We start from the raw sequence: 144,179 nt of genomic DNA, 5'->3' as shown, positions 1-144,179 counted from the left end.
CTTTACCACAGTGGCAAATACCATGATCATTGAATTGCTTAAAAATTTGGTCATAAACTGAGCTGTATATTAGCACAAGACCCTGGCAATTCAGAAATGACTAAGTTCCCACGATTTTGTGATGTAAGTTCCTTATTCTGGTTAAAGACCTTCATGTGTAAACAAGCAATATTTGACATCTGAAGCTGTTTTGCATTCATTTACAGTTTTATGTGATATTCAAGGCGTTTACGGCTTGTTTGCTCTTTGATATGCAGTTTGCTTGAGATAATAACTTCTTGAACTTTTCAATATATTCTTGTCAATTGCAATGCTAAGTTTAATTTCAAATCATGTAAAGTTATACTTTGTGACCTCAATTTCTTATACTGGTCAAAGACCTTCAGGTGTAAACCAGCAATATTATTAACGCTTCGTTTGCTCTTGGTAAATATTCGACAGGAACAAAATAACATGCTGATCACGTGACATAAGGAATCATTTAGAATAACGTTAATATCTCATAACTATGGAATAAATGATATAACTCAAAGTTTATCATGTTAGTACGATTCAGTATAAAATGGAATAAACAATTTATGATTTATGAAATACAATTGGAAGCTTATATTAACACTATTCCTCTTCATTTTTCTTTTATTCAAGGACAAATTGATATTTCAAACCGTGCAAGTCATGAACATTGTTTTCAGAATACCTTACTTAAATACTTCGCTGTTACAAATATGAAAAACAATCACTATGATATTTGCAGTTTTCTTGAGTTAATAACTGACTGAACTTATACTTCAAATATATTGTCGTGAATTACACGCCATAAGTTTTAATTTCAAATCGTGGAAGTTTTACATGAAAAATGTGGAATTAACAACGTCGAAAATCTATCATTAGTCGTTAAAAAATATTTTGAAGTTATAACGTTTTCAATCGGCGACGCAAACACTACTTTCGTAATGAGATGGTGGCGAAGGGTGGTTACAATGTTTCCCCCCGGGCACATGGGTATACATTGATTAAACAGAGGGCGTTTAAGTGCAAACTGTTACAATTATTTTGAAGAGAGTTGAGGGTTTCAATCAGTAAGGATATCTTCGATCACATTTTTCTTTACTTCTACTGATAATGAATAATTTTGCTTGACGTTTAATTTTTACCTTGGCTATGATGCAGTAATGTCCTGGTTATGCCATTGACTGAACCTGTGAACAATGATGCACGTTCAGAACGGACTGGTCATTCAAGTGGAGACAGATTATACTTCTCTTCCAGGAATTGTGACTGTAATTAATCGAAACCCTCGCCTTCCATGCCTTCACATGTAAATGACGGCATCTAAGTAAATGCTTTCCAACCTTACCGCCTTCTGTAAGATAGCCAAGTTTGTTGCCCCTTAAATGACATATATGTTTAACTCTTTAACCCCATTGTCACTATTATATCACTTAGTTTTTATTTCTGCGTTTTCGTTCAGTGTTTCGTACAGTATTCTATTTGTTTTATAATTCTTATTTATTCTGTTCTCTTCTTTTTCTCTTTTATTTTTATACAGTTTTTCATTCCATGTTTCCAAACGAAGGCTGTTGGGAACATGTACTATAGCTTACCGTGTTACTCTCGAATAACTATATATGCATAAACTAAAACTCTATTTACTAATTTTCCCCATACTGACGACCGGAGGTGGGGTAGGGTCCGTCAAATTACGCACGCCACTGCCTTGAATACACTCATCGGTACTCACATCTACGTTCACTAATAATGTCTGAACAAGCTAAAGTCTCGACCAAATCTCCATTGACTTAAATGTGTCGCCAGCTACGTCGCTGAATACATGCATGTGCATAAAGGTATGTAATGAAACGTTCTACTGTTTGTACATGCTTAATGCATATGAATGGACGATATCATTGTAAATCATCGGTATTATACCTTTGCTTACGTTGTTGAAGTTTTCCGTCGTATTATGCAATTGTAGAGATTCAGTGCCAAATAAAACTTCGGGTTTAGATGTAATAACGTTGGGGAAATGGCCAGGCGCCGGTTACGAAAATTTACTGTCGCCTAGTTAGGCGTTTTAGAGGCAAATCAGACACAAAATCCTGGGCAGGGGGTAAAAACCGCCCGGCGCCTGCTTTATGTACGGCCTGTAGGTGTACCATATTGAGTAGAAGAAGACTGTTGTCTTTGGCAGCGATCAATCTGTATGTTGAATACAAGAAAGCTTTTCATCTCGGTCATCAGCTGCTAATGTGAATACTGTTTGTCACATCACAGTGCTTGTTGCTGTACTACTTAGATTGAAGTATGTTGTTCACCCTGGCTATACCCTGCAGCCTAGAGGGTCACATTCATATAATAGTATGCATGTAGCATCATTGAAACCACACTGCAGTCTTAATCTCTGGTTATATGAAGGTTTGATGACAAACCAATAAACAACATTTTAAAGCTGAGCTAGTTAAACAATGTAAAGGATTGGGAGATTTATTGTGACTCCACTGTGTCGTTTTACACCTGACTGATTACTCTTATCGGTCATAAAATATAAGACATACTGACGATAAAAGGCTGCCAGTTTTATCTGCAAGTATATGATAACCAAACAATACAAAATTTTACGAAGCTGAGCTTGTTAATCATTGAAAAGGAGTGGAATACGTTAATGCAACTTGTTAAGTCATATCATGAAAGGCTGTTACAAAATATATGTAACTTAATTCAAAGTAATAACCTTGATGTAGTCATTATGACGTAGGGTAAGGAAATGTTGTAACAGTGTACAATTTGTTATAAAACAACATCCATGTTGGCATACCAAAAAAAAAGCAGAGCAACTTCCAGTATCCGATGTAGGTATATACCTTTACAGTGTATACAATGACATCATTATAATTGCGTGTCTCCTAAATTCGTTTACTGTGTTTTAAATATGTAGCCGAACTGATAGTCACTGTAGCTGCAGTGTTCGTTAATCAAATTGAAACCAAAATTGAAATCGCAATTTTAATCTACAAAGCCTTGTTACAATTACCACGGTGGAACAAGGAAACACCAATTTTGGAGACAGTTGTATACCAATTGCAGGCGCGTATCCAGGATTTTCTAACCCGGGGGGCGCGAATTACTATCTAAGCGGAGCGCCACCATCGGTTGGCGCGGAGCGTACAAGAAAATTTCTGGTTTTGATACCCCCAGATCACCGGAAATGGCACTTCTCGGGCTTGAAAATGAGCAACCAGATGTACACTTTTGCCTGAGAAGCAAGTATTTCCCAAAAGTTTTTTCCATCCATAACCTTTTTGAAGATTGTCACCAGTCACACATCATGTTCGACCTGATTGCATGTCCTATGGATGATTGCTTTTGTAGGTTGTTCTACGTCACGGCCCACAATATCCGAAAGCCCCACTTTTGAAGGTTTTAAGCCCATTACTTGTTGAGAATTTGAAAATTGACTTTTCTCGTGAATAAAATCACTTGAAAACATACCCATAATGTTGCAGAAAATTCAATCTATAGACAACCAATATAGAAAAACCTCCTTGAACCCCTAACATACAGGTGTAAATTGAACGAGTAGAGGAAAGTATGATGAAGAATGTTGGTGAAAATTTTGGAAAATTCCGACACAGTTAATTTATTGGTGTAGAAATATTGCAACCTCTTATAATGGCTTTTACAAAACTTGGTTGAAGGAACAGAAAAATAGGAGATATTTTCGATATGAGGTATATCGAAAGCGAACACTTCACTCATAGGCGTAGGTCCCGTAGGAGGCGGGGGCTGCAGCCCCCCCAATTGTTTTCCCATTTTTTTTTGGGCACCTACTGAAAGAAAAATAAATAGCAATGAATAGCTTAAAATGATCTCCTTGGTAATTGAAATAAAGTTGTAAGCTTGGCCGACATTACTACTGTAAAAGAGAGTTTTGACATAAATGGATCTGTATGGTTTTTCTCCATCTACATAAGACATTTGGTTGTTTACATTAGCATCCCGGGGTATACTGTGGAACTTTGACGGACCGTGCGGTACACGATGCCATTCAATGTAATGACCGATCTTGCCTATATGATATTGGCATCGACATGTTGAATGCGCGCAATGCGCGCGAAAAATTTTGGCTTTTTTTTCGGGCAAGTCATTACAGCCCTCAAATCCAATCTGGCTCCTACGCCTTTGACTACGCACATCGACAGTTTTGAGGCTGTACATCGTGGAACATGCATTTCAATGCTCATTGATATGATGTTATATCTGCTCTTTGCTTTACAAATTCGAACAGGCGTGTAGCGAGTAATTGCCAAGGGAGGGGCGAAGCCTGTAGGCAAACTATCTAAGCGAAGCGCCACCATGAGTTGGCGCGAAGCGTACAAGAAAAATTTTGGCCGAAAATGCCTCCCAGATCGCTGGAAATGACACTTCCCAGGCCTTGTAAGTTGCATCTAAGCATTGTCTATTTTGAAATTACTAGCGATGTCATAAAGAAAATTTGCTCGGGGGGGGGGGCGGTCGCCCCCTTCCCGAAATGCGTTATGTTCCCCGACGACTCGGTCGAGTTCAAGTACATTAGTGAGAGAGGAAAAACGGAAACGTCAAAAATGGAGTTGTCGGGGTAAGGGGTAGGGTGAGGCGCACACCCCCTCCGTAATCCTTGATCTGTCACTGGCTACCCTGTGTATATAATAGGGATCTTCCTCTTCCCGAGGTCTTGGCTATCTTCTACTCCCTCCTTTTCTCCTTTTTCTCTCTTTTTTCTTTTTCTTTTCCCTTCCTTCCTCTCCTCCTTTTCTTTTTTCCCCTCCTTTTCCCTTTTTTCTTCTCTTTTTTTTCTCTCCTCTTTTCCTTACCCGGGGGGCGCGCGCCCCCAACGCCCCCCCTGGATACGCACCTGAATTGTATCATCGTATAATGTCTTGCACTCTTGACGTTATAGCTTAAAATTGCAGCATGCATGCTATTATTGCAGCACATGCTCTCATTATGTATGTAACATATACACAATGCCTATAGCCCACCTACATTTAGAGTTTCGTCATATTTCAGATGTGCCGTCAAGTTCGTAATAGCCTTCGTTTGAATAAATATGCATGACATGTTCTTGTGAGAGATTTCTCGGTATAGATTCTGAATGAATAACTACAATATTTTGCTAATCTGTATTCTGCTACTCTCGATAATATCCGTGTACGAGGATTGTAACTCTTATTGCAATCTGTGTGTACATACTGTATTGTTAACTGTTACATCATACCAGCTATACTTCAATCTGAGTTGCTGATACACAATCATCGGTCAACTCTTCAGCTTACGTCCTTATCCGCATGATAACGTAACTGTGTCTTTGCTACATGAGAACTGATGGGACTGAGAATTCAAATGGTGAACCGGTGGCAGAGACTGAGACACTTACATGGCCAAAGCAACTATTACACAATGAACACGTCAGCTGAATACCCTATCTGTAAATCTTGTTCCTCCTGGTATAGTTGAGGGAATGTACACATATGTTGGTTGCTAAACCCTCGATTCTTCCGTGTAGCCGGTTACAACCGGTAGTATGTGATAGCACTATGTAAATGTTCTTGAAAGCTTTTATTTCTATTATAATCTTCTTGTTGATTAATCCTTGAAACCAGTAGTTTGTTCGACGTTGTAGGACAAGTTTTGTTATGCAAATCAGGCGCGTATCCAGGATTTTCTAACCCGGGGGGGGGGGCGAATTACTATCTAAGCGGAGCGCCACCGTCGGTTGACGCGCAGCGTACAAGAAAATTTCTGGTTTTGATACCCCCAGATCACCGGAAATGGCACTTCTCGGGCTTGAAAATGAGCAACCAGATGTACACTTTTGCCTGAGAAGCAAGTATTGCCCAAAAGTTTTTTCCATCCATAACCTTTTTGAAGATTGTCACCAGTCACACATCATGTTCGACCTGATTGCATGTCCTATGGATGATTGCTTTTGTAGGTGATTCTACGTCACGGCCCACAATATCCGAAAGCCCCACTTTTGAAGGTTTTAAGCCCATTACTTGTTGAGAATTTGAAAATTCACATTTCTCGTGAATAAAATCACTTGAAAACATACCCATAATGTTGCAGAAAATTCAATCTATGGACAAGCAATATAGAAAAACCTCCTTGAACCCCTAACAGAGAGGTCAAAGTTGCACGAGTAGAGTAAAGTATGATGAAGAATGTTGGTGAGGAAATTTTGGAAAATTCCGACACAGTTAATTTATTGGTGTAGAAATATTGCAACCTCTTATAATGACTATTATAAAACTTGGTTGAAGGAAATGAAAAATAGGAGATATTTCCGATATGAGGTATATCGAAAGCGAACACTACACACATAGGCGTAGGTCCCGTAGGAGGCGGTGGCTGCAGCCCCCCTCCCCCCCCCCCCCGCAACCAAAGTTTTCCCCATCTTTTTCGGGCACTTACTGAAAGAAAAATAAATAGCAATGAATAGCTTAAAAATGATCTCCTTGGTAATTAAAATAAAGTTGTAAGCTTGGCTGACATTACTACTGTAAAAGAGAGTTTTGACATAAATGGATCTGTATGATTTTTCTCCATCTACATAAGACATTTGGTTGTTTACATAGCATCCAGCGGTATACTGTGGAACTTTGACGGACCGTTCGGTACACGATACCATGCACTGTAATGACCGATGCTTGCTTATACGATATTGGCATTGATATGTTGAATGCGCGCAATGCGCGCGAAAAATTTTGGCTTTTTTTCGGGCAAGTCATTACAGCCCCCAAATCCAATTGGGCTCCTACACCTTTAGTTACACACATAGACAGTTTTTGAGGTTGGTCATCGTGGAACATGTATTTCAATGCTCACTGATATGATATTATATCTGCTCTTTGCTTTACAAATTCGAACAGGCGTGTAGCTAGTAATTGCCAAGGGAGGGGCGAAGCCTGTAGGCAAACTATCTAAGCGAAGCGCCACCATGAGTTGGCGCGAAGCGTATAGGAAAAATTTTGGCCTAAAATGCCTCCCAGATCGCTGGAAATGACACTTCCCAGGCCTTGTAAGCTTCATCTAAGCATTGTCTATTTTGAAATTACTAGTGATGTCATAAAGAAAATTTGCTCGGGGGGGGGGGCGGTCGCCCTCTTCCCGAAATGCGTCATGTACCCCGGCGACTCGGTCGAGTTCAAGACCAGCCACACTTGGTTCCATATAGCACATTTGTACAATTGTTTAAGGCGTCCATACACACACACGCGTTATGATATACCATATGTAGTATTTATATATATACATTAGTGAGAGAGGAAAAATGGAAACGTCAAAAATGGAGTTGTCGGTGTAAGGGGTAGGGTGAGGCGCACACCCCCTCCGTAATCCTTGATCCGTCACTGGCTACCCTGTGTATATAATAGGGATCAGCGCTGTAATGATGTCACTGTTCCTCTTTCTCTTCCCGTTGTCTCGGCGTTTTTCTTTTCTCCCTCCTTTTTTTCCTTTTTCTCTTTTTTCTTTTTCCTTTCCCTTCCTTCCTCTCCTCCTTTTCTTTTTTTCCCCCTCCTTTTCTCTTTTTTCTTCTCTTTTTTCTCTCCTCTTTTCCTTACCCGGGGGGCGCGCGCCCCCAACGCCCCCCCTGGATACGCACCTGCAAATGAAAAGAAGTCAAATGCTGTGGGTCGTAGTTTTGTTTCTGCATTAGAACTTTCTTTAAGCATTAAAGTATATGAATATGCGTGATAGACGTCAATTGTAAAATAGTTCATGTTGAAATTTTCATGTTGGAATTTCAGACGTGTCGACTCGAACTGTCGACATGTCATCTAAATACTTCGGGGTTCCTTCTCACAATCTCGACATTTTCTCTGGTTATTGGGCGTTTAAGTCGAAATCTTACCGTACTAAATCCAAATTTTGACTGTTTGTCCCGAATTGTTGACGTTAAATATAAACATTTCTAAAAATTGTTGTCCATGTAAAAGCTTAAAATGTAATAAGAAAAAAATACTGTCGAGCATACAATAATTTACCACTATGGAAGTCACAACTTAGAGCAGCTTTAAACATGAATGATAGTATTATGGTAAAGTTACAACATAAATCTCAATTAAATATACCACCTCATATAACAATAAGACTATAACCTTGAGCTTAAATGTCATTGAAGGAACACTATCTCTCAATATCATGCACTGGTACAATACATTTTAATGAACTTAACATAGGTTATTTGGTAATATATAGATTAAGAACCAGGAATGATAACATGTATTAATAGAATCAACTTAACCAGGTGTTCGAGTCGTTTACATTCGACCAGGTAATACACAGTGGCAATACATTTGGAATCTCGACTCTAAACAACTTGCGATACATAACCACCGAAGTACTCACCAACCCAACAAGATCATTTAAGTGGCGGATCCAGGGTAACGGGTGACAGCGGCCTAGTATAGAATGTTCGAGTACACAGAACCTATACCAAATAAATATTTACACACAAATAATAAAAAAGTACCAATCCACCGGCAATTGACCTGGAGAAACTTTGCATAGATTAGACATAATAACCGCACAATTACACTCAGCGACGTAGCCAGGAATTTTAAGGGGGGAGCACTTTTTGCGATTTATATGGATTTTCAAAGTTATAGGCACGACTATCTGAGCTCCGCGCCACCATCGGTTGGCGCGGAGCGTACAAGAAAATTTTTGGTTTTACAAACCCCCCAGATGGCCGGAAACGGCCCTTCCCGAATTCTGGTTTCCTGGCCTCTTGCTAACTTGAGACACCTCATTCAATATCACTTTTAAACCCCAAAACAAACGAGTTAAAATAGTACGTAATTCAATAATACATAATGTATTAAAATTAGCAAGGTACACAAGGGCGGCGGAAGCACTTTTAAGCTGGGGGGGGGGGGAGGGCACCGACGTCAAAGGGCACTTTGCAGAATTTCGATTGGACTGATGCAGCCTGATATTTAGTACCCTTTATAATCTTATTGTATTATCTTATTTGCGTATACACATCACTCCATCAACGCCCCCCCCCCCCCCGTCTTAGTAGTCTTACTTTTAACTTCTGATACTTGTAGATACAAAGATAGGCCAGAAATGTCTTTGATACAACCATAGCCAGTAATTGTCTTTGATACAACTGTAGCTAGTAAATGTTTATCGAAAGGCTGTTTTGGAACTTGGAACGCCGATCGTGACAACAACAGGCAACAAAGTGCTGCAGCTCTATACATATAAAGTCTGTTAATCAACGATAGGCTTACATGACTGTGGAATGTTCTCAACTGAAATTTTATTTGCGTAAACGGGTTCTTAAGTAGATGTTAAAAAACTGACAAGATCGTATCCTAGTCTTTTTCGGCGGGTAGAGTATTGAATGAAACGGTACGCGATATGAATGACAGCCTAGATGACAGAAGAATAGGTCACCTAATTTAGCCATAATCTTGCTACGTTCATTTCAATAGTTCTTCCTGTCTAGACTCTTAAACTCGTCCAGCAAGCTTATGGATTTGAATTATGGGTGTTTTAATAAAAAAGAAAACTTGGCCAAAAAAAGTGTAGGCCCGGGCCTACAGTGCTACATACTGGCTACGCCCCTGATAGTTCTAAATTAGGATTAGATCTCTTACTGAAATATCGCTGACCTAATAAGGTGATCAAGAGTACAAGTTTTATGTAGAAAAAGGGCACATTTTTAACCTGAGGAAAAAATGGGGGGGGGCACTTGCCCCCTGTTCCCCCCGGTTCCGCCGCCCTTGAAGGTACATGAACAGAGTAGTCTTTGATACAACTGTAGCTAGTAAATGTTTAAGTTAGCCTAATAAGAGAAGGCGAGAGCTATCCGACGATTGCCATCTGATGAAAATTTCTCAAGTGTTTTCTCAACTGAAATATTATCTGCGTAAACGGGTTCTTAACTACATGTTAAAAAACTGACAAGATCGGATCCTATAGTCTTTTTTCGGCGGGTAGAGTATTGAATGAAATCGTGCTACATACTGGCTATGCCCTGATCATATGATACCATTATCAGCAGATTTTGTTTCCTGTTTAAATTCTTTTACATGTTCTTTTACATAATATATCAAAAAGACAAACATAGTGCTCTTTACAAGTTTTCCAGTAGGATGATTCTTGTTTATTGTCCAATGTCTGGACTTTAATACATTTGACGAACTTAACTGATAGACAATATAAACTTTCATATTTTGTAATACAGCCAGATATGCAGTGGCCTAAAAACAAATATCGTTATCGCAGTGTATTAGCAGTGTAATAATTATTTATAGGAAGTGCGTATCACGTACGATTGCTAGCTTAGCTTCATAACATGCTGTTCGTGCAACAACTTAGGACGACTCATTGAACGAGCGTAGTCGACGTTGTTGTGCATACAGTTCGTGACATACCATATAGTGCGGTTAGGTAGGCAATATGTATTTTATTACGCAGTGGCCAACTGTAGGCTTGTAATTGGCTATAAGCTAAATTTAGCTTATTGCATCTGCCAAACCATGGAGTTTATAGCGCCATGGCCAAACTAAGTAAGTAGTTGAATCAGTAGGCGTGAATGTTACTACGATTACAATCGAGTTAACGGAGCCGACGAGTATTCAAGATCAAAAGAGCACTGACAAAATACCATGCTAAAAAAACGACAGTTTAAAAAAAAAAAAAAAAAATCGACACTGATAGGGGGTAGCGGCCGCTCCCCCTGCTCCCCCCTGGCTACGTCCCTGATTACACTTAAAGTGTAATATGAAACAATGAACAGTACATATTCTTCAAAGTAGTTAACATATAAAACAACTATACAATAAAAGAAATCAAATTGGAAACAAGTTTAATAATCCATAAATCCTCAAAGCTATCATATAGTATCGCCATATAATCTATACATGGGACCATGTGGTCCGATGAAAAGGGTCCATTGAATGGCCGCCATGTTGTTTATAGAGAACAAAGAATTTGTTACGTTGTGTATACCGAACATCTCTCATGTCCCTCCTAATATACCAAATATAATAGCATGCATAAAATCATACTTTACACTCGTCACTTACTCATTTAAGGATCCGATAATTAATACAATGTGACATAATTATGAAGTGATGAAATAATTTAACGTAATGATAGCTAACGCTAAATTTCGTGGATTAGGTAACCTTACACAAATCTAATACAGATCGTTATACATAGCTGTAACGTTGACAACAATATTCAATTTATGGTTTGAAATACTTCCTAATTCTTATTTCATACCGGAACGCATTACCTTCTTTTTTTACTTCTATTTAAATACTTTCACGTTTCTTTGTTCGTTTATTTGGAAACCCACGCTCAGAATATCTGGGATGCACCACGCTAGCGTGCCTACCATTCAGCGTAGTAATACAGTTCACATCACTACCTGCCAACTGATGGAGTAATGTACATGTATACAATGTCGTAACTACATTAACTGCAGCACGATACTATTATGTAGGGTGAAGAGGGTGTCAAGCAATTGGTCAATAATGTTACCCCCTTGAGGATATAGAAGTAGTACCAAGCTCTGAATATTCAAAACTTCACCTCACTAAAGTAACTGCTGGTGCTGGTGATGATTTGCTGATAGCATTTGTAGGACGGACCCAAATGCAGCAACGGTATCCTAATAAGGTTATGTTTACCAGTTTCAGTAAAAAAATTATTCACATATCTAATAACATATGAATATTCATGCAGTTTAAGTTGCGTTGACGAAGGAAACTGACTATTTGATTGGAACTCACTGCAACTAATTAACATACCACAGATAAGCATCCTCATATAAGAATCCACTTGCCGAAGAATTTGCCATTACACGGTTCGAACCAGACAACGCCATATTTCCAGCTTTTACATCCGAGCTGTATCTACTATGGAAAATCTCGCTCATCGATAATAGCATTACAGGTAAGTTTGACATTTTCTTCTACACAACGATCAGCATTTACAAATATTCATAATGTTAACTGCTAAACGACAGCCCGAATCAATGTCTGACAATTTTAATTCCTTGCCCATTTACACTCTGATTGGCATGTGCTCCTCAGCTGATCGTTCACAAACCTAAGGATAATTACACGGTAATCTCTCCGGTGAATGAAAATAAGTTGAAAACAATGTATCTCAGCAAGCTTGATACCAATCCTAGCTATCTGCCTTGCTAGTTCGAAGCAAACGAATCAGATCAAATATGGTATTGTAAGAAGCCATTCTGTGTAAACACCACTTGGTAAGATGATGCCAAACTTTTGGAGAAAGCAAACTTTCAGCCTGAAGTATATTGACAAGGGTGCGATCAACAACGCTAACCTCATTTAGCAAAGCTGGCATTATAATGTTCTCAATAACATTGCGTTATAAGCGGACATCAAGGCCAAATATGCGTAATGTTAGTAATAGTACCCTAAGAGCAGTGATTCAAGGAATCGAAACAACGAATGACAGTTATACTAGTTGGCAAGCCAATGTGAGAACAATGTGACGACGATATAAACATATACGTAACGTCTAACTGCTACTAGGTCCATGCATGATGTTACTGATCAAGAATACAACATGTATTCAAGAAGTGGACGTTCAAAGCAACAATAGACGTCTGATAAATTGAGGTCATTGTAGCCATAGTACTAGAAATGTTAACTAATCTTTTTAATTTCATGGTGGAATTGTGCTTACGAAAGTAAATATATAACTTGGCGTAGTATGTATAGTGTACTATACTAAGTACGTATCCGTAGTACAAGTCAATGAACGTAACGTAATACACTCACGGCGATGTAACCCTATCGTTTGATGCACTCGGCCTAAGGCCGCGTGTATTGTTTGGGTTATACTTGTTTCCTGCATTATCAAGTGATAAACGCCGTGGACTGTTATTAACTCCTAACTACATTTTGTATTTATTGCATATTTTTGCTATTACTAATAAAAATAAACAGCATTAATTAGCTGAAAGAAACACTTCGTAAATATATTTATATGCGAATACATTATAACAAATGGCGCGTTGTTGATTCTAGGAGGGATACCTGTTAGAGTCACACGTGAAGGCTCGATGACAGGTGAATATAAAACTTTAAAGTTAAAAATCGTTAAGTGTGAATTCCGAATAAATTAAACTCTGTCAAGTTAATTTCACCTAAGATGGTTAATGAATTCTCTTTGAAATCGATTCTTATTATATTTCATATAATAGAACCTAGGGAAGTTTTACAAAATTTGAAACCATTACATCTTAATTCTTAGCTGGCCAGTGCAACGAAAACCATTGTCATGTGATCTCTGTATCGACAAATGTCAAGCTAATATCTGATATTAATGTTCAACATATCCACAGTGGACTTTAATCAAACTTTGCAGAGATATAATTCCAGCCGTTGATATCGTATAATGCTAGGGTGGTAGGAGCGATTTGCTATGTGTTATGTGTCACCCCCCTCCCCTCCCCACCCAATATCTTCTACAAGTTAAGGAATAATCAGAGCAGTTAGTTATACAGAGTAACATGAAACAACAACATTAGAAAAACGAACTAAAAAACTTGTCTTTGCTTAAATGTCAAATAACTTCGGATTTTTTTTTAACATTTTCTGTTATTTATTGTAATTCGAAGTTATTAGTCTGTTTGTCTTTTTTTCCCAAACATCATCACACAATAATTTGTTAATTCTAAACCGGACAAGCAAAGACAACATTATAAGGAAAAGAGAAGAGATAATAGTAAAGGAAAGCTGCCTGCAAATTATATGCATAACGTATGTTGTGATCCTTTAGGAGGGCATGGAAGGATTGTTGCGCGAGAGGAGTAGGCCTACACAAGAGCGTGTAGCCCGTCGAAACTGGAATAATGATTGCAACAATGCAGGCATATATCCGATGAAACATAAACATTTTTAATAGTGGTGGATGTCATAGGAAGAGGAAAATAACGGTGCCAAATGATGGAAACGAAGTTAAATTTTCATATTTCGATTCTATTAAACGAATAACAGTTTAATTCTAGAGCAGTAAGTGCCGTCACAAATAATTGTACAATAAGAAAGAAAAAAGAGAGCATGTATGTTATAAAAGGAACTAAAATTTATTCAGGCGAATAACACGAAGACGTGTAATAATACCTGTCATTTGACATTTTCTCGATAAATATAATTTAACCACACCGCCTGGAATAACAACACCTGGGAGTTTAACAACTTGAGAAGAAGAGGTAACATAAAAATCGACACTTTGAATAAAAGGATCCAATACCTTAAACATCAAATATTGAGAACGGAAAATTCTGGAGGTAGTTTTCTTATCATTCGGTAGCAGATTCTTTGTACGAACCAGGCGCGTAATTGGTAGTTCGCCTGGACATTGTCTACAGTAGCTTTTGGTCAGCTAACATTCAGGACTGTAAGGCTCATAATGACTCCTGTATTTCATAAAAGGAGCTCAAACATTGCGCTATGAGATCATTGTTATTGTATGTTTTATTCTCATCTGCTCATCCCTGATATTTTATAGGTTTCTATGTTTCCGATAAAGTGAATGTGCTCAAATACACAATAGTACTCTTTAACTCTACTTATCATACTTATGACACCATGTATGTACTTGTATAACATATGTATAACAAGATGACTTTATTCCTGTGTGTCTGTTTTGGGTTTAAGCTTCAATTTTATTAATCATGATCAAGGCTCAAAGTTACACCAGGATGGTAAATAGATAAGGTTTTTACTAATCACTTGTCAGTTGTGACTTTTGGTTAAATATGTTTATGACTGAAATATCAATTTCAGCTACTAAAAAGAAGTAAAGTTGAAGACTTCTAGATTTGAACCCCACGGCCTCCGCTGGGGCTTTGCCCCTTGACCCCATCAGGGGCCGTAAGATGGACCCCTGGACCCCACCCGACAAAAGCACATTCTTTTTGTTTTATCCATGCTGAGTCCTTTATGTGCCCCGTTTTTCAATTGCGATTGACGCCCCTGGCTGGTCCTTATTGATAAAAAAAAAAACGGATTTCTGTTGGAAAGATAACTGTTAAAAACAATAGAGCAATTGACCCGAGCCCCATGAAACTCATGTTCATGAAGAATTGCGAAATCCAAATACATTTAATTATAAAGGTTTACATTGGTTAAAAACACCAAAGAAGCAACACACACATTATGACACTAGATTTAGTCTACAAAGCTCAGTCTGTGTTTCCAGTAAAAGTAGAGAACATACCGTCAAAAGAAAACAGTAACATTACTTTGCAATATTTAACGCTTCAACTCACGCAGTTTGTCTACTTCCAACGACGCCAATCTACTTTATGAGATTAGAAACATGTAGTACAAACACCAGTAGGTTGAAGAGATTTTAAATGGAAATAAAATACTGATGCCTTCCAATATGCCAGACAAATGTTACAATTTTAAGCATATTTAGCATCTAATGGGTACAACGCATTGCCACAGAACTAATGTTAAAGTGTCAGTTACAGCAACATTTCTACAACAAAGCTTCCAAAAATATTGAAGAGCAAAACTACTGTAAAGACCGACTCATTAAATTTAACAGGATAACAAGCAATGATGGGTCCGTTTTACTTCAATGGAAGAAAGAAAAAAAAACATTTTTTTCCCCTTACACTGTCATACTCTTGGCGTATATTTTGAAACCATTAAAGTCAACACATGAAATGAACCCCATATCAAGTCTATACCCCAACTTTCCCTGTTGAGTGAAAGGATTTCCTTCGAACGATTTATAATTTTATTAAAACAAGCGAAAAGGTTGCTATTGTCAGCTCAAATGCAATGATTAATATAATTAATATGGGAGACTAGTTCAATTCGGAAGAATTACTTTGATTCATTCTGCTTTGTTGATTATTAAAGGAGGACGGCGAAACGAAACAGTAATAGAAACAGAGAACCCGGATGAAGATGATGTGATCGACGCTGCTACAGGCACGACTTCCCAGCAAAATATCGATGAGGTACTTTTAATATTATGTACTGTTGAATAGAATCATGTGAATAAAATATTTTACACAAATTTTATTGCAAGCGATAAGTCATTCTTCATTGTTGGTTACGATATTCGATATCATTATGTGTTACTATTGTCAAGAGAGTAACATCATTCTGATATAGCTGCACGTAAGTTCATTATAAATAGTACCAGGTGCGTATCAAGGGGGGGGCGTTGGGGGCGCGCGCCCCCCGGGTAAGGAAAAGAGGAGAGAAAAAAAGAGAAGAAAAAAGGGAAAGGAGGGGGAAAAAAGGAAAAGGAGGAGAGGAAGGAAGGGAAAAGAAAAGAAAAAAAGAGAGAAAAAGGAGAAAAGAGGGAGTAGAAGATAGCCAAGACCTCGGGAAGAGAAAGAGGAACAGTCATAGTTAAAGCGCTGATCCCTATTATATACACAGGGTAGCCAGTGACAGATCAAGGATTACGGAGGGGGTGTGCGCCTCACCCTACCCCTTACACCGACAACTCCATTTTTGACGTTTCCATTTTTCCTCTCTCACTAATGTATCTATATAAATACTATATATGGTTTATCATAACGCGTGTGTGTGTGGACGCCTTAAACAATTGTACAATTGTGCTATATGGAACCAACTGTGGCTGGTCTTGAACTCGACCGACTCGTCGGGGAACATGACGCATTTCGGGAAGGGGGCGACCGCCCCCCCCCCCGAGCAAATGTTCTTTATGACATCGCTAGTAATTTCAAAATAGACAATGCTTAGATGCAACTTACAAGGCCTGGGAAGTGTCATTTCCAGCGATCTGGGAGGCATTTTCGGCCAAAATTTTTCTTGTACGCTTTGCGCCAACTCATGGTGGCGCTTCGCTAGATAGTTTGCCTACAGGCTTCGCCCCTCCCTTGGCAATTACTCGCTACACGCCTGTTCGAATTTGTAAAGCAAAGAGCAGATATAATTTCATATCAGTGAGCATTGAAATGCATGTTCCACGATGAACAGCCTCAAAAACTGTCTATGTGTGTAGTCAAAGGCGTAGGAGCCAAATTGGATTTGGGGGCTGTAATGACTTGCCCTGGAAAAAAGTGAAAATTTTCGCGCGCATTGCGCGTGTTCAACATATCGATGCCAATATCATATAGGCAAGCATCTGTCATTATATTGGATGGCATCGTGTACCTTACGGTCCGTGAAAGTTGCACAGTATACCGCCGGATGCTAATGTAAACAACCAAATGTCTTATGTAGATGGAGAAAAAGCATACAGATCCATTTATGTCAATACTCTCTTTTACAGTAGTAATGTCGGCCAAGCTTAGAACTTTATTTTAATTACCAAGGAGATCATTTGTAAGCTATTGTTGCTATTTATTTTTCTTTCAGTAGGTGCCCGAAAAAAAATGGGAAATAATTTGGTTGCGGAGGGGGGGGGGGCTGCAGCCCCGCCTCCTACTGGACCTACGCCTATGTGTGTAGTGTTCGGTGTCGATATACCTGATATAGGAAATATCTGGTATATTTCTGTTCCTTCAACGAAGTTTTATAATAGCCATTATAAGAGGTTTTAATATTTCTACATCAATAAATTAACTGTGTCTGAATTTTCGAAAATTTCCTCACCAACATTCTTCATCATACTTTCCTCTACTCTTGCAATTTTGACCTGTCTGTTAGGGGTTGCAGGAGGTTTTTCTATATTGGTTGTCCATAGATTGAATTTTGTGCAACATTAGAGGTATGCTTTTAAGTGATTTTATTCACGAGAAATGTGAATTTTCAAATTCTGAACAAATAATGGGCTTAAAACCTTCAAAAGTGGGGCTTTCGGATATTGTGGGCCGTGACGTAGAATCAGCTACAAAAGCAATGATCCATAGGACATGCAATCAGGTCGAACATGATGTGTGACTGGTGACAATCTTCAAAAAGGTTATGGATGGAAAAAAACTTTTGGGAAATACTTGGTTCTCAGGCAAAAGGGTACATCTGGTTGCTCATTTTCAAGCCCGAGAAGTGCCATTTCCGGTGATCTGGGGGGTATCAAAACCAGAAAATTTCTTGTACGCTCCGCGCCAACCGATGGTGGCGCTCCGCTTAGATAGTAATTCGCGCCCCCCGGGTTAGAAAATCCTGGATACGCGCCTGAGTACTGTGCACAGATGTCCCATTTAACATTTGCTGTCTACAAAGATCCATTAAGTTAAATTGATGATAGCAGCTTATAATTGCAGGAATAGATTTTAATATCCTAAACGGAGAAATGCTTTCAGTTTAATTAAAAACCACTCTTACCAAAAATCTTGTGTTGCTGTCTTTTGTGGAACAACTGTTTTGAGCTCATCTCAGTATCTTCTTAATTGTTATATGCCATTTAATATCAGCTCTAAACTTAATCAAATCTGTTTCGCTGACAGATCTAACTGATTTTACACGTTCAGTTGCAGTTTCATTGAATACCACGCTTAGCAGAAATGTCTCTCTTGTTAAGATTAACTACTACAAAGTTTTGTAGTCAAGCTTTTTCTAAATGGATGTTCCTCAGTTGCTTAATCCCAGTTTTATGTTAAGTAATAATAGATAAACTTGACGACCAATAAATTACTTTAATGTTATGTTAAACTAACTTAAACTTTGATATCAATATAGACACATTTGCACGACAAACAGGTTTCTTCAAACATCCGTCTTGGTATTTTTTTTGTGGATAAAGTGCAATTGATGATCATAATGTCAAACTATTTTAACTATGTGCGAAGGTTAGTAGCCAATTATAGCCCCGGGAGTAATTGAGACGTCACGTTGTAAATAACATTTGAACACACTTTATTCATCCTTAATCCTTCATTTCAGATGGCCGGCAATATAGAGAACAACACCAGTGAGTCGGAACAAGAATCTCACGGTAAGGCAATGAACAATACTTAGGCTTCAGCTACTTGTAATACCACCCCCCCCCTCCCCTCCCAATCTCTCTCTCACACACACACACCAGTACAAGATCTTTGAGAAAACTATCAGCAATCCACACAAAGAAGCTCAGACAAAATGTAGGCAAACACTATCAATGTAGTGAAGGGTTCAAAAAGAACAACGCTAATGCTTAGAGCTTTGACTGACTGAGAAAATATCTCTTTGAGAACATAAACAAGTTTTCAATTGAATTACACTTGTTAACTCAGTGTAATTGAAGACGTCTTTAGACACGCATTCTACTCCAAGTGATAATGCCGTCGCAAGGCAATCTAACAGTTCAGCTTTATCTATATATGATTTTGCAGCATAAACCTGATATGTCGCTCCATCAACAGTGAAGTTGTTCCATACCATTATGCCAAATGATAAGTCGATTATTTTTTTTTATTTATTTATTTTTTTTTGGGGGGGGGGGTCCTTGTCTACTCTTATTTCAACTCTAATTGTCACAGATAGAACCGACAGATGTTAAGCAGAACTGCCTAAACACTCAAGCAAAAAGACCGGTAGAAGGATGATAATTAGAGGCTATTAAATGTATAAACACTAAAGTATTTAAGATAAGGAAAAGAGAAACAGTATAAGAAAGCTAATCTTGCTAGAAATGGTTACTATTCGTAGAACAGCATTTAGAAAGGATGATACAAATGGAACTGCTGAACAAATTGAATGGGAAGTTAAAGTTACCAGAATTCCAAAATGAATTAAGATAGCTAATCCTTTGTAGGCAACACATTATTTAGCTTAAATCAAATCATGGTAGCATAAGAATAAATTACAAGCATAGGTATTACTAGCAATATGTCTCTTAAAGTTAACATCTAGTTCAGTGTTGAATCAAACGTACTAGATGGTATTTCTATTCACGGTGAGTCTCGGATAAGTCCATTCAGTATATTATGCTCTGTTTCTACTGCTCCCTTTGCTTGGCATCCCTTGTCGGTAATAAGATAATAAGGTTTGTTGTTAAGCTACGTCACGTCTCCCTGTATTCGTCTAGAGAAGTAGCTTGTAGCTTTATTTTTCGCATGTTCGTTAAAGAAACTTGTGGAAAATAGTCTACATATATGTGTGTATTACGTTATCGTGATCATATCTATATTTGTTTGCTTCAGTGCATAGTTTTCCGCAAACTACGTTTCATGTGTGCGTAAAACATTTCCAATGCAGTTTGTCACTGAGATGCTATTAATTAGAGTTTATTCGTGCAGCAAAGACCGTGTTAACTGTAAAGAATGTTCTTTGATCAATGTATGATACAGATCCCGTATTTTGATGAACGTTCTGGGTCATTCTCTAATATTTGTATCGTTTTACAAACTGTTCGACTTAGTAAATCAAAAACAATCAGCATGAGAGAAAAATGATATCCAGTTAGCTGTTGTCAAGAGTTCTTTATGGTGCAAATGTTTGAATGAACATATCATATACTGACAGTAGTAATGGTTACTGTGAGAGTAAGCATGTTGTCTTTGCTTAACTCTCACGCTCCGAAATGCCATTATTGCGGGTGCATGTACTCACTGGAAGTAAGGTTGGTTTACAGTGACTTTCACCATTACCTACACTCGTTTCTCGCTGCTGCAAGAAATATTCCGAGAATAAATGTAGCAATACTTAGTCGGAAAGTTATTTGTGACTAGCAACATCGTATTAGTTCGTGTATATACGAGGTACTTACAATTTTGGTATATTTCCAGATAGAGACACACATTACAATTGTGAATTGTACATGTATCGTTTCAAATTTTTACGAGTTCAGTTTGGCTTTGACATCAATTTAAGTATATACTCTAATATTCGATAGATACAGAAACTGAAGAAGATTTTCTGGAATACTTGGAAGAGGTTGGTCTAAAGGACTATTTCCCACGGAAGCTCACCCTGAAAGCGGCCACAGAGGTACGGCTGATCCCAAGCGACGATTCAAAAAAAGAGGGGGAAAAAGAGGGAAAAAAAGAGGGAAAAAAAGAGGGAAAAAAAGAGGGAGAAAAAGAGAAAAGAAAAGATTTACCTTTTCTGTTTATCAGTAAGCTAACCTCACTAGACAGTAGGATTACATGGAAAGAGAATCTTCACATAGAAGGTAGTGTAAGAGATTTCATATATGCAATTCTTCATTGTTCCGATGATCATTTAAGACAACATTTGCTGGAGAAATTTGCATCTTGTCAACTTGCCTTGCCAGTCTTATTACCTGGGGTAAGAGATGACGCAAAACCAGAGCTGCTTACTTGGGCACTAAGTCGTGTGGTGAAAAAATGGAAAGAAAATGCAACATCTCTTGCTCCAGAGAAACGTATGGTAAGTGAGCCTGTATTTACCACTGCATTCATAAGATTTGGTGATATTCCAATCTCCAAGTCGTCTATTTTAAATAATGTCATTGGTAGAGCTCAAGGTAATGAAACGTTTCGATATTTTCTGTCTTATGAAGAAGAAAGAGAGTACGTTTACCATTGTTGTGGATCAGTAGAAGCCCAATGGTATCTGCCAATGTACGGCAGAAATGAGGAATTGTTGAAAAAAGTTACATTATTGTTAAATCTGAGAGGTGATTCCAAAGAATTTACTACCGAAAGTCAATTTATGTGCAGGATAGCTAATGCTTTATTCATATTTGTAGATAAAGACGAAATGGAACACTACAAGGCAGCAATTAGTGATATAAAGAAAAGATGTAAAAATGTTTTCGTGATACATTTGATCGAACAAAAACAAAAACAAGGCAGGCAATCACGTAAGCAACAGCTCAACAGTAGGAGTAAGACTGCACTCAAAATCGATGAAAATGATATTTGTGTTGATTTCGGCGTAGAACGTTCCGAAACAGAACTTGCAAAAATCATTTGTGAGAAGATTGTAAAATACTACGATTACACGAGTCGTGGTGATTACCATTCAATTGAAGACTGGCGAACTAGTTGCTCTAATATAGTAACTGTGGACCAGGACAACGATTCCTATAATACAGCAAAACAATTGCTGCAATCCTCCTTCCCGAAACACAAATCCATAGAGGAAGTGAAAGAAACATATTTACAATTACAAGTCGAATGGGTCAAATGGGTCGAAGCTGATAAAAAACCTTTGTGTCATGGGGAACAAACTGTTGATAGTCAGTTGGCAGCAAAGGACAAAACTAAACGTGACATTAGGGAAATACAAAGACTAAAAGGTTTATCTGCAGAAATGGAGATTTTGTTTCAAAAATTACAAAGAGTTATGTTTGATGAAAATAATCTCTTGCATTACTTCATGTTTTTTTTCCAAACAAACATCGAATTGATGGTCGCCCGTGAAATTCCTCCATTAGTTAAGACAATCAACGAGATGAATACATCACTGCAAAACAAAAAGTCTGCTATAAAGCAAGCTTCGCTCAGCAAACGCGGCGCATTACAAAATGAAATAAAAGAGTTGCAAAAGAAGCTCCTAAAACAAAGCGAACAAGTTAGTAAGAAAAACATTAGTTGCGAACACTTTATTCGTGAGTTAGGACATTTGTATGAAGCAAACCTTGAAGATACAAATTTTGGAGAACGAAAAATATTGCTCGTTAACCTGGCATCAAAATTACTTCTTGCAGGTTACCCATTGGAACTTTTAGATGGGGAAAATGCTTACATTCCCATTAAATGGATATCAGGCGTCTTACAGAACCTCGAAAATACGCTTAATAACCCAAGAATATTTGTTTTGTCTATCATTGGTATCCAGAGTAGTGGAAAGTCTACGTTGTTGAATAGTATGTTTGGGGTCAGGTTTCCGGTACGTGCTGGTAGATGCACACGGGGGTTATACCTACAATTGTTAGAAGTGAATGAAGCATTTCAAAAACAGCTTAATTTTGAGTATCTTCTAACTATTGATACTGAAGGATTGCATTCTCCAGATCGAACTGTTCTTAACGACCACACATTTGACAATTCGATAGCTACTCTGGCCATGTGCATAGGGGACCTTACCCTATTGAATATCGGTCAAGAAACTATTGGCCCAGATATGATTGGCATATTGCAAATAGCTGTCCATGCTTTGATAAGAATGAAGAAAGTCGAATTAGTTTCTAATTGCAGAATCATTCAACAAAGAGTGAGCGACATAGCAGCTGGCGCTAGCAATAAAACTAACATGACTAAAATAAAGGACGCTCTCAACAGAGTTACTCGTACTGCAGCTGCTGAGGAGAAAGTAGATCACATTCAAGATTTTTCAGATGTATTTCCTCTTGCTGAAGAGGATGACTTGCAGTTTTTCCCATGCTTGTGGATGGGTTTAATGTCTCCTCCAAATCCTGGCTACAGTGATAAAATTCACGCCTTAAAGGAAGCCATTTTCAAACCAAAAGTAAATCAACCGGTAATTCCACCTCAGTTTACAATGGCAAAGTTTGTTAGTAGGTTGGAAGATGTATGGGATGCAGTGAAATCAGAAGATTTCGTCTTCCATTTCCAAAATAGTTTTGATGCTCAAAGTAACCAAAGGTTCCGACAAGAGCATAATAAACTTATTGCAAAAATGAGAATTGAGATAATTCAATGGGAACTTAGCAATGTTAGAAATGTTACGAACACTACGAAAGAAGACTTTTACAAAAGGCTGGAGATTGAAATAACTAATAAATGCGAAGATATAAATAAGAAAATAAATGAATACGTAAATGAGCATTCAGACGAAGAGGAGGTGAAAAGACGTCAAGAGAGTATCAAAAATGAAACAATCGACATTGGTAAAGATATTGAAAGAGGCATCAAAGAAAACACAGAGATAAAATTACAAAATGAGGCCGATAAAAAAGGATTGCCAAATTTCATCAGAAAGGCAAAAAAAGAACTGAAAATTGCGGCTAAAGAAGCCGCAAATCAATTAAAGATTTCAAAAACTCCTGAATATTGGAAAAAAAATCATGTGGAATTGGAAAAAACATTTGACGTACTTTGGAATGTAAAAATTCAACAGCTTGAAGAAGAATTCAAAACATCCAAAATAACTGAGGACCAAATCGAGAAGGATTGCGATAACAGTCTTAAAAAACTAATGCTTGGTACAGGACATAGCAAAGCATACAAAGACGAGATGCGAGGAAAATTTGACGATAAAAAACGGTTGAACCTTTGGGAGATGGGGAAGGACTTGGTTAATTGGTTTGGAAGACAGTTTTCGGGATCTAAGGACGGACTGGATAAAGTTCAAAAGGTAGTATTTGAAATTGTAAATCGTCATAAAAATTATCTTAACAATCACGCAATAGTTCAACCCTTTCAACAAAGTCGCGTAGATACTATTTTACAAGAAGTGTACGTTGCATTAACGCAAAGCAATGTCAATAGTGAATCTGTGGCCAGTACCCTTCGTGCAATCCAGCATGAGGTATGTAAAGTTTGCAAAGATTGTCAACGAAAGTATGAAAGTCACAATTCATTGCAAAGAATGTTTGAAAAAGAGAAAGAATGCTTAAGAGGCGAGTTTATAGGCTTTGTTGATGAAACCATTGAGAGTGAAGCGGCTGTAATACGATCATATTCTGAGTGTATGACTGTTTTGCGAAATGAAACTTTAAATGACTTCTATGTTAAACTCTTAAAACAAATGATGAAAAAAGATTGTTATAATAATAAGCAGAGGATGCTTGGCAGAATTTTAGAAGAGCTCTGTGTTAAGAAAGATCCACAGTTGTATTATGATTTTATAAGGGAAAATCATCATTTCGTTAGCAATTGGTTGAGCCAGAAGGTTCTAAAAGAAATAACAGCACGGCATCGATATTGGGCTACAGAAGTAATAGATACAAAAATCAATGAGATTCTGAGTGATGTTCAATCTGCATTACATACGACCAAATATGAATTGATGGCAGGTGAAGGGGAAAAAACAAAATCCGGGGATTGGGTTAATACATTTCTGAAACACATTTCAGCGTATGGAATGAATATGAAGTTTTCTGTTGACGATTTCAGTCTAAGCGACATTGAAGAATTTACCAAAATGGTGAACATCATGTTTAGTTCGCAATTAAAATTAGATATTACTAAAGGATGGGACTTAGACAAACTAAGTGATCCATTAGTAGCATCTCGGCTTCATTCACAAATGCGGGATGTGGCTCGTGATATCTTAGATCATTTAGATACGTGTAAGGAAGTTTGTCCATTCTGTAAAGTACCATGCCATTTGCAAAGCAGAGAACATAAACACAAAGCTATCTTCCATTACTCACAGGGTGTAGCAGGATATCATTACGAAAAGTCACTTAAACTGATATCCGCTCCGTGCCCAATGTTAGTAGCCTCCGACACTGAATATCGATGCCGCATAGGGCCACCAGAGGAATATAGACCTTACAAGGAGTATGCCAAGGATTACCCTTCTTGGGATATTATCCCAATTACAGAGGAAGCTCCAATAGCTTACTGGAAGTGGGTATTGCAAAATTTTAATGATCAGTTTGCAAAGTTGTACAATGTAAATCCAGCAGACCTTCCAAAAGAATGGCGTACAGTTTCAGACGAAGCTGCTTTACATAGTTTAAGGAAGGAGTACCATCTTACTGAACAGTAACTAGGCAGCAGCATAGGTTATAGTACAAGACTGTACACGTATATTTAAGATACACAATATGCTGTGAACGCAAATAACACCTCGCGCAGTACACATTATCTACGAATCTGATAATACTCAGCAAGGTATCGTTTACGCAAACCGTTTTAAGCTGTATTTAAATTTTATTCCAAAATAAGATGAAAAAGTGGAAACAAAATTAAAAATGAAAAATGAAGGAGATAGCTGGTCGCATAATTTTACCACCACTGTGTACTTCAATTGTCCAGGTTTACGCTTCAATGTGAGCTTCAATGACCTTCAATGTGATTTTGTAACAAAGTATTCAATATGAAGTGACTTCTAGGTTCATCTTTAATTTCAAAATTATTATCAAAAGTTTATGATCATTGTGTCAAACGAATGAGAACAGCAATTTGTAATTTGCACCTCACCAACAATTATATAAATTAAGGCTAATGACTATTTACAAACACAAAACTGTTTTTCTAAAATATTAAGTATTGTTAATGTATAGGAGTAAACAGGCATTTTGACATTTTAAAATCCATCAACGAATATAGCTTATATTTCCAAAAACATTTTTAATGTTTCCTGATACATGCACTTGGAAAACCATGGAAATAATAGTTAATGTATATATTTTTCCCAGAAAGATGTATTCGTTCAAAAAGTTTTCTTTGTTTCGAAACAGCTATTAAATTGTCATCATTAAGCAATATTTACAAATTAACGCACAGCGGTATAAGAAACAAAACTTTTTCTTTTTAAATTTCAAAGAAAATTTTTAACTCTAAAAACTTTTAAGCAAAGAAAATTGTAAATTTGGAAATCATGTATACCTTTATCATGTAAGATATTAGTCCTGGCTCGTAGTATAGTATAATGCATATTGCATATTGTATATTTTGAAAGTATAAACGCACCTTTATACATAACGATGATAGTATTTCTATTCGTAGTTTAGGTAGAATCTTTAATAATTTTTTTTAATATGTAAAACATGCATTGCATTTTACTTATAATACAACAAAATATTAACTTTGATTGCACTACGCTGAACGTGTTGTTTTAATACGTAAAAAATATATATCTATATATGTTTTTTTTTATCACGGAAGTCTAATTGTTTGTTTATTCTAAACTGACACAATCAATAATACAATGTGATATCATAATAATGACACCACCTCTCCTCTTCCCGAGTTGGTTTACTTTCATTATTCTCTCCATCCCTTGTCTATTAATCCCCTTACATCTATCTCTTTGTGTTCACCATGCTCATTAACCTGTCTGTATTCTGTGCGTGTTTTTGTCCCTTCTGTTACTGTACGTTATTTGTCATTAAGCCTCTGAAGCAGATCCTGCTAGGATCGAAACGTCAGGCCAACTTATTTTACACATCATAATAATGTGTTCAAACATGATTAAAATTACGTCTCCTTAGCAAGACTTGATTTTTTCCTTACATATTATTATTTTATCATTGAATAGAAAGTATAATTAATAACTACAGTTAATATTCTTTAATTCTGCTTTAAGAAATAAATTACATATCACTCTGTTCTCCTATTGATCGGAATATATATATTTACGCAGTTCAATAGTAATTTACATTTGATTAAAGACAAGAACTCAAAGCATCCTGGAACAATAGTTCATGTATAAATTTGTTTTAGAAATATGTATAATAATATCGTTAAAGAAAGACGTTTACTTTGTTTCGTAAATAAGTATTAAATTGTTCTTATTATTAATCAACATTAACAAATTTACACAAAGCGGTATAATTTCAATTTGTAACAAATTTAAAAAAAAATATATACCTTTATCATGCAAGATATTAATCCTAGCTTGTAGTTTTAAATAAAACTCACGCACTCCAACAATTTAAGTAGCTCTATGCAGAGTTGAGGTACAAACTTAAATGTTTTCACTACGTACAACATGTTTTGTATATTTTATAACACTATAAATAATGTTAACTCTATTTTTTCTTTGCTGATATGTTGTTTTTAGTCAAAAAGCTGTTAAGTTGTTTTTGCAATCATGGAAGTGTTTATCGTTTTAATAATTCTCAACTGACAACAATCTACAATTTGCTGACAGCTTTCCGAAGAACTATTTGAAGTTGAATGTAATGTTATACAAATGACAAATGACAACTTACTTTTACACATTCTCTTACACAGGCTCTCTAGTGGATAGGCAGTTTGCTAACAGTTTTATTTTATTTTGATAATAATATGACTGATTTCACAATTAAAATATATACATTACGTCTCTTAAGAAAGTCTTGATAGCTTATCCTTTACATATTATTATTTCATCATGTAATTAGAAACTATTTTTAGTAACTACAGTTAATTTACATTTATTCAACCGTAAGAAATAAATTGCCTATCACCCCTGATCGAAATATTTAATTATTTATTTATCTTAATCTCAAGAACTTGTTTTATCACTAAGGTGGTGCTTAGTATTTTACTTTAACACCATATTAGTCACTTAAAGCTTGGCTGTTCTTATATGGAGGAGAAATATTCATTTGGTGTTATTTTTGCGCAGTACACAATACAGTACCTAAAGTATGTTTCGTGTTGATCTTCTACATACGACACTGTGAAAAGTTGCTACAAGTAAACAAAAAGACTGGCGAGTGGTGTCAGGAGGTTCAACAGCGATTGAAGTATTACTTATATGAGTTTGAACGAATTCAGCTCAGTGACGCTCACAATAGGGGTCCCGGGAGTAGGGTGGGGAGGGGTGAGGCCATGTCGCTCACATGTCACCGTCAGTTTTTTTTAACATTTAGCGGGGAAAGAATTAGACAAAAGCCCCCTTTCAACATCACAGAAACAAATGCAAAGTATTAGCACACTTGGTTTAGAGCTAATTAAAACTGGAAAAAAAAAATAACACAGACTTTCAATTACTGAATGAACACAATAGCATAATTCTAGACAATTAACCAAAGCGTTAAGATATAAGCTAAGGTAGCCTGAAGCTTATACTAACCTGATCATTGAATATTATTTGAAACCAACGTATATAATGTAGTGTAGGTTTTGCATTGAGGTAATCCATACCTGGAAAATATGCTGCAACCTCAGTCCCTAAGATAAAGAGAGAGGGAGGGGGGGGGGGGGGGGTGGGGTCGGATCATTACACTGGGACCGTGATTGATTTTAACAACGGGCAACGGACATCTTCGCAAAAGAGGGGCCGCCGCCCAAATTGTTCCGGGGTTCCGACCTAGCTCTCGACGACTCGCTACAAGAGAGATAAGTTGTTGTAAAATAATTCTTTTTCTGAGATCAAACAAAACCAAACCATGGTTGATGAGGTTAATCCTTCAAAATTTGTAAACATTACATGGAATTTTAGCGTCTCAGTAAACAATCAAGAACTTCTTCAGTTGGATCAGTGGCGTGCGCGAAAGGGTCCCGGGGAAGGAAACATGCTTGCATCACATGCACTTTTCAACCTCACACAGATATTAAATGCAAGTGTTTATGAACACAACCTTGCATTTAAACCTAAAGATAGACCTTATCTATCTGTTTTTAGTCTAAGTATCAGAACCCACTGCTAATTAAATTTCATTCTGTGGAGGGTCATGGGTTCCAATTAACACCGGTTCACGCTCCTTTAAAAATCATTTATATGCCATATCCATTCAATAAAGGTTCTTATGCCTACCTTAATAATGCCGGGGAATTCGAGTGATCAACCCCCACGTCACTGATATTGAACAGAAAAATTATTGTAACAACATGTCAGTCCCTTACGCATATTGATAGGTAGCCTATATATTCTTTTTTATAACCCAACTTATAATACATGTCTAGAGGAGTACCTAATTCCTGTCATCAAGTCATCCAAGATATGTAAAGGATACTTGTGCTTTACAAATATTCCAATCAGCTGGAGAAGATATTCCATATAGAAGAAAACAATTGGTTTTAATGACACAAATCCATATAAAATATGACTTCATGGAACCACTTTGCTTAAAGTTTTAGTGCTTTCTTTCAGTGACTTTATTTTCCTTGATGAATATGCATAATTTAATTAATGCCTGTTCTAAAATACTGAAGTGTTTGAATTCGGTAATGATATCATTAAGAACGAAAAAAAGCAGACGGTTTTATTTCCTAAGGACAATAATATCTCATTCATTGATAAAATAGCAACATCTTCCTTTGACAAGATTTTTCTCTCCCTTTTGGATTTGTCAATTGTAAAGCACATTTAGCGTTTCAGGTATAAAACTGACAGCGGAATGTTTCTTTTGTAGAGTATGGGAAATAGAGGGGAAAGTAGCATGCTAACATATCTATGCCAGGCGATTAGAATGTTAATTTCGAATTTCATTTGTCAACTATATTACCATTGATCTAGTAGAAATTTGTTCCAAATGAGAACTATTTTTGTTACTGGGAATCATGGAATAAGATGTAAATAAATGTTTAATGTCCCCAAATTAAGTGATTAAATATGACAATGGAATCTGTTGTATTTGTATTAAATTGCTCACAAGTTACTAATTAGGAGAATGATTGTGTGACAGTCCTAGTTAGATTGATTGTAATCCAAGTATGTGTCAATCTTAGATGCCTTGATCAGAATTAGAACTCAGCACAACAAACAACTTTAATAGCAACAAACCACATCCTCGTAGTATTTTGTGAGGCAAGATATGAATTTATCAACTTTGCGGATAGTTTTTGAACTTGTAGACTGACAACAGCAGAGTGAATGATGTCATCAGGGCAATAGCTCAAAAGTTTCTACAGTACCCTTGAAAGAATCCAGCGGCATGTGATTGGTTCATTATCACACGGACATAATCACGTAGGGTGTGATAGTTGTAGTTTTTCATCTGCCACTCCGTTCTGACTTGCTATAGCATAATAGTTCTTCTCATGCACTGTTCAACACTATTAATAGTTTACACTTGGTATTGCGCCGGTATCCGTCCGAAGACGCTCATGGCGCAGTGCCTATATAACCAACCGTCTATTATCATTCCATAACCGTTCTCAAGTCACTGTGGACTATACACGATGAGCTGCTACGGAGGACGCTAAAATCGTATTTACCGATCAGACACACATATTCCCCCACTCCATACTTATATGCTGCGCACCAAGCAAGCTGGCAGTAGATCCCATTTTTAAAGTCTTTGGTATGACTCGGCCCGGAGTCGAACCCCGAACCTTCCGGCTGATAAGCGGATGCCCTAACCACTAGGCTAACCAGTCGGTACACTATTACTCATATGAAATGTTGCAAAAAGTTAAACAAACTTGTACCTCGCATATGAACTTAAGAAATGACAAAAACCGTTGCCATTTGACTTGTATAATTGGGTAGACAACAAACCAGTGTGTGTTTATATGGGATGGATATTAATGGCATGATGCTTATAGCTTAAGTTTTTCAAGAATCAGATTCAACCTCCCTACAATTTTGGTGACATCACTAGTGGATCTGCATCTGAAATGAGTGGCGCTATTCAATAAAAGTAGTAAGAGAGTGGTCATTGAGTAGAAATAATTAGTGGCACTTTTTAATAAGTAGTTTGCCGGCTCCCTTCTCAGGAAAGAGGGGAGCCGGCAATATTACTTTATTGAATAGCGTCCTTCCAAATCTTTGTACTGTTTGTCCTCCACCTCATTTGCTACTTTAAATTGCTCGATTGTCTGTTTTTTCCAATAAAAAAAATCCAATTAACATGCAGGAGCCGTGCCTTGCACGGCTCGAACAGGACTTTCACTCTGACCACCCATTGCATGTCTTCATAATGTCGTGTGCCTTTGACAGGCACACTGGCTCAGGATATAATGGCTCATCAGGAAAAAGGAGAGCCGGCACTAGCAAGAGGGCGGGTCCTTGAGGGAAATTGGTGGCGCTATTCAATGACATTGTGTAACATTGCACTATACCGAGGTTATTTATTATGATCTATTCACAAGTTGTCTCAATTTTCCCAAAATTATATTTTTCAGTTCAATCATAAAAGCATATGTCATATAGCGTAACTTAACTGTCCGATCGTGGATGATGTGATTAGAAACTGATTTGTTGAACTCTTCAGAATGTTACCTAACAAATATCTGCCTAACAGTTGCAGTAATACAAAGCAGTGCAGTCTTCCAATCCTATTCTGATCTAACTATACAATTCCTAACCAGATCGTAACTTACGGGATTATTATACCGGCATTCAATGTAACACTAGTCTGATAACATGCTGACATGCCCAACAGTACGCATACCCGAGGTAAAATAGATCCGGGGTGATAACAATCCAAGTATGGGACCATTCAAAATACCGATAAGGCTGAGAACGAGGGGAAGGATTCCACCCAATGATAATGCCATTAGTTCGTGTGTGTTTGCGTGTGTATATCTGTGTCTATCCAACTTCTTTGGTTGGATCGTAGACATTGTTATCAAGACAAATAATGCAGTTTTCTTGTTCAGAATTAATGAGAGAGGGGTATTTGAAACTTTATTAGTTTAACACAGAAAATTGAACTATACTGTAGCTTGGGGAAACTGATTGGACTGCTCCAGCTTCGGCAGTAGTTTTCTTATCGAAAAGGAGAGTTTATTCGCGAAAGGGATTTATTCATCCATCAGCAGTGAATTATTTACATGCATGAGGACAGTTCATGACATGCTCCAGTTATATTGATAAGCTAACCTTCACAGTTGTGTTAATACTATCACCGGTCTGAGATACTGATACAACTATATGAAAGAATAACCCTGAATATGAAACCAGCTTCTTGAGTTAATCGTGGTAGATATTTTGTATTAATATCGCTTATTTATTCATTTATTTATTTATTATATTGCTATTATTATATCAATGGGTCGAAACAATCCCATCAAGATGACGTTGTAGCTTCAAAAGGCTCAATATATACTTCGTTCTTTTCTCCATGTCTGATCCCTCTCTGGTATGAAACAAAAACATAGAACAGAGGGCGACAATTATATGAAGATCACTTTAAACCTTTATTTATCTCTACGTTTTAAAATTCTCATCTCAAAGTATATATAAATGATGCTACGATATTAAAACCATACAAAAAGGAACTGATATACGTCATGGTGAACACGAATGTGATCAAGAATTTCTTTTTCTCGAAAATTTCTTGAAATGTTTGATTTCATACTCTTCTATCATGTTAACCTTTCCTCTAAAGGTACTTTATCTGTATATTCATTTACTCATAGGTTACACACAAACACAATAAATGTTGTTCGTATCAATGGATGGAAGAATCCAATTTTGCAAAGAAGTGGAGGGAGGGGGGGGGGGTGTTACTTGGTGACGTTTGTAACACCGTTATTTGAAATATCACAAATCACAAATTTATCCACATTATGTTATAGAAAACACTTCACGTGGGCTGGGGAAGCTATACATTTAAGTGATGGGGGTGTATAAATTTCGGACAACTCACCAAGTCCCACTACCCCCCCCCCCCCCCACCCTCACCATTCTTCATCATTCCGCATCTCATTCCTGCCCATCGGGGAGTAGGTCCTTGATGTATCCAGTCACCTTTTTTAAATGTTTTGAATTTGATTGCGTCATCATAGTACTACTTGTTTCTATAACATTCTACTCTACTTTTATCTTTTGCTTGCTGAAGTGCAATTTACTATTTATACTTAAACTATTTCTAGAGAGATGGACATAGAACTATTCGGCTGTACTTGCTGCTACTAGTTGCTCCAGAAACGTGAAATATTGATGAATTATTATTTCAATATAGTTTAATAGAATTATGATCCTTGTCCAACAAAATTTAATGGAATGTTCGAGTGTCTCATTTGCAAACCTTTGGCGGCTATGCATATTGTAAAACAAACCTCAGCAGGACCCATATTCGTGGTTTTCTCTTTGTTCAAGTTTTAATTAAAAAGTGTAATTTCTATTATGTAGAAAGTGCCTCATTAATGAAAATTTTAGGACATAATATTTATTTAAAAAAAAAAGCATTGATGTTGAAAATATGAAAAATTGACATAAAAAAGTGTCCTCTTGTGGAAAAGCATTCAACTAATTAAATTTGTGATACGAATTGAACAGAGAGGTTCGTTTAGTCGGAACGTTTGGGTTAAACTTTGTGCTTTGACCTATCCATTCGACGGTCACATATCCTATTGCCCCTCCCACACCCCATCCTAACCCCAAAATTTAACACTCTTCCGTCGCCCCTTAATCCTACTTATGAACTAAATATTAGTCACAGACGAATAGCCACAGAGCAGACAATGACATACGCGGGTTTTCCGATACTAGCTCTTACACCAGATGATGCGCTTGGGCAGCCAGGTAATGTGCAGCAGGGTTGTAATTCAGCAATTTGATTGGTTGATGAAAGCAGATCCGGTCCTCTCACAATCGAACTGGCGTGGGCAAAATTCAACTGCATCATCTTGCACTCGAACCCGGGGTCGAAAACGGCAATCTCTGAATAATTGGTGAATCGAAATCCTTCTCCCACGTCTGCGTCAATCAGATAAACAGTTGGAACTTGTTGAGTTGTAAAACAAGTAGGTTCTCTACATCCTGCGTAATATTCCATTAATGGGGCGCCCTCTGTGCATTCTTCGCCAAATCCTACCCGGGTAGTGAGAGGTTGAGGTTGCAGTCGGAAATGGACTTTGTAGCCATCAAACCTACAAGGCAAAGACAAAAAATGGGTTGGGTTTGGGGTGGGGGAGAGTTAAATTTTTCCATAATATATTTCAAGACGTCACTGCATTTCCATATTTGCGATATAAATCCTTGTAGTGAGCTAAGTTATAATATTTCTCATACTTTTCATGGTCGTTCTAACCAACGATATGCGCTCTAAAATGTACCTACTCTCCATCGCCCCTCTTTTCTATCTCTCATATTAAATTACGTTAATATATTTAATCAAGTTTTAATGCGTTAATATTGGTTGAGTAATGTATTCTTAAAGGCGATATCGCTCGTAGACTTTTTTTTGAGGGCGCTGGCATTATCGAGGTTTCAGCGAGGTTTAATGGGACCCCGAAAACTCACGTGACCTCGGTGGCAAATTTAGATCAGTGAATAGCACAGGCAAGCGTATGCGTAACAAGCCCGTACCCATGCACACATAATGTTATAGCACAGCATTTCAGATTATTGTACTGTTTACCGCAAAGGATTTTCGTACGCGATAGTTTGTTGTTTGTGTGCCTTTTGAGTAAAGAATACTGTACGATTTTCGTACAAATACATTCGATTAGACTAGAGTATAGTGACAATCATGGAAAAGGGATCAGGGCAAGGAGAATCGGGCGAAAGAAAACGACCTTATCCTGGAACGAGCGTATAGGTTCAAGTGGAGGAAAGCCATTGTTGCATGGACCTGACAAAAACAGCAGTGCAAAGGAACAACAGCGACGAAGAGATGCCACGAAGATCTATCTTCTACGTTCCTACGTAAACTGGCAAATGGAGAAAGAACTCTACAAACATGTCCACGATTTGACTTCTGTTAGCAACGCAGATTTCGCAGAACATTTGCTTCAGGATCACACAAAAAGGTAATGATTTGCTAAGCTAGGCTAAAACTGTATAGGGTGGTTTCAGTTGTTTTCCGCATACGTTACTTTCCGCTGACCTAAGCTACAAGTACAACCTTAGCTACTGTATCCTAAATCTAGTCTCGAAGCTACATTTTATCCTGTTACAGTCAAATCCTATCTTATCCATCTTCCTAAATCCTTCCATGTGCCTAATAATTTCAGTAAGTCATTCTGTTCCTCCCAAAAAGAAACGGTACTTTCCGTTGAAAAAAACGTTGTTTTCCGCTGACAAATTTGTTTGCGGAAAACACCGTTTTGTTTCAGCGGAAAGTAACGGGTGCGGAAAACAACGGTACCCGTATAGGGTAATACTAGTACATAGTAGTACTACAGGGTATTGTCCTAGGTAACTGTCAGTATTGCGAAGTACAGAAAACTGCAAAGTTCGGACACCCCTAAGAAATACACGATTTCACCATGATAACCTACAAGCGAAAGCCAATATCACTAAAAACTAGGAAGCTACAGTTATTTCCTCTCCAAAATGACCCGTGCGCAAGTATTTACGTACATATCTGTCAATAAAATCAAGATAGTTTTTGGGGTATTTTAAGGCTTAGGTGTTCGAACTTCGCAGTGTCTATGCTATTGTATTTGTAACATACATGATTTGATGAGCCTAGGCTTTGTAACTAGGCCTATCATTCATTATTTTTCCAATGGACCTAGCGTATGCTAACCTTATCATACTTATCCTAGCACAAAATAGCAGTAAGTTGTATTACTGAGTCATCATCATCACTGTTTGTGAATGCTTGTCATGAGGATACTGTATAGGCCGTTTCTTACGACTAGTCGTAACAATTATAAACTATTCTTACGACAAAGGCAAATTCAAGTGCAGTAAATAAAGCAACTGCGCATGTAGTAGAGGTAACCCTAAACATAACCCTGAACCTCAATCCTAACCCTAACCGGAAGTTATTGTTACTCATCGTCGTAAAATTAGTACTCCTAATCACAAAAATAGCAACTGCCCATGCGTAGTCGGAAATTATTGTTACGACTAGTTGTAAGAATAGCCACTTTGTACTGTATACAGTTAAAAATTAAAATATCCTTCCTAAAGAAGACTGACAGGGACTGGGGGTCTTTAGTTTCACTCCTCATATTTATGCCATGGAAAGCTGGGCCTTCTCATCACCAAAAAGTAAACTGTTTTTGCCTCAACAAATTGATGGAAATATATTTTCTAACCACTAGGCCTAGGTGATCTGTTCATCCCCACCCCTTCAGGTTCTAAATTGTTATCAGCTGTCCTTGTTTGAAGAATAATTCTTGTGAATGAGCATTTGAAAGAAAAGCCTCACCTATTCCCAGTCATAATTAACTGGGCATATTACATAGGACTAAGGCCTATAGTATTAGTAATAAGTATCTGAATTTAGTGTTCATAGTAACTGTATTCCCTAATTTTGTAATATACACCAGTGAGGAAGGCCTACTGTGCTGTACAAGTACAACCACATGGACCTGCAATTTTTCCTATAAAAATAATGCATCTACATAAATAATTTAGAATCACTCCTAACTGATTCACATGTTTTCACACCGCTGCGTATGCAACTAGACCTTAGGTTTTTCTAAGGTCAGCCTCAGCCAGCATATATGCAATCAAGTTTTAATGGTTCATTTGGGCAACAGGGTGTTATACTGTTATCTACTGACTGTCTGTCCAATATTCCAGCAATCATGTGTACATGTCTGTGTTTGGGATTTTTGAAGGAACCCAACTGCTATGCAAGAAATTAGGTAAATTAGCCTCACAAATTGAGGGACCATAGTACATATAGCTATACCTATATAAACCTTTATATAGCCATGCCTGGGGGTAAGAAAGTTTTTTTTGTGTAGGCCTGATGCTCATACTTTATGATGTGCTAAGTTATCATATTTTTTATATATAGTCAGTATATACTATGCTTGTTTTTGTTCAGCTTCTTGTGAATGATCTGATGTTTAGTGTTCAAAAATTATAATATCTATTAAATTTGGTGGCCGAAACTATCTCTTGTGGAGAGTAATCTAGCGTTAAATTAATGGTAGTCTGAAATCAAGCTATTCATGTAAACAGGAATTTTTCACAATGGTGGGCTTATGTCATGGTGTAAGCTAGCATCTCAATTCTCACTCATGAAACCAACTGCTCACATAAACAGGAAGTTTACACAGTAGGTAAATAATGAGTGTACATCAAACTCTGATCAAAAGACTGGACATCTTTTAGCGATATGAAACCAATCAGTTCACTAAGACAGGAAGTTTACATAGTAAATTTTACATTGACATGTGAGCTCAAGTTGTTGGGCAAGCAGTTGGGCAACACAAAATTATCCTTACAATTCTTGAAAGGTACCGCGGTTTATGGATATGTTGAAGAAGAGTATGAAAGAATATCTCATCCTTATCTGGGTTTAAATCAATGTGGGTTAACAATATGTTATTATTGAAATATGCCTAAGTGTTTGTTTGTTACTTTTCTCTTTCATATTTTTTCTTGGGTAGGTATGATAAAAACATGTATGTTTGTATGATTTGGTCATTACCAGATTCATTATGCATACAATTAAGCTTGGGGTGTACAGTAAAATTACTATTTCAGTTATATGATTTACGGACAATTTTTTTGGTTTCATTGTATAGGTTTCAAATGCATCTTTTCCGGAAAGATGCTGAAAGTCAAACAGAGGCATTCTCAGCAGCTGTCACCACAGAAAGATCAGTTGACACTCAGAAAGGAGAAGGTAAATTTATATGTTTATCCTTGCATGAATTACAGACTGGAAGAGCAGTGCTAATCTTATCTGATCTGATGTGATCAGAAAAATAATACAATTTCATTCTCATTAAATTCCAAAAGAAAAGAAAAAAATGGTAGCATATTGCTCATCCACTAAAAAGCATACATGTGTATGAAAATTTATAAAAGTAAGTGGGCCTGATATTATCAGGATCTTCTTTAGAGGCAAACTGACTAGTAACAGTAAATTCAAGAGACACAATAGAGCCTGGGACAGAGAGGACATGGTGAACACAAAGAAAGAAGTTAATGGTGTATTGAACAAAAGGAGTCAGTGAAAGCAGAGGTATTTAGATAAACTGTGGAGTACAAAGCGAGGATTAAGTAAGGAGAGAGGGCGAATAAACTATAGCAGAATACAGAGATGGAGCAGGATAAAGTTAGTCATGTCCTTCCTGTATATTGAGCCCATTCAGTTGCATGGTGCTAGGGCATTCCGTCCGCTCTCTCTATCTCTGCTGTCGTGTACTATGTCTGAGATGGTTAGTCTACGAATTCAGTTACCTGTTGGGACATGTCTTTAATGGTATGATTGGGCAGCTGAAAGTGTTCCCCTACTGGAGTCTCCATTTTCATGGTATTGACTTGTGACTAGAACTGCTTCTTGAGGGTGGTCTTGGTTTCACCAACATACTTGTAACTTCAATGTCCTCTAAACTCAATGACACCATTTAAATTGAAATATCAGTTTCCAGTGCTGCATAAGTGTGATAAGTTCTAAACAAAAGGTATATTTTAGTCACAGCCATAGAAGCTATAGCAGGATACTTGCAATCTAGTAACTCTTGTTTTATGTAATCTCTACAGATACTCCTGATCCAGTTACTTCAACACCTCTCAAGAAGCCATCTGCCAATGTTCTGTCCAATGTCACCAGTAGGATTAGATATGGAGCAGCATGGGAGAGAAACCTCAGACTATACGAATACACATTGCCACATTTACATGATCCTGAACAAAAGCGATCATACATATGGCAGGGGCAAGCACTTTTCCCAGACTTTTGTTGACAGGTTGTGCGACATTCACAAACGTTGGATTAGCAGCTAATGATACATCTGCATCACCAGATTGAGATAAATTGCTTTCGTCCATTTTGTTCGATAGTAGCTATGACTGTGAATCAGGAGCTTGGCCACCCTCTAAGTCAAGGTGGGCAAGGTTGGGGAAATTCAATCAAGGAGTAACAATCAGAGAATGGCCAGCTTTATATTATTGTATATAGGCCTACACGCACAGCGTGTATAAATATCTGTATCGGTTTATTTATACTAGTGTTCATTTCCGTTGCCAGGAGGGGATATGATTTGAACGTGGGGGAGGGTGTGGGGGGTGGGGAGGGGGTCCCATTTGAAGTGTCCAAACGATGCTAATCTTTACATCTATCTTCTTGAATCACATGTACCCCTATCGACACGATCAATCAGTCCTGTCTCTCAACTCCTCTCATGCACTGGTGTATTTATTTCCTGGCAAGATAACAGTTAGGCATAGTAAGGGTCAGAGGTCATCACAACTTAAAGAGTTGTGCGAGTCCCTGTGGTCTCTTACATCCTGGTAGCAGTAGAGAGAAGAAGCCTAATAGATCAGAAACCATAATCATCTTCTGTTGTGTCTTATTTTCCAGCATCCTTGAAACATTATATCCTTCCCCTTTGATTTGTTGATGTCATAAAGCTGTATTTATGTTGTGCATTATTTAATTCCAGTATTTAGATTGTATATTCTTCTTGTGTATTTGACAGTATCCCAGTGATCTCCATTTTTCTGCTCTTGGTTTTTTTCTCTCTGTACTTTCATATCATATCTATATCTCTACCCCTAGCCTCCATCTCCACATTTTCTTTACTTTCTTCCTCCATCCCTTCATCTGTCTTTCACGCTTTCTTTCTTGACCTCTTTCCTCCCCTCTGTTTACCCTGTATGTTTTAGTTTGCCGACTCCCCCCCCCCCCGCATCTCACCCCCAAAAAGTTCACAAGGTTGACAAGTCTCCCCGTGCTAGTCCCAAGCTATACACCCTTGTTGTGGTGACCGTTCAATATACTTGCGGATCAAATGGAAAGCCCCACCCCCACCCCTTATTCCCAGTGTAATATATGAATCGGTAAATGGAAGATTATTCGGAGTTGTTCGTGATGGTTCAATGATCTTATAGTCAGGCATAGGCCTATATGGTTCTCTTTGTCCTTCATTGCCGTCGAAGTTTGAAATGAATTAATCGTGCTAGGAACTTCCGGGCAATGTTTAATTTTCTGTGGCAAGAAAAAAAGCTTCCCCCCAGTCTCTCCTGGTTGACTATATAGAGCCCGTACGCCTATATGGTCACACAATAGTATAGATAAGTATGATCCATGCAAACATCTAGTATATATTTTTTTAAATTCAATCCAATTTCAGTTAAAGTTTCGAGTAATTTTCGAGTAATTCGAGTCAGTCGTGATGAGGTGCCCCATGGTGGAGCTGGGTAACCCACCCCAACCCCGTTGCCGACTTTTTGGCATTTCGTTGGGAGCCGTTCGGAACAAGAAACAGGATAGTCAATTCTGGGAGTACAGTACGCTGGAAAGCAATACACTGACGTGATTTAGAAAAAAAAGTTTTTTGCTTTGACGGCCGATGCTCAGCGAGACACTTTTCAATGGAAATAACTATTAGTTTATTGTTCATGTACTTATTCCCTTTTTGCCAATCCTTTCTAAAGAGGGTGGAGCCGCCCCTTATGGCAACGTATTTTCCTTCCCTTTTCCGTTCAAGTTTCGTTATTTTTTAATTCGGGTCAAAGGGGTGCAAGGACAGGGTTTACGTGCACCGGTTAGGAGGACGGGGTGCAGCTACGGCAAGTGCTCTGTGATCGCCTAAAGGGCCCGTTGCCAGGAGTCCAAAAATAATTAAATATACATATTTATCTGTATATGGTATATGACATAAAATGCTTTGTCTTTCCCTCCTGGTATATAACTAAAATTTATATATACAAGAGCATCAATGATGCAGTATCTCAATACTGGAAGTTCTAATTTCGATTCCTAGTTTCATATCTTTGCTCTGTCTCTACAATTATCAATATCAATATATATAATATTTTTGGTCATATAGTTTGACGTCAATGACAACAGTCAAATAAGAAGAGGCGAACAACTCGACCATATTCTTGATGCCCACCTTGAGAAAGCTAGGCCTATCGACCTACTGTACGTTACTGTAGACTGTAGTGGTGACTACCATCAAAACTGTGTACACTTCCAAGTATCAAAACAACCCACGTTTTTCCTTCTCAATAACTTTGACATGAAGATTTCGTGGATTTATGACTTGGAAAAAATAATGTACAAGTAGATTACAAGTTTTTAATTGAAAGTGATGGGTGGCCTCCTCCTCTCCTTATAGCCACCCCAGTTCCTCTCCATTTTAAACATACTTCTTATAACCTTAACATACTTCTTATAACCTTATAGTTATACATCTTATATCCTTATAAATAAAACATAACCTTATTTAATTTTTATAGTCTTATAAAAGTTGTGATGCTATGGCTGGCTCCTCTTTTATACATACTCCAGTGAAAATAAAATGTGATAGATTATAATTTTTGTTCTTAATTCTTTCTTTTTTTTTTGGGGGGGGGGGTTGAAGAAATATACCAAACAAGCTGTTAATTCATAATGATGCTTCATTCTAGAAATGCACAATATACACTCTATTCCAAACTTTGTTGTTTATACCATTCACATTTGTTAAATTTATGGAGTCACAGTTAAAATATAAGTTGGAACTTAAGTTAAAATTAAAACACACTGTAAGGCAATCGAACAAACTTACTGCACCCTGCCCCAAAACTGCCTGAACACCACCAGTACAATGCTAATGTGGCCATTACTAAATGAAAGTCTAATATAGGATGCACTACTGTAGGCCTAGCCTAAACTTGTAAACACAACAATGTGTATACGTAATTATACAAAAATACCTGATGGGCAATCAAACAAACTTATCATGACTCTTGCTCTGAAAAACTACCTGAACAACAGTACAATCCTTAAATTGATATTACTAAAACCATGGAGCTATAAACAGACGAAGTCCTAATATAAATTAAATGTAGTACGACAATGTGTATGAAATTAATGTGCAATACACTACCAGTACCAGCAGCATATCTCACAACAGTATAGATATTGGTCGCGAGGGTGGCCATTTTCGTATATCTAACATGTAGCTGCCATGAGTCCTAACCAATCTGCTACAAACCAGAATTGGAGGCGGGGCTTGAGTCATTGCCAATCTGCTACAAACCAGACTTGGAGGCGGGGCTTGAGTCATTGCCAATCTGCTACAAACCAAACTTGGAGGCGGGGCTTAATTATCAAAAACAGGGAAACAAACAAGTTTTGTAGCGTGTGCAAAAAAGCCTTGGTTCAATGGTTTTTCAGAGGGATTTGGCCAAATTTGGACATAAATCGGTGAAAAAGTCATGGAATGAGATACAATTCTGGAATAAAAAATAGTAACTTTTGTTGGCCTATATGATATATGCTTGCTCTGGAAATTTCAGAGAAAAAGAACTTTGTATGAAGACGCTGAAAAATTTTTAAGAGAAGAGAGAGTCCCACTTACTGTTACAATATCTCTATACATGTAATGTATTGAGATAAAAATACAATGTAAGCTGTGACTCAGTCTATGTATAATTAATACCTAAATTGGCTGAAATACCAATTGTTCACACATGACGGACTTGACTTTACGTTTGATACCCAATAGTTTGTAATCACTTCAGTCAATTTTTTTCACTCATTCGCGTTTGTCTTTTTGTGACACCAGTCAGCGTGAATCAGACATAAAGTTCATAACTATTAGTTTCTTGAGCTGTTTCTTGACTTCGACTGCTCACCATGTAGGCCTAAAAGAGTAAAAGCAGGGAACTGCTAGAGTAGCAGCTCCCTGGTCAAACTATTACGCCTGATGCAAAGCTCGACCGTAACCTATACTGTACAGCCCATTAGTTGTGAAAAGTTCTGAACGTAAAACAAAGCACTGAGTTTTGTATCACACAACACACACGAAAACGCGGCGTAATACCGCATACTACTGACCAGGGAGTTGTTCCATAACAACTCCCTGTACTGCCACAGACAAGAAACTATGCAGGAATTTCGCCAAGGCCACCGTTCAAGTAACCGAACCCGTTTATTGCTTACTAGCCGTAAATACGGGATTGCTGAGAAATTACGAGACAACAGCGACGATCCGATAGAGGGTAGTATTGATATTATTTTTGAATCGGGTGGTGTGAAGGACAGAATTTACGAGGAAATTACGAGCGATCCCACCTTTAAAAGTTCTTAGGAAAAAGAAATGTTTGCTGCTTTTAAAATTTGATAGAAAACTTAGAAAAGACATGCAGCGCTGCTTACAATATTTACCACTGAACTAAAAATAACAATAACCGCAGTAACATATATGAAGGATTTATCAATCAGAATGGATATTAATTAATATATCTAAATCGTTAATGAGGTTTGGTTTTGACATGCATGGGCCGGGAATGAGGGTCTTTTTGCTTCTTAGTTATATAATTGTATCCCATAGAAGCACGACAATGCATTAATTGGCCATACGCGTATCATTCCGCAGGTTATTAGAACATATTACAAGTTCTTAAAGGAAGTATTAGCTGTAAATCTGTTTATTTGTATTCTTACTGACCCATCAAAGTCATCAATTATCAAGTTTAACAGAGGACTTTTTCTAAACAGGCGGGCAAAAGCCCCTCCCCGCGCTTCTCAAGTGCATTCAAATAATGCTGCGATGTTTTAAGGGTGCTCGATGTAGTCGAAACGAAACGAATGAAACAGTCAGTGGTATCGGTCTAAAAGCAAAACGAGCAAATGAAGAATTGAAGGAAATGATTAAAAAAAAGGAAATGAAACAAAGTAGATCTAAATCAAACTAAGAAAAAAAAATTAGAAAAAACAGGAAATGAAGCAAAGAAGCCTTACTTCAAAGCAAGCAAAACAAAACTGGGGGAGGGGAGGGGGTGAGAGACGAAACGTGACCCAGAGCAACACAAGGCAAGGCAACGAAACGAAACAGAAGAAAACAAAAGATAGTAAAACTAAACAAAACAAGAATTCATGAAAAGGTGGAAACGAGGAATAAAACGTGCACGAGATTACCTCATGGCTGTCAATATTTCTCCAGAATAGAAATACAACCCCTCCGGATGGGCAGGTGCCATCTGTGACTGAATTTCAAATCCCCATTTTTCACTCATCAGAAATTCTTCGTATAAGATGGATTTGAGTGAGCTCCCATCGTAAGTGATACCTGTCGGTAGAGCCCTTCCTATGACGTCAAGGATGGTTGGGAAAATGTCCATGGAACTGACCGTGTGACGCGATACGCTACCTGCGGGAATTTGTCCAGGCCAACTTACTATAAACGGAATACGAATACCGCCCTCATAAACTGTGGACTTGCCACCTGCGGTAAAAATCAAAAGGAAAGATGACAATGACGTCATCAAGACAAAGTTGACATTGTGTCTCCCACATTTATGATGAAATCATATCAAAATAAACCTGTAGATATTTAAGTGGCTTCCGTTTCTGTAAAATGAAAATTTCGCTGTATTCTGCAGACCGGCAATGTACTTCTACAATGTTCCACAACTCGGCAAACCGAAGTGATTCCCCTTTCTTTCACGCTTCCTCAATATTTGTTGTTACGTCATCATTTGTATAGTTTAAGCCCACTCAATACGCATTTTCACTTCTTAAAACTCAAACATCTCTTCTGGCAATGTTATGATAGGACAAATTATGCATACCGTCCATATTTACATACATACTCACGAGGTTCTAGTTGGCCTCCCTTAGTCATAATGACTGTGTTAATAAGTCCATGCTACTAACGGATTTATCAAGAAGATAAAGTTTTTACAGTGTAGCTTAATAAGGGTTTCCTAAACTACGACCTTAAACTTACCTCTTAAAGGGCCCTCAAAACCGGCTTTTGAACACATCTCTAAAAATGGTCCGTTGTCTGAGAGAAAGATTACCAGAGTGCTTTCTCTGAGCCCTAAGTCGTTTAGGAGATCCATAACATCGGTAACAGCTGAGTTCATTTCATTAGTGCTGTCTCCATTCGTTCATTATATATTTTGTACGGTGTGGCATACGTGTGCTTGCTTAAGCTGGCTGAGAAACACACGGATATTCATGCTGTGATAGTCATCGATTGCAAAAAGTACTCGGGTACGCCGTTCCAGCTATATATATATATATATATATATATATATATATATATTTATAAATATAAAAACATAATCAGTTCAAAGGAATGACAAATGTTGCAAAATGGTCTTTCGGACTGAAGATTGGATGCTATTGCCTAACTTTTTAATTACAGTGTTGGTGGATAACAGTTAGCCGAGTTAAATTGCAAGGAAGCATATTGTAGATTGTTTTATTCATGTTTGATTTTACCTTGCTTTCTGGCTGCTCCGTTACTGCTCCTTGCATCCTTTTGTAGCTGCCTGTTTCTCGTGGTTTGGGCGTTTTATCGAATTGTGGAATGGATTGCAGTTAAACAACTTAATTGGACATTTTGGTTGTTGACATTTACGTTGTTTTTCCCGTTAAAGGTCGCCCCTCTAGGCCCCCAAATAGCGCTTTACAACACAGGCCTAGTCATTTTTCAAATTAATAAATGCAGTTTATGTTAAACTTTTGCTGAAAAACAATTTATGAATCACTGACTTCAGCAATTTATGAACAACTTACCTCAACAAAGCTTTTATATGTAAGAAACACCATTCGCGACATGACAAAGAGGATATAATAAGGATATGTATAACACTTCGAATAACAAAAAATTGATTGCAAATAGCATCTGAATATTCATGCTGTCTAATTGGCGTTGCGTTTGACAAAGAAACTGCACGTATAAGGTAATGTTGGTAACACAACTAACTCCTATGATTTGCTGTCGTTAATATCGTATCGATCACATTTGTAGGAACCGAATGCAGTCACGTTATCCTAATAAGGTTATGTACATCACTTTGAATAAACATATTATTCCAAGAGCTAATAGCATCTGAATATTCATGCAGTTTAAGTTCGTTTGAAAAAGGAACTGGTCATTTGATTGGAACTAACTCCAAGCTCATGAAGTACCAAAGATAAGGATCCTGACATAATCGCCCAAGAATTTGCCATTAGAATCAAACAACGCCATATTTCTAGCGTTTACACCCTGGCTGTATCTGCAATGGAAATCTTGCTCATCGATGATAGCATTCCATGTAAGTTTGATATTTACACGCCCCCCCCCCCCCATTTTTTACAAATTAAGGAATAACTGGAGCAGTTACTTATCGCTTCTCGGCCTTTTGGCTAAGATCATGTGTAGTATCTGTTACCTTTCGAGGGGAATGGTGATGCACACCCGACGATGATCACACAGTCACAGTCCCGATGCAAGGGGACTGGGGTTGAGAGCGGATCAGTCGTTCGGTAGTTTGGTTTTCGTGCCCAGGTTCTTTCCTAAGCGACTTTTACAAAAAAAGTTACTTAATGCAGAGTAACATGAAAACAATTGCGACAAACTTTGACTGCTTAAATGTCAAATCACATCGGTTTTTGTAACGTTGGCAGCTAAATAAATGAACCGTTAATGTATGTCGGTATTTTGTTTGTTCTTGTAGGTAGTAATTACTGATGACGTTTAAGTTTCACTGCATAATATATTATGCACATATGAGTTAATCTGGATTTTTGTTGGCAACTGAAAGGATTTGCTGATCGCATATGTAGAAACCAATTACAGCATCGTTATCTAAATAAGGTTATGTATACCACATTGATAAACACATTCTTCCCACAGCGAATAACATATGAATATCCACGCAGTTTAAGTTGTGTTGGACAAAGGAACTGCCCATATAGGCTTCGGGACTCACTGCAACCAATTCAAATACCACAGAAAAATATCCTAATAAGGTTTTGCATACCACTTTGAACAAACACAATATTCCCATAGCTAATAACATATGAATATTCATGTAGTTTAAGTTGTGTTGGACAAAGGAACTGCCCATTTAGGGTTCGGAACTTCCTGCAACCAATTAAAATACCACAGATAAGGATCCTCATATAAGAATCCACTTGCCGAAGAATTTGCCATTGGACGGTTCGAATCAGACAACTCCACATAGCTTTTACATCCTGGCTGTATCTGCAATGGAAGATCTCGCTCATCGATAAAAGCATTACAGGTAAGTTTGACATTTACTTCACTCTTTATCAAAATTCAAAAATATTCATAATGTTAAACAGCTAAACGACAGCACGAATCAATGTCTGACAAGTTTTATTTCTTATTCAATTATACTTGCTCAAACTTCTCAAATCTGACTTGCCGTGTCCTTATTTTAATCCACAATTGTTATCTCCAAAATACCTTACCGAACTTCTCTTAGTAAAACAATACAAGCGTGCCACCCGTCAGTCAAAATTCATTACCCTCCTAGTACCTAGAACCAATGGGGTTACCTATGCGAAAGGTGCTTTTTCAGTTTCTGGTCCCAAATTGTGGAATTTCCTCCCAAACCATTTAAAATGTATACCTATTAAATCACTTTTCAAATCTAAACTAAAAACCTTCCTCTATGCTAAACATTTTTCAATTTGATTTGTAATTATTTTTCATTGTTGCATTATTGCTTTTGCTTTTCTTTCTATTCAAACTATATATGTACGGCGCTTTTGACAACTATTTTGTTTATAATTAGCGCATCATAAATCTTAGTTATTATTATTATTTATTATGATTAATGATATTAATAATATTGCGTTAAGCGGACATCGAGACCCCATAAAGTGTAATGTTAGTAATAGTGTCAAATGTTATTGGAGGCTTCAAATCAACAAACGAAGCACTGTTCAAATGTTCTTAGAGCAGCGATTCAAGGAATTGGATCGACGAAAGACACTTCTACGCCCCAGTTGTCTAGCCAATGTCAGAACACTGTGGATAACAACACTTAAGTAATGTCTAACTGCTAGGTCTAGGCATGCCGTAAATGATCAGGAATACAAAATGTATATAAGAAATGGACGTTTCAAGCAACAGTAAACGTCATTCTCCAAAAGAAGTAATGCTTCTTGTCCTGGTTCAAATAGTTGAAGACAATGAATCCATTGTACTTCAAAAGTTGTTTACTTTCTTGACGGAAGTGTGTAACTATATAGCACAGTGTAGTACAGGGGTTCCCTAACTGGGGTGCACGAACCCCCAGAGGGTGCGTGAGTCCATCCCAGGAGGTTCGTGAGACGTTTCTGAAAGTCAAAACTAGAGTACTTTTTGTTGAACTAAAATCTGATATATCATATAATCTAGTAATGATCAAAAGTCGTACCTATCGACAAACTCTTTTTTCCCATTACAATATTATACTATGAACTTGATCTTTTACGAAGCATTATAGTATAATAATGACTCAGATCGTGTCTCGAAAAGTTGGGGGTTCGTGGACAACTCTGACATCCACAGGGAGTTCGTGTGGGGGGGGGGGATATAGTAGGGAAATCCTGGTGTAATATATAGTGTACTAAGTATGCATCCGTAGTTAAGGCCAATAACCGTTACGTAATGCACTCACAGAGGTATAACCCTATCGCTGGATGCACTCGCCCTACGGCTGAGTTATATCACTGTTCTTGCATTATCTAGTGATAAACGTCGTGGACCGTTGATTAACTATTAAGTACATTTTGTGTTTATGAGCATATAAGTATTAATAATATTCGGAACGTAATAAACAGCATTAAGTAACTGCATAAAAGAAACCCTTTGCAGTATAACTTCGTATAGATACGAATACATTATAACAGCGATCCGCAAACTTTTGACCTCCCTGCCTAATAAAGATTCCAGGCACCAAACCTCGGCCCAACCATGGACCAAAATACAAAAATAAGGTATTAATTAGCTACATATTCCTTTACACAATGATTTGACATCATTAGCTGTTCTATTTTCAATTTCATTATTTACAAATTAATAAGTAGTTTAATAAAGAAGTGAAAACGTAGCCTACCGACATGCCCAGCAATCCAAAGTCTAACGAAAAACATAAAACTGTCACTGGCAGACGATCAGCCTGGTTCACACTGATTGGCTGTTACAAATACGTCATCTCCGGGCACCAAACCGAAAATAAAACAACTGTTCAATATGATTTTATGCACATATTAGGTAATCTGAACTTTATTGCTGGCTACAAACAACGGATATGATTTGCTGATAGCATTTGTAGGACCAAGCAGCAGCAATGGTATCCTTATAAGGTTATGTATATATTAGTTTGAGTAAACATATTATTCCCATAGGTAATATCATCTGAATATTCATGCAGTTTACGTTGCGTTGACGAAGAAAACTGACTATTTGATTGGAACTCACTGCAACTAATTAAAGTACCACAGATAAGCATCCTCATATAAGAATCCACTTGCCGAAGAATTTTCCATTAAACGGTTCGAATCAGACAACGCCATATTTCCAGTTTTCACATCCGGGCTGTATCTGCAATGGAAAATCTCGCTCATCGATAAAAGCATTACAGGTAAGTTTGATATTTACTTCACTCTTCACATCGATCAGCATTCAAAAGTATTCATAATGTTAAACAGCTAAACGACAGCACGAATCAATGTCTGACAATTCTTATTCTTTGCTCATTTATACTTGTTCAAACTTCTCGAATCTGATTGGCATGTGCTCCTCAGCTGATCGTTCACAAACCTAAGGATAATTGCACGGTATTCCCACCGGTGAATGAAAATAAGTTGAAAACAATGTATCTCAGCAAGCTTGATACCAATCCTACCTATCTGCCTAAGCTAGTTCGAAGCAAACGAATCAGATCAAATATGGTATACAAGCCCTTCTGTGTAAACACCACTTGGTAATTATTATGCCAAAATTTCTGAGAAAGAAAAGTTTCAGCCTGAAGTATACTTGTTATTAATAATATTGCGTTAAGCGGACATCAAGGCCAAATATGCGTAATGTTAGTAATAGTACCCTAAGAGCAGCGATTGAAGGGATCGAAACAACGAATGACAGTTATACACCGTAGTTGACAAGCCACTGTCAGAACACTGTGACGTCGATATTAACACTTACGTAACGTCTAACTGCTAGGTCCATGCATGATGTTACTGATCAAGAATACAAAATGTATTCAAGAAGTGGACGTTGCAAAGCAACAATAAACGTCTGATAAAAATTGAAGTCATTGAAGCCATTGTACTAGAAATGTTTGTGTTTACGAAAGTAACTATATAATTGGCGTAGTATGTATAGTGTACTATACTAAGTACGTATCCGTAGTACAAGTCAATGAACGTAACGTAATGCACTCACGGCGATATAACCCTATCGTTTGATGCACTCGGCCTACGGCCGCGTGTATTGTTTGAGTTATACTTTTTTCCCTGCATTATCCAGTGATAAACCCCGTGAACCGTTGATTAACTCTTAACTACATTTTGTGTTTATTAGCATACTATTTTTATTATTATTATTATTCAGAATAATAATAAACAGCATTAATAAACTGAAGGAAACACTTTGTAACTATATATATATATATATGAATACATTATAACAAATGGCGCGTTGTTGATTCTAGGAGTGATACCTGTTAGAGTCACACGTGAAGGCTCGGTGACAAGTGAATATATAACTTTAAAGTTAAAATCTTTAAGAGTGAATTCCGAATAAATAAAATTCTGTTAAGTTAATGGTTAATGAATTCTCTTTGAAATCGATTCTTATTATATTTCATATAATAGAACCTTGGGAAGTTTTTCAAAATTTGCAACCTTTACTTCTTAATTCTTAACTGGCCAATGCAACGAATACCATGGCCATGTGATCTCTGCATCGACAAATGTCAAGCTCATATTTCAGAGATGATATTAATGTTCAACATATCCACAGTGGACTTCGTTTTTTAATCAAACTTTGCAGAGATATAACTCCACTCTCTTAAAATGAGAGACTGAAATTTCAGTCTAATCGACTGAAATTTCAGTCTAATGATGGATGGGATAAGGGATCAGACTACTTAGACTGAATTTCAGTCTGAAATGTAAAGACTGAAGGTCAGTCTTAATTAGACTGAGTACTCTGCAGTCTAATAGACTGAAAATCAAACCACTTTAGACTGAACAGTCAGCAGTTTAGACTGATTTATTGCAGCACCAGTCTTAATTAGATTGAATATGCTCAGTCTATTAGACTGAAATCAGACTGAACAGTCGGTCCTTTAGACTGAATTATTACACATCACAGCTATACTGTCAATCTTATAAACTGCAAATCCTGGATTGAACAAGCTTTTCTATTGATCCTCCGTGTTAGCTTGGTGCTGGAATTCTTCAATATAGATGCATTTAAGGCCATCATCAAAGACAACATTCAATGATCTGTTAATGCAGGGGAATTTACTGAAAGGTGCTACTTCATTGAGTGACTTCGCCTTCACATCCAATCATGTTAGGCTATAAAGACCAGAAAATCGTTGTGACAGTCACACACAAAGTACATTAAAAATGGTATTCCATCAAGAAATATAATTGTCAATATCCACTGAACAGTAATTTTATTTCCACTAACTCACTAATATATTCTTATAGAATTTTCGTTATCATATTAAAAAAAAAAAACAGAAATCAAAACTACAATATTCTGAGGGATGTTCAACACAACATGTTATCTTTCCAACAAACGTTCAAATTAATAAGATGCTTTACATAACAGTGACATATTTTCAGTTCAATATTAATCTGTCAAATTTCTGCTTGAATTGGGCCATCTAAAATGTTCTTTAATTTTTTTGAAAAAGGATTAGGTGAGCTGAGAACAGATCAGTGGTGTCGCCAATGGGTGGCCTGGGGAACCCCTCCCCCAAGAGGGAATTCACAAATAGACATAACACCAACCAAAATTCATATGTCTGGCAACACCACTGCAACAGAAAGCACTTTAAATTCTTTGTATATTACCACCAGGTGGTAATACCCTGGAATTCATTGACAACACAGCTGTAAATTGAGTCGTTATATACCCAGCTGATCCCATCTCCCGATCTCACTGAACTTTAACTTTTCCGCTGTAAAGGATATAGTAACTATACGATCCTACCTTTACAAAAGGGATAGGATGGAAACACGAAGATAGTACAATGGATCTGGTACATTGCCTTTTTTTCCAGTTGTAAATCATTAATGTATAGTAGCAACAATTTCTTAGAATGATTTCAAAATGGGGAAAACATATGACAAATTTTCAGAAGGTTATTTATAAAATATTAGGAATGGTTAAACTATATATCAGTGCCGTCAACATTTAAATACTTTGTGTTTCAATGATATAGATTGGCGATTGCTGAAAGTCATTATCCAGCACACACAAAACAACATATTACAAGCAGTTGACAGAATGGCACTAACTTCATAATGGCTATTAGATAAACATGAATTATTATATACTGCATTCACAATTTCATGATATGGCATTCATATAAAGCAAATTTGTATGCAAAAACAGCACATGTGACTATTATACCACCCTCAATTATTTCTTAACTTTCTGATAGTAATCATGTATAGTGATTTTGATTGGGATTTCAATCAAACTTTGAAGTTTTGTAAATTATCTGACGTGAATCATTTAATGTCGGGCTCAAGCTGAAAAAAAAATGTGACTCAAAGTCGACTAAAAAATAATGAGGAAAGGATATTCTCAAATGGAATTTTCTACAGTTACTGAATTTATAATAATCAGGTTACTTGCTTTTCATGGCACAAGTTATGGAATATTGTGCATAATAAATAATATTAGCTTAATTAATTGCTTAATTAAATAAACCTTCAACATAGTGAGTGCAGTGAAATGTGGGAACATTAAAGTAAACATTAAAATAACATGCTCGAAAAATCATACAACAAAGTTTTTTTGGCAACTAGGTGTTTGTTTAATTACATTCATAATTAGATCAGTATCATTAAAAAACATTTTTGACAACCAAAAATCAATGAAATATTTATTTCTGGAGCCCTATTCATATAAAACTGTTGGTAAACTCTGGGTAATCAATTTAACATTTTAGGGTATGTGTTAGTTACTCCTTAAAGGTATTGAAGACTTGTCCCAAACAGCATGCAGCCATCTGAAAAAGTTAACTTTCTGTTGCTTGCAAGTGATGTTTGTTCGTGTCGCTAACAAAGACAGACAGTAATGAAACGTGATACCTTGATATCTTTAGCTGAACCTGAGATGTTCATCGCTGTATCGTTTATACACTGTGATGTGGGTATTGACCGCAGCTGTATGTACTGACTGTACACTAGTGTCTAATTACCGACGGTAGCAAGCTGTGTTTGTATTTTCTGGGATCCATGGCAGTGTCTAACACTTCTGTCACACCTCATTTGAAACTAGGTCAGATTACCGGCATTAGACGTTCTTTTTGCGCGAGTCTTCACACCCTTTTAAAGTTACTCCACGCTGACAGACGGGGTTCCGGCCTACAGAGCAATAAAATGTAACATTCACTCCTTGAAATTACTCCATGCTGACTGCCCTTATTGATGTGGCAAGGATACGGACTAGAGACTTCACTTCTGTTGGTTGCAAAATTCCATACACCATGGAAGCATGGAACTCACAAAACTAGTGTTGTAGAGGGGGTGTATAGTCTATGTTAAATGTATGTTCTACGCCTCTCTCCCTGTTGGAATGGCCAGTTTATCTGCCACAATGAAGAATTGTTTGGGGTTCAATTCTGGTCCGAGAGATAGGATGAAAGGCTGCCAATATTGTCCTTGTCTGCCCTGTGCTGCGCTCTCAATATCTGTGCCCTCCTGTTTGGTGAAGATAAAAATAAATGTGATAAAGGACAAGCAATATGGTATGAATCAAAACATTCTTAAAAAAAGATATGTTGAGAGGTAGAGTTCGATGTGGACTAGACTAGAATAATATTTAGGAGAGAATGGAGAAAGAAGAACATGACTGGCATTGTACGAAGGAGATATATCAATTCATGATAGGCAGCAATATGTCATCCATGGTGGGTGAGATGTGTTATGTGAAGGTGGATTCAAATTCAACCTAACATTTATGGGTTATCATGTTGATTTTGGCAGGTACATGGTTACCAAGCAAGGTTTGTTGTTAGTTGTTTTCAGAAATTTCTCTTTTTAAGGATAAATTGTTCATGACATCTCCTGATTCCATTTCATCAGCATAGAAAACCAGTGAACAAGGAATATGATTTACATTTTAGCCTACTGATTTCACTAATATGTCTATCTGCTTGTAAAAGAAACTGATTTCATAAGATTAGTGAATGGTAATATTACTGTAAAATCTTATAGTAAAGACTGATGGCCCACTATATGTTTAATAAAATAGCAAAAGCATACCAATTCTTTTCCAGTTTCCACATGATTTAAATACAATGGTAATTGTTTAACAGAATCGTGATAGCTTCATGCTGTAATGGCTGTAGCAGTAACTATATTTTTTCAAATAATTAAGGGTGCTTACAATCTATGCATAATAGTACTGTGTTTTGCAATTTCTTCAGCATTGTTATGTTCAAGTTTTGTTATGAGGTTAACCTAGCCTAGATTCATTTGGGACGATCGAGTACATATTGCAGTCCTGACAAGCGTGCTTATTCGCCCGACGATTGGGTTCATATGCAGGATAGGCGGGCTAATTTGCCCGACGATCTGGTACCGTGAGAGCTTCATGCTGTAATGGCTGTAGCAGTCACTACATTTTTCAAATAATTAAGGGTGCTTACAATCTATGCATAATAGTCCTTTGTTTTGCAATTTCTTGAGCATTATTATGTCCAAGTATTTGTTATGAGGTTAACCTAGCCTAGGCTAGATTCATTTTGGGACGATCGAGTACATATTGCAGGACAAGCGTGCTTATTCGCCCGACGATCGGGTACATATGCAGGGCAGGCGGGCTGATTTGCCCGACGATCGGGTACATATGCAGGATAGGCGGGCTGATTTGCCCGACGATCGGGTACATATGCAGGACCGGCGTGCTTATTCGCCGACGATCGTGTTAATAGGCCCCACCAATTATAACAACAGCCTAGGCCCTATTTGCTATGGTACAGCCTAGCTAGGCCTACCTCGCGCACAAGCCTAGAATAACTAACGTTACGAACTGCCAAGCTTTTATTCTATATTAATTGGAAAACAACAAAAAACATACATACCTTTCCCTCGAAAACTGTTTTCACTTCGTGGAAACCTTTATTTGTAAGAAAAGTTCTTAAAGACTCAGCCATTGCTAATTTATAACCTTTACTCTAGCTTAGACATACGGTCGTCTGTCTCGTTCATGCCTAGCTGTGTGTACGGCGTGCGTACGTACAGTACAGCGAGTACCTGGCTAAGCGAAGAATATAGTAGTATATATGTACACAAGTTGTAGCGCTGGTTGTCACTTGTTTTTTGTGCTGCGTATTTGCAAGTTTTCGGATGACGTAGGCGCATTTCTGTTCTCTGATTGGATACATTTTTCAGTGGAATACAGAGACTGAAAATGGTAAGATGCCATGCCACATGTGATTAGCTGATTGGTTAATACAGTCAGTCCAAAACAGCGACTGAACGGTGTAACTGATAATACAGTCTAAGTAGAGTGTTTCTCAGTCTAAACTCAGTGTATAACACTGAAAAAAATTTCAGTCTCAAAGAAGACTGAATTCTTCAGTCTATCATTTTAAGAGAGCAGCCGTTGATATCGTGTAATGATAGAGTGGTAGGAGCGATTTGCTATGTGATATGTGTCACGTACCCCCCTCCCCACCCAACAACTTCTACAAATTAAGGCATAATCGGAGCAGTTAGTTACTATATAGAGTAACATGAAACAACAACATTAGAAGAACGAACTAAAAATCTTGTCTTTGCTTAAATGTCACATAACTTCGGATTTTGTAACATTTTCTGTTATTTATTGTAATTCGGAGTTATTAGTCTGTTTGTCTTTCTTTTCCCTGAACATCATCACACAATAATTTGTTCATTCTAAACCGGACAAGCAAAGACATAATTGCAAGGAAAAGAGAAGAGAGAATAGAAAAAGGAAGCTGCCTTTGAATTTTGCATAGCGTATGTTGTGATCCTTTAGGAGAGCATAGAAGGATTGTTGCGCGAAAGGAGTACAACAAGAGTGTGTAGCCCGTCGAAACTGGAATAATGATTGAAACAATGGAGGCATATATCCGATGAAACATAAAAAAAAACCCTTAATAGTGGTGGATGTCATAGGAAGAGGCAAATGAAGGTGCCGAATGAAAAAACGAAGTTAAATTTTAAAGTTTCGATTCTATTAAACGAATAACAGTTTAATTCTAGAGCAGTAAGTGCTGTCACAAATGATTGTACAATAAGAAAGAAAAAAGAGAGTATGTATGTTATGAAAGGAACTAAAATTTATTTAGGCGAATAACACGAAGACGTGTAATAATACCTGTTTTTTGACATTATCTTGATACATAATTTAACCACACCGACTGGAATAACAACACCTGGGAGTCTAACAACATGAGAAAAAGAGGTACCATAAAAATCGATACTTTGAATAGAAGGATCCAATACCTTAAACTTCAAAAATTGAGAACGGAAAATTCTGGAGGTAGTTTTCTTGTCATTTGGTAACAGATTATTTGTACAAACCAGGCGCGTATCTTGCTAGTTCGCCTGGACATTGTCTAACAGTAGCTTTGGTCAGCACCGGAACATTCATGACTGTTAGGCTCATAATGACTCGTGTATCTCATAAAAGGAGCCCAAACATTGCACTATGAGATCATTGTTATTGTATGTTTCATTCTCATCTGCTCATCCCTGATATTTTATAGGTTTCTATGTTTCCGATAAAGTGAATGTGCTCAGATACCCAATAGTACTCTTAAACTCTACTTATGACACCATATATGTGCTTGTATAACATATGTATAACAAGATGACTTTATTATTGTGTACAAAGTTTAAGAATGTGTCTGTTTGGGGTTTTATCTTTAATTTTATTAATCATGTTCAAGGCTCAAAGTTACACCACAATGGTAAATACATAAGTTTTTTACTAATCACTTGTCAGTTGTGACTTTAGGTTAAATATGTTTATGACTGAAATATCAATTTCAGCTAACAAAAAGAAGTAAAGTTGAAGATTTCTAGATTTGAGTCCACCCCATGGCCTCCGCTGGGGCTTTGCCCCTGGACCCCATCAGTGGCCGTAAGATGGACCCCTGGATCCCACCCGACAAAAGCACACTCTTTTAGTTTTATCCATACTGAGTCGTTTATGTGCCCCGTTTTTCAATTGGGATTGACGCCTCTGACTGGTGTTTACCTTAGTGATAAAATAAAAATTGATTTCTATTGGAAATATAACTGTTAAAAACAATAGAGCAATTAACCTGAGCCCCATGAAACTCATGTTTATGAAGAATTGTGACAATCTAAGTACTTTTAATTTTAAAGGTTAACTTTGGTTAAAAACACCATAGAAGCAACACACACATTATGACACTAGATATACTCCACAAATCTTTGTCTATTTTCTAGTAAAAGTAGAAATCATTTCATCAAAAGAAAACAGTAACATTACTTTGCAATATTTAACGCTTCGCCACACACAGTTTGTCTACTTCAAACGACACCAATCTACTTTATGATAGTAAAAACATGTATTACAAATACCAGTAGGTTGAAGAGATTTTAAATGGAAAAACATACTGATGCCTTCCAATATGCCAGACAAATGTGACAATTTTAAGCATATTTAGCATCTAATATGGGTACAACGCAATGTCACAGAACGAATGTAAATGTCTTAGTTACAGCAACATTTCTACAACAAAGCTTCCAAAAATACTGCAGAGCAAGACCACTCTTAAGACCGACTCATTAAACAGGATAACAAACAATTATTGGTCCGTTTTACTGCAATGGAAGAAAGAAAAAAAAAACAGTTTTTTCCCTTATACTGTCATACTCTTGGCGTATATTATGAAAACATTACAGTCAACACATAAAATGAACCCCACACCAAGTCTATACCTCAACTTTCCCTGTTGATTGAAATGATTTTCTTCGAACGATTTATAATTTTATTAAAACAAGCGAAACGGTTGCTATTGTCAGCTCAAATACAATTAATATAATTAATATGGAAGCTCAATTCGGAAGAATTACTTTGAGTCATCCTGCTTTGTAGATTATTAAAGGAGGACGGCGAAACGAAACCGTAATGGATATAGAGAACAGGGATGAAGTTGATGTGATCGACGCTGCTACAGGCACGACTTCCCAGCAAAATATCGATGATGTACTATTAATATTATGTACTGTTGAATAGAATCATGTGAATAGAATATTTTACACAAATTGTATTGCAATCGATAAGTCATTCTTCATTTTTGGTTACGATATACGATAACATTATGTGTTACTATTGTCAAGAGAGTAACATCATTCTGTTCAGTTGGTTTTCCTTCCTCACAACGTTGTATTCACTGGAGAATTGAAAAGATTGTTTCAGATAGTTATAGCTGCACGTAATTTCATTATAAACGCTACTGTGCAAAGATATCCCATTTAACATTTGCTTTCTAGAATGATCCATTAAGTTAAATTGATGATAGCACCAGCTTACGATTGCAGGAATAGATTTTAATATCCTAAACGGAGAAATGCTTTCAGTTTCATTAAAAACCACTCTTACCAAAAAAGGTTTACCTTGTGTTGCTGTATTTTGTGGAACAAATGTGTTAAGCTATATGTTTTGAGCTTATCTCAGTATCTTCTTAATTGTTATATGCCATCTAATATCAGCTCTAAACTTATTCAAATCTGTTTCGCTGAAAGATCTAACTGATTTTACACGTTCAGTTGCAGTTTCATTGAATACCACAATTAGCAGAAATGTCTCTCTTGTTAAGATTAACTACTACAAAGTTTTGTAGTTGACCTTTTTCTAAATGGATGTGCCTCAGTTGCTCAATCCCAGTTTTATGTTGAGTAATCTGTAGATAAACTTGACGACCAATAAATTACTTTAATGTTATGTTAACTTAAACTAACTTAAAATTTGATATCAATATATACACATTTGCACGACAATTAGGTTCTTCATACATCCTTCTTGGTATTTTTGGGATAAAATGCAATTGATGATCTTAATGTCAAACTATTTTAACTATATGCGAAGGTTAGTAGCCAACTATGGCCTCGGGAGTAATTGAAACGTCATGTTGTAAATAACATTTGAACACGCTTTTTTCATCCTTAACCCTTCATTTCAGATGGCCGGCAATATAGAGAACAACACCAGAGAGTCGGAACAAGAATCTCCCGGTAAGGCAATGCACAATATTTAGGATACAGCTACTTGTAATACCAATCCCCCTCCCCTCCCAACCTTCTCTCTCTCTCACACACACAGTAGATGGTATTTCTATACACGGTCAGTCTCGGATTAGTCCATTCAGTATATTATGCTCTGTTTCTACTGCTCCCTTTGCTTGGCATCCGTTGTCGGTGATAAGATAATAAGGTTTGCTGTTGATTTCTCTCATGTCTCCCTGTATTCATCTAAAGTAGTTGCTTGTAGCTTTATTTTTCGCATGTTCGTTAAAGAAACTTGTGGGAAATAGTCTACATATATGTGTGTATTACGTTATCGGGATCATATCGATATTTCTTTGCTTCAGTGCACAGTTTTCCGAGATGCTATTAAGTAGAGTTTAGTCATGCCACAAAGACCGTGTAAACTGTAAAGAATGTTCTTTGATCAATGTATGGTGCAGATCCCGTATTTTGAAAAACGTTTTGGGTCCTTCTCCAATATTTGTATCGTTTTACAAACTGTTCGACATAGTAAATCACAAACAATCAGCATGAGAGAAAAATTAATATCCAGTTAGCTGTTGTCAAGAGTTCTTTATGGTGCAAATGTTTGAATGAACATATCATATAACGACAGTGGTAATGGTTACTGTGAGAGTGAGCATGTTGTCTTTGCTTAACTCTCACGCTCCGAATTGCCATTATTGCGGGTGCATGTACTCACTGGAAATATGGTTGGTTGAAAGCGACATTCACCATCACCATCACCTACACTCGTTTCTCGCTGCTGCAAGAAATATTCGGAGAATAAATGTAGCAATACTTAGTCGGAAAGTTATTCCTGACTAGCAACATCGTATTAGTTCGTTTATATACGAGGTACTTACAATTTTGGTATATTTCCAGATAGAGACACACATTACAATTGTGAATTGTACATGTATCGTTTCAAATTTTTACGAGTTCAGTTTGGCTTTGACATCAATTTAAGTATATACTCTTATATTCGATAGATAAAGAAACTGAAGAAGATTTTCTGGAATACTTGGAAGAGGTTGGTCTAAAGGACTATTTCCCACGGAAGCTCACCCTGAAAGCGGCCACAGAGGTACGGCTGATCCCAAGCGACGATTCAAAAAAAGAGGGAAAAAAAGAGGAAGAAAAAGAAGAGAAGAGAAAAGATTTACCTTTTCTGTTTATCAGCAAGCTAACCTCACTAGACAGTAGGGTTACATGGAAAGAGAATCTTCACATAGAAGGTAGTGTAAGAGATCTCATATATGCAATTATTCGTTGTTCCGATAATCATTTAAGACAACATTTGCTGGCGAAATTTGCATCTTGTCAACTTGCCGTGCCAGTCTTATTACCTGGGGTAAGAGATGCCGCGAAACCAGAGCTGCTTACTTGGGCATTAAGTCGTGTTGTAAAAAAATGGAACGAAAATGAAACATCTCTTGCTCCGGAGAAACGTATGGTTAGTGAGCCTGTATTTACCACTGCATTCATAAGATTTGGTGATATTCCAATCTCCAAATCGTCCGTATTAAATAATGTCATTGGTAGAGCTCAAGGTAATGGAACGTTTCAATATTTTATGTCTTATGATGATGAAAAAGAGAACGTTTTCCATTGTTGTGGATCAGTAGAAGCCCAATGGTATCTGCCAATGTACGGCAGAAAAGAGGATTTGCTGAAAGAAGTTACGTTATTGTTGAATCTGAGAGGTGATGCCACAGAATTTACTACCGAAAGTGAGTTTACGTGCAAAGCAGCTAATGCTGTATTCCTCTTTGTAGATAAAGACACATTGGAATGCTACAAGATAGCAATTGATGACATAAAGAAAAGTTTCAAAAATGTTTTCGTGATACATTTGATGGTACAAAAAAAAAACAAGGGCAGGCAAACACGTAAGCAACAGCTCAACAGGGAGCGTAATACACTAAACATCGATGCAAACGATGATAGTATTGATTTCGGCTTAGAACATAATCCAATAGACCTTGCAAAAATCATTTGTGAGAAGATTATGCAATACTGCAATTCCACAGGACGTGATGATTACCATTCAATTGAAGACTGGCGAATCTTTTGCTTTAATGAAGTAACCGTGGATCAGGAAAATGATTCCTATAACAAAGCAAAACAACTGATGCAATCCTCCTTTCCGAAAACTGAATCCATAGAGGAAGTGAAAAAATCATATTTACAATTGCAAGTCGAATGGGGTAAATGGGTCGAAGCTGATAAAAAACCTTTGTGTGTTGGGGTACAAACTGTTGATCATCAGTTTGAAGCAAAGGAAAAAACAAAACGTGATATGAGGAAAAAGCAAAGAGAAAAAGGTTTATCTGCCAAAATGGAAGTTTTGTTTAATAACTTGAAAACAGTTATGCTTGACGAAACTGATCTTTTGCATTATTTCATGTCCTTTTTTCAAACACGTATCGAAATGATGACCGCCCGTGAAATTCCTCCATTAGCTGAGAGAATCGACATGTTGAATACTGCACTGCAGAAACTAAATTCTACAATGAAGCAAGCTTTGCCCAGTGAACGCAGTAAACTGCAACATCACATAAAAGAGTTGCAAGAGCAGCTCCTAAAAGAAAGCGAACAAGTTAATGCGAAAAACATTAGTTGCGAACACTTTATTCGTGAACTAGGACAATGGTATGAAGCAAGCTTTGCAAATGCTTACGAAGAAAATGAATTGCTGGTTGAACTAGGATCAAAATTACTTCTTGCAGGATATCCATTGGAACTTTTAGATGGGGAAAATGCTTACATTCCCATTAAGTGGATATCAGGCGTCTTAAGGAACCTCGCAAATAAGATTCATTACCCAAGAATATTTGTTTTGTCTATAATTGGAATCCAGGGTAGTGGCAAGTCAACGTTGTTGAATAGTATGTTTGGGGTCAGGTTTCCGGTACGTGCTGGTAGATGCACAAGAGGGTTATACCTACAATTGTTAGAAGTGAATGAAGCATTTCATAAACAGCTTGGTTTTGAGTATCTTCTGATTATTGATACTGAAGGATTGCATTCTCCAGATCGAACTGTTCTCAACGACCACACATTTGACAATACAGCAGCTACACTGGCCATGTGCATAGGGGACCTTACCCTATTGAATATCGGTCAAGAAACTATTTGCCCAGATATGATTGGCATATTGCAAATAGTTGTCCATGCTTTGATAAGAATGAAGAAAGTGAATTTGGTTTCTAATTGCAGAATCATTCAACAAAGAGTGAGCGACATAGCAGCTGCCGCTAACAATAAAACTAACATGACTAAAATAAAGGATGCTCTCAACAAAGTCACTCGTATTGTTGCTGCTGAGGAAAAAGTAGATCACATTCAAGATTTTTCAGATGTATTTCCTTTAGCTGAAGAAGATGACTTGCAGTTTTTTCCATGCTTGTGGATGGGTTTAATGTCTCCTCCAAATCCTGGCTATAGTGATAAAATTCACGCTTTAAAGGAAGCCATTTTCAAACCAAAAGTAAATCAATCGGTAATCCCGCCTCAGTTTACAATGGCAAAGTTTGTTCAAAGATTGACGAATGTATGGGATGCAGTGAAATCAGAAGATTTCGTCTTCAATTTCCAAAATAGTAATGATGCTCTCAGTAACCAAAGATTCCGACTAGAGCATAGTAAACTTATTGGGAAAATGAGAACTGAGATATTTATATGGGAGCTTAGCAATGGTGGAAATGTCACGAATGCTACGAAAAAAGGTTTTTACACGAGGCTGGAGAAGGAAATAACTGATAAATGCGAAAATATAAATAGGAAAATAGATAAATACGTAGAGGAGCATTCAGACGAAGAGGAGGTGAAAAGACGTCATGAGAGTATCAAACAAGAAACAATCGGAATTGGTAAAGATATTGAAAGAGGTATCAAACGAAACAAAGAGATACAATTACAAAATGAGGCCAATTACAAAATGAGGACAAAATGAGGATTGCCAAATTTCATCAGAGAGGCCAAAGAAGAACTGAAATGTGAGGCTAAAGCAACCGCAAATCAATTAAAGCACACAAAAGACACTGACTATTGGAAGAAAAATCATGAGGAATTGGATAGACAATTTGACATACTTTGGGATAAAAAAATCAAACAGCTTGAAATAAACTTCAACAAATTTATAATTACTGAAAAATATATCGAGCAGGCGTGTGATAACAGTCTTAGAAAACTAATGCTTGGTACAGAACATAGCAAAGCTTACACTGACGAGATGCGAGATGACAAGAAAAAGGTGGGGTACTTTTTCGGGAAGGGGGTATACACTGCTCATTGGTTTGGCAGAAATATTTCGGGATCTAAGGACGAACTGGACAAAGTTCAAAGATTAGTTTTGGGAATTGTAAATCGTCATAGCAGTGATATTAGAAATCACGCGAAAGTCATACCGTTTCAAGAAAGTCGCGTAGATACTATTTTGTTAGAAGTGTACAATGTATTAACGGATAGCAAAGTCAATAGTAAAACTTTGGTTAGTACCCTTAGTCAAGCTCAGAAGGAGGTTTGTACAGTTTGCCAAGATTGTCAACGACAGTATGAAAGTCATAATTCATTGCAAAGAATGTTTGAGAATGAGAAGGACTGTTTAAAACACGAATTTAAAGGCTATGTTGATGAAACCATTAAGAGTGGAGCGGCTGTAAAGCGATCCTGAGTGTTTGGCTGTCTTGCAAAAGTACACCTTAAATGCCTTCAATGTAAAACTCTTGCTACACATGCGGAACGAAGATTGTTATAATGATAAGGAAAGGATGATTGGCAGAATTTTAGAAGAGCTGTGTCGTGAGAAAGATCCAAAGTTGTATTTTGATTATATACGGGACAATGATACATTCATTAGCAATTGGTTTAGCCAAAAGGTTCTAACTGAAATAACAACACGTTCTCAATATTGGGTAACAGACGTAATATATACAAAAATCAGTGAAATACTTGGTTATGTTCAATCTGCATTAAGTAAGACTCAACATAAATTGACGGAACGTAAAGGGGAACAAACAATAACATTTCGGGAATGGGAAAATACATTTCTGAAAAGCGAGTACATGTCAGAGCATGGAATGGATATACAGTTTTCCGTTGAGGATTTCAAGCTAAGCGACATTGAAGAATTTACCTACATGTTGTACAAAAGGTTCAGCTCGCACTTGAAAAGAGATATTACTAAAGGATGGGACTTAGACAAACTAAGTGATCCGTCAGTAGCATCTCAGCTTTATTCACAAATGCAAGATGTGTCAAGTGATATCTTAGATCATTTAGGAACGTGTAAGGAAGTGTCCTTTCTGTAAGGTGCCCTGCCATTTGCAAATCAGAGGTGAACATAAACACAGAGCTAGCTTTCATTACTCACAGGGTGTAGCAGGATATCATTACGAAGATTCACTTAAACTGATATCCGCTCCATGCACAATGTTAGTAGCCTCCGACACTAAATATGTACACTGCGTAGGGCCACCAAAGGTGTATAGGCTTTACAAGGAGTATGCCAAGGATTATCCTTCTTGGGATATTACCCCAATTACAGGAGAAGCTCCAATACTGTACTGGAAGTGGGTATTGCAAACTTTAAATAATGATTTTGCGAAGTTGTACGGTGTAAAGCCAGCAGAGCTCCCAAATGAATGGAGTACAGTTTCAGAGCAAGATGCATTAAAATGTTTAAGGGAGGAGTACCATCTGAACAGTAAATAGGCAGCAGCAGCATAGGTTATGGTTCAAGACGGTACACGTATTAAGATACAAAAGATGCTGTAAACGCAAATAACACCACGCGCAGTACACATTTTCTACAGATCTGATAATATCATTCAGTAAAGTATCGTTTACGGTAACCGTTTTAAGCTCTAGTTGAATTATATTTCAAATTTGAAGGGAGAAAAAGTGAAAAAGAGAGGAACGAAATATAGGAGATAGTTGGTCACATAGTTTTACCATCACTGTGGACTTGAATTATTTTCCAGGTTAACTTTTCAGTGTGAGTTTCGATTTTATAACAACTTATCATTATGAAGTGACATCTAAGTTCATCTTTAATTTTAAAATTATTTTCGAAAGTTTATGATCCTTGTGTCAAACTTATGAAAACAAGTTGTAATTCGCACATCAATAACAATTATTTAAATATAGACTGATAGCTATTTACAAACACAAGACTGTTTCGTTAAAATATAATATATTGTTACTGTTATCATGTAACTTTTCATATGAACACAAGTTCAATGGATCTTGTTTGCAATCCCGTGGATTTTCCTCTTGACTTTTTGTCTCGCAGAAAACTCCAGGAGTGAACTTTGTACGTCTTAAAGCATTTTTGACATTTCAAAATCCATCAACTGATATAGCTTATATTTCATAAAACATTTTGATAACTGAAACTAACTGTTAATGTTTCTCTTAAGAGACGTGTACTTGGCAAAACCATGGAAACAATAGTTAATGTATGAATTTCTTCAGAAACATATATATTCGTTTTAAAAATTTACTTTGTTACGTAAATAGTTATTAAACTAACACGCAGCGGTATATAAGTAACAAATTTTTCTTTTTCAATTTCGAAGAATTTGTAAAATTGACAATTTTAAGAGAAATAAATTTTAATTTTGAAAATAATGTATACCTTTATTATGTTAGATAGTAGTTTTTTAGTTTTGAAAATATAAACGCTCCTATATACATAACAGTAAAAGTATTTATATTAGCCGTTGAGGTAGAAACTTTAACAAATGTTTTAGTATGTACAACATGAATTGTATATTACCTATAATACAACATATATTAAATTTGATTGAACTTCGCTGATTGTGTTTTCTGATTCGCAGAAAACAAAAACATTTTATGTATGTTTTCTTTTCAATCATGGGAGTCTAATTGGTTCTATATTCTTAACATACAAAATCTACAATACAATATAATATCATAAAAATGGATTAAAACATGATTGAAATTACGTATCCTAATAAGCTGAAAGTTTGTCCTTACATTTTATTTTATCATGTATTAGAAAGTATAGTTAGTTCTATAGATAATGAAAAGAATTGTCTGGTAGCCCTTAGAAGTTACCCTAAAAACTTTAAATAATTTCCAAAAATGTTTTCAAAATATGAGAACGCTAATGTTGCGTTTTACCCAGAAACGATTTTTTAATCGTCTAGGATTGATATTTAAAATATACTATGAACAGTAGAGAACGTGACGTCACCTTCGTAAATGATGATGCGACATAACCCACGCTCCATACAGTTCCTACAGTAATTACAAAATAAACCGCGTTGGAATACAGATTAAGTTCTTCCTTAATTGTCGGTGAAATTTCTTATAAATTATATATGTTTTAAAGTGCATCTGGGATTTCGTGATTTTTGTGTAACACAAGATAAGTTTGAACAGCAGACTCTTCGTTGTTTATACATCGAGCTGTCCAGCTCCAACGCGAAGAATGTTTGCATGTAGGCTACTCTAACGTTTACAATTGGACAGTTCTGCGAAGCGTATGCTTTTCGCTACTACATTCTGCTCTCACATCGATTCCGCCAAATTTCATCTTTTGGTGTTCAAAATACTTTTCAAGTTTCCTTTTACTGTAAGGTTGATCCGTGAATTTTATTTCAGCGATTTCGAAGAACAGTTTATGGAATGTGGTTTGAATGTGAGAGTCAATTATGTGCAACGCTATGTACGTATACCAACTGGGCATGGTATGCTGTATACGTTCGCGATGTGTGCGTAATAAATAGGCAATCACCTGTGCGTGTACACGCGAGAGTGCATTTGCTGCGGAAATGGGTGTGCTAACTTCAAGTCGCTTGTTTTGCCTATTTGCCTGCACTACGTCAATAACCAAATTGATGCGATCGAACAAACGGTACTTTTGGTGAGAAACTGGTGAATTTGAAAACCAGAATTCTACAAGAAGAAAACGTCGAATGGGGACAATTTTCACATGGTTAGAAAGAGAAAATAAGAACTATGAGGACAATGTATCCAAATCTTCCACCAGAAATTTCCTTTAACACTTACTCAACCTTAAAATACGTTAATTGTATATAGCTCCCTATTGATCGGAATATAAGAATATTTTTCGCAGTGCAATGGTAAACTTGGATTTTGTTAAACACAAGAAATCAAAACATCCTGGAAACTATAATTAATGTTTGAATATCTTATACTTTGCTTCGAACATAGCTATTAAATTGTCCTTATTATTAATGAATATTTAAAATTTTACACATAAGCGGTTAAATGTTCAAATTAAAACAATTTTGTGAAAGTAATATACCTTTATCATTCAAGATATCAATCCTAGCTTGTAATTTTGAATAAAATAAACACACTCTAACAAATTAGTTCTAACCGTAGTTTAAGTACTTATTTACCAAATGTTTTACTATGTACAACATGTATTGTATACTTATATTATGATAGAAAATGTTTGCTCTGATTTTCATTTGCTTAATATATTGTTTTTATTCAAAGAAATAGTATAAGTTGTTTTTTTTTCAATCATGGAAGTATATTCTCAACTGACAACAATCTACAATTCGCTGACAGCTTTCTGAACAACTATTTGAAGTTGAATGTAATGTCATGATAATGAGGCAATATATGACTGATTTCAGTGGCGGAGAAACAGGGGGTTGGGGGGGTTTTAACCCCCCCACTTTTTGAAGAGGGGGGGTTGGCCCACACAATCAACCCCCCTAGTTTTTGCCAGTAATATTCTGTTATAGCCTATGTTTTGTGCTCCAAATGGCATAATAAATCAAATTATTAATTTGAAATTGTTAAAGTCAGTTCAACCTTTTACCTGGTAGGCTACATCAACAATTAACGACCGAAAACCGAGTTAGAATTGACCCACACATTATTTCTAGCCCCTTTCCCCCACCTTGCGCATTGGAACTTGTAGCTCATAGCGCTAACTTCACCCCACAACAGACATACACAAAATAACGTTTTGTTGCTGTTGAATAGCTTTGGAACTGTATACACTTGCCAACTTCAACGAGGTGAAGGAAGGAAAAGAAAAAAGAGAGAAAAGGATGGAGTAGAAAATACGGCAAGAAAACGGGAAGAGAAAGAGGAACAGTGACAAAATTATTCGAATTTGTAAAGCAAACAGCAGATATCACATCATATCAGTGAGCATGAAAATGGCGTTCCACGATAAACAGTCTCCAAGCCATGGGCGCAGATCCTGGTGAGGACAGCGGGACGCGTCCCCACCAACTTTTTCAGTAGTGGGGACATGATATACCGTGGCCCCACCAATTTGTCTTGACCAATAGCTGCATTTCAAGTTCCCCTGTATTGAACTTTGGCGCAGTTTGATCCAGCATTGTGCAAATGACATGCAGCAGTTCTCATGTTATTGTATTTTATCCACAGTTGTTAAATATAGGACGGAAATCGCATTTGCGGCAGTCTATATTTGTTTTCTGGGAGAGGACCCCAGACCCATCGTATATACATAAGTCTACTTGGATTATTTGTCCCTGATTTTCTTTCTGCAAACGCCCATGTATTTCTCCAAACTAAATTTCTAAGCCATGAGATCTAAAACTTAAAGAGGTTTAGGAGCATCATTAGGTCTGGGAAGTGTTATTTCCGGCGATCTGGGAGGTATATTTGCCCAAAAAAATCACACGCTACGCGCGAACCCATGGTCGCGCTCCGCTTAGATAGTGTCATAGAACAGACACGCGTCCCCACCATTATCCAAGACTGATCTGCGCCCATGCTCAAAACTGTCGATGTGTGTAGAGTTCGGTTTCGGAAATATCTGGTATATTTTTATTTCCTTCAACGACATTTTTTAGTAGCCGTCTGAATTTTCGAAAATTCCCTAACCAACATTCTTCATCATACATCATCATACTCGTGCAATTTTGACCCGTCTGTTAGGGTTTGAAGGAGGTTTTTCTATATCGGTTGTCCATAGATGATATTTTGTGCAACATTATGGGTATGTTTTGTAATGAATTTATTCACGAGAATTGTGAATTTTCAAATTCTGAACAGTGGGGCTGACGGATATTGTGGGCCGCGATGAAGAATCACCTACAAAAGCAATGATCCACAGGATATGTGATGAAGTCGAACGTGATGTGTGACTGTGACAATCTTCAAAAAGGTTAGATGAGAAAAAAGTATTTGGAAAAAACTTGGTTCTCAGGCAAAAGTGTATATATGGTTGGTCAGTTTCAAGCCCGAGAAGTGCCATTTCCGGTGATCTGGGGGTACCAAAACCAGAAATTTGCTTGTACGCTGCGCGCCAACCAATGGTGGCGCTCCGCTTAGATAGTAATACGCGCCCCCCGGATTAGAAAATCCTGCATACGCCCCTGGTTAAATGCAGCTTTTTAAGGCCTGGGCAGTGCCATTTACTGCAAACTGGGAGGCAATATTTGCCAAAAAATTCTTGTGCACTTCGCGCCAACTTATGGTGGCGCTCCACTTAGATAGTGAGCCAGCAGTTATGACTTTTTATTTCATCAATGGCATGCAACCCCCCTACTTCTGACAAGAAATCTCCGCCACTGACTGATTTCACATTTTAAATAGATACATTACGTCACTAAGGCAAAGTTTTGAATGTTTTTCATTACATATTATTATATATTCATGTAATTAGAAACTATAGTTAGTAACCAAAGTCAATTAACCTTTATTCAACCTAAGAAATAATTGTATATCACTTTTATTGAATATCGGAATATAACTATATTTACGCAGTTCAATGGTAAACTTGGATTTTGATAAAGACAAGAATTCAAAATATCATGGAAACATAGTAAATGTATCATTTAAAGAAAAAAAGTATATTAAAACGTTTACTTTGTTTCAAAAATGGCTATTAAATAAATATTATTATTCAATATTTAAAATTATACACAAAAACGGCATAAGTTTCAATTTGTTACACAATTTTGAAAATAAATATACCTTCATCAGGCAAATATATTATTCCTAGCTTGTAGTTTTGAATAAAATTAACGCGCTCTTGCAAAGTAGCTCAAGTGGTAGATAAGGTACAAACTGTAACAAATTGTTTTACTATGTACAACATGTATTGTATACTTATATTACCATAGTAATTGTTTCTTCTGTTTCTCCTTTGCTGATTATGTTGTTTTTATTCAAAGAAACAATATAAGTTGTTTTTTAAGTCGTTGAAGTATTATCGTTGTATATTCTCAACTAACAACAATCTACAATTCGATGAATGTTTTCTGAAGAATTATTTGAAGTTGAATGTAATGTTATATTAATGACATAATTTATGACTGATTTCACATATTTACATTACGTCACTTAAGCAAGTCTTGACAGTTTATCCTTTACATTTTATTATTTCATAATGTAATTAGAAACTATAGTTAGTAACCACAGTTAATTAACCTTTATTCAACATTAAGCAATTAATTGTGTATCATTCTGATCGGAATATAACTGTATTAAACTAAAAAACTTGTTTTATAACTAAGGTAGTGCTTAGTCTTTGACTTTAACACCTTGTCATTTTTGCTATACTTAAATAAAGCTTGGCTGTTCTGATAGGGAGGAGTATTTCATTTTGTGCGCAGAATTCAATACATTACATATACTATGTCTCCGTGTTAATCTTCTACATATGACACTGTGAAAAGATGCCGACTACAAGGCGGAGTGTATAGCCTAGTGGTTAACGCCGGCGTCTCCCAGTCATGAGATCCCCGGTTCGATTCCCCGCCGACAGCAATGTGTGTCGTCTGGCAAGGGTGTTGTTCAATAACAACTTCCCGACATGGACGTTAAATGGATGTGTGCCGAGAGATTGGCTTCGGTCAGCTTGCGAGTCTACAAGCCTCCATGGCTTCTTTCGCGAGTTCCTGCTTGCGGGAAGATCACATATACATACAAACATACATACATACATACATACATACATACATACATACATACATACATACATACATACATACATACATACATACATACATACATACATACATACATACATACATACATACATACATACATACATACATACATACATACATACATACATACATACATACATACATACATACATACATACATACATACATACATACATACATACATACATACATACATACATACATACATACAAACATACATACATACACACACACACACATACACACACGCATACATACATACATACATACATACATACATACATACATACATACATACATACATACATACATACATACATACATACATACATACATGCATACATGCATACATGCATACATGCATACATGCATACATGCATACATGCATACATGCATACATGCATACATGCATACATGCATACATGCATACATGCATACATGCATACATGCATACACGCATACACGCATACACGCATACACACATACACACATACACACATACATACATACATACATACATACATACATACATACATACATACATACATACATACATACATACATACATACATACATACATACATACATACATACATACATACATACATACATACATACATACATACATACAAGTAAACAACAGCACTGGCGAAATGTGTCAGGTGGTTCAACAACGATTGAAGCATTATTTATTTGAATTTAAACGAATTCAGTTCAGTGACGCTCACAATGGCGTTCCCGGGGGTAGGGTGGGGAGAGGGGAGGGTGAGGCCATGTCGCTCACATGTCATCGTCAGTATTTTTTTTACATTTAGCAGGGGAAGAAATTTACAAGAGCCCCTTTCAACTTCACAGAAACAAATGAAGAGTATCTTTAAGACAATTAAGGAGTAATTTTTTGAAAATGTATTGGAATTTTCTGTCCCCCTGGAACCTTCGTCAGCAATACTTGGCAGTCGAATGAGAAGTACAAAATGTGACACAATGGAAGTATGACGATAGTGAAATGATAAGTGAAAGTTGCAGTGATGGAATTAAAACCAAATAAACCATGACTATACAGGAAGCGGATTAAGGAGCAAAGAACGGATTACATATGCTTGTAGAACTGATAGTTGCTAAGGGGTCCCAAGTCTTTGTTGAGGCCGGTGATGTGAGACTTAATACGAAAGATCCAATCGATTTCTTTACGTTTACGTTCAGTAGTTGATTTTAGACCGGCAGCCCAGTGCACTTTGATCAAACGAACGAGGTACCAATATCTGAGTATTGGAACATTTGTGGAAAAAACCAGTATATCCAAAAGTGGATGTCTGCCGTGGTCGCTCTGCTGCATGTGGCCTCTGGGCCGGTTAAAGGGGGCCCAAAAATTCATCTGATCAAACGAACGAGGTACCACTTCAAACCAATGTCAACTTAATGCATGAATGCCACATAGTACTGAATGGCCCATGCCGGACAAATTTTCTGCTGCTGTGTGTGTAACCCTAACACTTTATTCCCATCAAGCGGAACATGCAATTTTTCAACAAGTAAACTCAGTACATACTTTCATTAAGATTTACTTGACATGTGGTTGTGAAGGTCCCTAGGAGCACCTATTATCACATAACGTTACCATAAAAATAAACAAAAGTCAACGAAAATCACGACATAGGCATCTACATTACATTTACTAATGAGACACCTGGCTCTTCGAATGATCTCTATTCCTCACCCAAAACAAATAACAAATCAACTACAAGATTATAATGCCGAGCTTTAAAATAAGTTACCTAAAGATTCTGATCTATCTTTGGAAGAGCTATCTTTTATCTCTCCGTCCATCTAGAACGTTTCATATGAGAGGGAAAATATATAATATGACCGCCCATCGCATAGCCTCAAAATTGAGTTATAGTTGTGAACATAATTGAAAGACTTCCAGTTCAAGAACAATAACAAAAGTCAGAGCGCAACGAACATATTCATTATATTTATTAATTATATTTCTTCATCAGCATTTTGCTGGTCTTTAATTTGTGGAAACTGGCTATACTATTTCTGTAAGTTTTTGTTAAGCCTTTCTGTTCACATAAACTACTTCTAGCCAATTGTACTAAGAATTCTGTATTGTTGGCATTTACAAATATTTTGAAGAACATTTGTTAATATGTTTCGTTATGTATAAAACTATTCATTATACTCATCACGATCCTTTGTAGCGTTGTTAACTAGAATCTAATAACATGACGGTGAACAGAAGTCGTGCGAAGCTTCCTTGTTCTCAGGTCAACGGTCTTACATTTTGAAGTTTAATTAGATATGCCAAACATTTTACTGGAAGATGTCATTACTTTTGATGGACAGGATACTCATCAAGTTCGAATACTCTTGAAGTTCGAAGGTTCTGAAAAGAATAGAATAAGTATACTCTAGGACCCCATCAACTTTGACGAATATCGGTAATAATGTGTCCCCATATTAGGTTTGAATCAATAAGCTTCAGTGAAAATATAATAACACACCAATTCCATCCACATGAAATGATATATGCGAAGAAAATGCATTCGTTTGTCATAAAAATAAATTTTACTTTCGAATAGACCATTATTATATTTATGCCTAACTATGGTAAGAAGGTGCATATCAAGTTGAATTTGTTGATATTAATCAGGCAACAGCTGGCATCAGATTATGTTCCCACTTGAACTAGAGCCTCAGAGCAAGAAGTACAACAAAGAAGTCTTCGAGACAGTAGCAAAATGGTTCATGACGTTCCTGTAGCTATTCAATCACCTCTTTACATCTTGCTCTGTTACGTGAGGTGTAAAGTGAAGAACCATGCTGTGGATGTAAACAGGGCTGTCTATCCTATCTCCATCGAAAAGTGCAACACTTCATTAGCAAAGGAATGAATTCTTAGCGTTTTTTAACAAGCTTACAGTTATCTACAGGAAATAGCCATCATTATAACCTCCTTAACTTGTAAAATTAAAGTGTTTCAGGGTATATTTTACAATATCTTTCAATTATATATTAACTTCTGTTATAATTCAGTTTAGGATAATGGTCTTACTTGAAGTATCAACATATTCTGAAGATACTTGTGACGTATTTCAGTGATATATTTTTCAGATGAAAGGTATAGTACATATAAAAACATGTCTGAATAATGCATTCAATATTTGTTTGTATCCACTGTACACTACACAAAATGTCTGGGTCAGTATTATTGCAAGTACGATATTTTTATTACTTTATACTATACTTTTTTATTATACTTTTATTACATTGGTAAGTTGTAACACACTAAAGACCTAAATAAACCTGCAATTTGCTTTGCATTATTAACATATACAAACCGATCCCTACTATGACGGCTTACGTCATCTTTCACTTTTGAGAGCTTCAATTTGCTTACATGAGTGTGTACAGTCCGAACAAAGGTTCCGTGTCACCTTCGCAGATCATGCCCAGGGATGCCCATTTCACCGTCTGTTTAATCCGGCCTAACAAACAATGCCAACGGCTCTCATCGAGGGCTCAAACTTTACCACAGTGGCAAATACCATGATCATTGAATTGCTTAAAAATGTGATCATAAACTGAGCTGTATATTTGCACAAGACCCTGGCAATTGAGAAATGACTAAGTTCCCACGATTTTGTGATGAAAGTTCCTCATTCTGGTTAAAGACCTTCAGGTATAAACAAGCAATATTTGAAATCTGAAGCTGCTTTGTATTCATTTACAGTGTTATATGATATTCCAGGCGAAAACAGATTGTTTTCTCTATGATATGCAGTTTGCTTGAGATAATAACTACTTGAACTTTTCATTACAATGTAGTCTTGTCAATTGCAATGCTAAGTTTAATTCAAATCATGTAAAGTTATACTTTGTGACTTAACTTTCTTATTCTGGTCAAAGACCTTCAGGTCTAAACCAGCAATATTATTAATGCTTCGTTTGCTCTTGGTACATATTCGACAGGAACAAAATTACATAAGGAATCATTTAGAATAACGTTAATATCTCATAACTATGGAATAAATGATATAACTCAAAGTGTATCATGTTAGTACGATTCAGTATAAAATGGAATACACAATTTATGAAATACAATTGGAAGCTTATATTAACAATATTCCTCTTGATTTTTCTTTTATTCAAGAGCAAATTGATATTTCAAACCGTGCAAGTCATGAACATTGTATTCAGAATACCTTACTTACTTAAATAATTCGCTGTTACAAATCTGAAAAACAATCACTATGATATTTGCAGTTTTCTTGAGTTAATGACTGACTGAACTTTTACTTCAAATATATTGTAGTGATTTACACGCTATAAGTTGCAGGTTGATGAGGAATTTGGGAAGGATTTGGTTGAACATTTTGGACGTTTCACTGACTCTGTAAGTAGAGACATACCATTACACTTACCTGCATTGGACGATAACGCTCCCAAAGTAGGTGTTCAAAATGTAACCTGTCAATTTCAGAAGGTAAAACACAGTGTAGCATGTGGATCTGATAATATCCCTTGGTGGGTTTTCAAATATTTCTCATGTGACCTAGCTCCTTTATATACCATAATTTTCCAAGAAAGCATTGATAATAGCAAAATACCAGATCTTTGGAAAATGGCGTTAACAGCCCCTGTCCCGAAAGTTAAGAGCCCAAAGCATGTAAATGATTTCAGACCTATATATTTATCCAGTATTGCATTCAATAGTATGCAGAAGCTTCTACTTCCACACCTAATGTGCGGTATCGATCAGTATGGGGATAACGTCAGTTTGCTTACAGAAAGGGTGTCTCCTGTGTTGATGCTGTGCTCTTGCTTGTACATGAAATTGTAACGCACATCAATAGCAAGGAAACCACTATATCAAAAGTGGTTTTTTTTTAGACTTCTCGAGTGCTTTCAATACAGTCTTACCCAATCAGTTGATTAAAGACCTTACTGGATTTATTCCTAAAACATGGCTTCTACACTGTCTAGCTCATTTCATAGCAGGGTGGTCACGCCAAGTTAAGTTGGAGAAAGGACTATCGAACAGGTCTGATATCAGAGTTGGTTTGCCCCAGGGAGGCCCATTGTCTGCTATGTTGTTCACTTTATACACTGATGAGATTAGATCTAATGACCATCTCTCAGTCACGAAATATGCTGACGACACCGCACTATCCTGTGGAATATCGAAGAGTTCGTTTGCCAATGATCAGTCAAATTATCAGAGTTCAGTGTTCAGTGAATGATATAGTCTCAACCTGTGATCGGAAGAATCTACTGCTCAATCCAGCAAAGTCCAAGGAAATGTGCTTTGCTAACGCTAGCATAAAGCACGAAGGTCTCTTATCGGCAGGATCAAGTAGGGTTGAAATACATGGGTCGAAGGTAGAGCGAACAAAGAGTGACTACTTAGGGGTATGCATAGATGACATTCAGTTGTCATATATCGAAGCATTGAGTAAAGTGTATTACATGCTGTCCAACTTGATTTACGTAGTATCTTTCTTCAATGAAGGTGCAAAGGAGAGTGTTTTCCGTTCTTTCATCTTGCCACACATTATATATGCTGTACCTGTCTGGTATCACTTCATTTCCGCTAAAGATAAATCCAGACTGATAAAATTCCTTAAGTATGCATCACAAATACTGCATATCGACTATCAATCATTAAGAGAGGAAGTCAATGGAGCTGCTAGGAGAGACTTCGTCAGAATGACAGGAAAAATCAGGAATAACGAGAAACACCCACTGCATGTCCCACTCATGAGTCATCTAGTGAAGACAACCAGAACCCTCAGAAATCCAAATATCTTGCCTAAATATAGAATTCAACTGTATAGAAATTCGTTCATATACCCTGCAGCAATGTTTATACAATTTGATAGTTTAGAACCTTTATTATAGTTTCACTAATGACTGTTTCATCATTTTATGTTTAAACCATTTAACAATCTTATTTCTTTCACTTACCATTTACCATATCATTTGTTTAATCTTAACAAGAACTGTTTTTTTGATGTACGCCTTTTCATAAATATGTTATATTTATACTGGTTTAAAATAAATAAATCGAAATCGAAATCAAAATATCAATCAGGATCTGTTTTTTGAGAGATGACGGCATCTCAGTGAATGATTTCCAACCAAGCCGCCTTTTGTTAACGAGCCATGTTTGTTGCCATTTAAATGACATATATGTTTAAGGTGGCATACTCCAATTAGAGTCTTATGAATCCGCCAAAGAGTTTTTCTTAGTAAAAAGTGCCAAAAGCAGCAGGATAACCTTATTTTTTGATATGTTATCAATCAGGATCTGTTTTTTTTTTCTGGATAGCATGCTTAAAATCAGGATGCAAGTACTTGTGGTGCACAAATTGGATAAATTGAGGCAATTTTAGACCCCTTTAGGCCTGCCACGAGCAGCGTACGAAAATTGTTTACTACTGAGTAAAGAGGTCTGTTTGCAAATGACGTAAATAATTAATACAATGTGAAATAATTATGATGTGATGAAATAATTTACGTAATGATAGCTAACGCTAAATTTCGTGGATACTTCCTGATTCTTATTTCATAACGAAACGCAATACCTTCTTTTGAACTTATGTTAAGATACTTTCACTTTACTTTGTACGTTTATTTGGAAACCCACGCTCAGAATGGCTGGGATGCACCACGCTAGCGTGCCTACCATTCAGCGTAGTAATACAGTTCACATCACTACCTGCCAACTGACGGAGTAATTTACATGTTTACAATGCCGTTACTACATTAACTGCAGTACGATACTATTATGTAGGGTGAAGAGGGTGTCCAGCAATTGGTCAATAGTGTTACCCCTTGAGGATATAGAAGTAGTACCAAGCTCTGAATATTCAAAACTTCACCTCACTACAGTAACTGGTGGTGACGATGAACGGCGACATATTTTATGCACATATTAGGTAATCTGAACTTTATTGCTGGCTACAAACAATAGATATGATATGCTGATAGCATTTGTAGGACGGACCCAAATGCAGCAAAGGTATCCTTATAAGGTTATGTATACCTCTTCACCTCACTGCAGTAACTGCTGGTGACGATGAGCGGCGACATATTTTATGCACATATTAGGTAATCTGAGCTTTATTGCTGGCTACAAACAATGGATATGATTTGCTGATAGCATTTGTAGGACGGACCCAAATGCAGCAATGGTATCCTAATAAGGTTATGTATACCAGTTTCAGTAAACAAATTATGCACATATCTAATAACATATGAATATTCATGCAGTTTAAGTTGCGTTTACGAAGGAAATTGACTATTTGATTGGAACTCACTGCAACTACTTAACATACCACAGATAAGCATCCTCATATAAGAATCCACCTGCCGAAGAATTTGCCATTACACGGTTCGAACCAGACAACGCCATATTTCCAGCTTTCACATCAGGGCTTTATCTGCAATGGAAAATCTCGCTCATCGATAATAGCATTACAGGTAGGTTTGATATTTACTTCTTCCGACGATCAGCATTCACAAATATTCATACTGTTAAATAGCTAAACGACGGCACGATTCAATGTCTGACAATTCTTCAAACTTCTCGAATCTGATTGGCATGTGCTCCTCAGCTGATCGTTCACAAACCTAAGGATAATTACACGGTATTCCCACCGGTGAATGAAAATAAGTTGAAAACAATGTATCTCAGCAAGCTTGATACCAATCCTAGCTTTCTGCAGGCGCGTAGCCAGGAATTTGCCAAGGGAGGGGCGAAAATGTAGGCAAACTAGCAGAGCCGTAGATACGGCTTTGCAAACTAACTAAGCGTAGCGCCACCATGTTGGCGCGTAGCATACAAGAAAATTTTGGCTGAAAATGCCTCCCAGATCGCTGGAAATGGCACTTCCCAGGCCTTGTAAGTTGCAACTTAGCATTTTCTCTTTTGAAATTACTAGCGATATCATAAAAACATTTAATAAAAAATTAAAAATATGCCCAAGGGGGGCGGGGCGCTGCCCCCTTCGCCCCCTTGGCTACGCACCTGGCTATCTGCCTTACTAGTTCGAAGCAAACGAATCAGATCAAATATGGTATTGTAAGAAGCCCTTCTGTGTAAACACCAGTTGGTAAGATGATGCCAAACTTTCGGAGAAAGCAAACTTTCAGCCTGAAGTATACTGACAAGGGTGCGATCAACAACGCTAACCTCATTTAGCAACCCTGGCATTATAATGTTATCATAAATATTGCGTTAAGCGGACATCAAGGCCAAATATGCGTAATGTTAGTAATAGTATCGAGCAGCGATTGAAGGAATCGAAACAACGAATGACAGTTATACTACTTGGCAAGCCAATATCAGAACACTGTGACGTCGATATTAACACTTACGTAACGTCTAACTGCTAGGTCCATGCATGATGTTACTGATCAAGAATACAACATGTATTCAAGAAGTGGACGTTCAAAGCAACAATAAACGTCTGATAAATTGAAGTCATTGAAGCCATTGTACTAGAAAAGTTCACTAATCTTTTTACTGTCTTGGTGGAATTGTGCTTTCGAAAGTAAATATGTAACTTGGCGTAGTATGTATAGTGTACTATACTAAGAACGTATCCGTAGTACAAGTCAATGAACGTAACGTAGTGCACTCACGGCGATATAACCCTATCGTTGGATGCACACGGCCTACGGCCGCGTGTATTGTTTGGGTTATACTTTTTTTCCTGCATTATCAAGTGATAAACGCCGTGGACTGTTATTAATTCTTAACTACATTTTGTGCTTATTGCATAATATTTTTATTATTATTCAGAATAATAATAAACAGCATTAAGTAGCTGAAGGAAACACTTTGTAAATATATATATATGCGAATACATTATAACAAATGGCGCGTTGTTGATTCTAGGAGTGATACCTGTTAGAGTCACACGTGAAGGCTCGGTGACAGGTGAACATATAACTTTAAAGTTAAAAATCGTTAAGAGGGAATTCCGAATAAATAAAATTCTGTTAGGGTTAATTTCACCGAAGAAGGTTAATGAATTCTCTTTGAAATCGATTCTTATTTAATTTCATATAATAGAACCTTGGGAAATTTTCAAGATTTGCTACCTTTACTTCTTAATTCTTAGGCAAATTCAACAAATACCGTTGTCATGTGATCTCTGTATCGACAAATGTCAAGCTCATATCTCAGAGATGATATTAATGTTCAAAATATCCACAGTGGACTTTGCAGAGATATAATTCCAGCCGTTGATATCGTATAATGCTAGAGTGGTAGGAGCGATTTGCTATGTGTTATGTGTCACACCCCCTTTCCCCACCCAATAACTTCTACAAGTTAAGGAATAATCGGAGCAGTTAGTTATATACAGAGTAAAATGAAACAACAACATTAGTGAACGTACTAAAATCTTGTCTTTGCTTAAATGTCACATAACTTCGGATTTTGTAACATTTTGTGTTATTTATTGTAATTCGGAGTTATAGTCTGTTTGTCTTTCTTTTCCCTGAACATCATCACACAATAATTTGTTAATTCTAAACCGGACAAGCAAAGACATAATTGCAAGGAAAAGAGAAGAGAGAATAGAAAAAGAAAGCTGCCTGCAAATTATACATAGCATGTTGTGATCCTGTAGGAGGGCATAGAAGGATTGTTGCGCGAAAGGAGTACAACAAGAGTGTGTAGCCCTTCGAAATTAGAATAATGATTGAAAATATGCAGGCACATATCCGATGAAACATAAACAAACACTTAATAGTGGTGGATGTCATGGAAGAGGCAAATAACGGTGCCGAATGATAAAAACGAAGTTAAATTTTCATATTTCGATTCAATTAAACGAATAACAGTTTAATTCTAGAGCAGTAAGTGCTGTCACAAATGATTGTACAGTATGAAAGAAAAAAAATTATGTATGGTATAAAAGGACCAAAAATTATATAGGCGAATAAGACAAAAACGTGTAATAATGTCTTTTGACATTTTCTCGATACATATAATTTAACCACACTGACTGGAATAACAACACCTGGGAGTTAAACAACTTGAGAAGGAGATGTAACATAAAAATCGACACTTTGAATAGAAGGATCCAATACCTTAAACTTCAAAAATTGAGAACGGAAAATTCTGGAGGTAGCTTTCTTGTCATTTTGGTAACAGATTATTTGTAAAAACGCTATGAGATCATTATTATTGTATGTTTTATTCTCATCTGCTCACCCCTGATATTTTCTAGGTTTCTATGTTTCCGATAAAGTGAATGTGCTCAGATACCCAATAGTACTCTTTAACTCTACCTAAACAGATACGTTTTTACTAATCAGTTGTCAGTTGAAATATCAATTTCAGCTACCGAAAAGAAGTAAAGTTGAAGATTTCTAGATTTGAGTCCACCCCATGGCCTCCGCTGTGGCTTTGCCCCTGGACCCCATCAAGGGCCGTAAGATGGACCCTGGACCCCACCCGAAAAAAACACACTCTTTTAGTTTTATCCATACTGAGTCGTTTATGTGCCCTGTTTTTCAATTGGGATTGACTTAACCTTATTGATAAATAAAAACGGATTTCTGTTGGAAAGATAACTGTTAAAAACAATAGAGCAATTGACCCGAGCCCCATAAAACTCAAGTTTATGAAGACTTGTGACAATCTAAGTACTTTTAATTTTAAAGGTTAACTTTGGTTAAAAACACCATAGAAGCAACACACACATTATGACACTAACTATACTCCACAAAGCTCAGTCTGTTTTTCTAGTAAAAGTAGAAAACATATAGTCAATAGAAAACAGTAACATTCCTTTGCAATATTTATCCAACGACGCCAATCTACTTTATGAGAGTAAAAACATGTAGTACAAACACCAGTAGGTTGAAGAGATTTTAAATGGAAATAAAATACTGGTACCTTTCAATATGCCAGACAAATGTAACAATTTTAAGCATATTTAGCATATAATAAGTACAACGCATGTCACAAAACTAATGTAAAAGTCTTAGTTACAGCAACATTCCTACAACAAAGCTCCCATAAATACTGAAGAGCAAAACCACTGTTGAGACCGACTCATTAAATTAAACAGAATAACAAGCAATGATGGGTTTGTTTTACTTCAATGAAAGAAAGAAAAAACAGTTTCTTTTCATTTACTGTCATACTCTTGGCGTATATTTTGAAGCCATTAAAGACAACACATAAAATGCACCCCACACCAAGTCTTTACCTCAACTTTCCCTGTTGATTGAAAAGATTTCCTTCGAACGATTTATAATTTTATTAAAGCAAGCGAAACGGTTGCTATTGTTAGCTCAAATGCAACGATTAAAATAATTAATATGGGAGTTCAATTCGGGAGAATTACTTTGAGTCATCCTGCTTTGTTGATTATTAAAGGAGGACGGCGAAACGAAACCGTAATGGAGACAGAAAACAAGGATGAAGATGATGTGATTGACGCTGCTACAGGCACGACTTCCAAACAAAATATCAATGAGGTACTTTTAATATTATGTTCTGTTGAATAGAATCATGTGAATAGAATATTTTACACAAATTGTGCTGCAATCGATAAGTCCTTCTTCATTGTTGGTTACGATATTCGATATCATTATGTGTTACTATTGTCTAGAGAGTAACATCATTCTGATCAGTTGGTTTTCCTTCCTCACAACGTTGTCTTCATTGGAGAATTTGAAAGATTGTTTCAGATAGTTATAGCTGCACGTAAGTTCATTATAAACAGTACTGTGCACAAATGTCCCATTTGCTGTCTAGAATGATCCATTAAGTTAAATTGATGATAGCACCAGCTTGTACTTGCAGGAATAGATTTTAATATCCTAAACGGAGAATTGCTTTTCAGTTCATTGAAAACCACTCTTACCAAAAATGTTTTTCTTGTGTTGCTGTCTTTTGTGGATCAACTGTTTTAAGCTAAATGTTTCGAGCTTATCTCAATATCTTCTTAATTGTGATATGCCATCTAATATCAGCTCTAAACCTAATCAAACCTGTTTCGCTGACTGATGTAATGGATTTTACACGTTCAGTTGCAGTTTCATTGAATACCACACTTACCAGAGATGTCTCTCTTGTTAAGATTAACTACTACAAAGTTTTGTAGTTGACCTATTTCTTAATGGATGTGCCTCAGTTGCTCAATCCCAGTTTTGTGTTGAGTAATAATCTGTAGAAAAACTTGACGACCAATAAATTACTTTAATGTTATGTTAAACTAACTTAAAATTTGATATCAATATAGACACATTTGCACGACAATCAGGTTTCTTCATTCATCCGTCATGGTTTTTTTTTTGATAAAATGCAATTGATGACCATAATGTCAAACTATTTAAACTATATGCGAAGGTTAGTAGCCAATTATAGCCCCGAGAGTAATTGAGACGTCATGTTGTAAATAACATTTGAACACGCTTTTTTCATCCTTAATCCTTCATTTCAGATGGCCGGCAATATAGAGAACAACACCAGTGAGTCGGAACAAGAATCTCCCGGTAAGGCAATGCACAATATTTAGGATACAGCTACTTGTAATACCAATCCCCCTCTCCCGTCCCAACCTTCTCTCTCTCTCACACACACACACCAGTACAAGATCTTTGAGAAAACTATCAGCAATCCACACAAAGAAGCTCAGACAAAATGTAGGCAAACACACTAAATGTAGTGAAGGTTTCAAAAAGAACAACGCTAATGCTTAGAGCTTTGACTGACTTAGAAAATATCTCTTTGAGAACATAAACAAGTTTTCAATTGAATTACACTTGTTAACTCAGTGTAATTGAAGACTTCTTTAGACACGCATTCTACTCCAAGTGATAATGCCGTCGCAAGGCAATCTAACAGTTCAGCTTTATCTATAAATGATTTTGCAGCATAAACCTGATATGTCGCTCCATCAACAGTGTAGTTGTTCCATACCATTATGCCAAATGATAAGTCGATTTTTTTTTTTGGGGGGGGGGGTCCTTGTTTAATCCTATTTCAACTCTAATTGTCACAGATAGAACCGACAGATATAAAACAGAACTGCCTAAACACTCAAGCAAAAAGACCGGTAGAAGGATGATAATTAGAGGCTATTAAATGTATAAACACTAAAGTATTAAAGATAAGAAAAAGAGAAACAGTATAAGAAAACTAATCTTGCTAGAAATGGTTACTAAACAGCATTTAGAAAGGATGATACAAATGGAACTGCTGAGCAAATTGAAAGGGAAGTTAAAGTTACCAGAATTCCAAATGAATTAAGATAGCTAATCCTTTGTAGGCAACACATTATTTAGCTTAAATCAAACCATGGTAGTACAAGAATAAATAAAAAGCATAGATATTATTAGCAATATGTCTCTTAAAGTTATCATCTAGTTCAGTGTTGAATCAAACGTAGTAGATGGTATTTCTATACACGTTCAGTCTCGGATTGGTCCATTCAGTATATTATGCTCTGTTTCTACTGCTCCCTTTGCTTGGCATCCCTTGTCGGTAATAAGATAATAAGGTTTGTTGTTAAGCTACGTCACGTCTCCCTGTATTCATCTAGAGTAGTTGCTTGTAGCTTTATTTTTTGCATGTTCGTTAAAGAATTTTGTGGAAACTAGTCTATATATATGCGTGTATTACGTAACCGGGATCATATCGATATTGATTTGCTTCAGTGCATAGTTGTCCGCAAACTACGTTTCATGTGTGTGTAAATCATTTCCAATGCCGTTTGTCACTGAGATGCTATTCAGTAGAGTTTATTCTTGCCACAAGAATGTTCTTTGATCAATGTATGATGCAGATCCCGTATTTTGAAAAACGTTCTGGTTCCTTCTCCAGTATTTGTATCGTTTTACAAACTGTTCGACATAGTAAATCACAAACAATTAGCATGAAAGAAAAAATTATATCCAATGAGCCATTGTCAATTGTTTGGTATGGTGTAAATGTTTGAATGAACATATCAGATACCGCCATTAATAATGGTTACTGTGAGAGTAAGCCCTGTTGCCTTTGCTTACCTCTCACGCTCCGTAATGCCATTATTGCGGGTACATGTACTCACTGGAATAAGGTTGGTTGATAGCAACGTTCTCCATCACTTCCACTCGTTTCTCGCTGTTGCAAGAACTATTCCGAGAATAACTGTAGCAAAACTTAGTCGGAAAGTTATACCTGACTAGCAACATCGTTATTAGTTCGTTTATATACAAGGTATTTAAAATTTTGGTATATTTCCAGATAGAGACACACATTACAATTGTGTTTTGTACATGTGTCGTTTCAAATGTTTACGAGTTCAGATTGGCTTTGACATCAACTTAGGTATACTCTTATATTCGATAGATAAAGAAACTGAAGAAGACTTTCTGGAATACTTGGAAGAGGTTGGTCTAAAGAAGTATTTCCCACGGAAGCTCACCCTGAAAGCAGCCACAGAGGTACGGCTGTTCCCTAGCGACATTTCACAGATTGAAACAAAAGATTTACCTTTTCTGTTTATCAGTAAGCTAACCTCACTAGATAGTAGGATTACATGGAAAGAGAAACTTCACTTAAAAGGAAGTGCAAGAGATTTCATATATGCAATTCTTCATTGTTCCGATGATCATTTAAGACAACATTTGCTGGAGAAATTTGCATCTTGTCAACTTGCCTTGCCAGTCTTATTACCTGGGGTAAGAGATAACGAGAAACCAGAGCTGCTAACTTGGGCAATAAGTCGTGTTGTAAAGAAATGGAAAGAAAATGAAACATCTCTTGCTCCAGAGAAACGTATGGTAAGTGAGCGTGTATTTACCGCTGCATTCATAAGATTCGGTGATATTCCAATCTCCAAGTCGTTTATTTTAAATAATGTCATTGGTAGAGCTCAAGGTAATGAAACGTTTCGATATTTTTCGTCTTATGAAGATGAAAAAGAGTACGTTTACTATTGTTCTGGATCAGTAGAAGCCCAATGGTATCTGCCAATGTACGGTAGAAACGAGGAGTTGTTGAAAGAAGTTACGTTATTGTTGAATCTGAGAGGTGATTCCACAGAATTTACTACCGAAAGTGAGTTTACGTGCAGGATAGCTAATGCTATATTCCTGTTTGTAGATCAAGACAAATTGAAATGCTACAAGACAGAAATTGATGATATAAAGAAAAAATTCAAAAAGGTTTTCGTGATACATTTGATTGTACACAAAAAAAACAAGGGCAGGCAAACACGTAAGCAACAGCTCAACAGTGAGCGTAAGACACTCAAAATCGATGAAAGTGTTGATTTCTGCTTAGAACGTAATGCAACAGACCTTGCAAAAATAATTTGTGAGAAGATTATGCAATACTGCAAAAACACAAGTCTTGAGGATTACCGTTCAATTAAAGACTGGCAAAGCTTTTGCTTTAATAAAGTAACCGTGGATCAGGACAATGATTCCTACAAGAAAGCCAAAAAATTGCTGCAATCCTCCTTCCCGACACACGAATCCATTGAGGAAGTGAAAGAAACATATTTACAATTACAAGTCGAATGGGGTAAATGGGTCGCGGCTGATAAAAAACCTTTGAGTGTTGGGGTCAAAACTGAAGTTAGTCATCAGTTTCAAGCACAAGAAAACACTAAACGTGAATTGCGGGGAAAACAAAGACTACAAGGTTTATCTGAAAAAATGAAAATTTTTTGGAACAACTTACAAACGGTTATGCTTAACGAAAATGATCTTTTGCATTACTTCATGTCCTTTTTTCAAACACATATCGAAATGATGACCGCCGATGAAATTCCTACATTGGTTAGGAGAATCGACGTGTTGAATACCTCCCTACAAAAATTAAAATCTGATATGAAGCAAACTCCGCAAGATGAACGCAGTAAACTGCAAAATGAAATAAAAGAGTTGCAAAAGCAGCTCCTTAAAGAAAGCGAACAAGTTAATGCGAAAAACATTAGTTGCGAACACTTTATTCGTGAATTAGGCCAATGGTATGAAGCAAGCATTGAAGATACAAAAGCTCACAATCGAAATGAATTGCTGGTTAACCTGGCATCAAAATTACTTCTTGCAGGATATCCATTGGAACTTTTAGATGGCGAAAATGTTTACATTCCGATTAAATGGATATCAGGCGTCTTAAAGAACCTCGCAAATAAGCTTAATGACCCAAAAATATTTGTTTTGTCTATAATTGGTATCCAGAGTAGTGGAAAGTCAACGTTCTTAAATAGTATGTTTGGTGTCAAGTTTCCGGTACGTGCTGGTAGATGCACACGAGGGTTGTACTTACAATTGTTAGAAGTGAATGCGGACTTTCATAAACAACTTGGTTTTAAGTATCTTCTGATTATTGATACTGAGGGATTGCATTCTCCAGATCGAACAGTTCTAAACGACCACACATTTGACAATTCGATAGCTACACTGGCCATGTGCATTGGGGACCTTACCCTATTGAATATCGGTCAAGAAACTATTGGCCCAGATATGATTGGTATATTGCAAATAGCTGTCCATGCTTTGATAAGAATGAAGAAAGTCGAATTAGTTTCTAATTGCAGAATCATTCAACAGAGAGTGAGCGACATAGCAGCTGCCGCTAACAATAAAACTAACATGACTAAAATAAAGGATGTTCTCAACAAAGTCACTCGTATTGCTGCTGCTGAGGAAAAAGTAGATCACATTCAAGATTTTTCAGATGTATTTCCTTTAGCTGAAGAGGATGACTTGCAATTTTTCCCATGCTTATGGATGGGTTTAATGTCGCCTCCGAATTCTGGTTATAGTGATAAAATTCACGCTTTAAAGGAAGCCATTTTCAAACCAAAAGAAAATCAACCGGTAATCCCACCTCAGTTTACAATGGCAAAGTTTGTTCAAAGGTTGGAGAATGTATGGGATGCAGTGAAATCAGAAGATTTCGTCTTCAATTTCCAAAATAGTTTCGATGCCCTCAGTAACCAGAGATTCCGACTAGAGCATAGTAAACTTATTGGCAAAATGAGAACTGAGATATTTGAATGGGAACTTAGCAATGGTGGAAATGTCACGAATGCTACGAAAAAAGGTTTTTACACGAGGCTGGAGAAGGAAATAACTGATAAATGCGAAAATATAAATAGGAAAATAGATAAATACGTAGAGGAGCATTCAGACGAAGAGGAGGTGAAAAGACGTCATGAGAGTATCAAACAAGAAACAATCGGAATTGGTAAAGATATTGAAAGAGGTATCAAACGAAACAAAGAGATACAATTACAAAATGAGGCCGATATAGAAGGATTGCCAAATTTCATCAGAGAAGCAAAAGAAGAACTGAAATGTGAGGCTAAAGCAACCGCAAATCAATTAAAGCACACCAAAGACACTGACTATTGGAAGAAAAATCATGAGGAATTGGATAGACAATTTGACATACTTTGGGATAAAAAAATCAAACAGCTTGAAATAAACTTCAACAAATTTATAATTACTGAAAAATATATCGAGCAGGCGTGTGATAACAGTCTTAGAAAACTAATGCTTGGTACAGAACATAGCAAAGCTTACACTGACGAGATGCGAGTTGAAAAGAAAAAGCGGCGGTACTTGCTCGAGAAGGGGAAAGAAGTTGCTAATTGGTTTGAAAGACATTTTTGGGGATCTAAGGACGGACTGGACAAAGTTCAAAATGTAGTTTTTGGAATTGTAAATCGTCATAGAAGTGATCTTAGAAATCACGCGAAAGTTATACCGTTTCAAGAAAGTCGCGTAGATACTATTTTACTAGAAGTGTATAATGTATTAACGGGTAGTAAAGTCAAAAGTGAAACTTTGGTTAGTACTCTTCGTGAAGTTCAGAACGAGGTTTGTACAGTTTGCAAAGATTGTCAACGAAAGTATGAAGATCACAATTCATTGCAAAGAATGTTTGAAAATGAGAAGGACTTTTTAAAAGACGAATTTAAAGGCTATGTTGATGAAACCATTAAGAGTGGAGCGGCTGTAAAGCGATCATATTCTGAGTGTGTGACTGTTTTGCAAAATGTCACCTTAAATGCCTTCAATGTAAAACTCTTGGCACACATGCGGGACGAAGATTGTTATAATGATAAGCAAAGGATGCTTGGCAGAATTTTAGAAGAGCTGTGTCTTAAGAAAGATCCAAAGTTGTTTCATGATTTTATACAGGACAGTGATAACTTCGTTAGCAATTGGTTGAGCCACAAGGTTCTAACTGAAATAACAGAACGGTCTCAATATTGGGTAACAAACGTAATAGATGCAACTATTAATGAAATACTGCAGCATGTTAAAGCTGCAGTACATAATACTAAACATGAATTGACGGTACGTAGAGGGGAACAAACAACAACATTTAGGGAATGGGAAGATACATTTCTGAAAAACGACTACATTTCACAGAATGGAATGAATACACAGTTTTCTGTTGATGATTTCAAGCTAAGCGACATCGAAGAATTTACCAACATGTTGTACAACATGTTCAGCTCCCACTTCAAAACAGATATTACTAAAGGATGGAACATAGACAAACTAAGTGATCCGACAGTAGCATCTCAGCTTTACTCAAAAATGCGGGATGTGGCATTTGATATCTTAGATCATTTAGGAACGTGTAAGGAAGTTTGTCCCTTCTGCAAAGTACCCTGTCATTTGCAAATCAGAGGTGAACATAAACACAAGGCTATCTTTCATTACTCACAGGGTGTAGCAGGATATCATTACGAAGAGTCACTTAAACTGATATCTGCTCCATGCACAATGTTAGTAGCCTCCGACACTGAATATCTACACTGCGTAGGTCCACCAAAGGTGTATAAGCCTTACAAGGAGTATTCCAAGGATTATCCTTCTTGGGATATTACCCCAATTAGAGGGGAAGCTCCAATAACTTACTGGAAATGGGTATTGCAAACTTTCAATAATGATTTTGCGCAGTTGTACGGTGTAAAGCCAGCAGAGCTCCCAAATGAATGGGGTACAGTTTCAGAGCAAGATGCATTAAAATGTTTAAGGGAGAAGTACTGTATTACTAAAAAGTAACTCGACAGCAGCATAGGTTATAGTTCAAGACGGTACACGTATATTTAAGATACAACAGATGCTGTCATCGCAAATAACACCACGAGCAGTACACATTTTCTACAGCTCTGATATATCATTCAGTAAAGTATCGTTTACGGTAACCGTTTTAAGCTCTATAGTTGAATTATATTGCAAATTTGAAGGGGAAAAAAGGTTGAAAAAAGAGGAAAGAAATATAATAGGAGATAGTTGGTCACATAAGTTTACCGTCACTGTGGACTTGAATCATTGTCCAGTTTAACACTTCAATGTTAGTTTCGATTTTGTACAAAGTTATAATAATACCTTCATCTTTAATTTCAAAATTATTATCGAAAGTTGATGATCCTTGTGTCAATCTAATGAAAACAATAATCTGTAATTGGCACATCCCAACTAAAATATATATTTGTGGCTATTTAAAAATACAAAATTGTTTCGCTAAAATATGATATATTGTAAATTCATACATATAAAGTTTCATATGAACACAAATTCAATGGATCTTGTTCGAAATCGCGTGGAATTTTCTCTTAGACTTTTTTTAAAGTAAAACTTCAAAAGTCAACTTTATAAGTTTGTAAGCATTTTTGACACTTCAAAATCCATGAGCTGATATAGCTTATATTTCCAAACCATTTTGATAACTGAAACTAACGGTTAATGTTTCTTTTAAGAGACAAATCATTGGAAACAATATTTAACGTATAAATTTCTTTCAGAAGCATGTATATTCGTTACAAAAAAGTTAACTTTGTTTCATTAAGCAATATTTACAAATTAACACACATCGATATAAGAAACCAGACTTTCCTTTTCAACTCCAAAGAAAATTGTAACTATGAATAGTTTTAAGAAAAGACAATTGTAATTTTGAAAATAATGTTTACCTTTATCATGTAAGATATTAGTCCTGTCTTTTAATTTTCAAAATGTAAACGCATATTCATATATATGTATATATAACGGTGAAAGTATTTCTATTCGTAGTTGAGGTAGAAACTTTAATAAATGTTTTAGTGTGTAAAACAGGCATTTTATATTACTTATAATAAAACAGAATATTACCATTTTCTTGTGTTGTTTAATTCAAAGAAAAAACAAAAACATTTTAAATGTTTTTTTCTAATTAGTTGTATATTCTAAAGTGGCACAATCTACAATACAATATAATATTATAATAATGTGCTAACACATGATTGACATTGCGTAGCCTTATTAGCTAGACTTGAATATTTTTCATTACATATTATTATATCTTCATGTAAAAGAAAGTTTAGTTAGTAACTACAGTTAAAATATATATGAAAATATCTATGAAATGTTTAGTTATTATTAATCAATATTTAAAATTTTACACTAAAGCGGTTTAAGTTTTAATTTGTAAATTTGGAAACGAGTTACCTTAATCATGCACATAAAATTAAGAAACAGTTTAAGTTGTTTTGCAATCATGGAGTATTATTGTTTGAATATTCTCAACTGACAAAAATCTACAATTTGCTGACAGCATTCTGAAGAGCTATTTGAAGTTGAATGTAATGTTATAATAGTGATAAAATTTATGATTGAATTCACATTTCAATATGTAAATTACGTCACGTTAGCAAATCTTGAAAGTTTATCCTTTACAATATATTATTTTAGAATGTAATTAGAAACCATAGTAACCAATTAACATTTATTCAACCTTAAGGAATGAATTGCCTATCACCCTTGATCGAAATATTTATCTATATTAAACTAAAAACTTTTTTATCACTAAGGTGGTGCTTAGTCTTGACTTAAACACTTTTTTTCCATTTTGTTGTACTTAAATAAAGCTTGGCTGTTCTTATATGGAGGAGAAAGTTGTGTTTGGTGTTATTTTTGCGCAGTACACAATACAGTACATAAAGTATGTTTCGTGTTGATCTTCTACATACGATACTGTGAAAAGTTGCTACAAGTAAACAACAGGACTGGCAAGTGATGTCAGGAGGTTCAACAGCGATTGAAGGATGAATTATATATATAAGTTTAAACAAATTCAGTTCAGTGACGCTCACAGTGGGGGGCCCGGTGGTGTGATGGGTAGAGGCTGAGGCCATGTCGGTCACATGTAATCGTCATTTTTGTTTTAACATTTAGCCGGGGAAGAATTAGACAAAAGCCCCCTTTCAATCACACACAAACAAATGAAGAGTATCTTTCAGCATACTTGGGTTAAGAGCTAATTAAAATAGGAAACAGGCTAACATTATGAAAATAACACAGACTTTAAATTATTGAATGAACACAATGGCATAAGTCTAGACAATTTACCAAAGCGTTAAGAGAAACTAAAGTAGCCTGAAGTTTATACTAACCTGATCATTGAATCTTATCGCAAACCAACGTATATAATGTAGTGTAGGTTTTGCATTGAGGTAATCCTTACATATATATGTGTATTTGTATATATATATATAAATATATATATATATATATATATATACAAATATATATATATATATATATATATATATATAAATATATATATATATATATATATATATATATATATATATATATATATATATATATATATATATATATATATATATATATATATATATATATATGAATTGTAGAAAATGAGACTTCAACAAGCACAGTAAGAAAGTATACAAAGTTGTATGTTCTAATAATTCGCCGGTTAAGGCTTTATCAAGGAATGAGGTGCAACTACCGACTCCGTGTACATAAGTAAAAACTTTAAAACCAATTCCCCTGAGCTGAACGCACCAGCGAACAAACTGTATTCGGAGCGCACAGACGGACCAGCAAGATGTGAAAAGCTTAAATATCCAATTGACGTCCAGCACAGCCATTCATTAAGTTATTACTGGCTTTCATGGTAAGGGCTTCGATTATTTTTCTTTCACTGGTATTGGGTAAGTTGTGATGTAGGATTTGCCACTTGATATTTTCTCCAGATTTCGGATTTATATTGTGAGTTTGTAAATGAGTGTATTTGGTCTGTTTAGTCATACGTAGATGTTCTTTTATTCTCCTTCCAATGGTGCATCCCGTTTCGCCGATGTATGTAGACGAGCAAAGATTGCATTTAATCTTGTAGACACAGTTTTTGGCTAAACAGATATTCTTCTTTACAGCGATTTTGCAGGTGTCACAGTTGGGTGGGCAACCCTGTTTGTCACGTGGCGCGGAAAACAAACTCGCTGATGGATTACCTGTCATGAAGTGTGTTCTCAGATTTGTAATGCCCGATCTGCTGATTGTTGCCAGGGTCTGCCGTTTTATGTTCTCGTTCACAAATGGTACTTTTAGGTAAATTCTTTGATCTTCAGATGGTCTAGTAGGGGTGATTATTGTGTGTTTCATGGTTGAGTTCACGAATTTTTTAGGATATCCGTTTCTTATGAAGTTAGTTTTGTTGAGGGTTTGTCTGTGGACCTGGATATGGCTCTCCTTGTTTCTCCCGTCAAGATGGCTCGTTTGGCAGAGATGGGACCATGGCTGTCCCAGTGCAAAATGCAACCACTGTGTATAGGTTTGGTATATAGTTGTGTTGTGAATGAGTTGTTTGTACGGTTGAGCGTTACAACTGTGTCCAGGAAGGGCAATCGGTCATCCACAGGCATTTCTATGGTAAAACTAAGAGCCGTGTATTTATATGAAGAGATACGTGTGTTGAATTTTAATTCTTCCTCATTCCCATCAAACGGAACATGCAATTTTTCAGCATGTTTACTCAGTACATACTTGTAATAATTAACATGGATATGTATACACGACCAGAGGGCGTGTCACGTGAAGATTTCGTTAAGAATTACTTGACATGTGGTTGTGAAGGTCCCTAGGAGCACCTTTTATCACATAACGTTACCATAACAATAAAAAAGGTCAACAAACATCACGACATAGGCATCTACAATACTGCATTTACTAATGAGACACCTAACTCTTCGAATGATCCCTATTCCTCACCCAAAACAAATAACAAATAAACTACAAGGTAATAATGTCGAGCTTTGAAAGAAGTTACCTGAAGATTCTGATCTATCTTCGGAAGAGCTATCTTTTATCTCTTCGTCCATTTAGAACGTTTCATATGAGAGGGAAAATATATACTATGACCGCCCATCGCATAGCCTCAAAATTGAGTTATAGTTGTGAACATAATTGAAAGACTTCCAGTTAGAGCACAATAGCCAAAGTTAGAGCGCAACGAACATATTCATAATATATTTATTAATTATATTTCTTCATCAGCATTTCTTAATTTGTGGAAACTGGCTATGTTATTTCTGAAAGTTTTTGTTAAGCCTTTCTGTTCACATAAACTACTACTAGCCAATTGTACTAAGAATTCTGTATTGTTGGCATTTACGAACATTTTAAAGAACATTTGTAAATACGTTTTCGTTATGTATAGAACTATTAATTACACTCATCACGATCCTTTGTAGCGTTGTAAACTAGAATCTAATAACATGACGGTGAACAGAAGTCGTGCGAAGCTTCCTTGTTCTCAGGTCAACGGTCTTACATTTTGAAATTTGATAAGATATGCCAAACGTTTTACTGGAAGATGTCATTGCCTTGGATGGACAGGATCCTCATCAAGTTCGAATACTCTTGAAGTTCGAAGGTTCTGAAAAGACATATAATATGGCGATGCACCAAAAGTATACGCTAGGACCCAATCAACTTTGACGAATATCGGTACTAATGTGTCCCCATATTAGGTTTGAATCAATAAGCTTCAGTGAAAATATAATAACACACCAATTCCATCCACATGAAATGATATATGCGAAGAAAAACCATTCGTTTGTCATAAAAATGAATTTTACTTTTGGATAGACCATTACATTTATGCCTAACTAAGGTTAAGGTGCATATCAAGTTGAATTTGTTGATATTAATCAGGCAACAGATCCCATCAGATATATATGTTCTCACTTGAACTAGAGCCTCAGAGCAAGGAGTACAACAAAGAAGACTTCGAGACAGTAGCCCAATGGTTCAAGACGTTCCTGTAGCTATTCAATCACCTCTTTACATCTTGCTCTGTTACGTGAGGTGTAAGGTGATGAACCATGCTGTGAATGTAAACGGGGCTGTCTATCATATCTCCATCGAAAAGTGCAACAATTCATTAGCAAAGGAACGAATTCTTAGCGCGTTTTTTAACAAGCATACAGTTATCTACGGGAAATAACCATCATAATAACCTCCTTAACTCGTAAAATTAAAGCGTTTCAGGGTATATTTTACAATATCTCTCAATTATTAACTTCTGTTATAATTCAATTTAGGATAATGGTCTTACTTGAAGTATCAACATATTCTGAAGATACTTGTGACGTATTTCAGTGATATTTTTTTTCAATTGAAAGGTATATTACATATGAAAAAATGTCTGAATAATGCAATCAGTATTTGTTGTATCCACTGTACACTACACAAAATGTCTGGGTCAGTATTATTGCAAGTACGATATTTTTGGATGCATTGCATTCCTTTTATAACATTTGTAAGCTGTAACACACATAAAGACCTGAATAAACCTGCAATTTGCTTTGCATTATTAACATATACAAACCGATCCCTACCATGACGGCTTACGTCATCTTTCACTTTTGACAGCTTACATTACTAAGGTGTGGAGTGTGTACAGTCCGAACAAAGGTTCCGTGTCACCTTCGTAGATCATGCACAGGGATGTCCATTTCACCGTCTGTTTAATCCGGCCTAACAACAACGCCAACGGCTCTCATCAAGGGCTCAAATTTTACCACAGTGGCAAATACCATGATCATTGAATTGCCTAAAAATTTGGTCATAAACTGAGCTGTATATTAGCACAAGACCCTGGCAATTCAGAAATGACTAAGTTTCCACGATTTTGTGATGTAAGTTCCTTATTCTGGTTAAAGACCTTCAGTTGTAAACAAGCAATATTTGACATCTGAAGCTGTTTTGTATTCATTTACAGCTTTATATGATATTCCAGGCGTTTACGGCTTGTTTGCTCTTTGATATGCAGTTTGCTTGAGATAATAACTTTTTGAACTTTTCAATATATTCTTGTCAATTGCAATGCTAAGTTTAATTTCAAATCATGTAAAGTTATACTTTGTGACCTAAATTTCTTATTCTGGTCAAAGACCTTCAGGTGTAAACCAGCAATATTATTAACGCTTCGTTTGCTCTTGGTAAATATTCGACAGGAACAAAATTACATGCTGATCACGTGACATAAGGAATCAATTAGATTACCGTTAATATCTCATAACTATGGAATAAATGATATAACTCAGAGTTTATCATGTTAGTACGATTCAGTATAAAATGGAATACACAATTTATGATTTATGAAATACAATTGGAAGCTTATATTAACACTATTCCTCTTCATTTTTCTTTTATTCAAGAACAAATTGATATTTCAAACCGTGCAAGTCATGAACATCATATTCAGAATACCTTACTTACTTAAATACTTCGCTGTTACAAATATGAAAAACAATCACTATGATATTTGCAGTTTTCTTGAGTTAGTAACTGACTGAACTTATACTTCTAATATATTGTCGTGAATTACACGCTATAAATTTTAATTTCAAATCGTGGAAGTTATACATGAAAAATGTGGAATTAACAACGTCGAAAATCTATCATTAGTCGTTAAAAAATATTTTGAAGTAATAACGTCTTCAATCGGCGACGCAAACACTTCTTTCGTAATGAGGTGGTGGCGAAGGGTGGTTGTTATGTTTCCCCCGGGCACATGGATATAAATGTTGATTAAATAGAGGGTATTTAAATGCAAAATGTTCCAATTAGTTTTAAGAGAGTTGAGGGTTTCAATCAGTAAGGATATCTGTGACCACATTTTTCTTTACTTCTACTGATAATGAATAATTTTGCTTGACGTTTAATTCTTACCTTGGCTATGATGCAGTAAATGTAGTTATGTTTTTGACTGAACCTGTGAACAATGATGCACGTTCAGATCGAACTGGTCATTCAAGTGGAAACAGATTTTACTTCTCTTTCAGGAATTGTGACTGTAATTAATCGAAACCCTCGCCTTCCATGCCTTCACTTGTAAATGACGGCATCTAAGTGAATGCTTTCCAACCTAACCGCCTTCTGAAAGAGAGCCAAGTTTGTTGCCCCTTAAATGACATATATGTTTAAGGTGGCATACTCCAGTGGGAGTCTATATCAAACCACCAGAGAGTTGTTCTTAGTAAAAAGTGCCAAAAGCAGCAGGATAACCCTTTTATTGATATGTTACCAATCAGGATCTGTTTTTTTCTGGCTAGCATGCTTAAAATCAGGAATGCAAGTACTTGTGGTGCACAAATTGGATATATTGAGGCAATTTTAGACCCCTGTTTACAAATGACGTATAAACTGGATCGTGCTGACAAATATAATGGTATTAAGTTTACAATAGGAACCGTGGATATTTGTAATTCCAACAAATCCCAAAACAACAACTGGATTTGTTGGAATTTCACATTACCTCAGTTCTTACTGCAATCCCAATAGCACATGCTGCCGAATTATAACACGATCCAGTTTCCACTGTGCACGTACAAAACTGTAAGATTCACAGCAGCAACTGTGTTCTCTATGTGTATCGGGTGATTCATTTGGGTAAACCTGTCGATGAACATAAATGGTAAATACACGAGTAAATATAACACGCAATGCAATATATATGTTGCACCACATTTTGACTTTGGGAACATTTAATTCCACAAGTCGAGTATGTTATTAACAACAGTTTCCGACTTTGTTAAAAATGTACTGTCGCATAATGTGTTTTTTCCAATTTATTTATTTACAAACCCGTAACACATAATAAAAAAGAATCAGCTAAAAGACTTACATAAGAAGCTTACATAAAGAAATCATAGAAGTCGTTAAGGTTACATAAATTGTTGTTTTGCTTAGAAATGAAATGGTGAAGGAAAAGTTGAAAGCGAAGCTTACAATTAAATTCGTTCACATCTGGGATTTTGTTATTCAACCTACAAGCATAAAAATACTTTTTAGCATGCAACATTAAGAAGTTCACAGGATTATCCATATCACCAAAATCACCAAACAAATATCGGTAAAATTAAAAGTATAATTAATTTTAATGCAATTTGAATTCACTGCCTCCCAGAATCGCTCAACGTGACTACAATTATGAAAAAAATGTATTAGTGTTTCACTGGCATTCTTGCAAAATGAACAAAGTGGAGAATTGACCATTTTCATTTTATAAAGCAAGCTATTTATGCCTAAATTGCAACGTAGAAAACGCAATTGTAGATATGCTACTTTGGGGTCAATCACAGCCGTATAAGGCAGCCTAAAAATCTTATTCCAATCTATTTTCACTGGAAAATTCATAGCTTGCCATTTCATAATAGACGACGGGGCGTGCATAGACCGGTAATTAGCTTATTATAAACATTTGTGGTTATTTTATGTGTGCGCATGTACATATTAAAGTTATTTTCACTCACTGGGAGCAAAACAGAATCAAGGTCCCCCTCCAATAACTAGGAATGGCGTGAATAATCCCAAAATATGAAGAAAAAGGAAAGTTTCGAATATATATTTTCGCTTGAAACGTGTTATATGGAATCACCGAGCCATCATTTTTAATGAAATCTTACACATGAATTGTTCTGTGATTTTAAAGATGATACTAATTCCTTTATTGTTAACCAATATATGACTGTTGTTAAAATGATTTCATTACCATAATTACTGTCTGGATGATAAAAATTAAACTCAGCCCAAGCCTCACACACTTCTCTGCAAAAAATATTAGAAATACAAGAAAATGCCTCCTTATTGAAATTACATTTAAAAAGAAAGCACCACCGAACCGTTTTAGGTACAAATCAAAAAATATTTTCAAGTTTTCTCTCTGAGGGGCTAAATACCGTTTTACCCAGCAGTTTAGACTTTTAATGAAAGATTCAATATCTGTCATATCAAAGCCACACAACGTAAGCCACACTAGATACTTTGTAATATACTTTTTTTCAATACCTTGATGGTTTGCACTGAAGAAAAGGTCAAACTGTCGTCGACGTATACTCCAAGTACTCAGTTTTGGAGGTTCTAGCCACCTCAGCTCCCTCAATAATAATACGTTGCGATCTTGATAGAATGAGACCTTCATGTTTTATGGTTTTATTTTCAAAAACAAATTTCCTTTATTTTTGGGGTTACGCAATAAAGTCTTGCGGTCACATTTTGTATCTATGTCATTTACAGAACACTGAAAATTTCATTGGTCAGTTTCAACAGCGCTCGTAGGACTTGTGCATGATACAGCAGTATCATCGGCATATTTTGTAACAGAAATGTGTGAGTTTGAACTAATTTCATCAGTATATACAGTAAATAATATTGCATATAATGCACCCCAAGGCACCCGGCAACCTTTATTTCCGATATTATAATAGTACCGGCTCCGACGCCCCTGACATATATGTTGGTTGTATAGTATGAAGTTTTGTCTTACGGAGTACAAGGACCTTATTTCATATATGCAGTGAAAGCCAGTTTATCCGAACTGTTCGGGACCAGCAGTAATTTGTATGAAAGAAATTCGCATATTCAGCATTTTCCGCTTGAAAACTTTACGGTATTTTTCGTCACACTCGACCACGCTAGTCGTGTTGTACACATTGTATATTCAAAACAAGGAACAAGACCAAATTATTCTGGTTTATTGCTAAAAAACAGACGGAAGGTCAGTTTTCATGTAACCATAAGATTTTGACAATGGCCTAGGAAAGTTTACAAACTTAAGGGCTGAGATCATATTGTGACCCTCTGGAATTTCCGACGTCTCGGCTCGAATTGTCGACATGTCATATAAATACTTCGGGGTTCCTTCTTGAATCTCGACATTTTCTCTCGTAATTGGGTGTTTAAGTCGAAATCTTACCGTACTAAATCCAAATTTTGTCTGTTTGTCTCGAATTGTTGACTTTAAATATAAACATTTGTAAATATTGTTATCCCTGTAAAAGCTTATAATGTAATAAGAAAAAATACTGTCGAACATATGATAGTTTACCACTAAGTGTCGACATTAACATTTTGAAATTGTATCGTTGTACCTCAACACTTCTTTAAAAAAGTCGTAATTGAATCTGACTTTGGATGTTAATATTGTGTGATGGCTACGAGGCTTGGTCCTTGAGACGGCATGTACTTGAGTTTCTAAAATTCTTGACCAAAATAGCTATGGTTATCTGAAGTGCTGTAGTTTGTTTGTTCTGGTAGACAGTAATTGCTGGTGACGATGACCCGCGGTCAATTTTATGCACATATTAGGTAATCTGAACTTTACTGCTGGTTACAAACAATGGATATGATTTGCTGATAGCATTTGCAGGACCCAGCAGCAGCAACCGTATCCTAATAAGGTTATGTAAACCTCTTCACCTCACTAAAGTAACTGCTGGTGACGATGACCGGCGATATATTTTATGCACATATTAGGTAATCTGAACTTTACTGCTGGTTACAAACAATGGATATGATTTGCTGATAGCATTTGTAGGACCCAGCAGCAGCAACGGTATCCTTATAAGGTTAAGTATACCAGTTTGGGTAAACATATTATTCCCATAGCTAATATCATCTGAATATTCATGCAGTTTAAGTTGCGTTGACGAAGGAAACTGACTTTTTGATTGTAACCCACTGCAACTAATTAAAATACCACAGATAAGCATCCTCATATAAGAATCCACTTGCCGAAGAATTTGACATTTGACGGTCTGAATCAGACAACGCCATATTTCCAGCGTTCAAATCCTGGCTGTATCTGCAATGGAAAATCTCGCTCATCGATAATAGCATTACAGGTAAGTTTGATATTTACTTCACTCTTCACATCGATCAGAATTCAAAAGTATTCATAATGTGAAACAGCTAAACGACAGCACGAATCAATGTCTGATAATTCTTATTCAATGTTTAATCATAATTGTTCAAACTTCTCGAATCTGATTGGTCTGTGCTCCTCAGCTGATCGTTCGTAAACCTACGGATAATGTACGGTAATCTCACCGGTGAATGAAAATAAGTTGAGAACAATGTATCTCGGCAAACTTGATTCCAATCCTACCTCCAATCTGCCTAAGCTAGTTCGAAGCAAAGGAATCAGATCAAATATGATATAGTAACAAGCCCTTCTGTGTAAACACCACTTGGTAATTATTATGCCAAACTTTCTGAGAAAGCAAAGTTTCAGCCTGAAGTATACTGACAAGGGTGCGATCAACAACGCTTACCTCATTTAGCAACGCTGGCATTGATGTTATTAATAATATTGCGTTATAAGCGGACTTCAAGCCCAAATATGCGTAATGTTAGTAATAGTAACCTAAGAGCAGCGATTGAAGGAATCGAAACAACGAATGACAGTTATACTAGTTGGCAAGCCAATGTCACAACACTGTGACGTCGATATTAACACTTACGTAACGTCTAACTGCTACTAGGTCCATGAATGATGTTACTGATCAAAATACAAAATGTATTCAAGAAGTGGACGTTTCAAAGCAACAATAAACGTCTGATAAATTCAAGTCATTGAAGCCATAGTACTGGAAAAGTTAACTAATCTTTTTACTGGTGGAATTGTGTTTACGAAAGTAACTATATAATTGGCGTAGTATGTATAGTGTACTATACTAAGTACGTATCCATAGTACAAGTCAATGAACGTAACGTAATGCACTCACGGCGATATAACCCTATCGTTCGATGCACTCGACCTACGGCCGCGTGTATTACTTGAGTTGTACTCCGTTTCCCTGCATTATCCAGTGATAAACGCCGTGGACTGTTATTAACTCTTAGCTACATTTTGTGTTTATTAGCATATAGCATATTATTTTTATTATTATTATTCAGAATAATAATAAACAGCATTAATTAACTGAAGGAAACACTTTGTAACTAGATAACAAATGGCGCGTTGTCGATCCTAGGAGTGATACCTGTTAGAGTCACACGTGAAGGCTAGGTGACAAGTGAATATATAACTTTACAGTTAAAATCTTTAAGAGTGAATTCCGAATAAATAAAATTCTGTTAAGTTAATTTCACCTAAGAAGGTTAATGAATTCTCTTTGAAATCGATTCTTATTATATTTCATATAATAGAACCTTGGGAAGTTTTTCAAAATTTGCAACCTTTACTTCTTAATTCTTAGCTGGCCAATGCAACGAATACCATTGCCATGTGATCTCTGCATCGACAAATGTCAAGCTCATATTTCAGAGATGATATTAATGTTCAACATATCCACATTGGACTTCGTTTTTTAATCAAACTTTGCAGAGATATAACTCCAGCCGTTGATATCGTGTAATGCTAGAGTGGTAGGAGCGATTTGCTTTGTGATATGTGTCACCCCCCCCCCCTTCCCACCCAACAGTTTCTTCAAGTTAAATAAGGAATAATTGGAGCAGTTAGTTATATACAGAGTAACATGAAACAACAACATTAGAAGAACGAACTAAAAATCTTGTCTTTGCTTAAATGTCACATAACTTCGGATTTTGCACACTGAGTACGTAACGGACTGTGGCTTGCACGTATATATGGCCGTGGTTAATTCTAGTACATTTAGTAACGATAAATGTCTTGAAAAACTGGTACAAGTAGTGTTGTATAATGTAAACTCTGCTTCCGCTTGGTTAACGCTTTGGTAAAAGTTACTTGCTATCATGTAAAATGACTTAGTAGATGTTTACAATAAGTTTGTGTAATCCTCAATCGCATGCATATGAATACTTTTACAGAATGTTGTGTATTATTTACATAATGCCATGTACTTTTTTAAAACCCGTGATTTACATAACATTATTTTACATATTGTTTTCTGTGTGTTGGTAGTTCGCCTGGACATTGTCTAACAATAGTTTTTGGTCAGAACCGGAACATTCAAAGGAGCTCAAACATTGCGCTATGAGATCATTGTTATTGTATGTTTTATTCTCATCTGCTCACCTCTGCTATTTTATAGATTTCTATGTTTCCGATAAAGTGAATGTGTTCAAATACCCAATAGTACTATTTAACTCTACTTATGACACCATATATGTATAACAAGATGACTTTATTCCCGTGTACAAAGTTTAAGAATGTTTCTGTTTGGGTTTTATCTTCAATTTTATTAATCATGTTCAAGGCTCAAAGTTACACCACAATGGTAAATACATACGTTTTTTACTAATCACTTGTCAGTTGTGACTTTTGGTTAAATATGTTTATGACTGAAATATCAATTTCAGCTAACAAAGAGAAGTAAAGTTGAAGATTTCTAGATCTGAGTCCACCCCATGGCCTGCGCTGGGGCTTTGCCCCTGGACCCATCAAGGGACGTAAGATGGACCTTGGACCCCACCCGACAAAAGCACACTCTTTTAGTTTTATCCATGCTGAGTCGTTTATGTGCCCCGTTTTTCAATTGGGATTGACGCCCTGGCTGGTCTTAACCTTAGTGATAAAATAAAAAACGGATTTATGTTGGAAAGATAACTTTTAAAACAATAGAGCAATTGACCCGAGCCCCATAAAACCCATGTTTATTAAGAATTGTGACAATCTAAGTACTTTTAAATTTAAAGTTTAACTTTGGTTAAAAACACCGTAGAAGCAACACACACATTTTGACACTAGATATACTCCACAAAGCTTTGTCTATTTTTCTAGTAAAAGTAGAAATCATACCATCAAAAAAAAAAAAAAAACAGAAACATTACTTTGCAATATTTAACGCTTCGCCACACACAGTTTGTCTACTTCAAAACGACACCAATCTACTTTATGATAGTAAAAACATGTATTACAAATACCAGTAGGTTGAACAGATTTGAAATGGAAAAAAGTACTGATGCCTTCCAATATGCCAGACAAATGTGACAATTTTAAGCATATTTAGCATCTAATGGGTACAACGCATCGTCACAGAACTAATGTAAAAGTATAGTTACAGCAACATTTCTACAACAAAGCTTCCAAAAATATTGAAGAGCTAAACCACTGTTAAGACCGACTCATTAAATTAAACAGGATAACAAGGAATGATGGGTCCGTTTTACTTCAATGGAAGATAGAAAAAGACAAAACAGTTTTTTTTCCTTATACTGTCATACTTTTGGCGTATATTTTGAAACAATTAAAGTCAAAACACAAAATAAACCCCACACCAAGTCTATACCTTAACTTTTCCTGTCAATTCAAATTATTTCCTTCGAACGATTATAAATTTATTAAAACAAGCGAAACGATTGTTATTGTCAGCTCAATGTGATGATTAATATAATTAATATGGAGTAATAATATATAATTAATACTTGGAGTCATCCTGCTTTGTTGATTATTAAAGGAGGACGTATGTGGAGAGAAAGCAAGGAGGAACGAAATCGGAATGGAAACAGAGAACCCGGATGAAGATAGCAATACTTCCCGGCAAAATATCGATGAGGTACATTTAATATCATGTATCGTAGTATAAAATCATGTGAATAGAATATTTTACATAAATTTTATTGCAATCGATAAGTCATTCTTCATTGTGGTTACGTTATTCGATATCATTATTTGTTACTATTGCAAAGAGAGTAAAAACATTCACAACGTTGTATTCACTGGAGAATTGGAAAGATTGTTTCAGATAGTTATAGCTGCACATAATTTCATTATAAACACTATTGTGCAAAGATATCCCATTTAACATTTGCTTTCTAGAATGATCCATTAAGTTAAATTGATGATAGCACCAGCTAATAATTGCAGGAATAAATTTTAATATCCTAAACGGAGAAATGCTTTCAGTTTCATTAAAAACCACTCTTACCAAAAAAAGATTTTTCTTATGTTGCTGTCTTTTGTGGATCAACTGAGTTAAGCTAAATGTTTCGAGCTTATCTCAATATCTTCTTAATTGTTATCTGCCATCTAATATCAGCTCTAAACTTAATCAAATATGTTTCGCTGACTGATCTAATTGATTTTACACGTTCAGTTGCAGTTTCAATGAATACCACTCTTACCAGAAATGTCTCTCTAGTTCAGATTAGCTACTTCAAAGTTTTTTAGTTGACCTATTTCTAAATGGATGTGCCTCAGTTGCTCAATCCCAGTTTTGTGTTGAGTAATAATCTGTAGATAAACTTGCCGACCAATAAATTACTACAATGTTATGTTAATTTAAACTAACTTAAAATTTGATATCAATATAGACACATTTGCACGACAAAAAAGGTTCTTCATACATCCGTCTTTGTACTTTTTTGGCTAAAATGCAATTGATGACCATAATGCCAAACTATTTTAAATATATGTGAAGGTTAGGAGTCAATGATGGGCTCGGGAGTAATTGAAACGTCATGTTGAAAATAACATTTGAACACGCTTTTTCCTCTTTAACCATTCATTTCAGATGGCCTGCAATATAGAGAACAACACCAGTGAGTCGGAACAAGAATCTCCCGGTAAGGCAATGCGCGACATTTAGGCTACAGCTACTTGTAATATTTTCCACGTACATGTGGTAAGAAAATGATACCACCCCCCTCCCCCAACTTCTCTCTCCACCTCTCTACCTCTCTCTCTCTCACACACACACACATAACAGTACAAGATCTTTGGAGAAAGCTATCAGCAATCCACAAAAAGAAGCTCAGACAAAATGTAGGCAAACACACTAAATGTAGTGAAGGGTTCAAAAAGAACAAAGCTAATGCTTAGAGCTTTGACTGACTTAGAAAAAAATCTCTTTGAGAACATAAACACGTTTTCAATTGAATTACACTTATTAACTCAGTGTAATTGGAGACGTTTTTAGACACGTATTCTACTCCAAGTGATAATGCCGTCGCAAGGCAATCTACCAGATCAGCTTGATCTATAACGATTTTGCAGCATAAACCTTATATGTTGCTCCATCAACAGTGTAGTTGTTCCATACCATTATGCCAAATGATAAGTCGATTTTTTTTTTCGGAGGGGTCGTTGTGTAATCTTATTTCAACTCTAACTGCGACAGATAGAACCGACAGATATAAGACAGAACTGCCTAAACACTCAAGCACAATGGCTGAAGGAAGGACGATAAATAGAGGCTATTAAATGTATAAACACTAAAATATAAAAGATAAGGAAAAGAGAAACAGTATAAGAAAACTTATCTTGCTAGAAATAGTTACTATTTGTAGAATAGCATTTTGTAGAACAGCAAAAAATCTCTTTGAGAACATAAACAAGTTTTCAATGGAATTACACTTGTTAACTCAGTGTAATTGAAGACGTTTGAGACACGCATTCTTCTCCAACTGATAATGCCCGTCGCAAGGCAATCTAACGGTTCAGCTTTATCTATAAATGATTTTGTCGCAGCATAAATCTGATATATCGCTCCATCAACATTGTAGTTGTTCCATATATGGTATTTCTATACACGGTCAGTCTCGGATTCGTCCATTCAGTACATTTTGCACTGTTTCTACTGCTCCCTTTGCTTGGCATCCCTTGTCGGTAATACGATAATAAGGTTTGTCGTTGATTTCTGTCATGTCTCCCTGTATTCATCTAGAGAAGTTGCTTGTAGCTTTATTCTTCGCATGTTCGTTAAAGAAACTTGTGGGAAATAGTCTACATATATGTGCAAGGGCGTAGGAACCGAGGGGGGGGGGCTGGGAGGCGCCAGCCCCCAGTGAAAAATATAGGGGGAGCGAAAGTATCATTCCGCCCCTCCGCTTCGCAAGTCAGAAGACCCCTTTCCATTTCCAAATGAGAAAAAAATCTCATTTGGAGCACCAAATTGCATCTAAGGCCAGGTGCAAATGCAAAATTATTTACAAAATGGAGTGGGTGTTGACATGTGCTATATTGCACCAAATTGCATCTGAGGCCACCTGGAAATGCAAAATAATTCCAAACGGGAGGGGGACACCCCCCTCCCCTTAGACCCCTCCCCGAGGCCGGCCATCAGTCTTCAGCCCCCCTCCCCCCACTCAAAAGTACCTTCCTACGCCACTGTATATGTGTGTATTACGTTATCGGGATCATATCGATATTTCTTTGCTTCAGTACATAGTTTTCCGCAAACTACGTTTCATGTGTGCGTAAAACATTTCCAATGCCGTTTGTCACTGAGATGCTATTAATTAGAGTTTAGTCTTGTCACAAATACCGTGTAAACTGTAAAGAATATTCTTTGATCAATGTATGATGCAGATCCCGTATTTTGAAAACGTTCTGGGTTCTTCTCCAATATTTGTATCGTTTTACAAACTGTTCGACATATTAAATCACAAACAACAAGCATGAGAGAAAAATAATATCCATTTAGCCGTTGTCAAGTGTCAGGTGTAGATGTTTGAATGAACATATCAGATACCGACATTAAACATGGTTACTTTGAGAGTAAGCCTGTTGCCTTTGATTACCTCCCACGCTTCTGGTGCACTCACTGGAAGTAAGGTTGGTTGACAGCGACTCTCTTCCATAGGCGTACGAGGCGGGGGGCAGGGGGGCAGACTGCCCCCCCCAAATTTCCAGAGGACAAGAAATTCGGGCAAAAGTTCTGAAAAATTCGGGCAGCCTAAGAGGAGAAAAAAATATATATATATTTTTTTTTTCTCCTCTTAGGCTGCCCGAATTGTTCAGGACTTTTGCCCGAATTTCTTGTCCTCTGGAAATATATATATATATATATATATAAATATGCAGTAGCTTGCCCGAATCTTTTTCAAATTTTTGCCCGACAATTCCATGATTTTCTTTTTTAGCATCATGATGCCCGAATATTTCCGTATAATTGTATACCTGGACCAAGGGCGGCGGAACCGGGGGGGGGGGGGAAGGGGCACGTGCCCCTCCCCCACTTTTCCTCAGGTTAAAAATGTGCCTTTTTTCTACATAAAAATTGAGGTGCCTCAAGATAGCAAGAGGCCAGGGAACCAGAATGAACACTCGGGAAGGGCCGTTTCCGGCCATCTGAGGGCTTTGTAAAACCAAAAATTTTCTAGTACGCTCCGCGCCAACCAATGGTGGCGCTCCACTCAGATAGTTGTGCATACAACTTTGCAAATCCTGGCTAAGCCCGTGACTTTTAATGAATTTCTGTGGGTCAAACTCAAAGCTATTTCGAATGGAAAAGATTTGTTTAGATATTAACAAGAAAAAAACTCTAATTCGGAAGATTCCTACATTAGCAACTAGCATGATATTTTGTCTCAAAAGAAACCTTGTTCTTTGTTTCCCAATTTGCGCATTGGATATTGCAGTGCTAGTATGCATATTTTCCTTTGGGGGTGGGGGGCGTTGATGTAGTGATGTGTTTACACAAATAAGATAATACAATAACAGTTATAAGGGGTACTAAATATAAGGCTGCATCAGTCCAATCGAATATCTGCAAAGTGCCCTTTGATGTCGGTGCCCCCCCCCCAAGATTAAAAGTGCTTCCGCCGCCCTTGACCTGGACATCCCTAACATGAGTGTATATAAGAAACGTATTCTTGTTCATGGACGGTGGGGGAGGGGTGCCTACAAGCCTAGAAATACAGGTTTACCGTATTCTTTGTTATATTTTATACTTTTTTTGTGAGACAAATTGCAGTCTCACCCGACACAGCGACAATATCCCGCCTACGTGGCGTTGAACAATGTATGTTTTTCTGGAGGTAGCTGAGTACTGTGTTAAAATAATAAATAAGGTAACTAAATAGGAGCTTAAAAAATATACTGTCCCATTTTTCCCCTTCAAAGTGATGTTACCATTTTTTCTTCTTCTAATTTACCAAATTTTTGGGGAAGTGTAAATTTCAAAAACGTGAGATTATAAAATAAAGATTGCAAGGCCTCAGAAGTGCCGTTTCCGGCAATCTTAAAGGCATTGTGTGCCAAAAATTTTCTTGTACGCTACGCGCCAACCGATGGTGGCGCTCCGCTTAGATAGTGTCACGGGAACTTTCGGGCACAAAAAGTTCTGCCCCCCCAAACTGAAATGGTCCCGTACGCCTATGCTCTCTTCATCACTCCCACTCGCTCCACGCTGCTGCAAGAACTATTCCGAGAATAATGTTGGCAAAACTCCATGTGAAAGTTATTCCTGACTAGCAATATCGTTATTAGTTCATTTGTATACCAGGTATATATTTCCAGACAGAGACACAAATTACAATTATGAATTGTACATGTCATCGTTTCAAATTTTTACGAGTTCAGATTTGCTTTACGATCAACTTAAATAAACTCTTATATTCGATAGATACAGAAACTGAAGAAGATTTTCTGGAATACTTGAAAGAGGTTGGTCTAGAGAGCTATTTCCCACGGAAGCTCACCATGAAAGCGGCCACAGAGTTACGGCTGATCCCAAGCGACGTTTCACAAATTAAACCAGAAAAGGTACCTTTTCTGTTTATCAGTAAGTTAACCGCACTAGACTGTAGGGTTACATGGAAAGAGAATCTCCACATAGAAGGAAGTGCAAGAGATTTCATATATGCAATTCTTCATTGTTCCGATGATCATTTAAGACAGCATCTGCTGGAGAAATTAGCATCTTGTCAACTTGCCGTGCCCATCTTATTACCCGGGGTAAGAGATGACGCGAAACCAGAGCTGCTTACTTGGGCATTAAGTCGTGTGGTAAAAAAATGGAAAGAAAGTGAAACATCTCTTGCTCCAGAGAAACGTATGGTTAGTGAGCCTGTATTTACCACTGCATTCATACGATTTGGTGATATTCCAATCTCCAAGTCATCCGTATTAAATAATGTCATTGGTAGAGCTCAAGGTAATGGAACGTTTCAATATTTTATGTCTTATGAAGATGAAAGAGAGTACGTTTACCATTGTTGTGGATTAGTAGAAGCCCAATGGTACCTGCCAATGTACGGCAGAAATGAGGAGTTGTTGAAAGAAGTAACATTATTGTTGAATCTGAGAGGTGATTCAACAGAATTTACTACCGAAAGTAAATTTATGTGCAGGATAGCTCAAGCTGTATTCCTATTTGTAGATAAAGACAAATTGGAATACTACAAGACAACAATTGATGACATAAAGGAAAGATTCAAAAAAAAGGTTTTCGTCATACATTTGATTGCACAAAAAGAAAAAAAAGGCAGGCAAAAACGTAAGCAACAGCTCAACAGTGAGAGTAAAATCGAGGTAAACGATGATAGTGTTGATTTCGGTGTAGAACGTAATGAAACAGAACTCGCAAAACTAATTTGTGAGAAGATTGTGCAATACTGCAATGACACAAGTCGTGCGGATTACCGCTCAATTGAAGACTGGCGACCCTTTTGCTCAGATGACGTATCTGTGGATCAGGATAACGATTCTTATAACAAAGCCAAGCGATTGCTGGAATCCTCCTTTCCGATAAACGAGTCCATTGAGGAAATGAAAAAATCATATTTACAATTACAAGTCGAATGGGTCAAATGGGTCGAAGCTGATAAAAAACCTCTTGTTGATGGGGTACAATCCGTTAGTCATCAGTTTGAAGCAAAAAAAAATACTAAACGAGCCATAAGGCAAAGGCAAAGGGAAAAACAATTATCTGCAAAGATGAAAGGATTTTTGAAAAACTTGGAAAAAATAGTGTTGAATGAAAATGGTATCTTGCATTACTTCATGTCTTTTTTCCAAACACACATCGAATCAATGGCCTCCCGTGAAATTCCTCCATTAATTAGTAGAATCGACGAGTTGAATACCTCACTGGACAAAACAAAGTCTGCTATGAAGCAAGCTTTGCCCAGTAAACGCAGTAAACTACAAAATGAAATAGAAAAGTTTCAAGAGCAGCTCCGAGAAGTAAGCGAAAAAGTTAATGCGAAAAACATTAGTTGCGAACACTTTATTCGTGAGTTAGGCCATTGGTATGAAGCAAACCTAGATAATGAAGATGTTCGAAAACAAAATGAGTCCCTGGTTAACATGGCATCAAAATTACTTCTTGCAGGATATCCATTGGAACTTTTAGATGGGGAAACTGCTTACATTCCCATTAAATGGATATCAGGCGTCTTAAAGAACCTAACAGAAACGCTTAAAGATCCAAGAATATTTGTTTTGTCGGTAATTGGTATCCAAAGTAGTGGAAAGTCAACGTTGTTGAATAGTATGTTTGGTGTCAAGTTTCCGGTACGTGCTGGTAGATGCACACGGGGGTTATACTTCCAATTGTTAGAAGTGAACGAAGCATTTCATGAACAACTTGGTTTTAAGTATCTCCTGATTATTGATACTGAAGGATTGCATTCTCCAGATCGAACTGTTCTAAACGACCACACATTTGATAATTCGATAGCTACACTGGCCATGTGCATAGGGGACCTTACCCTATTGAATATCGGTCAAGAAACTATTGGCCCAGATATGATTGGCATATTGCAAATAGCTGTCCATGCCTTGATAAGAATGAAGAAAGTCGAATTAGTTTCTAATTGCAGAATTATTCAGCAAAGAGTGAGCGACATAGCAGCTGCCGCTAACAATAAAACTAACATGGCTAAAATAAAGGATGTTCTCAACAAAGTCACTCGTACTGCTGCTGTTGAGGAAAGAGTAAAACACATTCAACATTTTTCAGATGTATTTCCTCTAGCCGAAGAGGATGACTTGCAGTTTTTCCCATGCTTGTGGATGGGTTTAATGTCACCTCCAAATCCTGGCTATAGTGATAAAATTCACGCTTTAAAAGATGCCATTTTCAAACCGAAAGGAAATCAACCGGTTATTCAGCCCCAATTTACAATGACAAATTTTGTTGGTAGGTTGGAAGATGTATGGAAAGCAGTGAAATCAGAAGATTTCGTCTTCCATTTTCAAAATAGTTTTGATGCACTCAGTAACCGAAGGTTCCGACTAGAGCATAGTAAACTTATTGGGACAATGAGAACTGAGATGTTTCAATGGGAGCGTAACAATGGTAGAAATATCACGAATGCTACGGAAAAGGATGACTTTTTCAAGAGCTTGGATATTGAAATAACTAATAAATGCCAAGGTATAAAGGATAAAATAAATGAATACGTAAAGAAACATTCAAACGAAGAGGAGGTGAAAAGACGTCATCAGAGTATCATAAATGAAACAGACGAAATTGGTAAAGATATTAGAAAAGGCATCAGAGACAACACAGACACACAATTACAAAATATGATCGACATAAAAGGATTGCCAACTTTCATCAGAAAGGCAAAAATGGAATTGAAATCTGCGGCTAAGGACGCCGCATATGAATTAAGGAAAGCAAAATCTAAGTCCTATTGGAAACAAAATCATGGGGAATTGGATATCAAATTTGAGGTTCTTTGGAATAAAAAAGTTGAACAGCTTAAAAAAGAATTCCAAAAATCCAAAATTACGGAGGAAGATATCGAGAAAGCTTGCGAAAGCAGTCTTAGAAAACTAATGATTGGTACAGAACATAGCAAAGCGTACACTGACGCGATACAAGGAAAAATAAAATGGACCTTTAATGTGTTGAGGCAATACGTTACTAATTTCATTACATCACGGTCTTTTGGATCTGTGGACGGACTTGAAAAGGTTCAAACTGACGTATATTTAATTTTAAATCGTCATAGAATTAATCTTATCAACCAAGCTAAAGTTAAACCATTTCAACAAAGTCGCGTGGATACTATTTTACAAGAAGTGTATAATGTGTTAACGCAAAGCAATGTCAATAGTGAAAATGTGGTTCGTTTCCTTCGTACAGTCCAGAACGAGGTATGTGTAGTTTGCAAAGAATGTCAACGGACGTATGAAAGTCACAATTCCTTGCAAAGAATGTTTGAAAATGAGAAGGAATGTTTAAAAACGACTTTAAAGGCTTTTTCGATGAAACCATTATGAATGAAGCGGCTGCTAAGCGATCATATTCTGAGTGTGTGACTGTTTTGCGAAATGTAACTTTAGATGCCTTCAGTGTAAAACTCTTGGCACACATGCGGAAAGACGATTGTTATAATGATAAGCAGAGGATGCTTGGCAGAATTTTAGAAGAGCTGTGTCTAAAGAAAGATCCAAAATGTTATCATGATTTTATACAGGACAATGATAACTACGTTAGCAATTGGTTGAGACAAAAGGTTCTAACTGAAATAACAAAACGGTCTCTACAATGGGTTAGAGACGTAATATATACAGAAATCAGTGAAATACTTAGTTATGTTCAATCTGCATTAAGTTACACTCGACGTAAATTGACGGAACGTAAAGGGAAACAAACTATAACATTTAGGGAATGGGCAAATGCATTTAGGGAATGCATTTCAGGGAATGTAAAGGATATACAGTTTTCTGTTGAGGATTTCAATCTAAGCGACATTGCTGAATTTACCAAGATGTTGTCCAGCATGTTCAATTCACAATTGAAAACAGATATTACTAAAGGATGGAACTTAGACAAACAAAGTGATCAGACAGTAGCATCTCAACTTTATTCAAAACTGCTGGATGTGACAAGAAATATCTTAGATCATTTAGGAACGTGTAAGGAAGTTTGTCCTTTCTGTAGAGTACCCTGCCATTTGCAAATTAGAGGTGAACATAAACACAAAGCTATCTTCCATTACTCACAGGGTGTAGCAGGATATTATGGTGCAAAGTCACATAAACTGGTATCAGAGCCATGCACAATGTTAGTAGCCTCCGACATGAAATATCGATGCCGCATAGGGCCACCAGAGGAGTATAGACCTTGCAAGGACTATGCCAAGGATTATCCTTCTTGGGATATTACTCCAATTACAGGAGAAGCTCCAATACTGTACTGGAAGTGGGTATTGCAAACTTTCAATAATGATTTTGCGAAGTTTTACGATGCAAAGCCAGCAGAGATCCCAGACGAATGGGGTACAGTTTCAAAGCAAGATGCATTAAAATGTTTAAGGGAGGAGTACCATCTGACCAGTAAATAGGCAGCAGCATAGGTTATAGTTCAAGGCGGTACACGTATATTTAAGATACAACAGATGCTGTCATCGCAAATAACACCACGCGCAGTACACATTTTCTACAGATCTGATATATCATTCAGTAAAGTATAGTTTACCGTAACCGTTTTAAGCTCTAGTTGAATTATATTGAAAATTTGAAGGGGAAAAAAGTGAAAAAAGAGGAAAGAAAAAGGTTCTAACTGAAAAACAAAACAGTCCCAATATTGGGTAAGCAGCGTAATAGTTAGCAAAAACTGGACTATGTTCAATCTGCATTACGTGTGACTGGAGAATGGGCAAATACATTTCTCCAAAAAAAGGAAAAGAAAGTGAAAAAAAAAGAGGAAAGAAATATAATAGGAGATAGTTGGTCACATAATTTTACAATCACTGTGGACTTGAATCATTGTACAGTTTAAATCTTCAATGTAAGTTTCGATTTTGTAACAAAGTTATAGTATACTTTCATCTTTAATTTCAAAATGATTATCGAAAGTTTATGATCCTTGTGTCAATCTAATGAAAACAATAATCTGTAATTGGCACATCCCAACTAATATTTAAAATTGTGGCTATTTAAAAATACAAAATTGTTTCGCTAAAATATGATATATTGTAAATGCATACATGTAAAGTTTCATATGAACATAAATTCAATGGATCTTGTTCGAAATCGCGTGGAATTTTTCTCTTAAACTTTTTTTTCTGAAAGTAAAACTTCATGAGTCAACTTTATAAGTTTTTAAGCATTTTTGACACTTCAAAACCAATGAGCTGATATAGCTTATATTTCCAAACCATTTTGATAACTGAAACTAGCTGTTAATGTTTCTTTTAAGAGACAAATCATTGGAAACAATATTTAACGTATAAATTTCTTTCAGAAGCATGTATATTCGTTTCATTAAACAATATTTACAAATTAACACACATCGATATAAGAAACCAAACTTTCCTTTTCAACTCTGAAGAAAATTGTTACTATGAAAAGTTTTAAGAAAGAAAATTGTAATTTTTAAAATAATGTTTACCTTCATCATGTAAGATATTAGTCCTGTCTTTTAATTTTGAAAATTTAAACGCATATAACGGTGAAAGTATTTCTTTTCGTAGTTGAGTTAGAAACTTTAATAAATGTTTTAGTATGTAAAACAGGCATTGTATATTACTTAAAATGAAACAGAATATTATCATTTTCTTGTGTTGTTTAATTCGAAGAAAAACAAAAACATTTTAAATGTTTTTTCTAATTAGTTGTATATTCTAAACTGGCACAATCTACAATACAATATAATATTATAATAATGTGCTAACACACTGTTGACATTACGTAGCCATATTAGCTAGACTTGAATGATTTTCATTACATATTATTATATCTTCATGTATAAGAAAGTATAATTAGTAACTACATTTAATTTACCTTATTCAACCTTACGAAATTATCTGTATATCACTTTTATTGATCGATGGTAAACTTGGATTTTGTTAAAGACAAGAACTCTAAGCATCCTGGAAACTATAGCTTAAGTAAAAAAAATTGTACAAAAATGTATATTAATTTCGTTTAGGAAAAACGTTTACTTTCATTCTAAAGTATCTATTAAATGTTTAGTTATTATTAATCAATATTTAAAATTTTACACTAAAGCAGTTTAAGTTTTAATTTGTAAATTTGAAAACGATATACCTTAATCATGTACATAAAATTAAGAAACAGTTTAAGTTGTTTTGCAATCATGGAAGTATTATTGTTTGAATATTCTCAACTGACAACAATCTAAAATTTGCTGACAGCATTCTGAAGAGCTATTTGAAGTTGAATGTAATGTTATAACAGTGATATAATTTATGATTGAATTCACTTTTTAATATGTAAATTACGTCACGTAAGCAAATCTTGAAAGTTTATCCTTTACATTTTATTATTTTATAATGTAATTAGAAACCATAGTAACCACATTTAATTAACATATATTCAACCTTAAGAAATGAATTGCCTATCACCCTTGATCGAAATATTTAACCATATTAAACTAAAAACTTGTTTTATCACTAAGGTGGTTCTTAGTCTTGGCTTAATCACCCTTTTTTCATTTTGTTATACTTAAATAAAGCTTGGCTGTTCTTAAATGGAGGAAAAAATTTTGTTTGGTGTTATTTTTGCGCAGTACACAATATTTTACCTAAAGTATGTTTCGTGTTGATCTTCTACATACGACACTGTGAAAAGTTGCTACAAGTAAACAACAGGACTGGCAAGTGGTGTCAGGAGGTTTCAGTTCAGTGACGCTCACAGTGGGGGTCCCGGTGGTGTGGTGGGGTGGGGCTGAGGCCATGTCGGTCACATGTAATCGTCATTTTTTTTTAACATTTAGCCGGGGAACAATTAGACAAAAGCCCCCTTTCAACTACACGCAAACAAATGAAGAGTATCTATTAGCATACTTGGGTTAAGAGCAAATTAAAATAGGAAACAGGATAACAATTTGAATATAACACAGACTTTAAATTATTGAATGAAAACAATGGCATAAGTCGAGACAATTTACCAAAACGTTAAGATAAACTACAGTAGCCTGAAGCTTATACTAACCTGATCATTGAATATTATTGCGACCCAACGTATATAGGTTTTGCATTGAGGTAATCCTTACCTGGGACATATGCTGCAACTTCAGACCCCCGTAAGATAAACAGAGAGTGGGTGGGGGGGGGGGTCAGATCATAACCCTGGGACTGTGATTACAAATTGAAAACATAAATTTTAGCGTCTCAGTAATTAATCAAGAACTTCTTCAGTTGGATCAGTGGCGTGCGCGAAAGGGTTCCGGGAAAGAAACATGCTTGCAGCACATACACTTTTCAACCTCACACAGATATTAAATGCAAGTGTTCATGAACACAACCTTGCATTTAAACCTAAAGATAGACCTTATATATCTGTTTATAGTCTAAGTATCAGAACCCACTTCTAATAAAATTTTATTCTGTGGAGGACCATGGGTTCCAATTAACACCGGTTCACGCTCCTGTAAAGGGCGTGAAGACTCGCGCAAAAAGAAACGTCTAATGCCGGTAATCTGACCTAGTTTCGAATGAGGTGTAACAGAAGTGTTAGACACCACCATCGATCCCAGGAAATACACACACACATCTTGTTACCATCGGTAATTGAATGGTGTCCAGTCAGTACATACAGCTTCGGTCAATACCCACAGCACAGTAATAATAAGAATAATAATAATAATAATAATAGGCATTAAGCTACGCTTTTCATGGTAAAACCATATCACAGCGCTTACAAGATATATTACCCCTGCTCAATGATAACCTGTCCCAGAGACAATCTCTCCAGTCGGCAGCAGTTATATACTGCGCCCTATGACAAGTTACCTCACATGTACCCATTTAACCCCTGGGTGGAGAGAGGCAAGTGAGATAAAGCACCTTGCACAAGGACACAATTTAATAGACTAGGCAGGAATCAAACCAGCAATCCTTGGATCACGAGTCCGACGCCTTAGCCAATTGGCCACCACGCTCTCACATGCAGTGTACAAACAATACAGCAATGGACATGTCAGGTCCAGCTAAAGATAACAAGGTATCACGTTTCATTACTGTACTGTCTGCATTTTGTAGCTACACGAACAATATGTCACTTGCAAGCAACGGAAAGTTAACCTTTTCAGAGCGCGGCACGCAGTTTGGGGCGAGTCTTCACTGCCTTTAAAAAATCATTTATATGCCCTATCCATTCCATAAAGGTTCTTACGCCTACCTTAATAATTCCGGGGAATTCAAGTGCCCAACCCCCACGTCACTGGTATTGAACAGACAGTATTGGAACAACATATCAGTCCCTAACGCATATTGATAGGTATATATTCTTTTATATAACCCAACTTATAATACATGTCGAGAGGAGTACCTAATTCCTCTCATAAAGTCATCCAAGATATGTAAAGGATACTTCTGCTTTACAAGTATTCCAAACAGCTGGAAAAGATATTCCATATAGAAGTGACAATTGGTTTTAATGACACAAAGCCATATAAAATAAGACTTCATGGAACCACTTTGCTTAAAGTTTTAGTGCTTTCTTTCAGTGACTTTATTTTCCTTGATTTGACCAATGCCTGTTCTAAAATACTGAAGTGTTTAAATTCGGTAATGATGTCATCAAGAACGATAAAGAAAAGCAGGAGGTTTTATTTCCTAAGGACAATAAGATCTGATGCATTGATAAAATAGCAACATCTTCCTTTGACAAGATTTTCCTCCCTATTTGGATGTGTCAATTGTAAAGCACATCTAGCGTTTCAGGTGTAAAACTGACTGCGGAATGTTTCTTTTTGGAGTATGGGAAATAGAGGGAAGTAGCATGCTAAAATATCTATGCCAGGCGAGGAGAATGTTAATTTCGAATTTCATTTGTCAACTATATTACCATTGATATAGCTGAAATTTGTTACAAACGATAACTATTTATGTTACTGAAAATGATGAAATCAGATGTAAATATATGTTTACTGTCCCCAAATCAAGTGATTAAATACAATGGAATCTTTTGTATTTGTATTAAGTTGCTAATAAGGAACAAGTAAATGATTGTGTGACAGTCCTAGTTAGATTGATTGTTATCCAAGTATGTGTGAATGTTAGATGCCTTGATCAGAATTAGAACTCAACACAACAAACAACTTTAATAGCAACAAACATGCACTCGAGTCATCTGTCACTACCGTTCTGACAGTGCTATAGCATAATAGTTCTTTACACTGTTCAACACTATTAATACAAGTACATTCGGTATTGCGCCGGTATCCGCCCGAAGACGATCATGGCGCAGTGCCTATAACCGTCTGTCATTCCATAATCTTTCTCAAGTCACTGTGGACTATACACGATGAGCTGCTACAGAGGGCGCTAAATCATATTTACAGATCAGACACATAGTCCCCCACTCCTAAGTTATATGCTGAGCACCAAGCAAGCTGGCAGTAGGTCCCATTTTAAAGTCTTTGAAATGAATCGGCCTGGAGTCGAACCCGAACCTTCCGGCTGATAAGCGGATGCTCTAACCACTAGGCTAACCAGTCGGTACACTAGTACTCATAGGAAATGTTGCAAAAAATTAAACAAACTTGTACCTCGCATATGAACTTAAGAAATGACAAAAACCGTTGTCATTTGACTTGTATGGGTAGACAACAAACCAAGGTGTGTTTATATGGGATGGATATTAATGGCATGATGCTTATAGCTTACGTTTGTCAAGAATCAGATTCAACCTCCCTACAATTTTGGTGACATCACTAGTGGATCTGCATCTGAAGTGAGTGGCGCTATTCAATAAAGTAGTAAGAGAGTGGTTATTGAGTAGAAATAATTAGTGGCGCTACTCAATGAGTAGTTTGCCGGCTCCCTTCTCAGGAAAGAGGGGAGCCGGTAATATTACTTTATTGAATAGCGTCCTTCCAATCTTTGTACTGTTTGTCCTCCACCTCATTTGCTACTTTAAATTGCTCGATTGTCTGTTTTTTCCAATAAAAAAAATCCAATTAACCTGCAGGAGCCGTGCCTTGCACGGCCCGACCAGGACTTTCACTCTGACCACGCATTGCATGCCTTCATAATGTCGTGTGCCTTTGACAGGCACAATGACTCAGGATATAATAGCTCAGGAAAGAGGAAAGCCGGCACTAGTCCCCACTATGTCCTGAGTCCGTAGCAAGAGGGGAGGGGGGGCTGGGGTCTTTGAGGGAAATTGGTGGCGCTATTCAATGACATTGTGTAACATTGCACTATACCGAGGTTATTTATTATGATCTATTCACAAGTTGTCTCAATTTTCCCAAAATTATATTTTTCAGTTCAATCATAAAAGCATATGTCATATAGCGTAACTTAACCGTCCGATCGTGGATGATGTGATTAGAAACTGATTTGTTGAACTCTTCAGAATGTTACCTAACAAATATCTGTCTAACAGTTGCAGTAATACAAAGCAGTGCAGTCTTCCAATCCTATTCTGATCTAACTATACAAGTCCTAACCAGAATCGTAACTTACGGGATTATTATACCGGCATTCAATGTAACACTAGTCTGATAACATGCTGGCATGCCCAACAGTACGCATGCCCGAGGTAAAATAGACCCAGGGTGATAACAATCCAATTATGGGACCATTCAAAATACAGATAAGGCTGAGAACGAGGGGAAGGAGTCCACCCAATGATAAATGCCAAAAATGTGTTGGTGTGTGTTTGTGTGTGTATGTCTGTGTCTATCCAACTTCTCTTTTTCGTAGACATTGTTATCAAGACAAATAATGCAGTTTTATTGTTCAGAATTAATGAGAGAGGGGTATTGGAAACTTTATTAGTTTAACACAGAAAATTGAACTCCTGCAGCGTAGGGAATCTGCTCCAGCTTCGGCAGTAGTTTTCTTATCGAAAAGGAGAGTTTATTCGCGAAAGGGATTTATTTATCCATCAGCAGTGAATTATTTACATGCATGAAGACAGTTCATGACATGTTCCAAATATATTGATAAGCTTAACTTCACAGTTGTGTTAATACTATCACTGGTCTGAGATACTGATACAACTGTATGAGAGAATAACCCTGAATATGAAACCAGCTTCTTGAGTTAATCGTGGTAGATATTTTGTATTAATATCGCTTATTTATTTATTATATTGCTATAATTATATCAGTGGGTCGAAAAAATCCCATCAAGATGACGTTGTTGCTTCAAAAGGCTCAATATATACTTCGTTCTTTTCTCCATGTCTGATCCCTCTCTGGTATGTAAACAAAAACATAGAACAGATGGCGACAATTATATGAAGATCACTTTAAAACCTTTATTTATCTCTACGTTTTAAAATTCTCATCTCAAAGTATATATAAATGATGCTACGATATTAAAACCATTACAAAAAGGATCTGATATAAGTCATGGTGAACACGAATGTGATCAAGAATTTCTTTTTCTCGAAAATTTCTTGAAATGTTTCATTTCATACTCTTCTATCATGTTAACCTTTCCTCTAAAGTACTTTATCTGTATATTCATTTACTCACAGGTTACACACAAACACAATATATGTTGTTCGTATCAATGGATGGAAGAATTCAATTTTGCAAAGAAGTGGAGGAAGGCGGGGGGGAGGGGGTTACTTAATGACGTTTGTAACACCGTTATTTGAAATATCACAAATCACAAATTTATCCACATTATGTTATAGAAAACACTTCACGTGGGCTGGGGAAGCTATAAATTTTAGTGATAGGGGTGTATAAATTTCGGACAACTCACCCAGTCCCACCCCCTACCCACCCCTACACGCCTTTCTGCATCTCATTCCTGCCCATCAGGGAGTAGGTCCTTGATGTATCCAGTTACCCTTTTTAAATGTTTTGAATTTTATTGCGTAATGATAGTACTACTTGTTTCTATAACGTATAACATTCTACTCTACTTTTATCGTTTGCTTGCTGAAGTGCAATTTACTATTTATACTTAAACTATTTCTAGAGAGATGGACATAGAACTATTCGGCTGTACTTGCTACTACTGGGTTGCTACTGGTTGCTCCAGCAATGTGAAATATCGATGAATTATTATTTCAATATAGTTTAATAGAATTATGATCCTTGTTCAACAAATTTAATGGAATGTTCGAGTGTCTCATTTGCAAACCTTTGGCGGCTATGCATATTGTAAAACAACCCTCGACCGGGCCCATATTCGTAAAGAGGGTGTTCTCTTTGTTCAAGTTTTAATTAAAAAGTGTAATTCTATTATGTAGAAAATACCTCATTAATGAAAATTTTAGGACATAATATTTATTAAGAAAAAGCATTGTTGTTGAAAATATGAAAAATTGACATAAAAAGTGACCTCTTGTGGAAAAGCATTCAAGTAATTAAATTTGTGATACGAATTGAACAGAGAGGTTCGTTTAGTCGGAACGTTTGAGTTAACTTTGTGCTTTGACCTATCCATTCGACGGTCACATATCCTATTGCCCCTCCCACACCCCACCCTAACCCCAAAATTGAACACTCTTCCGTCGCCCCTTAATCCTACTTATGAACTCAATATTAGCCACAGAAGAATAGCCACAGAGCAGACAATGACATACGCAGGTTTTCCGACACTAGCTCTTCCACCAATTGATGCGCATGGGCACCCAGGTAATGTGCAGCAGGGTTGTAAGTCAGCAATTTGATTGGTTGATGAAAGCAGATCCGGTCCTCTCACAATCGAACTGACGTGGGCAAAATTCAACTGCATCATCTTGCACTCAAACCCGGGGTCGAAAACGGCAATCTCTGAATAATTGGTGAATCGAAATCCTTCTCCGACGTCTGCGTCAATCAGATAAACAGTTGGAACTTGTTGAGTTGTAAAACAAGTAGGTTCTCTACATCCAGCGTAATATTCCATTAATGGGGCGCCCTCTGTACATTCTTCGCCAAATCCTACCCGGGTAGTTAGAGGTTGAGGTTGCAGTCGGAAATGGACTTTGTAGCCATCGAACCTACAAGACAAAGACAAGAAAGGGGTTGGGGTGGGGGAGAAATCAATTTTCCCCATAATATATTTCAAAACGTCACTACATTTCCATATTTGCGTGCAATTGCGATATGAATCCTTGCATTGAGCTAAGTTATAATATTTCTCATACTTTTCATGGTCGTTCTAACCAACGATATGAGCCCTAAGATTTATCTACTCTCCATCGCCCCTCCTTTCTTTCTCTCAATTAAATTACGTTAAAAAATGTAATCAAGTTGTAATGCGTTAATATAGGTTGAGTAATGTATTCTTAAAAGTTCTTAGGAAAAAAGAAACGTTTGGTGCTTTTAAAATTTGATAGAAAACTTAGAAAAGACGTGCAGCGTTTCTTACAATATTTTTCACTGAACTAAAAATAACAATAACCGCAGTAACATATATGAATGATTTATAAATCAGAATGGATATTAATTAATATATCTAAATCGTTAATGGGGTTTGGTTTTGACATGCATGGGCCGGGAATGAGGGTCTTTTTGCTTCTTAGTTATATAATTGTATCCCATAGAAGCACGACAATGCATTAATTGGCCATACGCGTATCATTCCGCAGGTTATTAGAACATATTACAAGTTCTTAAAGGAAGTATTCCTATAGCTGTAACATGTTTATTTGTATTCTTACTGACCCATCAAAGTCATCAATTATCAAGTTTAACAGAGGAGTTTTTTAAACAGGCGGCAAAAGCCCTTCCTCGTCCTTCTCTAGTGCATTCAAATAATGCTCCGACGTTTTAAGGGTGCTCGATGTAGTCGAAACGAAACGAATGAAACAAGTGGTATCGGTCTAAAAGCAAAACGAGCAAATGAAGAATTAAAGGAAATGATTAAAAAAAAGGGAAATGAAACAAATTAGATCTAAATCAAACTAAGAAGAAGAAAATAGAAAGAACAGGAAATGAAGCAAAGAAGACCTAACTTCAAAGCAAGCAAAACAAAAATGGGGGAGGGCAGGGGGGGGTGCGAGACGAAACGTGACCCAGAGCAACACAATAAAACGAAACAGAAGAAAACAAAAGATAGAATACTAAACAGAACAAGAATTCATGAAAAGGTGGAAACGAGGAATAAAACGTGCACGGGATTACCTCATGGCTGTCAATATTTCTCCAGAATAGAAAAACAACCCCTCTGGATGGACAGGTGCCATCTGTGACTGAATTTCAAACCCCCATTTTTCACTCATCAGAAATTCTTCGTACAAGATGGATTTGAGTGAGCTCCCATCGTAAGTGATACCTGTCGGTAGAGGCCTTCCTATGACGTCAAGGATGGTTGGGAAAATGTCCATGGAACTGACCGTGTGACGCGATACGCTACCTGCGGGAATTTGCCCAGGCCAACTTACTATAAACGGAATACGAATACCGCCCTCATAAACTGTGGACTTGCCACCTGCGGAAAAAATCAAAAGGAAACATGACAATGACGTCATCAAGACAGAGTTGACATTGTGTCTCCCACATTTATGATGAAATCATATCAAAATAAACATGTAGATATTTAAGTGGTTTCCGCTTCTGTAAAGAAGAAAATTTCGCTGTATTCTGCAGACCGGCAATGTACTTCTACAATGTTTCACAACTCAGCAAACCGAAGTGATTCCCCTTTCTTTCACGCTTCCTCAATATTTGTTGTTACGTCATCATTTGTATAGTTTAAGCACACTCAATGCACATTGTCCCTTCTTAAAACTCAAACATCTCTTCTGGCAATTAAACTAACCTTTTAAAGGGCCCTCAAACCCGGCTTTGGAACACATCTCTAAAAATGGTCCGTTGTCTGAGAGAAAGATTACCAGAGTGTTTTCTCTGAGCCCTAAATCGTTTAGGAGATCCATAACATCGGTAACAGCTGAGTTCATTTCATTAGTGCTGTCTCCATACGTGCCTGGTATGAAGAAAATAACATGTCAATAATTATTTGAAAGCTGTCTGAGGTAGGTCTGGACTGGCGCAAACCGGCCGCCTCCCACAGACATTAACGAAATATTGTAAGGTATCATAGACCTATAACAGTATTGTACATCCGCTCGAAAGTTTAACTAGACCTAACATGACTCTAATACCGCGTATCTTTGGTATATTTTCAGTCATCATTTTCTTGCCCTGCATTTATTCGAAGAGCAGAAATCATAGTACTGATGGTGTGAAACAGAGGAGGATTGAAGGTGATTTAAGGCTTTTTAGAAATTATTTGGTTTAAGTATGGATATAACTCCAGCTAGCAGTCGGAACTGTCGGGGTTCAGCATGCTAAACTTGCTACTCTTCTAGCTCAAAATCGATACGGTCATGGTATGGAAATTTGCAGGTGCCCATGACAGGCCAAGCACTAAGCTACCGCGTGATGGTACGTCTGTTGAAAACTTTATCTGTGCTTTAGAGGTCTTAGAAAGTGACGCAAATATAGTGTGTAAGTCAATGTAACGATTTCCTGTGGTACGACAACTTTAAAGTGCACTAACTAGTTCGCTCCGTTTGAGATATATCCCGGATGTGGATCTATTGAGTACTTCTTGCAACTATATAACACTTTAGCTAGTAGACAATAGATTCAAGTTATTTTTTTAGGTCATCACTGCATTCTTTATCTCATTCAGAAGCTCTGCCTTATTAACTGAAATATTTCTGTTTTCATGAACTATCCCGTTTTCAACAATATCATGCCTAGGAGCTTTCCGGGAGATTCTAGGGCCAAGAACCAGATTCTTCCATGACGTGACGGAATCACGACCAATCAGTCCCCAGCCCTCGAAATATTTGCTCAGAAATACATGAAACCTATAGCGTCATCAGATATGTAATTAATGTTGAAGAAATAACTTAATCATTCTATAAATGTAAATACATTTACTTACCTAGAGGTGACGTGTCTGAGAATTGGTCCGAAGGAGACAAGGTCACGTGATTATTAGAGAACGCAAAATAGAGAAAGAATGGTTCCTCTTTATGTTCACGAATAAATTCCTCTGCGTTTCCGAGAAATTTGGTCATCAGGCCCGAAGGGTCAAAAGGTTGCTCAACAATGACGTCATTCTTGTACAAAAAGCAGTTATCAGAATTCGTTCCACCGCCAGGCTAAATAATTTTGAGAAATTGAAGGGAAAAAATCCATACGAGTGATATGACGTCACTACACTAGACTGATTCTGCGTACAAAACTAATGCAAATCGTTGTCGACAGATTTTAACACCTGTCTCCGTCTGTTATTTGATAACATGAATATTCATGGCTAATATATTAGACTAACGGCTGGAAATCGTTGTAATCAATTATTTAGATTTAAAATAAACATACTTTGGCTATTTTAGATTCTTCCAAAGGGAAACAAAATAGTTCAAAACTCAAAATTATCAGACTGTCGGTTTTGTTTGGTTTTCATAAACCTCGCAGGTAAAATTTCAGGGATTTTCCGGTGGCTGAAATTGATTGCATCAAAAGTATGGACATTTATTTTATGTTTAGGTCAAAACTGTATCCTCAGAACATTCTGTATGGCGAAAATATGAGTACAGCAACAAACAGCAGAGTGAATGATGTCATCACATCAATTAATTTAAAAATTTGTTTGTTCTTCTTTATGATATTTAACAAAATTATTCACGACTGAATAAAATATTTATACAAACCAAAATGCACTTTTTTGGGGGGGAGGGGGGAATTGTAAGTACAGAGAGGACCTTGATGCTATAAGCAAACATTCCAAATGTATTGTGCTTCGAGGATAGCAACTGGAAGACTATAAACGTAAAGCTTTTAGAGAACATTTGCCGTTATGACATCACCGACCAGCCACTGAGATTCACTCCAGGGAAGAGTCGAGGATTCAGCCAGTCAAAGTAGGTTCTATTCAATTAACCATATCTTGAGCTAGGAACAAGATATTTAAGACAGGATTTTCAACTAATAATGGAAAGGGATATTGTTCTTTACCATGTAATTGTCACATGATATGCAAAGGGAATTTCCCTTTGAATGCAGCTAGCCCGGTGTCTGTCACCAGGGTCGTGACCTTGCTCTGGAGAGTTGATGCCACCTTTCCCCATCCATTCCCCTGCCCCCCTCCCCTATATTCCTATACATTCACCATCTTCCGTATTCTAGCCTTGCGCCCCCATTCCGCAGATGTACTCTCTCAATAAACATGGCTTTTCTTTCTGTTTCTTGTAAATGATAATAATTTACCGCATGACGTTTTACTGACGCAAATTTAAATCTTCTCCCAGGGGACGTTAATATGAATCTTCACCTTTGCGGTGGGCGAAATTAAGTACAAACCGATATGAACTTATGAAAACAGAATTCAAACTTACGCAAGATTTCTTGTATAACAGTATTTTGTTTAAAGAAATATTCATATCGCCGAACGGATGATAATGGGTGTTAGGGATCATGATGGTGACCAGAGAGGTAGGGTGGGGGTGGAGGAAGGGGGAACATAGGTAACACTCACGTCACTCGATCGAAGTCCACATCCCCAACTATTGGTTAAAGGTAGATTGTACCCGACATAATCAAATCCATGATTTTTAGGGAGATGGGAACCATCAGTAGCTGTTTCTTCGTTAATACCTTAAGAAAACATCATTAAACAATATTACATTTATGATACAAGATTATCACTTCATTTTAATAAATGAATACATATATATATATATATATATATATATATATATATATATATATATATATATATCTATATATATATATATATATGTATATATATATATATATATCTATCTATCTATCTATCTATATATATATATATATATATATATCTATATATATATATATATATATATATATATATATATATATATATATATATATATATATATATATATATATATATATATATATATATATATATATATATATATATATATATATGGCAATGAGTAAGCAACATGAATGATGATCTAATACAGTTAATGGCCGGGGCGCGAATTTTTTTTCCTGAACCTTTCGGGCAGTGTACGTGGAGTTTAGCCAATCAGAGCGAGGCTGTGTTGATGACATACTACTCAGTAAAGATGGTCAGTCGGGTAAATGCGTCGCTTCAATAACATAAGGTGGGAAACGAAAGACCGCGAGTTCGAGCCCCTGTGTGGATTTTCCCTCCACTTTTTCTCATGTCCAAATAGTTATGTCCAAGTATTATATTATGAATTGAAAATCGATATTATAACTTATGTCATGGTTTTAGTGCATGATCATCTTGTATATGTGTACAAATATTTCTTTGTAGATGTGTAAGCTGTAAGTACGTAACATACTACTGTACCAGTACTACAGTATTGAGTACAGTGTCATGTCAATCTGAAGACATTGTAAATTTGTACATCAGACAGCGATCATACATTCACTTCAACCCTTGGTAAGCACGCCGCCATCTTTACTGAGTAGTACGTCATCAACACAGCCTCGCTCTGATTGGCTAAACTCCACGTACACTGCCCGAAAGGTTCAGGAAAAAGAAATTCGCGGCCGGGGCCTTACTGGTTCGCCGACAATGAGAAGGAGGTGGTAGTGGGGTTTACTGGCAATTTTGTCCAACAAAAATTTAAATCAAATAAAGTGTCATGGACATTGACAAAACATTGAATAGCGTGAACTATTAGGTGATCCATTTGTACCCATTTTTAAGTCTAAATTTCGATCTTTTTTATGTCGATATTAAACTATTGAAATTTTCCCATAAAGTTCCGAAACATCGAGATAAAACTTTAGCGAAATAATTTAATAAGAGTAAAAAAAGCAACTAGTTTGTTTCTACCATACTTTTAAAGAAGATAGCATTTGCTCCTTAATTCTCCTTTGGAGAAGTAGATCGAATTTATTACCCTATTTACGCAGACAGACAGCCAAGTAGGGAGGCGTACTGACATTAAACATCGATTACGTTTATAAATATTTAAGTTAACACCCTTGTTTATTGAACGTGACGCGAGCAGAAGCACATTAAACTATGCCTGCTCTTAAATGTCTGTGAAACTTTGGGGTTGTTTTGTTTATCTTTTAAGTTAAGGAAAGAAATGACATAAGGAACCGACAATAAGCTGTTAAAATTGATGTCAATGAGGTTTTTAAAATATCTGGTTTTATGCATACTCTGCTTCATTATGATTGATGGCAAATACTAAAGATTATAAAGTTGGTGAGGCGACAACTAAACTTGAAGTTGTATGAGGGCTGATTTAATAGATATGACTTGAAGTACATGAAATGTTTGCATTAATCGTCTGTTAATAATAATTCTGTGAACGCCTACTTACACAACTGTATAGAATAACTATGAGTAATGTATTTTCGTATATTTTAATATTACAAAGTAAACTACAACACCATTGTGTTAGCACAGTGGTTAACGCCGCCGGTGCCTTTCAATCATAAGGTCCCGAGTTCGAGTCACTCCAAGATTATTGTATGTCGTCCAGTTACAGAGTTGTTGACAATTCATAATCATGGACGATAAATATGAATCTAAGAGACTGACTTCGGTCAGCTTGCGGCTTTGATAAGCCAATGATGGCTTCTTCGCCAGTTCCTGCTTGCAGGAGGATCTAAATACATACCTACATACACGCATACATACCATAACCAGCGTCAAGTTTTATTTTACTGTTTTATTTTTTTCGTGTTCTTGTTCTCTTCTGCTTCTGGTTTTTCCTGTTCTGTCTTTGCTTGTTCTTTCTCTGTTACTTGTTTTTTCTTTCCTGTTTTGCTATTTAGCTTTTGTGGGAATCTGAGGAACTGACTATATGTGTATGATATGTCAGCCACTTTAATGTAGTTTGAATCTCAGCTGTTTAAATGGACATTTCCAAAAACATTGACTAGAAATATCCGGTATTACTGTATATCCTACTGAGCTAATGGACCATTACACCAGCCAATTACCTTAGTAGGTCACGTTAATGCATGATGCATGTTTAGGGCAGAAAACAAAATAGAGATGAACATAGTAAGAATTGTTTACCGGTGAATGTATAGGGTTGTTTACAAGTAGCTGCAAATTGCGACTCTGTTAGCTAAACATATGCATGGTCATGATACGGGACTATCGCGGGTGCCACGAAAGTCCCATGGCGGTGTCAGCTTATTGGCGAGGGTAGCGTTTACCTAATGAACACTACTACTAAGAGGGCACTAAAAGACCCCATAACTTGATGAGTAACGGTTTAGCGGGTACGTCAATGGAGCCCGTTACCATTTATAGTGAAACGAAAGTTGGTAGACAGGCTAAAATGACAACATTGTTTCGAAATCTTAAAAGGAACTAATTGACCACACCTTGCCTTCTAGGTGTAAATATCGAGGTGAATGCTATCCACACGTTCATGGCAATGTTTATATCCTCAACTTTGAGATTGTCTTTATTTAATAAAGTTACAATCAAGGGATGACTCTATATATAGTATTGTCCCCTTAACGATAAAACACAAGTAAACAGCACCTGTTCACATATCCAATGTAAAGTGTTTAAAGATATGATTTTTGCCATCAAAGAGAGCTGTCATTAGTTCATTGTTTATACCATTATACATAATCATAATTCACTAAGTCATAAAGTGTCATACTTTATCACAGTGTTCACTTTTCATGTCTTTTATATGGCGTTTCTTATGTCATTTCGGAAGAAAAAAATCAAAAAGATGTCATTAGCACAGCCGTTCATTTTGACATAAACTTGAGGGAATGTCGGGCTTGTTGTGCGTTGACGGTGGTATATATAGATAAAGCATTAAATATGATGACAATTTTTCTTTTTAAGGTTTTAAGCTTTAGCTAAATTTATGTAGTCTGTATAAGTTACTCAACAATATTCCTAAGATTTATTCAAAACTAATAATAGGAATTCATTAAAGAATGTAAATACGCAAGCACAAATAATAACGTTTGTCGATGTTAACACTGTTTGGTAATTAATATGCACGTATGTGTAGACAGGCAGCCTATACAATCCATAATTGTAACTGCACTTGCAATGGAACGCGAAGAAAGGTAATAATAGTGACGATATAGTGACGTCATAGATCACGAAATCTACTATTAAAAGTGTACCACTTTCATACTGGTGTAGTTAATGCAAAATAGCCGCGAATATAAAAAAGGCTCGACTTTAATGACAAATTAAGGTGAAAGTATCATCCGTCGATAATTTCATTTACTCACCTAAATTCCACTTTCCAACCATTCCAGTAGCGTAACCGTGTTCTTTCAGAGCTTCCGCTATTGTGGTTTCTGTTTTTGGTAATCCCGTTGAATGTGTAGCAGTAAATGTATGCCTATCCTCACCATCTAATCCATACAGACCGATTCTAACCGGCAGCCTCCCTGATTAAAGAACAACCAAAGATCGAAAGAAAATAGTTAAATCAAATCATCAATAACATTAATTCCTACAAATCGCAGTTAAATAAAGAGAAGCTTTTGTATATGTCTCGACTGGAAGCACCTTCCACAGTGCATGGCTTCATAAAAGTCCATTCGACTCAACGGCATACCAGTTTTGAACCGGTACGCAACTCCGGCCCTTGGTGCACGTAAAACATAATCTGTATACTTTACACATTATAAGTATTGTTGTTGTAATTATTATTTTTATTATTTTCATTATTATTATCATTATTTTTATTTTTATTATTATTATTAATAATAATATTATTGTTAATTACCTAATATAGTTCATCACAAACATGCATCCTTCTTATATGGAATGACCCATCATTTACTAAATATGACACAAATTGACAACCTACCCCCTCCCCCCTTAATCCCTACTCCCGATTACCTGTGAGAATGGCACCACGACTAGCTACGCCATTAGGATCAGGTACGTACGCGGCTGTAAACCTTTTACCATCTTTCGCCAACTGGTCGATACCACCAGGAACTTGTGATGGGTGGCCATAACACGACAGATCCCCGTATCCAACATCGTCTGCTAGAAACAGTATGATATTAGGTTGATCTTGTGCGATTGTAGAACTTGTTAACAAAATCGCGATGAGAAAAGAAAAGATATGAAGACTGAATTGAACCTGTGTAGCCATGATGTTCGCAGAGCACCTTCTTGCCACATGAATGAACGCAAGATCCGGGTGATCTGAAATTTATATTTGTACAATATCGATTATTTACACACTTAAACCAAACCAAATTTCCCCTTTTAGTTGATCTAACAGCATATGGCATTACGATGGCATGTTACTGTGTTGACATATTGCAAAACAAACAGTTGGAACAGGTAACAACGCGGTCCAAAGATCACACCGGTCATTAAGTCACACAAATTTGTCGCCCTATAGTATACTTCTATTTCGCAGTTATACTTGAGCCTACATTTTGGGTTGAATTCGACCATTTTGTGATGTTATAGCCCCATTATAAGGTATTTCCTTTCCGTACCTCAACTCATTGGTGCAAGTGTCATTCCAAATCGTGAAACTGGCTTTCATTAGAATTGTTGAAATTTATTAGGCGACATGCGTTAACCATTTTCAATGAAACATCTTAAGGATAAACCTTCGAGAACACTTTATTCGTTACTATATGTGTTGTCAATTTGCTGGAAAGTCAAATAATGGTCTGCCTTATCCAAAATGTTTAAATTTTCCCGCAACGATATTCTCATTGCATGAAACCAGGCTTCTTATTTGTTATTTAAAAAGCATTCAACAGTGTCTGGGAATGATAATCCTACTGGAGACTCTCAATGTAGATATGAATCTAAGGATGACTCTGAATATAGTGACGAATCTAGTGCTAGCGTCGATTTGGTATTGAACATTACGCTGAAACACAAACTGGTGTGACAACCAGTGTTACCAGAGTTAGCGTTTTTACACTAGATCTAGCGTTTTTAGTCATTTCTGGGGTTCTAGCGCACGTTTTTTCTAATTTTGGTAATTCTAGCGTTTTTTGCCTAAAACTAGTTAAATTTACAAAAAAATAGACCTTTTTTCAGATTTTTTAGACAAAATTCTTACTTGGAGACAGATCCAATTTATTTTGAGTATTTTTGCCCAATCTTCGGAATTTCCTACCGAAAATTTCCATATTTTTTTCAAATTTTCTGGGTCAGACTATCACTCAAATCAACTATTCAAAATCTATTTTGTGATCGGTGACCATTCATCCTACGAATCTGTTCTAAATTGACTCGAAACAACACGAAAGTTAGGTAAACTACCATTTACCGTTTTCTAGGGTTTTATTTTCGCAAATCTAGCGTTTTTTCGTCAATTGTCGCTGGTAACACTGGTGACAACTATCTTCTATACATCAGTCTTCTTATTACGTCTTTGTAACGCCACACATAGCCCATCAAATTGAAGAAAAAGTCGGTAGAATATCAAACTTCCAAAATGGCTTTGGCAAGATCAGCCAATCTACGCATATGGCGACCTATTTCTGCTGCTGTGTAAGTGCCAGTGAATTTCATTCTAGGTTTGAGCCGTGTGTTAAATGTTAGGAGACTCTGCCATCGATAGCCTAACGAAGTAACATCGCTTGTAGAGCCTAGGCCTAGGCTGATGAACCCTATGTTAACCCAAACTTAGTCACGAAGTAACAAGACTGCGCCTACGCACTAACTGCTGCTACTATCAGTATCACTAAGCTATACTTATATCAGATACTGTTAGATCAGTTTAGAAGAGAAAGATCAGAAGGGACTGGCAGTCCCCATAATTTTTAAGGATCTAGCCTAGGCTAGGCCTAGTAAAATCTGAAGCCTAACTCCATAAAGACTGTTAAAACAGAAATCTCAGATCCTGTTGTTAGTTCTTAGTTTTCTGCTCCCCAGCTCTCTCACCTCCTTTCGTCTCATGTTTCCTTTGATCTTACCGGCCAATTTTACTCAATCCATTTTGCAATGGACTGTCTGCCTGTAGACTTTAAATGTGTCACAAATTATGGATTTTCAGTTTCAGTTTGCCTTTGAAGAAGAAGCTTCTATGTCTAGAATCAATGTGTCAGCCCCCCTGCTTTTTGTTGTTGTGGTAATTCATTATTTCAAGATATCTTTCTAACTTGAAGATAAATCATTCTTAATTAAAGACAACACCTCAGTATTCCTTCTGTTTGAAAAGCTGAAGAAACACAAAAAGCTGAAGCAAAGTTGTCAAAGGCAATTATCAAGTTGTAAAGCTGAGTACCAATTCCACAGTGCCTAATCCTCTGAGTCTTCATTCTTCAGAGCAAAAAATTTTTTCAGTCAAGATAATAGAGAACCAGACAGACTACATACAAGTTTGACTAAGGTAATGCAGAAAAAAGGAGATATGAAATGATGACATTTACATTTCCTAAAAATTCAGTCAAATCATTATGAGAGGAAAACACGTCTTACCTATTGACAAACTCTTTTTGCATTCCATACACATATGTGGCCATTGTAGTTAGTGTTCAAACGATTATGCATAACAGAAAATACCGATTACCGATTATTTTTTTCATAATCGTACCAATTCCGATTATTTGAAAATGAGAAAATATCCCGTTTATACGAAATCGGCAATAGAGTTTGACAGAAACAATTATTGTTGTGATTTTCCCCTGTTTCGTTTTGCTTCGTTTTAATACAAGGCTCTAAGGTATCCTTTTGTATGTACCAAATTACCTCTGGAGTTTCTCGGAAAGAAAAAAAAAGTTTTTTTTTTTTTTTTTTAATTCCAAAATATGGAAATATGACATCCTACCTAGTCAGCACTGTGCTAAGCGAATGGCCTAACCACCTCGACGTGAATGTCACCTGTTAAGGGCTTGAAATGGGCTAAGAATAGTTACTCAAAATATCCATCTCAAAAAGTATCTCAGACAAACCATCCATCTTCAATCTTTACCAAAGTGTAAATTTTAAATCCATATTGCCTTCATTCCGACATTATTTTGTAATTATTTTCAGTATGATACCGTTTATGAACAAATAAAAATGTTACGCACTTGAAGTTAAACATACCTCCCGCACTGCTTCAAATTTGATGCGAGATGTGAGAACTGTTTGCGCCATTCGCTCTTCAACTGCAATTTCTAGCTAAAGCAAACGCATGTCACAATTAACTTTACACAGACACCTGATATAACGAGGGCGATTTTCTTATTTTTCTTTTTCGCACTCGTAATTGTGCTTTAGGAGGGCTTTTTTAGCACTTACCAGGGCGAATCGCCCGTCGTCCCCGCTTATTTCCGACCCTGTCCAGCACATTCGTTAATTCGCGGAATTGGTATTGCTGCCATGCTTATTGTGCCGAGAAATATGAAGTCACTAATCACAAGCAAAATTGGCGACCCTGGCAGCCTAATTTGATGAAATTACATTGTGAAAGACGTAGAGAGGGTGTCTTTATTTTAATATTTCGTAGTAAAAGAACAAACCTAATACATCAGTTGATATTTTCAACTTCCACATGTTTTTTAATAATGATATTTTCACCTTCCATATGTTTTTGAATAATCGGTATGACATAACTGGTATTCCACGTAATTTTTACCGATTCCGATTATGTTCCGATTATGTTCCGATTATGCAAAAATCGTACCGATTCCGATTAGGTTAATCGTTTGAACACTAATTGTAGTACTGTACCGTGCCGTGCATGTGATAAATAACTGAATTATGAAACAGACACAGGCTGCATGACTTTGGTGAACGCATGACAGTACGTCGTGAAGTTTATGAACTTGGATCTTTTATGAAGCACTGTTATGCATATTATAGTATTATAATGATTCAGACCGTGTCTCGAAAAGTTGGGGGTTCGTGGACAACTCTGACATCCACAGGGGGTTCGTGTGGGGGGGTTAAGTTCGGGAAACCCTGCTGTTAAAGCTGCTAACTGATCAACGATGGTTGAAAAAACAATTATCTAACTAATCTAAGTTACTTGAAAGATCTTCAAAAACCGTACTTGAATAAAACAAAAATAGAATTGAAACTTTTGAAGTTCTTATGCAATTCGGCTAACATAGGTAACACTTGGCTTACATAGATAGCTTAAAGATTTGAAATTAGTGCAAAAGTCAGTCATCTATGTGAAAATTAAAATATTGGATCTGCAATGACAACTTGAAAAGCGAGTAAATTAAGCCAGCAAACTTCCAATTTCCTAATTGAGATTCAGTCCTATATTGTCTTAGCATTTTCAGATATAAAAATGAGGGATAAAGGTAAAGGGTGAGAGTTAACTTAACAATTGAATACAGTCGTTTGTTATTTCATTAAAAATATACAGTAGTGGGCCATCAGTCTTTATTATGATATGTTACAATACTGTGGTACTGTACCTCTGAGGTTTATTGCAGGTTTTTCATTTCAATTCAACATTCTTTTAACTTATCTTTCAGTTTTCAAACACGATGCTTTTCTTCAGGTGAATGGGGAAGTGGTGCAGGAAAGGTAAGTGTAGAACAGAAGTTAACTACAATAATTACTGGCAGTTGATACTGGTACCGCTGGTAAACACTCAGTACCTGCAGTGTGTAAATTATTTGTAGAGTGTAGGGACTTACTAAGGGTACTGTTACTGGCCACTTCAAGCCTTGTGAATTTGAAAGATACTGTACAAGTTCTGTACTATGAAACCGTTGTATTGAGTATGGTAGGTGTGTAGAATCACATACTGTATTTCCTTTGCCTCTTACATTATTTATGAGAATTGACAACTAATACAAGGTAGTTGGTTACTTGACAACTCAGGCTTTGTCATAAAAATCCTTTTCTCATGCTGTACAGTTAGTGTAACATACTGTCATACAGTACCATATGGAGCTATACTTTAGCCCTGTAGCATGCTGTTGAACATAAATATCAATGTTCATAACTTGGTTCATCCATTGCATTTATTTGCTGGTACAGTTTAAACCAGAAACAGACATAGACATCGAACGAAACATTTGTAGACCTGGGTAATACAGTATCAAGCTACAGTTAACAGTTGTTTTGGTCGCCAACTTTGAGATTCCTTCTGAGTATTAACTCAAACTACGATTGCAATTTATCAGACTGAGACATTTCCCAGAGTTAGATTTATCAAGAGAAGGTGAATGAGTTGGTGATGAATGAATTTGATTTCATTCCTTACATTCCATGACACAGACACTAACTTGGTAAGAGTATTAGTCGTGTGCATGCTTAATGTAAATTGGCAAACTTTTTCTGAGAAGACAATCAGGGGACTAATCCCTAACTACTCTCCAACATCTAATACCTAACTACTCTCCAACATCTAATCCCTAACTACTCTCCAACATCTAATCCCTTGCTTCTCTCCAATATCTAATCCCTAACTACTCTCCAACATCTAATCCCTAGCTATTCTCCAACATCTAATTCATAGCTACTGTATTCTCCAACATCTAATCCCTAACTACTCTCCAACATCTAATCCCTTGCTACTCTCCAACATCTACTCCCTAACTACTCTCCAACATCTAATCCCTAACTATTCTCCAACATCTAATCCCTAGCTACTCTCCAACATCTAATCCCTAGCAACTCTCCAACATCTAATCCCTAACTACTCTCCAACATCTAATCCCTAACTACTCTCCAACATCTAATCCCTAGCTACTCTCCAACATCTAATCCCTTACTACTCTCCAACATCATCAGTGTTGAGTTGTTACTCCAAACAGATCCATGTGCCCATGTTGAAGCTCTTTTAACATGGTACAAAGTTGGAAGTAGCCAGCCTAAAGTTAGATCAGAGGCTCTGCGTTGTCTCTTCAGGGTTAAGAAATGTATTACATTTTCATTTTCATGACGAGCAAGGACTCAGAAGGATTAATTTTATGGCTCATTTTCACTTTAATATATCTTCAGGGAGGTGGAACTGGTGGAAGTATCCGTGACGCTGGTGGTGCCTTTGGCAAAATGGAAGCTGCCCATGAAGAGCAGTATTTCAGAAAATTGGTAAGTGGCTTCTTTTTTGTTCCCAGGATTAAAAAGGAGGGTTGTTTGTCCAGACTCTGAAGAAGCTTTCAAGTTCTAAACCATGTGACCTGCACCATACGAACAAAGAGTCTCTTTGATTGGGTTCCTTTTTTGCTACTATTGGTAGTAGAATGAGCTACAGTAACCTGTGCCATCCACTCATTGCTTTACCAATGGGTGGTGTGATATGGCATGTAGTCACATACTGTAACATACCAACCAGTTTGATGGAATCTATTCAGTGGCATGGTATGTTCAGCTATTTGATATAGAAATATACTGATGTACTTAGACAACTCAACATACACTAAGTTGCCTCATCGACATATTCGAAATGCAATGGTTGATCTTTCACCAGTTGTCACTGCCTAACCAATGCAGAAGTGGCAAGCACCATATATGAAAGTGCTGTTTGTTGTTGGAACATAAATACTGTATCTAAATCCCCTGTTGTGTAACGCATTCAGTCTTCCTGGCTATTTCACACAAATATCAGGAATAATAATAATAATATTTTATTCTTATATAGCGCTTTACATTAAAAGAATGATCTCAAAGCAGCTTCACAGAAACCCATAAAATAATACAACTTAAAAAATATTACAGCTTAAAAATATTACAGTCTAAAAATATTGCATCCTAAGAATTACAGAAATAAATAAAATAAAAGGAAAAGGAACTTACTGTCTGAATCTAAAGTTTACTTTGTGAAAGTTTTTTTTTTTTTCTTCCCTTCCATAGCAACAAGAACAACTTAAGACTTTAAAGAAACACCACGACGATGAAATTGACGCTCACGAGAGTGAAATCAATAGACACAAGGAAGCCATCAAAAGACTCCACAAGAAGAAAAAAGAAATTGATGAGCGGGACGATTAAACGGCATTCGACAACGGCGTGATGATGTGGTATTCTGGTGCAGTGAGAAGGACAAAGCAAAGCATTGTTCTTAACTTGATTCTGTGTTATAAACAGTTTAAAAAAGTCTAACAATTTTAATGTGAGTGTCAGAGTGTACGAAAGATTAAATCTCAGTTTTTGCTGTGTAGGGCGACCGTGTCAGGGTAATATGTTAGTTGTCAGTTGGCCAGAAAAGCAAAACCAAGGAGAGTCATTTACCGATACAAATGCCGATGTTGGTGGAATGAATCCATTGCTAGAAATACTGTAACACTGTATTTGATATCAGTATGTACATGATAACAAGCACTTTTCTCAATGTAAGAACAATATGAATGTTAAAGTAGTTTTCCCCTTTAGGAGGGCTGTGTTGTTTTTAGATAAAAGTGTGAAACAGACGCAACAGTATTTATAACCTAATATGCAGAGTTAGCTTTGTTATGATACAGGTAACTACGGCAACAGTTGATGTTCTCATACCGAATACTCTTGCAGTTTCACGGCCTAAATATCACAATATGAGACTAATTAGTTGGCCTTTGTTTCAGTCATGATTTATGAACAGCAACCATTAAAGAGGGACATTGTCATGAGAAGAGCAGATAATGGGAATAAGATTTTTAGTCACCTTAACATGCTGCTGAAAGAAATGTTGGACATTTTCACTCAAATTGATTATGGTTGATTATCTTCTCTTTGGTTATAATTAATCCACATTCATGAAATTATATCTCATATTCCACAGTTTTGTAGAGTTTGAGTGGTGGAAAGTTATATAAATGGAGGGAATGTTATAACAATGATACCTTTGTTTCTCCTGTCATTGTTACCTGTTTACAAGAAGAACTTGATATTGCACATTAACGTTAATAATACACTTTATCTGACTCAATAAAGCATCAGAATATTTAGTAATGTTTTTAAAGTCATTATTTAATGTTTATCTCGATAAAATGTTCTAGCATAATTTCTAGTTTGTGTTGGACGACTTTGTCGTCCTAATATCGATTGTATACTAGTCATTTCTTCATTGTCAGTATGTGTTTAAATAGTTTATTATCTTCAAGTTGAAGCATACAGCTTTGGCATATTGCTAGAGTGAATTTGCTAATGAAGACAGTACGGTAGCCTCTACCCCCCCCCCCCATTAACCCCTCTTCTCTCATCCATACTTATACAAGTTAATTGACTATTTTTGTCGCTTGTCTGGGAGCTACACCACTCCCCCTTGCCCCACATGCCTATTACACCACCCTAAGCGGATAAATAAAAATCCCAATTTATAACTTAGAAGCAGCGAAACGGCAACTATGAATGTTTGCCTACATACCCACGCTGTGTTCAGTACCTGTTCTGAATACTCCGTGGCGACGAGGAGACCGTAAGCCTCTCTACGCGTAATGAGAGAGTATGGAACTAAGAAACTGCGAACCACGGAGCAAACAAACTTAAATAATCCACAAACAATACAAAAACTGTGCTTTCTTCAATGTGCTGCTTTGAAGATTGCGAGTCTTACCAATGCATCGTTCTGTTAACATGTTGTTTTCGAGAAGGTGGATAGGCAATGATAGAATTCATAATTTAAATAGAATGATCGTAATTTTGCGACGGATCAATTTGTCATTTATAAACTTAAGTTGGACGAATTCAAGACGATAGGGCGCCCCTAAATACGCATGTATGTGATTTAAAAAGAATCCTTCGCTTGTTTACTTTAGCGAGGCATACCAACGTGCGGATTAATGCCACAGGAGAGAGGGGTGGGGGGGGGGCATTTAGGGTTATGATAGTTGATAGGGAGGGGTTCGCTACGTCATAACTAATCTTTCATGACATGTCACTTCACGTACTACGATCGCAAAAAAGCAAGCTCATTCACTGCGATCTCAACCCAAGTACGAGTATAAACAAGTACAAGATATAGCTAAGAAGTCATTAAATGATGGTTCCTGGCAAAAATCCATACTCCATAAATGTATTGTGTTGCTACAGATTCTTATAAAGCAGGCTATCAAGTTATATACACAAATACTGCTAGATATGGAACGGCCACAAGTTTCTAAAACTAGTGACACTTTTTTTAAACATTTTTTATACTATTTTTTGTTGCTGTTGAAATATTTCTCTTTTCTATGATAATGATCCTTTAGTTTCCTCCTTCTTACAATAAACTAAAGGCACCAGTCTTATCTGTAGTTACTGTATGTGCATCACGTGATGTTCCTTTTTCTATTGCTTCATCAAAGTATTACATAAAGCATGAATTTCAATAAACATTTTTATCAGAGGATTCACCGCCTTTAATTAAACCCTCCTACATGCAACCCACCCCCATTTGCACCGTTTAAGGGTATGGGGAGGACCCCAGACCCTCCAAGGTAGGAAGGGTGCTTCAAGAAACCAAAGGCCACCCTCCCCCTTTTATTTTTGATCAATCCCTAGTTTACTATTAGTTGACATTCAAGTTAACTTAATTTCAATATTAATATTTATCATAAACTTTAATATTTTGACTTGATTCTGAAACTTTGACCTGACCCTTTTCAATCGATCAAGTAAGATTGAGGCGATCGCGGCACAACTCACCTATTACATACATTACATTGATCTTATGTGTAAAGTTGAATACTTTCTCATGGTTTGGATCTCGAGACCAAATCAAGCTTTATCATTTTTCACGAATATCAACTCTCACTATCTACCTGTACGTTCGTTGAGAAATTAAATACCATCATTAAGGTCAAACCTAGTTTATTGTTCTTTCCTTTTTTTGTTCTTAATATCGTTTAACAAAAGCGGTAAACTAACCTAATAAATAATGACCCTAAGTATGGTAATATTATCCGGGCATGTAAAAGCCAGAAATTGTTATCATCAAACATATTATAAATTAATGTAATATATATAAGACAGCCAGTAGGTAATATATTGTTTAATGTAAGTTAATCTTATACTAAAAAATTAATTCAATAAGTTCCCTATTATTGTTTCTATTTTGGCAGGATATGGATCCCGTTACTTAGAAATTATCTGTGTTCATGATATGTAATTATTATCAATAAAATAGAAGGATAAATTCTTCCTATGACTTCGATATAACCTCGTCTGTAGGTCAATGTATAATGGACTCAAATTAGATTTCTAAATACTTTCTTGGAACTTACTTAAGCATTCTTGAACCACGCTCTTAATTATGAATCCCTCGTTTTGTGTCTTAGTTTTATTATCCTATAGTTCTTTTTCTGGCTGAGTGACCTTAAACGAATTTAAGCTTACATAATTCCACATGGCTAATTTGTCTTGCGTATGAGGTCACTTTCGAATGATACAATGGTACGAAGACTTAGAAATGAAACGAAGAAGAATACGAAAGAGAGAGATAAAGACATATACTAGAGGTAATTTCGTAGTAAAGTACACATAGGGCAAGGTCACACATAAATGGCGTAAGCATAGAAACTATACAGTGAGCATCTTTTGCTTGCTTGCTTGCTTTCTTGCTTCTTACGCTCTCCGCTCAATTATATTTCTTTCTTACCAGTGGCGGAGCGTCCATACAGTCAGGGGGGCGGATGCCCTCCCTGACGGACTCAAATGGACTGCTGGCGCCCTTTTCAGCTTTTTACCACTTTTTACTTATTCGCGATTATTGACTTTTTTATTGCGCTCTCATCTACCTATTGACATTTGTCACATTTTGTTGGTGTAATTTTCGGACAAAATGCTCTAACGGCGGTCTTTAATATATCGGCACTTCCGTTGTACGAAACTATTTCCAAGCGCATGTACTTTCAACACCCATATAAACTTCCGAGTTCTCACAAATGACGATGAGACCTATTTATTCTTCGTTTATCTGCAAATTAGCCAGGCCCGGAAAGGGTCATTTTCGGCGTTCTAGGGAGTATCTTTACTCAAAAAAATTCTGTACGCTCCGCGCCAACCCGTGGTGGCGCTCCGCTTAGATAGTGTCAAAGCGCCCCTACAGACCATTTTCGCCTCCACCCTGACCAATACCCCTAGCTCCGCCACTGTTTCTTACCCCTGTTAAAACCTCTCTCACTCCCAAAATTAATGAGATGGATCAACTATGAAACATAGCCTTATTCCCTAGTAATTAAAAGTAGTTTGATTTATGCAAAGATTGAATACGTCTACACAAGCATGGAAACAATTTAAAGCCAGCAACTGGATGAATATCCCAATTCATTCAACGGTACTGTGTTGAAGAGACATTCCAGACGCGGTAACAATATATATATATCTATATATATATATATATATATATATTTATATATATATATATATATTTATATATATATATATATATATTTATATATATATATATATATATATATATATATATATATATATATAACAATATATATATATATATATATATATATTTATATATATATATATATATATATTTATATATATAAATATATATATATATATATATATATATATATATTTATATATATATATATATATATATTTATATATATATATATATATTTATATATATATATATATATATATATATATATATATATATATATATATATATATATATATATATATATATATTAGAAATATATTCCACACTGTTAGTTGAAAACCGAATCTCATTATCTAGTCCCTAACTCGAGATATGGTTGCTTGAATGTAACCTAGTTTGGTATTACATCACAGCTGTGATGTTAGTTGGTGTTCTGTAATAACTTGAACGAGGTAAATATTCCTCAAAAGGTTTATTTTCCAATTATAATCACCTGTTGATTATTCTTAAATGTCAATGTATTCTGTATTTAAAGTTTTCTCAAACTGCGATACTTTCTGCAGAATTATTATTTTCTTCGGGTAAATGACAAACCAAAATAATTTTCAGTTGAATTCATTATGTCATTCACTCTGTTGTTACCAGATACCTTCACAAAAATACCACCTGCAGATTTGAACAGTTCATATCTTCGCCATACAAAATGCTATGAAGATGTAATTTGACCTAGATATGGAGCAATAACATTTTACTTTGGGCAATCGTCATGAGCCATCGGAATGTCCCTTTAACAAGAACTATCTTGGACATTTCAATGTTATTTTTTAAAATTATGACCATATGAGAGCAGCACAGGGAAGTGTAGATATTGTGCAGGTTAAGAATGGCAAACTTAACGTATAAGAATCATCTCTGCTCTCTTAGAGTTGCGTCGTTCTGGACAGAGCAAT

The 144,179-nt window shown here is 36.4% G+C and overlaps 6 protein-coding genes, 1 long non-coding RNA gene and 1 pseudogene across 9 annotated transcripts; 6 read left to right on the top strand and 2 right to left on the bottom strand.

Annotated features, from left to right (window-relative positions):
• Window positions 1-11,804: 11,804 nt before the first annotated feature.
• Window positions 11,805-26,719, top strand: LOC139954864 (interferon-induced very large GTPase 1-like). Its single transcript, XM_071954833.1, has 4 exons — window positions 11,805-11,955; window positions 15,921-16,021; window positions 18,864-18,915; window positions 20,794-26,719. The coding sequence occupies exons 3-4, from the start codon at window positions 18,864-18,866 to the stop codon at window positions 25,545-25,547; spliced, it is 4,806 nt and encodes a 1,601-aa protein (XP_071810934.1). The 5' UTR covers window positions 11,805-11,955; window positions 15,921-16,021; the 3' UTR covers window positions 25,548-26,719.
• Window positions 26,720-33,804: 7,085 nt separating this feature from the next.
• LOC139954875 (arylsulfatase-like) lies at window positions 33,805-132,293 on the bottom strand. 3 transcript variants are annotated; one of them, XM_071954853.1, is made up of 7 exons: window positions 131,901-132,293; window positions 131,282-131,443; window positions 127,560-127,678; window positions 125,964-126,183; window positions 124,830-124,994; window positions 44,158-44,464; window positions 33,805-34,255 (listed from the first exon to the last, which is right to left on the bottom strand). In XM_071954853.1, the coding sequence occupies exons 1-7, from the start codon at window positions 132,160-132,162 to the stop codon at window positions 33,820-33,822; spliced, it is 1,671 nt and encodes a 556-aa protein (XP_071810954.1). In that variant the 5' UTR covers window positions 132,163-132,293; the 3' UTR covers window positions 33,805-33,819. The 3 variants fall into 3 exon arrangements, with proteins under 3 accessions (XP_071810954.1, XP_071810953.1, XP_071810952.1); XM_071954852.1 differs by lacking the exon at window positions 44,158-44,464 and adding an exon at window positions 124,193-124,499 and having other exon boundaries at window positions 131,901-132,290; XM_071954851.1 differs by lacking the exons at window positions 33,805-34,255; window positions 44,158-44,464 and adding exons at window positions 121,370-123,066; window positions 124,193-124,499 and having other exon boundaries at window positions 131,901-132,287.
• LOC139954879 (uncharacterized) lies at window positions 34,536-39,954 on the top strand. Its single transcript, XM_071954859.1, has 3 exons — window positions 34,536-35,137; window positions 37,823-37,923; window positions 38,787-39,954. Exons 1-3 carry the CDS (start codon window positions 35,046-35,048, stop codon window positions 38,987-38,989), a joined length of 396 nt encoding a protein of 131 aa, XP_071810960.1. The 5' UTR covers window positions 34,536-35,045; the 3' UTR covers window positions 38,990-39,954.
• On the top strand, window positions 46,361-46,437 carry LOC139957847 (U2 spliceosomal RNA; annotated as a pseudogene).
• LOC139985222 (uncharacterized) lies at window positions 52,807-55,824 on the bottom strand. The gene is made up of 2 exons (XR_011799360.1): window positions 55,308-55,824; window positions 52,807-53,922 (listed from the first exon to the last, which is right to left on the bottom strand). It is a non-coding gene; the product is annotated as an uncharacterized lncRNA (long non-coding RNA).
• Window positions 78,781-92,365, top strand: LOC139954863 (interferon-induced very large GTPase 1-like). Its single transcript, XM_071954832.1, has 4 exons — window positions 78,781-78,905; window positions 82,825-82,925; window positions 83,894-83,945; window positions 85,783-92,365. Exons 2-4 carry the CDS (start codon window positions 82,848-82,850, stop codon window positions 90,468-90,470), a joined length of 4,818 nt encoding a protein of 1,605 aa, XP_071810933.1. The 5' UTR covers window positions 78,781-78,905; window positions 82,825-82,847; the 3' UTR covers window positions 90,471-92,365.
• LOC139954869 (interferon-induced very large GTPase 1-like) lies at window positions 101,239-113,422 on the top strand. Its single transcript, XM_071954839.1, has 4 exons — window positions 101,239-101,383; window positions 104,921-105,019; window positions 105,977-106,028; window positions 109,811-113,422. Exons 2-4 carry the CDS (start codon window positions 104,963-104,965, stop codon window positions 113,419-113,421), a joined length of 3,720 nt encoding a protein of 1,239 aa, XP_071810940.1. The 5' UTR covers window positions 101,239-101,383; window positions 104,921-104,962; the 3' UTR covers window position 113,422.
• Window positions 132,294-133,372: 1,079 nt separating the features above from the next.
• LOC139954880 (ATPase inhibitor mai-2, mitochondrial-like) lies at window positions 133,373-139,855 on the top strand. The gene is made up of 4 exons (XM_071954860.1): window positions 133,373-133,532; window positions 136,457-136,508; window positions 137,934-138,023; window positions 138,786-139,855. Exons 1-4 carry the CDS (start codon window positions 133,477-133,479, stop codon window positions 138,921-138,923), a joined length of 336 nt encoding a protein of 111 aa, XP_071810961.1. The 5' UTR covers window positions 133,373-133,476; the 3' UTR covers window positions 138,924-139,855.
• Window positions 139,856-144,179: the final 4,324 nt, after the last annotated feature.

The sequence above is a fragment of the Apostichopus japonicus genome, chromosome 17 (assembly GCF_037975245.1).
Source record: "Apostichopus japonicus isolate 1M-3 chromosome 17, ASM3797524v1, whole genome shotgun sequence".
NCBI lineage: Eukaryota > Metazoa > Echinodermata > Holothuroidea > Aspidochirotida > Stichopodidae > Apostichopus > Apostichopus japonicus.
Note: the sequence above shows the minus strand (reverse complement) of the source record. Positions and strands in the feature narration are given on the sequence as shown.

Excerpts from the sequence above, each read along its gene's own strand:
- LOC139954864 (XM_071954833.1), top strand. The coding sequence starts at position 18,864 with ATGGCCGGCAATATAGAGAACAACACCAGTGAGTCGGAACAAGAATCT. Across the intron at positions 18,916-20,793 it reads GTCGGAACAAGAATCTCACG|ATACAGAAACTGAAGAAGAT; the intron begins GTAAGGCAATGA and ends AATATTCGATAG.
- LOC139954879 (XM_071954859.1), top strand. The coding sequence starts at position 35,046 with ATGGAGAAAGAACTCTACAAACATGTCCACGATTTGACTTCTGTTAGC. Across the intron at positions 35,138-37,822 it reads CTTCAGGATCACACAAAAAG|GTTTCAAATGCATCTTTTCC; the intron begins GTAATGATTTGC and ends TTCATTGTATAG. Across the intron at positions 37,924-38,786 it reads TGACACTCAGAAAGGAGAAG|ATACTCCTGATCCAGTTACT; the intron begins GTAAATTTATAT and ends TAATCTCTACAG.
- LOC139954863 (XM_071954832.1), top strand. The coding sequence starts at position 82,848 with ATGGAGACAGAAAACAAGGATGAAGATGATGTGATTGACGCTGCTACA. Across the intron at positions 82,926-83,893 it reads CCAAACAAAATATCAATGAG|ATGGCCGGCAATATAGAGAA; the intron begins GTACTTTTAATA and ends CCTTCATTTCAG. Across the intron at positions 83,946-85,782 it reads GTCGGAACAAGAATCTCCCG|ATAAAGAAACTGAAGAAGAC; the intron begins GTAAGGCAATGC and ends TATATTCGATAG.
- LOC139954869 (XM_071954839.1), top strand. The coding sequence starts at position 104,963 with ATGGAAACAGAGAACCCGGATGAAGATAGCAATACTTCCCGGCAAAAT. Across the intron at positions 105,020-105,976 it reads CCCGGCAAAATATCGATGAG|ATGGCCTGCAATATAGAGAA; the intron begins GTACATTTAATA and ends CATTCATTTCAG. Across the intron at positions 106,029-109,810 it reads GTCGGAACAAGAATCTCCCG|ATACAGAAACTGAAGAAGAT; the intron begins GTAAGGCAATGC and ends TATATTCGATAG.
- LOC139954875 (XM_071954851.1), bottom strand. The coding sequence starts at position 132,162 with ATGGCTACACAGGTTCAATTCAGTCTTCATATCTTTTCTTTTCTCATC. Across the intron at positions 131,444-131,900 it reads TCGTGGTGCCATTCTCACAG|GGAGGCTGCCGGTTAGAATC; the intron begins GTAATCGGGAGT and ends TTCTTTAATCAG. Across the intron at positions 126,184-127,559 it reads GTGGACTTCGATCGAGTGAC|CCTGGCGGTGGAACGAATTC; the intron begins GTGAGTGTTACC and ends AAAATTATTTAG.
- LOC139954880 (XM_071954860.1), top strand. The coding sequence starts at position 133,477 with ATGGCTTTGGCAAGATCAGCCAATCTACGCATATGGCGACCTATTTCT. Across the intron at positions 136,509-137,933 it reads GGGGAAGTGGTGCAGGAAAG|GGAGGTGGAACTGGTGGAAG; the intron begins GTAAGTGTAGAA and ends ATATATCTTCAG. Across the intron at positions 138,024-138,785 it reads AGCAGTATTTCAGAAAATTG|CAACAAGAACAACTTAAGAC; the intron begins GTAAGTGGCTTC and ends TCCCTTCCATAG.